This window comes from Bufo gargarizans, chromosome 2 (assembly GCF_014858855.1).
Source record: "Bufo gargarizans isolate SCDJY-AF-19 chromosome 2, ASM1485885v1, whole genome shotgun sequence".
Lineage (NCBI taxonomy): Eukaryota > Metazoa > Chordata > Amphibia > Anura > Bufonidae > Bufo > Bufo gargarizans.
Window position 1 is genome coordinate 344,600,097 of NC_058081.1, and position 144,179 is coordinate 344,744,275.

General features: G+C 42.0%; 2 protein-coding genes across 2 annotated transcripts; both read right to left on the bottom strand.

Moving 5' to 3' along the window:
- Positions 1-13,576: 13,576 nt before the first annotated feature.
- On the bottom strand, positions 13,577-67,588 carry LOC122925999 (sodium-coupled monocarboxylate transporter 1-like). The gene is made up of 15 exons (XM_044277394.1): positions 67,205-67,588; positions 63,331-63,396; positions 61,666-61,717; positions 55,287-55,354; positions 53,893-54,047; positions 47,863-48,003; positions 42,005-42,134; positions 31,838-31,926; positions 29,859-29,968; positions 27,915-27,982; positions 20,290-20,376; positions 18,552-18,760; positions 18,288-18,391; positions 15,268-15,359; positions 13,577-13,864 (listed from the first exon to the last, which is right to left on the bottom strand). Exons 1-15 carry the CDS (start codon positions 67,550-67,552, stop codon positions 13,763-13,765), a joined length of 1,821 nt encoding a protein of 606 aa, XP_044133329.1. The 5' UTR covers positions 67,553-67,588; the 3' UTR covers positions 13,577-13,762.
- A 12,422-nt stretch (positions 67,589-80,010) lies between these two features.
- On the bottom strand, positions 80,011-110,392 carry LOC122925888 (sodium-coupled monocarboxylate transporter 1-like). Its single transcript, XM_044277234.1, has 15 exons — positions 110,042-110,392; positions 106,128-106,193; positions 102,071-102,122; positions 100,994-101,061; positions 100,167-100,321; positions 99,805-99,945; positions 94,705-94,834; positions 93,182-93,270; positions 89,306-89,418; positions 88,635-88,702; positions 86,251-86,337; positions 85,762-85,970; positions 83,074-83,177; positions 80,845-80,939; positions 80,011-80,151 (listed from the first exon to the last, which is right to left on the bottom strand). Exons 1-15 carry the CDS (start codon positions 110,390-110,392, stop codon positions 80,011-80,013), a joined length of 1,869 nt encoding a protein of 622 aa, XP_044133169.1.
- Between the last annotated feature and the right edge of the window lie 33,787 nt (positions 110,393-144,179).

A 144,179-nucleotide genomic window follows, 5' to 3' on the forward strand; every position in this document is an offset into this window, starting at 1 on the left:
CAACCAGTGTCCTAAGAAGATCCTCTCTGTCAAGTCTCCTAAGGCAAGGCAACCTAAAGACCAGGTACACCCTGATTTTTCTAAATGTGAGCTTTTGGTACCCATAAGGCCTTTATTGATTCTGTCTCAACGGCCAGCTTTATTGACTGTGAGTACTCTGTAAGATTGGGTATTCCAATGTTTGCTTTACCAACTTCTATCCATGTCATGGCTAGTGATGCTACTCCTCTTATTGGTGGTACGGTGAGCTCATGTACCTCAGAGATTTCTCTAACCGTGGGTGTGTGCCACTCAAAGAGATGTTCCCTTTTAGTCCTGGAGAACCTACCGGTTGAAGTGGTACTAGGGTTGCCTTCGCTCCGACTACATAACCCCACTATAGATTGGTCCAAGGGGGAGTTGGTGAGATGGGGGCCTAAGTGTGACTTGTGCTTGTCCGTGGTACAGGCTGGGGTCTCAGTAAAGTCTGATACTTTACCCACTGTTGTTAGGGAATATTCTGATGTATTCTCATCACCAACCCCGGAGGTTCTACCCCCCCCCCCCCCCCCCATAGACCTTATGATTGTACTATAGAGCTAGTAGAGGGGGCCAAGTTTCCTAAGGGGCGAATTTATAATCTTTCTAAGCCCGAACGCAAGGCCATGGAAGATTATATTAAGGAGAGCCTTGGTAAAGGGCATATTAGACCTTCTGTCTCTCCTATGGGGCAGGATTTTTCTTTGTTAAGAAAAAAGATGGTGGTCTTAGGCCATGTATCGATTACCGGAGATTAAATAAAATCACTGTCCAGAATATATACTCCCTCCCATTGATTCCGGATTTATTTAGCCAGGTTCTGGGGGCAACCTGGTTTTCAAAGATTGACCTGAAAGGGGCATACAATCTAATCCGAATCAAGGAGGGAGACGAATGGAAGATGGCGTTCAATACTCCGGCAGGACACTTTGAATATCAGGTGATGCATTTTGGACTCAGCAATGCCCTAGCTGTGTTCCAAAACTTTATGAATGACATTCTTAGGGAGTTCTTAGGTAAATTTGTTATTGTCTATCTTGACGACATTTTGATATTCTCTCCTGACTTCGAATCCCATGTGTCTCATGTTAAACAAGTATTAGAGGTGTTGAGGGAGAATCAGCTATCCGCTAAGCAAGAGAAATGTGTCTTTGGTGTACAGGAGATTCTGTTTCTAGGGCATGTTCCGACTCCTCACGCCTTCAAGATGGCTCCTGGTAAGGTACTAGCAATTAAGGAATGGGTAAGACCTTCATCCTTAAAGACCTTATAACGGTTCTTAGGTTTCGCCAATTACTATCGTAAATGTATTATGAATTTTTCTGTAATTGCTAAACAGTTGACCTACCTTACTAAGAAAGGGGCGGATTTGGAGAATTGGTCTACTGAGGCCATTTCTTCATTTGAAAAATAAAAAAAAGCATTCAGTAGCGCTCCCATTCTGATCCAGTCTGATTAGGAGAGACCTTTTATTGTGGAGGTGGATGCATCCGAGGACGGCGCAGGAGCTGTCCTTTCACAAGGTCCTGCTAGCCTCACTAACCTGAGACTGTGTGCCTTCTTCAGGTAATTCTCTCTCACGGAGAGAAACTACAAAATAGGGAATAGGGAGCTGCTGGCCATTACATGGGCATTTGAGGAGTGGAGGCATTTTCTGGAGGGGGCAAGGCATTGTGTAACTGTTGTCACTGACCATAAAAACCTTATGTTTCTCGAGTCTGCTAAGAGGTTGAATCCCCGTCAAATTTTCCATTACGTTCAGGCCGGGAAGTAAAAATGTGAAGGTGGACGCATTATCTTGGAGCTTCCATGCTTTTCAACCTACTGAGGTACCACCTGAATCCATCCTACCAGCAAAAATCTTCATAGCAGCTCTAACCCAGGATATCTCGGCTCGCATTAGGTCTGAACAACATCTGGCACCGGTATCCACCCCAACAGATAAGTTGTTAGTTCCCGTACAATTTCGTCTCCAGCTGTTGGGTGAGTGTCACGATTCTGCCTTTTGTGGACATCTGGGTGTTGAGGGCACTAAGGATCTGATTTCTAGATCTTATTGGTGGCCCACTCTAACTAGGGATGTCAAGTCCTGTGAGGTTTGTGCCAGGTCCAAGACACCTAGGACTCGCCCTGCTGGTAACCTACGACCCCTACCCATTCCCGACCCCTACCCCTTCCCATTTTTCCTCTGCCTACCACCCTGAGAGAAATGGGTAGACTGAATGCCTTAATCAGATTGTGGAACAATTCTTGAGGTTGTATGTTGCTGATGACCAGCAATTATGGGTTCAATTTCTTCCATTGGCTGAATTTGCTTTGAATAACCGTGTCAATTCTTATGCTGGGGTTTCACCTTTCTTTTGTAACCATGGTTTCCATCTCCGTTTTCATTCTGGGTCATCCGTCTCCTCCTCTAACCCTGAGGCGGGTGGGCTCTCCTCTGAACTGTGCACAGTTTGGGCCCGGGTTCAATCGAACTTAGAAAAGGCTCAAAGTTCTCAGAAACTCAAGGCCGATAGGAGACGTTCAAGGGGGGTGAATTTTCAGGTTGGGGATAAGGTATGGTTGTCCTCCAAGAATCTCTCTCTTAAGGTAGATTCTAAAAAGTTTGCTTCTCGTTTTATTGGACCATATAAGATCACGGAGGTGATTAACCCGGTATCATTTAGGTTGGAGCTGCCTGAGTCATTCCACATTCATAATGTGTTCCATAAATCTGTACTTAAAAAATATTTTGAACCGGTAGTACCATCGAAAGCCTCGCCTCTGCCGGTTCTTGTTAATGATGCTGTCGAGTATGTGGTGTCTAAAATAGTGGATGTCAGGAAGGTGCGCAATTCCTTGCAGTACCTAATTCACTGGAAGAGAGATCTTGGGTACCTGCCAGGGAGGTTCATGCTCCTAGACCTAAAGGCCATTGCCTGAAGTCTTGGGTCCGGTGACCCCTCGTAAAAGGGGGGGTACTGTAACGGGGTTCCGAAGGCGCACTCCTGCTGCTTAGCTTCAGGAGCGAGGATCTGTGTTTGACCTCATTTCCAGGGCGGCTTTGCTAGCTGGGAGGCTCCCGGCTCCTAGGTCTGCCTTGAGCGCCGAGCTGATCACTCGATGTTCGACTGGTTGGTCTGTCGGTCATGTGACGCTGGCAACATCACATGACCTTCACTCCCCACTATAAATACAGGCAGCCTTCTGCCCACAGGTTGCCTGTTAATTTAGGTTCCTGGCGTTTGTTGGATACCTGTATACTTACCTGATTCTGTTCCCTGACGATCCTTTGCCTGCTCCTCCTGTACTGAACATCCCTCCTGGTATTTTGACCTCGGCTTCCACCTGACTATTCTTTGTGGACTCCTTTGGTACTTCTCGACTCTCCTGGTATTTATGACCCCGGCTTCTCCTGACCATTCTTTGCTTATCCCTCTGTACTGTGTTGTCCTCTTGGTTTTGACCCGGTCCGTTCACTATCCGTTATTTGTCTTGTCTGTCCTTCACGCACGTATCCTAAGTTAGGGACTGCCATCCAGTTGTCCCCTGTCATCAGGACTCGTGAGGCAAGTAGGCAGGGCCAGGGGTGAAGGTGGAGCGCAGTGGTCACTATCCTTCCCCCTGTGTGTGTGTGCACATGACCGTTACAACTTGTCAGGGATTATGATTCTGAATACAGATGATAAGAACTTTGGCTGAATCTCTGTGGAATTTAGTTCATGAGGAGACAGAAAGGACGGACAGGACAGACTGTGGTAATGTGTTGCTGTGGTAATGGTAATGGAGGCTGCATACAAGAACTGCTACTCACCGTCCTCTCATGTCTCCTCATCTTCTCCATTCCCACAGAGATTCACCAGTATTCAGGATCATGATTCCTGACAAGCAGAGCAGAGAGGAGGATGAGGCAGCTCTTTTCCTCAGTGTTCTGAAGTAACTTGTCCGGCTATGTGATTAGGACAGGTTTTGTGTGTACTAATAGGACGGCGGCAATTTTATTTCTCCTAATGATTGCTCCCCAGACAAAACAAGCCATTCTAAGTAATGAAAGGTATTTGTGAATATATTTATTATAAAATAATATTTAGGTATTTTCATTTTTTTTTTTATTCCTGGAGAACCCCTTTAAATATAGCAGATACAAGTCATACAATGGTCAGATATAGTGCTATATCTGACCATTCTGTAAAGTTAGCTAAAAGTATAGGTATGCTTTAAGCACAATACTGCAATATTTATCAGATGCAGTCTTTGGATTGTTTTTCTTAGGGAATATTGCCCAGGTCCCAAAATGCTCCACTCAATAGCTGCATAGAAGGAACACTGATGCAGACTACAAACTAGTGTTATGTACAGGACCATGTTTAATGACTTATATGCAAGTTCTGCCTGTGACTATATTATATTTTTAATAGAGAATTAGAGCATTCTGAGTTAATACAGGGTAGTAGCTCATTTGCTATCAAAGTAAATTCATATTTGCACAAGGAGATCCACATCTTAAAACTGTGATCTTCAGATAATTCTTTAGCCTAATTCCTACTAGATGTTTTGAGTCAATAGCCACCAGTCTGCAATATAGGTTCATAGGTTCAAATGGTGTTACCAGTTGCAAATTCTGAAACAATCAAATAAGCATTGCTATTGTCAGGCTGTGCAGGGACATACTCCCTACTGGGAACACCCAGCAGGACCTTCATTGCAGACTGCTGGCAAATCAGTAATATATGTACATATATATATATATATTTATATATATATATATATATATATATACATACACATACAGCATGATGTATTTACATACATAAGATATGGCGGATCTTTACTCCACTCTTTACACACCCCATGGTTATCATGATTTTTAAGAGGCCAAATGGAGAACCCACAATGAATGTAATACACATTTACACTGAAAATCATGCAGATATTTAAAGGGGTGTTCCCATCACATACAATGGGGGCATATTTCTAGGATATGCCCTCATTGTCTGATAGGTGCGGGTCCCACCACTGGGACCCACACCTACAATTAGAACCGAGCAGGGAGACCTGTGGCTGGAAGACCTCAGACTTCCTGGGGTCCGTCTACCACCAAGCGCTGCTCCCCACTGCTCCCATAGAAGTGAATGGGAGTGCACCTCGCACGCGCGGTCCCCACTCCCATTTATTTCTATGGGGCAGACGGAATGGATTGGATTGGTTGCCTTGGATTTTTGCTGCAGATTCTGTAGCAAATACATGTTAGATGTTTCTGATGTCTAAAAATACCCTAAAGGTGGATTTATCAAGTCACCTTTAGTTAGTAGTAACATGATGTACAATCCTAATCCCAAAAGAGTTGAAATCTTGTGTAAAATGTCAATAAGTGTAAATAAAAACTTCCCAGACATTTACAGACTACTCAAATAAGAGGAGATGCTACACAATGGTAGACATGGCCTGTTCCTTAAATTTCAGAGATGTGTTGCTTTCATCAAGTTCCAAAAGAGTTAATGTTTTCATGAAATGATAAAATGTCTTACTTTCAACATCTGATACGTGGTCTATGGTCTATTGTGAATATAATATGGGTTTATGAGATTTGTAAATCATTGCATTCTGTTGTTTTTTATGTGTATGTACATTTTACACAGCCTCCCAACTTTTTGGGAATTTGGGTTGTAAAAATCTAACAAACTGATATAAATTAGCACCTAAAGAAATGTATATGTAAGAACTCCTGTTTATTATTTATATCATTACATTATTCACACAATAGAATATGTGCAGTAATTGTAATAACCAGAAATGCATCTAATATACTGTTGACAAATGTGTACATCAATAGGTTGAAAATCTACTATTACATCAGAAGGTGGTCACTCTGGTAATGCTTAAAGGGCTGAGCAGGAGGCTTACTTTGATTTATTTATGCCTGGTTGCCCATTCAAAGGGATATATTTTTTTAAACTCAATAGTCATAGTCAATTTTTAAACAATATTTAGCTTTTGTTCTCTATTTCATTTTGGCAGTACTATACCACTAAATATTAAATATAAAATATGATAAAATACCAATACAGATAGATATTATATTGTTTAGTTTACTACTGCTGTGAAAGGAAAATGTTCTGTTAGCGAAATAGTACATAGGTAGAATTAGGATGGCAGTATCTATAAGGATGACAGCTCTATTCTCTAGATAGGTCTAGATCAGTGATGGCTAACCTCCGACACTCCAGCTGTGGCGAAACTACGACTCCCAGCATGCTCCATTTATTTCTACGGCGTTCTGAGAACAGCCAAGCAAGGGGGTGTCTTGGGAGTTGTAGTTTTACCACAGCTGGAGGGCCGGAGGTTAGCCAGCACGGGCCTAGATAAAGATATCCACAGAAGAGCACTTATCAGTGTAATGTGTTATGTTCTGATTAAGTCACTCATCCCGCTTCCCCCCTCCTGACTGAGAAAGTTAAGTGAGGCTTTTTGCTGAGCTAAAAGTTGAAACAAAGGAGATGAGGCTGTTTGCTGTGCTAAAAGTAAAAAAAAAAATTTTTTTTATTTAATGCACTTATATAGTGCCGACATATTCCACAGTGCTTTACTTACATTAGCATCAGGCTGTCCCCAATGGGGCTCACAATCTAAGTTTTCTATCAGTATGTCTTTGGAGTGTGGGAGGAAATTGGAGTACCCAGAGGAAACGCACGCAAACACAGAGAGGACATACAAACTCCATGCAGATGTTGTCCTTGGTCGGATTCAAAATCAGGACCCCAGCTATGCGTTGTAGGGCACCAGTGCTAACCACTGAGACACCATGCTGCCCAAAAATGAGTAATTTAAAGAGCCAGGACAGGAACTAAAATACGTTGAGTGGCAAAAAAAAAAAATAATATCTAGAAAACCATCCACCTATTTTTTTCTGTAATTTTCACAAATGGGTTTCTAATTTGTGATTTAAAAAAATGTTGATGATAGTGTCCCTTTAAAATGTCACCTCTGAGCAGTCTGAGGGCAGCATAGAATAGAGTGTTATATTTTGGATATGTAATTTTCATGTAAATACTTTTAAATGCTACCAGGATGCATAGGGAAAGCATTTGAGTCCGGAAATAAAAAATGCCAATATTATATATGCCCTTATATGGTGTTTAAACATTTTTATATGGCGTTTTAAGACCTGATGTTTTTTTGTCAGGCATTTACTTCAAATTGCAGTATGCTTTGATTATGGTGTTTTTTCCAGGTGTTTTTTCATAGACTTTTCCATGGGAAAAAAACATCTGGAGAAAAAAGCAACAAAAACCTTGGTGTACCAAAAAAAGACAGCAAAAAGCTTAAAAAAATGCATTACTTCCATGGTGTTTTTAGACGCCAAAAAATGATGGGAAGAAACGTGTGGCAGCAGCCTAAAGTAAATCTATTTTTACATCCCCTTAATAATAACTATGTATCCCTGTTTGAAAGCCTTTAAATAGATTTTCCAGCCATATGAAATCCTTTACAGATGACTATGCTATAAAATAACAAAAGGGAATAATACCTTACCAGTCCCCTGCCACTCCCATGCCAATTCTCCCCCACTGGTCTTTATTTACCCTGCCCCAGCTATGAAATGGCATATCTACACATGACCATTTCAACCAATGACTAGCGGTGGTGATGATGTGTTGTATGCCACTGACGTCACCACCAGTTATTGGCGGCAGCGACCACATGTCAAAATGACACAACCTGACTGGAGCTGGGCTAAATCAAGGGAGACCAAAGAAGTGTTGATTGGTAAGGTAAGAATGACTTCCCTTGTTATTTTCTACCATTAAAGATACAGTGGCTCAACCACACTGAACAATATAGTCAAGGTGCTCTCGCTATGGCTCACCCACTGCCGATTGTAAGTATTGAAGAATGTTATAGTTTGGAGGGCACTCAATAAACTGGTTTCACATGGAAAAAACGTGGCTTAAGTGATTCTAATATTTCATTTATTGAATAAAAATAGATTAATAAAAACAATAAAAATTAGATCCAAACATATACAGACGTGGACAAAATTGTTGGTACCCTTTGGTCAATGAAAGAAAAAGTCACAATGGTCACAGAAATAACTTTAATCTGACAAAAGTAATAATAAATTAAAATTCTATAAATGTTAACCAATGAAAGTCAGACATTGTTTTTCAACCATGCTTCAACAGAATTATGTAAAAAAATAAACTCATGAAACAGGCATGGACAAAAATGATGGTACCCCTAGAAAACACAGAACATAATGTGACCAAAGGGACATGTTAATTCAAGGTGTGTCCACTAATTAGCATCACAGGTGTCTACAACCTTGTAATCAGCCATTGGGCCTATATATATGGCTCCAGGTAATCACTGTGTTGTTTGGTGATATGGTGTGTACCACACTCGACATGGACCAGAGGAAGCAAAGGAAAGAGCTGTCTCAAGAGATCAGAAAGAAAATTATAGACAAGCATGTTAAAGGTAAAGGCTATAAGACCATCTCCAAGCAACTAGATGTTCCTGTGAGTACAGTTGCACATATTATTCATAAGTTTAAGATCCATGGGACTGTAGCCAACCTCCCTGGACGTGGCCGCAGGAGGAAAATTGATGACAAATCTAAGAGACGGATAATCCGAATGGTAACAAAAGAGCCTAGAAAGACTTCTAAAGAGATTCAAGGTGAACTTCATGCTCAAGGAACATCAGTGTCAGATCGCACCATCCGTCGTTGTTTGAGCCAAAGTGGACTACATGGGAGACGACCAAGGAGGACACCATTGTTGAAAACGAATCATAAAAAAGCAAGACTGGAATATGCCAAACTACATGTTGACAAGCCACAAAGCTTCTGGGAGAATGTCCTGTGGACAGATGAGACAAAAATCGAAGTTTTTGCCAAGGCACATCAGCTGTATGTTCACAGACGAAAAAATGAAGCATATCAAGAAAAGAACACTGTCCCTACTGTGAAACATGGAGGAGGCTCTGTTATGTTCTGGGGCTGCTTTGCTGCGTCTGGCACAGGGTGTCTTGAATCTGTGCAGGGTACAATGAAATCTCAAGACTATCAAGGAATTCTAGAGAGAAATGTACTAGCCAGTGTCAGAAAGCTTGGTCTCAGTCGCAGGTCATGGGTCTTGCAACAGGACAATGACCCAAAACACACCGCTAAAAACACCCAAGAATGGCTAAGAGGAAAAAATTGGACTATTCTAAAGTGGCCTTCTATGAGCCCTGACCTCAATCCTATTGAGCATCTTTGGAAGGAGCTGAAACATGCAGTCTGGAAAAGGCACCCTTCAAACCGGACACAACTGGAGCAGTTTGCTCATGAGGAGTGGGCCAAAATACCTGCTGAGAGGTGCAGATGTCTCATTGACAGTTACAGGAAGCGTTTGATTGCAGTGATTGCCTCAAAAGGTTGCGCAACAAAATATTAAGTTAGGGGTACCATCATTTTTGTCCATGCCTGTTTCATGAGTTTATTTTTTTACATAATTCTGTTGAAGCATGGTTGAAAAACAATGTCTGACTTTCATTGGTTAACATTTATAGAATTTTAATTTATTATTACTTTTGTCAGATTAAAGTTATTTCTGTGACCATTGTGACTTTTTCTTTCATTGACAAAAGGGTACCAACAATTTTGTCCACGTCTGTATATACAGTATTACAATCGATTACAAAAACATGATTATTTGTAATTGATATATTGTATATGTAAAAGAAACAAAAATGTATATAATAAAAAGAATAAAAATCAATATACCAAGATTGTTGGATGGATTGGTAGATCATAGTAAAATGATTTGTGATATTTATTACATAATTGATAATTATTTTATTTTTATTGATAATTAATGATTGAATAGTAAATTATGGTTATCAATAAATATTATAAATCACTTAATAAGCCACTGAATTATACCAAAGGAATGTATTATAAATCTAAGGTATGAGAGTGTAAAGATATATATTCAAAGCTGTAGAAAAACAATCACCCTTACATACACTATAATCATATAAACTTATAGCAGTAGTCTTTCGTTGGTGTGACAGATGATAATTATATACCCAATCTGAGTCTAAATAGTTCACTCTTCTTCTTGTATTAAAGTTCCTATTGGGTCAATACATATTAAATACAAAATTAATAAAAACATGAGAAATAAAATAAAATATTTTCCGTTTATTTAATTAAATACTGGTAAAAAATAAGAATGGGGGAACCACACTAGCCAACTTTTAACAACGTGACATAATCCATCTATTATATACATTCAACTCAGAAGTGGCCACTTCCCGATTTTTTACAGGACTTTCGATCAGTTGTGATTAATTTTTCAATCAAGCGGCGCACATTAATAGGTGGAGGCGAACCACGTGGGACGCTGAGAACATGAGGGATGCTGAAATTTGCCGAGAACCACAATTCAGTCGCACTCTGCAGGACAAGGCAGTACGGGACAGCTCCATGGACAACTGGGAGCGGTAACGAACATCAAATACTGTTACTGTGGATTACTGTAATACAGGAGAGCGTTTTATCGAGAGTCTGTCAGGATTGAACCTTTGTACCAGTAACTTACCCCCATAAGGAACATAGACTCCATAAGGGTGATTTAAGTGCATTATCCGGACAACCCATGTTTTGATACCACACTGAGTCTACACATGCTGCTGTATACAAGTTCTTTACTAACTTATGAGTGACCAACTCTATATTAATTTATAAGTGACCAGCTCATTGCAGCCCCATTATAGGCAGTTTTGAACAGATATACGGCTTATGTCCAATCGTTAGAGCCATACAGTTATCCTTATAGATCACTATATGTTTATATGTTTATATATTATCAACCTAAGGCAGGGCCGTAGATAATTTTTTTTCCGGGGGGGGGGGGGGGGGGTCAGCTTTCTCAAATTATAAGACTTTAGCTAGCAGACACACCAGGGCTTGAAAAAAATATACCAGCCATATCATTCCTAAACCAATCCTTTACCTTGAGCAATACCGACTTAGTTGTTTGACACCATATGGAAAAAAACATGTTTTAAAAAGACTCGTAATTGGTACCTACCCACTCCAGTCTGGAGTGACAGTCTATGGCACGCATGACACATCACATGCTAGCTTACTCTTGTAATTTCCATAAGAAATTGCGTTTCTTTATTGTTGAGGAGACTAGAGTGTGAGAGACTAGAGAAAAATACATCAAACCATGCAGCCTGCACAATAAGTGATGTGGACCAGCATGGTGGTGGCCAGTTCCCTCAATTCATAAGAGTCTGGGGGCTGGACTAAATATATGAATTGACACTGTCTGTAGCCTGGTGTGGGGGTGGGCTTTGAATCTTCTTGATTTTCTTTTTTAACTATTACTTTTACTTACACTAGTGCTCCAGAGTCTCTGTCTGTCTCTCTCTCTCTCTCTCTCAAACTACTTATTTTTCTTTCTTCTCTCTCTCTTCTAATCTTCTGAGATCTCCAGGCTCTGTGCTCTGTCAGATGCCGCCCAGGAGTAGCAGGCACGCGCAGGCAGAAAGCTGGCCGGGGTCCAGACGTACGACAGGCGGAGGCGGAGCCTGAAGGCAGCGTGCATGCCATGTGATCATCAGCGTCATCCCTGCCTGGCTGCCCTGTATATTTCTGTGAGTCACTTGTGCCGCCGTACCTGCCCCCTGCGCTGCCTGGCCCCGCCCTGCAGCCTCCATCACCTCTCTGTGTGCCGCACTGCCCGCGCCGCTATTGCAGGCAGCGGCACGCCCAGGCCGTTCTCTGTCAGGTTAAGAGGACAGACACTCTGGGGGGTTTTGAACCCCCCTATCCCCCCCCCCCTAATCTACGCACCTGACCTAAGGTGATCACCTATTTTTTATTCCCTCTTTTCTATTTTCCCAAGTGATTTGGGCTTTTACCGGAAAGCAGTTGGACTTACACTATTTTAGAAGTTTTTTTCTTATTTTTTACCAGTATTTAATCGAATTAAATGGAAAATATTTTATTTTATTTCTCGTGTTTATTCATTTTAGATTTTATAACTATTGCATTCTAATCCATATCATACCAAATTTGAGTGCCCTCCACCCTTTTATTATTTCATATATTGCATGCGCTTGGGCGACGGGTACGCCCTGGAGTGATCACCTACTCCAAGGTCTGAAATAGGTGAGCCACAGATAACTCTAGTACATATTAAATACATGGGATACCGAGATTTCCCAGCCAGGGCAACCCAGCAAGTACATTGTGGCAACTGAACCTTATAGCCGGATCAGTTTGGAGACATAGAGGAAGTGGTAAAGTAACCAAGTTACAACATACGAAGCTACATTGTATTTAATATGTATTGAACCAATAGGAACTTTGATGCAACAAGAAGAGTGAACTATTTAGACTCAGATTGGGTATATAATTATCATCTGTCACACCAACGAAAGACTACTGCTATAAGTTTATATGATTATAATGTATGTAAGGGTGATTGTTTTTCTACAGCTTTGAATATATATCTTTACAGTCTCATACCTTATATTTATAATACATTCCTTTGGTATAATCAATTGGCTTAAAAAGTGATTTTTTATATTTATTGATAACCATAATTCTATTCAATCATTAATTATCAATTAAAATAAAAAATAAAAATCATAATTATCAACTATGTAATAAATATCACAAATCATTTTTACTATGATCTTCTGATATGAAATGTGAATTATGGTAGATATCAATCCTACAATCTTGGTATATTGATTTTTATTATTATATTTTTTATTATATTTTTTATTATATACATTTTTGTCTCTTTTACATATACAATATATCAATTACAAATATTCACGTTGTCATAATCGATTAGGGATACTGTATATATGTTGGATCTAATTTTTATTGTTTTTATTAATCTATTTTTATTCAATAAATGGAATATTAGAATCGCTTAAGGCTACTTTCACACTAGCGTTGTTTGAATCTGGCGGGCAATTCTGTCGCCAGAACTGCCCGCCGGATCCGGAAAAATGCGTGAAAACGGATTACATTTGAATCCTGATCAGGATTCTGATCACAATGAAAAAATGCATTGGAAAAAACGGATCCGCCATTTATGGACTTTAACTTTTTTTGCAAATTTTTCGGGTTTAACATGCAAAAGCCAGATACAGTTTGACGGAACACACGGCGCCGGATCCGGTATTAATGCAAGTCAATGGGAAAAAAGTCGGATCCGGCGTTAGGTCAAAGTGTTCCGGAAGGTAAAAATACAACATGCTATGGTTTTCTGAAAAGCCTGATCAGTAAAAAAGACTGAACTGAAGACATCCTGATGCATCCTGAACAGATTGCTCTCATTTCAGAATGCATGGGGATAAAACTGATCAGTTCTTTTCCGGATTTGAGCGTCTAGGACAGAATTCAGCGCAGGGGAAAAGAAAAACACTAGTGTGAAAGTACCTTTAGCCGCATTTTTTCCATGTGACACTAGTTGATTGAGTGCCCTCCAAACTATAAAGTTCTTCTATATTTTCTACCATTCTCAGCTGTTTGTAGAAGATTTCATGGGGACAACCCAAAAGTTGTTATTTGTGTTTTTATTAGACAGTATATACAAGACTTATCTAGTCCCTAGGCACCAAATGAGCAAAAAAAAAATTAAAAAAATCTTCAATGTTACAGAGGATGTCAAGAGGATTAACCCTTTTTAGTGTCAGTTCAAATAACTAATATACACAAATATGACAGTCCTCCAGGCATTGCTCCTCATTTAACTTGAGATAAACTAATATCATCCTGTGAAAAAGTGGGATTGTCGTGTCCTTCACTGGGATGTGACTTCCATTCTAAAACTTCAATATTTTCTTTCTATACAATAAAGAAATAAATATTTTTATGTATGACAACTACATGAAATTACATTTAAAAAAAATTAACTGGATTAGAGATAGTGATGAGCGGCAGGGGTAATATTCAAATTTGCGATATTTCGCAAATATTTGGGTGAATATTCGCCATATAGTCGCAAATTCGCAAATTCATGATCTCCAGGCATTATTTTCTTGATTGCGAAAATTCGCATACAAATTTTTTTGCATAAAAATTTGTATGAACTGGTATTTTCACAAAAATGGAATATTCGCAATTACGAATATATTTTGCGATATTTGAAATATTCGCGAATTCTCAGTGCCGATATTCGTGATTAAAATTCGCAATTCGAATATTCGTGATCAACACTAATTATAGAGAGATGAGTGAATCTGAAAATTTGCTACACTAGGGTTTCAGCAACAGCAAATTTACTTTTATGGAGATATATAAGACAATTTGGTTTAAATAGGGGTCTGTATTAAAGTAGGAACTCCAAATTGTATAGATTTGCTCATCGCTTCTTAGATATGTTAAGGATTTATGAATAAACACTTTCACTTAAAGGCGCTGTCCCCTGGCGACTAAGACATTTCTTCATTTGCACATGTAACTTAATGAAACTTACTATAATATACAATAAGTATTGTAGTTGTCATTTTTGATACTTTGTTACCATATTAAAGGTAATGTTGTGTCATCATAAAATGACCTAAAATCATGCAGTATTTACACTGGCCTCTAGGCCTAATAATACATTGAGACTTCCTGTTCTGTACAGATAACTTTTTAGCCATTGCATTGACATCCCAGGCAGAATTACAATGACAGATAACACTTCTATGTAGATAACACAGGATCCACCACTCACAATAGGTGATATCACAGCTTATCTACTCCCTCCTGATCTCAGCACAGGTCACAGAGCATGCCTAGAAACTCTCCGATAGAAGTCAATAGGGTCTACTATCAGTTATGTCCTATGGCCCATGTGGCAGTTCTCAAAAAACAGGAAATCTTAACATATTTTAGTGGCCAGTGTGAAAAGTCCAGGGTTTTAGGATTAAAAATATATATATATATAGATAGGGACATGAAAAATGTTAAAAGGCATCAAAAAGTCTAGAAAAAATATGTTTAGCATAAAAACATGTTTTGAATTAATATGTCATTTTCTGATGACCTACTAGGAATTGAGTACATACATTGGCTTAGGGCATCAGTATGCTCAACCTATCCCAATGTCATAAAATTTGGATTGATAGCATTGAATTTTAAGCATTGAAGATCTATTTTTGAGTATTTTTGGCTATGTATTCTCCTTTATTAGGAAAGGTATTACGGGTGTATAACTGTAGATAGCTCTTAAATAAAAACATATTTTATTTTATTCTTCTTACCTTGTTGGTCTTAAAGCAGCGGAGCATGTCTACAAGTACACAATCTTGTCTTCCAAAGAGATAGTCACGATTTATGTTTTGTTTCCATCCGCCTGTAACATATACACACAGATTTCAGGGCACTTGCCCAAAATAATAAATTCAATATTGTATGGGCATCATTAGACACTTAGATCCTGTGCTGACCAGCACCAAATGATTGAACCAACTTTATTTATTAATGTGTGCTTATGCATACAAGTCCTGTTGCCTGACTCGGCCATGTTTAGAGCAGAATCATGTTCTCCTGCTTGACTTGCTAACCCTGAGTCCTTTCCGGTGCCAAGTGTCTCAGCGACACTGACTTATTGGAGTAGTCAGTGTGAAATCGTGAGCAGACCTCTGCTGACAGGCAGGAACTCACTTTTTATGTTTTTTTTTTATCTATATTCACCAGCAATCACTGAATAAAGCAGTTGTGGCAGGGCAATGGGGGAGCAAGTGGCTCTCATTGAATTGAGATACAGGCAGTTACATTGTGTACATAGATTTATTAGGCTACTTTCACACTCGCGTTTTGGCCAGATCCGTCATGGATCTGCAAAAACGGATCAGTTACAATAATACAACCGCATGCATCCGTCATGAACGGATCAGTTTGTATTATCTGTAACATAGCCAAGAGGGATCCGTCATGAACTCCATTGAGATTCAATGGGAGACGGATCCGTTTCTTATTGTGCCAGAGAAAACGTTGTCTAAGTTTCGTCAAGCGGACAGCAAAACGCTGCAGGCAGCGTTTTGGTGTTCGCCTCCAGAGCGGAATGGAGAATGATCGGAGGCAAACTGATGCCTTCTGAACGGATCATTTTTCATTGAGAATGCATTATTGCAAAACTGATCCATTTTAGACCGCTTGTGAGAGCCCTGAACGGATCTCACAAACGGAAAGCCAAAACGCGAGTTCAAAAGTAGCCTTACTTGCACCAGAAGAATGGCCCACACAGCAATTTATAAGTAGCTATCCTATAACTTAATGTTCGATCTTTTAAACATGCCTAGTGACATGACTTGGATAATAATTAAGCCTGCATCTCATCTGCAGACAGGTGTTTTGGGATGATTGCCCCTAATTAGTTTTCCTAAGTTATGTCACAAGGCCTATTTAAAAGGTCTAACATTGACTTATAGGATAGCTACCTTACATTTGGTAGCATTCGAGGCAGTAGATTGTTAAGAGATCATTTTCATACCCTTTTCCCAGAGTTCTAGAGCAGCATTGCCTGGTGTATAAGACTCCTCAAGCCACTTAGGTGCTCTCCATAAGGAGATATATTATTCCTAGAACTCCAATAGTGTTGAATGGAGAAGCAGCATGTGCGATGTCCTCTCCATTCACTGTTACTGGATTTCCAAAAATAACTGATCGCTGGCTTGGCTATTTTCAGAAGTCTCATAGTGTTGAATGGACAGGTAGTTGCTTAATGTCCTCTCCATTCACTGCTATAGGACTTCCAAAGATAGCCAAGTGCACTTACCATACATACACTGCGTGCTATTCATTCATGGCAGGTCCTCATTTTTAAGATAGAGGCAGGTCCCAGAAGTATGACTGACAGGTATTGGACATTTATAGCATATCCTATCGATATTCCATAAATGTCCAGATGGGACAACCCCTTTAAGTAATAAAACCGGATGGGATAGAGCTAATATACATGTTCTGATCACACTTGTGTTTGTTTTTTCCATCAGAAAAACCTATGGAACCCATTATACATTAGTAGCGGAGAACAATGGATCATAATATCACTCTTATGGATCCTGTAAAGATACGGAACTCATGATATGAACAGAGCTTAAATTATCTATATAATACAGCATATGCCAGATATGGACATGTAAAAAAGTAACCATTAAAGAGGTTTACCAGATCAGAAAAATTGGACCACGAGTATGAATGCCATAAAATAATAAAATAATATTTACTTACCTGATTAATCCCTCACCATGCCAGCTCTCCTGTACTGGCCACCAGTGTCTGTTTACTATGGTGCACTGTTGACACTCAACTACCCCATGACCAATTTTATACTGGAGACCTATTAGGCCAGGTTTATTTGTTTTCCAGTTGCTGCATGTGGCCAAAACCCTGCCCACCATGGCTTTACCTTAAAAATCATATGGGCATTGTCCTGCATGGGTAGGTGAGGTTTCAGATACATGCATCAGTTGTAACATGTAAACCTGGCCTTAATTTATGTATGAAATTATCACTTGTGGCAATCTTTTTTTCTCTTAACCTCACTGTGGGTAAAAATTGCGAAGGGCAGATACCAAACATATACCATACTTGAGTCCTGGGAAAACAAATGAGGTTAGACCTTTGGCCTGCCCTTTAATTATAATAAATTGATTAACAGACACTAATTAATTTATTGGCAACAGAATCTCTACTCTGCTGAATGAAATTGCCTGCTACTCTCCCACTTTATTATATGAATTACTCACACCCACTTAAGGAGCATTTTCAATAATAGATACAGTAGTTTCTTATTAGGAAACTACTAAGATGATGCAACTGTGCCAACTAGCTTCAGAAACCTCTACGCTATTTTTTCTAATATCTCTAAATAACAAAGAAGGAAGGAAATGCAAGTCTGAGCTCCTGCTCCTACAGAGAGAACAATCAACATTTTCACTCAAGTGAATCCTTGAGAAGACAAACAGTAAAGTTAACAGCTACATTCAGCTTTTCAAGACACTGCTGTAAGGTTAGGGACTACAGTTAAGACATCCATTACCAGATTACCAGTAGTAAAAATTCTGACCTCATTCTTCAATACTACATTACTACTGCATTGATCCCCAGGGAGCCTGAGGGAGTACACCATGACACAACACTTCATCAGGCCCAGCACAACTCCCATCCTCTGCACCAGCTAGGGGGGGGGTCGCTGCACTTTTATAACTAATATTGCATGTGTTTTGCTTTGTATTTAGTATTTGAGTTTTATAAAAATGTACCAATTCATACATACCTGACAGAAGACTAACAACTGCACCAACAATGAAAACCACAAGGGTCCCCAAGATGCTGAAGTATAAGTACGATAAAGAATACCAATAATCAGCAAGCACTGGCCTAATAAGATACAAGAATATGAACACGTGACTTACATGGATAAGACAATTGTATTACTGATAAATAATTTTCCAGCAAACTGTTACATAGAAACAAGGTCATTAATAAATAGAATTACAAAAATCAAACCACAACCATCAAACCAATGTTACTGACTCACCTCTCACTGGTTTCAGCTTGTACCGCTGTGACAAATGTTGTTACTGTCATTTCCGTAACAGATGTGATGTTAACTGTGTCACTGAAATCACAACCAACAGTCGAAAGTGGTAGAGGTCTGCTACTCTCAGGTAGTGGGGGGTAGATCTGAGCTCCTATTCCAGCCCATAAAGACATAGAAAACCCAACAAGCAGTCCCACAATAGCTCCCTGTAGATTGTGGGGGGAAAATTGTATGTTAAATTTGATTATTGTTCCTTGGCAAAAAAGCTTTTGTATTTAATAGAAGTCTGTCAGCAGTTTTGACCATGCTAAACTGCTGACAGCACTAGGTGAGGGATGAGGAGAGCAGCAGAAAACATATCTTTTGTGTAGCTTTTACCATTAGGAATAGTGTGAATATGAACTTTTATTCAGCCAGATTTTGGTCCAATACTCTCTGCATTGAGCTGCTTCATAGCCCCTCCCCTTTGTTCTGCGTGACAGATGTAGCATTCAACCAGACCAGTATAACTGTCACTCAGAACAGAGGGGAGGTACTGTGATGCAGTTCAATGCAGAGAACAGACAGCATTTCACCGCAAAGCCTAGCCTCCAAAGCACTTGCAAAAGGAAAATCTAGCAGAATAAAAGTTCATATTCACACTACTCCTGATGATAAAAACTCCACAAAAATATTTTTGTACTTTTCTCCGCAGCCCCTACTTACTGCTGTCAGCAGTTTAGCATGGTTAAAACTGCTGACAGATTTCCTTTAAGATGACATCTACTATAGACCCTTTTCTACCTAAATTAAGTACATAAAGTATGTATTAAACAGCAGATATAACTATGGAGCCACTTTAATATATCAATTTGTATGATGGGCAATTACATACATCTACTCTGTATATGATTCCTTTTATTAGTGGAAGTCAAAAGCATATGTTCACTAGAATAAGACCACGTGGCTACTGGGGGACTTAATCCCTCTTACGGTTATTGAGTGACAAGTACCTTTGCAGGACTCCCCTGTCCTGAGAAACTGCATTGTTATTATTGCCTCATACGCACGACTGTATCCATTGTATCTAACCTGTGTGCATGCCGTATTTTTTCAAACTCCTGTAGGAATGTGCTATGCAAGAATAAGACACATCCAATCTTTTTTTGTGGGGCTGTGGAACAGACATATGGGTGTGAATACTACGTGTTGTGCTGTCCATCTTCTTTTGCAGGATTGAAATGAATGGGTCTGCATCTGACATGCAAAAAATGTGAATCGGATGAGGACCAAAAAAACAGGAATGTGAATAAGGCCTAAACAAGGAAGGGGAATATGTCCATAGAATGGATGCGGAAGGGGAAACAAACCACCAGAAACTTTCATTCTGGGTGCCACAACTCAGCTCCAATATGGGTGGCCCCTAACTTCTATGAGCCTGTATTTTGTCAATTGAGAGAGAAAATTGTTTATTAGGATACCTGATATTCCATAGTCACAGCTCATGTACTATAATTCTTCATCCACAGAATACAACACCATAAACAATTCCTGTATTTTTCTAATAGATTTTGAAAATCAGCTTTTGGGAATTTGATTTCCCAGAAGCTGCTGTTTTACCATATAGAATAATCCACCTCCACCCTTTAAAATCTCATTCGCTTTGCAGCTACTATAAATGCTGTGAATTGTCCACCTGAAATTCCACAGCATATCCATCCCATCTTCATATACCCTTAGAAAACAGAATACTCACCAAAGAATTGCAGAACGGTAAAAACATTCCTAAAGCAAACAATCCAAGAAGGGGCCCTCCAACCATAGAAAATATAGACAATGCAGCCTGGGGTTACAAAGAAAACACAATGATTTTCACTCCACATGTTACTGAAACACGGTATTGATATTACCATACAGCGGTTTGTGCATAAACTGACTATACTATATATACTATATATGTGTGTATATATATATATATATATATATATATATATATAGATATATATATAAACCCATGTTCTTAGCCCTGTTATTTAACTGCATGAATTTCAACATTATGCATTTTGTGCAGAATATTTTAAGGGGTTGTCTCACTTCATCAAATGGCATTTGTCACGTAGAGAAAGTTAATACACGTCACTTACTAATATATTGTTGTTGTCCATATTGCCTGCATCAAATTATACACTGCTTATTTCCATGGTTACTACCACCTTGTAATCCATCAGCGGTGGCCATGATTTCACACTATAGGAAAAAATGCTACGTCCTCTCTGGTGGCCAGGAACGTGGGAGTTCATATAGGCTGGTGCTATTTTTTTATAGTATTCAAGCATGGCCACGCTGATGGATTGCAGGGTGGCCGTAACCATGGAAACGAGCAGTGTATAATGTGACGGAAAAATGAATCCAGCCAGCAAAGAAAGCAACTTGAACACTCTGAGTGATTGGGCATCAACTTGGCAAATGAGGTTCAATGTGGACAAATGTAAAGTTGCGCATCTTGGTTGTAATAATCTCTGTACTTCATATGTCCTAGGGCAGTGGTGGCGAACCTATGGCACGGGTGCCAGAGGCGGCACTCGGAGCCCTCTCTGTGGGCACCCCCACCCTGGAAAAAGTCTGAGTGTACCAATATGCCTTAGACCTTTCCTGCCATTCATCAGCGCAGGACGCACCATGAACAGCATAGGCAGCGCACTGAATGTAGACAGGCTATTATAGCTACTACATGATAAAGTACATGAAAGATATACTATATTGGACTGTAGGATTCATGTTAACTTGCCGCGTTGGCACTTTGCGATAAATAAGGGGGTTTTGGGGTTGCGGTTTGGGCGCTCTGTCTCTAAAAGGTTCACCATCACTGTCCTAGGGGATGTAACACTGGCAGAGTCACTTATAGAGAAGGATTTGGGTGTCCTTGTGGATGGTAGATTAAATTATAGTATACAATGTCAATCAGCTGCTTCTAAGGCCACCAGGATATTGTCCTGCATTAAACGAGGCATGGACTCGCGGGGCAGGGATGTAATACTACCACTTTACAAAGCGTTGGTGCGCCCTCATCTGGAATATGCAGTTCAGTTCTGGGCACCAGTCCATAGAAAGGATGCTCTGGAGCTGGACAAAGTACAGAGGAGAGCGACTAAACTGATAAGGGGCATGGAGGGTTTTACTTTTGAAGAAAGATTAAAAGAATTAAATTGATTTACTCTTGAAAAGAGGCGACTAAGGGGGGGACATGATTAACCTATACAAATATATAAATGGCCATACAAAATATTACGCGAAAAAGCTGTTCCATGTAAAATGTGCTCAAAAGACAAGGGGTCTCTGTCTCCGACTGGAGAGGAAAAAGTTCAGTCTCCAAAGCTTCTTTACTGTGAGAACGGTAAATCTGTGGTCACAGCAGGAACGGTGGACAGTTTCAAAAAGGGTTTAGACGAATTCTTAAAAGTAAATGACATTAATGCTTATGAAAACATGTAGAAATCCTGAGTCTCACTTCCTTCTGGGATTCACGTCCCCACCTATTCCTTGGTTGAACTTGATGGACGGATGTCTTTTTTCAACCGTATAATGTATGTGAACTATGTAACATGGATAATCACAATACATTAGTAAGTGCCTTGTATTAACTTTCTCTACGTGATAAATGCCACTTGCTGAAGTGACACAACCCCTTTAAACAACAATCTAAACAAACACGCATAGTAGTGGTGTGCTTCTTAAGATTCTCTCCACTTTATGATAAATAAAATGCAATTGAAGATATTTCACAAAAAACAAGCCCTCAAGCTGATCTGTGAATGAAAACATAAAAAGTCATTTTCTCAAAGGTCTTTATTCTAAAAGGAGCCTGGACAGCACCTTTAAAAAAGCTGTGGCTCTTGGAAGGTGGGGGGAGGGGAAATAGGAAATAAAAATGCAAAAACAAAAATTGGCACGATCCTTAGATCCAACAGGGAACAAATATATTAAGCCTTATTTTATGCTTTTCTTCCTTGTTGGATGTCATGCTGCATTAAGCGCTTTGTGCTGCAACTGCAATCTGTGACCGTCGCCTTATATACAGTAACTTAAAAAGCTGCCAAGTATTTCGCTATTTGAATACAGCTGGATACATTTGGTACATACGAAATATATTTGCAAAAGAATCCTGCGTTTCATGGCATACAATGCACAGTGTTTTTCCCCGTCTCTGATACTGTGTACTACACATACATACATCTATACATACTCATTAAAGGGAACCTGTCACCCGATTTTATACCATCTACCGTAATACATGAGTAGTACTGCACATACAAAGTCCAGATTGCTATGTTTTATTTCCCCACTGCCAGCGCTCAGAGCTGCATTAAAATACATTGTCAGGACTGCTGTGCATGCGCACATGAGTCCTCTCCATTAGGTTAGAACAGAATAGCAGTCTGGTCTTTTAGTGCGGCCTTGAGAGCTGAGAGTGGGGAAATTGGGCAGTTTTTATCTATCAACTTCAAGGAAAATTAATGGTATTATGCTATTCTGCCTTAGGACGGCAAATTATGGGAACAGGTCCATGACGCTATTATTCAAACTAGCTCAAAGAATAATAAGGACTGATACTGAGTCCGTGGTATTCACGGAAAAAGCACTGCCACTTCCTCTGCGCTGTCAGCCGTGATTGATGTCTGCAGTGTATACATGCAGATACATAGTTAGCTTCCAATCACCAGTGAGAGGGGTGGAGGAGGCGGTGGGAGCCCTATTCTCATGAATACAGCTGACTTATGACTGCAATGTCATTGGGCACTAATTACGGTATTATTATTACTATTGTTACTAGAAACAGAATATACCTTAGTGCTCATTTAGCCTGCATTTATGGGCTAGGGGCCTACATTATATTCAGCATCGCATACATTCTTAGCTTCTTAGCTTCAAATGCAATGCTAACCACTTCTATATGGCACACAATGAGGACATATAGGTTTTTGTTTAATACATGGCAAACTGTTATTGGATAACCTGTAACCATAGATTGTAAGGAGCAAATCCCAGAGCTTTTACAATAAAATAAAAGACGTTACTGGGAGTTGGTAAGAAGAGGCTTTATATGCCACACTACATAGAGTGTCTCCCGTCTTAGGCTGGATTCACACATTGGTTGATATGACGCCGTGCGCTTCCTGCTGCCGCCGCAGTACAGTATTACACTGGTATAGATCATACGAGTGTATTACTGTACTACGACGGCAGCAGGAAGCACACGGCATCATAGCAACCAATGACGCCGTGCGCTCCTGCACTCAGAAGAAATCCAGGCCGGTATCACACAGAGGCAATTTCAAGATTTGGAGAATCACAATGGTAAGGTACCTTTGATTAGGGACCATACTTAAATTCTACCATGTCACTCATGCAAACCAGTTGTTTCGTCACTATAAGGGCTCATGCACACAACGGATCCGCAAAAAATACGGATGATGTCCATGAGCATTCTGTATTTTGCGAAACGGAATAGCGGACCACTAATAGAACAGTCCTATCCTTGTCCGTAATGCTGGCAATAATAGGACATGTTCTATTTTTTTGCAGAAAGGAAATACGGAATGCACACGGAGTAACTTCCGTTTTTTCTGCGAACCCGGGGATCAGGGGTGCAACTGGGACCATACAGAGCACAGCTGTCCATGGCAGTCAGTCTTCTCTCTCCTCAGTCTCCACCTGTCAGGCATGCACAATCGGAGTGCTAGAGTCCTGTGCGGCGCCATGCTTGCCAGTGAAGTGGTAAAGCTGCAGACACTCTAACAGATAAGTAGATTTATCAAAGGCCAGTGTTTCAAGCCTTTTGGCGTCAGTGCACCACAATAAAATCTATGGCAGCTGCAAGCTACCGTAGACCTCTATCTTAATTTGCACCAGAAAACTGGCATAAATGAAGATACATTTTGAGGGGCCTGCTAGCCCTGCACCCTCCCTTGCCATGCCCCTTTTTTAGGAAAGTGGAGAGGGCGGAATAAAAATTCCATTTCTGACAAAATTTGTTGCTAGTGATGTTTAAAAATTTGCAAACACAGTGTTTGTGACCTTAATATGCAACAAAACTGGAATGGAGGAAACGATTAATTCACTCGACTGTGTTACACTGGCACAAATAACTTATATCACATTATGGTGAATAATTCCTAATTGGGGCACATTATGTTAGGGGTTAGCTATTGCCCTGCCTAGCTAATATTTATTTACATGGATTTACAAAGCATGTCTTTATTCTCAATCTATGCAAAAGCATTGTATATTTTAATTAGGCCACTATAGATTCTTAAAGGGCAATACATTTTAAGTACGCATGATAAAAGTGGACTGATGACCACTGGCAGCACTTACTCTAGCCTATGGACAAACCAGCAGGAGTGCTTACAATAGACTGTTGAATGACTCGTAGCAGTATTTAAGCTAGACTATAGACTTACTGGCTGCAGCATTTACGCTACACTGTGAACTGACTGGCAGCAGCGTTAACACTAGACTGTAGACTGATCAGCATTTACACTAGACTGGGAACTGACTGGTGACAGTGTTTACACCAGACTATGAACTGACTGGCAGTAGTGTTTACACTAGATTGTGGACTGATTCTCAGCAACATTTACACTAGACTATGGACTAACCGGCAGCAGCGTTTACACTCAACTGTGGACTAACCGGTGGAGGTGTTTACACTAGACTGTGGGCTGACTGGTAGAAGTGTCTATACTAGACTATGGACTAACCGGCAGCAGCGTTTACACTCAACTGTGGACTAACCGGTGGCAACACTAAGGATATGGCCACATGGTCTAGTGATAAGCGATAGTGTTTACACTAGACTATGGACTAATTGGCAGCAGAATTTACACTACAATGTGGACTGACCAAAAGCAGTGTTTTTACTAGACAGTGGACTGACTGACCACAATATTTACACTACCCTCTGGACTGACTGGTGGAGGTGTTTATACTAGACTGTGGACTGACTGGTGGAGGTGTTTACACTAGAAGACTGTGGACTGACTGGTGGAGGTGTTTACACTAGTCCGTGGACTAACTGGTAAGGGTGTTTACACAAGACCGTGGACTGACTGGTGGCAACATTTACACTAGACTAGGACCTAACTAAACAGAATGTTTACAGTAGATATTAATATATTTCGTGAATTAAATAATGAATATAATTAGGACCTGACCTGGGTAAGGTAATTGTACTAGTTTATTTACAAATGCCTATCCAGGCAATAGAACCTGTCTTGACCCAGGTATAAATTAATACTTCACTTTTATTTGAATACAAGTAAAACCTAAATGCTAAGTGTGTGTGAGGTGCACTCTTTAATTAAACTTAAACAGAACCAAAAAATTAAGGGGTGTTAAAAACACAGTACACCACTTCACTGGTAGGTGTATTGCTTTGACTTACCACTGTAAGGGCAGAACACTACCGTACCACCGTCCGCGGTGACTCTGCCAGCTGAGAATGGTTGTAATAACAGCCATATAGAGTGGTGGGAGAAATGGAAATATCAACCCACTATGTGAATGGCGCATAAAACGTCTCAGTTGATCTCAGACTGGGATTAGTGGCAACTAACACCGCAACACGGACTCGGTGCACAGTAGCCAAAACCACAACTAACTTGATTGCTAAACCAAACCAAGCAACGTCGGCCAGCCTGACCGCTAGTTGCTGGTTAACAGTGGAGAGGTGCACAGCGATTAAAAACTAACACTGCCCCCGACATGTTTCGCCAGTATTCTGGCTTCTTCAGGGGTTAATGGGCAGCCCATGCACATCTCTTCACCCTGCCTAATTGTCAAAGCAATACACCTACCAGTGAAGTGGTCTACTGTGTTTTTAACACCCCTTAATTTTTTGGTTCTGTTTAAGTTCAATTAAAGAGCGCACCTCGCACACACTTAGCATTTAGGTTTTACTTGTAATCAAATAAAAGTGAAGTATTAATTTATACCTGGGTCAAGACAGGTTCTATTGCCTGGATAGGCATTTGTAAATAAACTAGTGAATTAAATAATGTATCCTTTTAGTCAGTCCTCAAAATACTCTAAAAAATGATGTTTACATCATTAACACCTGTTTTGGGGAGGAAGCATATATATTTTTTAATAATGCACAGGAGAGGCCCAGTTCAAAGCTTGCTCTGAGGCCCAGAACACTCTAGTAATGTCGCTGGCAGCATCTCAGACTACCTCACAGTCCTGCAGGAACTACCTCACAGTTCTGCCCTTATGGAGCCAAGCTAAAAAGCAGCCATCATGTTGAGCTTCTGGCTGAAGGGTCTCTTTAAAGACCATTTTTTCTAATCTGTTTTTATTTTCTGATTGTAGATTTTTTATTCTATTTTCTGAACATGATTATGGGGGCTGTCATCTTGCCTGAGCTGTCCTTAACAACATTTAGAAAGCATTAAGAAAACTGCTTTATGGCAGTCCCATGGTCCATAGACGCAATGGACAGGAGGAGACATCATTGACTTCTATGGGAGAGGTTTCTAGGCATGCTCTGTGACCTGTACAAGGAAAGATTAGATAAGCTCTGACAATCACCTATGGTGAATGGAGGATCCTGATTTATCTGTACACAGAGGTGATGTCATTATAGGCAGGAGTAGAATGATAGATAACTGCAGTAAAGAGATCTGTACAGACCAAGAATCAACACCTATTATTAGGCTTAGTGACCAGTGCAAGAACTGCAGGATTTTGTCGTTTTTGTTTAAATATAGACATTGACACGGAAAATTAAAAATAACATAATCAAATATGTTTAAAAATATGTTAAACTTATATGTTAAATATGTTAAACTGAGTGACCTATACAGCCTAATAGGGAATATAGTCACTGAGAGGAATAATGGATACTAATAGGGTCCTCCAACCCTAAAGCACAAGACAGAAATGCATGTAGCCGATATCACAATAATATTAACATTAGTAAACATAACCTAGGGGGTTTATATTCAATTTTTTTGCACCATATGAGTTTATGCAATGACAATAAATTATCCTGTTCAGAATGCGTAAGTGTTTTATGTACTTTTAATTCATAGTATTTTTTTTTTATTTTGTCTATAATAAAACCTATACTTTATTTGAATTGAGCTGTACCATACATTTTTCTGTATATTTGTTACTGGAGACATTGTGAAGCCCAACACCCCAACAGATGGCATATGGTCTTGGATAGATAATAGACAGGGGGTGAATACTTCTATATATTTTATAGTCTTTAGTGGCAGAATACACTTTTAGGTAAGTTTAGTTTCAGAAAATTACTGTTTCCAGATGTAAACTGTTTAACAGTGTGAACATATTCCTTTAGGATGACAGAATATTTACCTGGATCACACCTCCCATTTTAGATGCAAGGGCTGACATCGCGATACACAGTATTCCATAAAAGGCATCTAGAGAAAATGTAAGAACAAACCGAAATAACTTTGGAGAAACAAGACATGTTTCACTATTACGCCCAAATAGTTTATATCAGTGATGGGGGTTAATGAAAAAGCAATCCTCAGTATAGACAGAATTCTCACTAGAGGGATCTTAGGGGCTTACTGTATAAAGTTTTCACATGTATTGAACAAAAAAAGAAAAATCAACAAAGAATTTCAGACAAGACTAGAAACATTTATAATCACAGTCTTATCATTTTATTCTATGTACAAACCATATGCAAATAACTCCTATGCTCCCTCTAGTGGTGACTGCAGTTATTCCGAATTTTATAATTTAACTGTCTATACAGGGGATTTATTGCCCTCTATCAAACAAACTGCAACTACTGGGAATGTCTTCTTCAAAGGTTTTTTCTAGTAAGCAACTAGAAACAGATCAAGCAATGTTAAAAGTAACAACCCCTTGAAATCTTTACATAAAAGATTGTATTGTTCCTGCAAACTTTTAGAATCAGATAAAGCTAGAGTTGTACATGAAATGACCATGGGATTATTCATATAGTGTGGTCAAGTCGTGGTTTTTTTTTTTTTTTACAACATTAACCCTTTCCCGGCCGCCTAATGTAAATATATGTCGGCAGTCAAGTATTTAAAGATGGTGCCCGCTCATGAGCCCAGCAGGCACCACATAGCAGCCAAGTGCCTGGGGCTAATAACGTTGATCACACAAATTTAACCCCTGATTTGACCACAGCATCTGAGAGCTCAAAATTGAATAAAAAGGTGAACAAAAAGTAATACACACCCCAAAATGGTATCAATGAAAAGTACACATTGACCTGCAAAAAATTAACCCCCACACAATTCCATACACAAAGCTCCAAAAAAGTTGTAGGAGTCAGAATATGGTGAAGAAAATATATTTAAAAAAATAGTTTCAAGTTGTTTTTTTTTCTGTTCTAAAAAGCATGAAAAACTATACAAATGTTGTATTGCCATAAATGTACTGAGCCATCCACATAGTGAACATCATAAAAACAAAACCCAGAAAACTTGACAGAAGTGCATTTTGTTTCCCCAATGCCACCTTATTTGGAATTTTTCCTTGTTTCTCAGTACATTGTATGCAATATTAAATGATGACATTAGAAAGTAAAACTTGTCCCAAAAAAAAACTGGTGTTCATACGGCTGTGTGAATGGAAAAATAAAAATGTTATGGTTCTGGGAAGGCTGGGAGTGAAAAATAGCCTGACCCTGAAGGGGCTAAACATGAAACTGTGTCAAAATACTGCAATTTTTGAAGCAACCCAGCTTTCCTTGATTATTTTATCTCATCAGTCTAAGAATGCTGGACAAGATATACACAGTTCCAGTACTTTTCCAGACACCGTGGTGCCCCACATACAAATAAGTTAACAAAAATGGACACGCCCTTCCACTATCACATCAGCTAATGACTTTTAAATGTCCAGAACACTTTATAAAGAGCATAAGAAAAGTGATTCCTACTATAAATATACATAAATCCACTATATTGTACAATAAAACAGCCTAAGGGCTTGTTCACACGTCCGTTGCCCCTCCGTGCCCGTGCTGTGGACTGCCGTGGGCCAGCCGCATGCGGATCGCGGATCCCATCAGTTCCACAAAAAGATAGAGCAAGTTCTATCTTTTTGTGGTGCAGAGGAACGGAACGGAACCCCAGGAAGCACTCCGTAGTGCTTCCGTGGGGTTCCGTTCCGTGCTTTCGTTCCGCAGGGCATCTCCAGATTTGCTGACCCATGGTCGGTGCCTGTGCACTGCGGACCGCAATTTGCAGTCCACAGCACGGGCATGGAGGGGCAACGGTCGTGTGAACAAGCCCTAATGTAGATACTCACTCATTCCTTTTGACAGCCATGACAGCTTTCTTTCAGAGAGGTTGGTGTATGGTTTTATCAGGTCTTCTACAGTTACTGTAGCCAGTGCATTGATACTTGATGACACTGTGCTAAAAAAGCGAAATGTCATAGGTTAGATTAGAGGAAAAAAAGCATAGACATGAAAAGTACTGTGTGATAATTTGTTATGATATTGTTCTGAAAGGGGTTTTCTGTGAGTTAGATATTGAGGAGCTATCTCAGGACCAATCAAGATATGCATCAATATAAGACTGATGGGAAATTGTTTTCTTTTTAAACTAAATATATATATATACTTAAACTAAAATAATATGCTGCCGTGCTGTTGGTATCCCTGTTCATCTTTCAGTGCTAACCTCAGGATTGTAAAACTGCTAGGTAGTGAATGTAGTGGAGGAAGTATAAAAATGTCACCTAGTATGCTTGCTTGAGATAGTACTATGGATTAGAGAAGATGTGTTATCAAAAGTATTTTATTTCCATGCCTGATCTCCTGCATGAAGCGAGGGGTACTGTCAATGTACTGTTATTATGATGCTCTTTATAAATAAAGAATTGTTAAAAAAAATATAAGACTGATGGGGATCAGACTCCGAGCACTCCTACATTCATCTGTTAGAAGTGGCGTATCACTCATCACAGGTGTCTTTGACTTCACTTCTGACATCATATGGCTTTTGTGCAGCTCATTCCCATTCAAATGACTGCACCTGAATGCAATACTACACATAGACACTATGTAGGGCGCAGTGCTTGGTATGCCCTGCAGCAGCTGTGGCACTCAGATCCCAACCAATAGGAAATCGATGACCTTTCCTAAAGGAAATACCTTTAAAATATTTTTTTTTTTAATAAAAACCTATACTTTTTATAAAAACCTAGACTGTATTTGAAGCTTTGTACTTTGTTTTTCAATTTTAAAGGGAATCTGTCATCCAATCCATCCTTTTAAAACCAGCTTACATGTCCGATGAGCCCTTGCCAGCTGATTCTAATGTTCTTGCTCCCATGTCTCTCTCTGGCCTTATTGCAGAGAAAAAAGCTTTTTAATAATATGTAAATTAGTCCTTGGGTGCAACGAGAGTGGCACTCTTGCACCTTGTTGCACCGCTCACTTTCTACAGGCCGTGTCCCCACCTCTTTGACTGACAGGACCAGGCGTGTAGACTTATTCACCCCTGGTCCTGAAGTCTCTCGGCAGCAGGGTTGCCAACCGTCCAGAAATTTCTGGACAGTCAGTAAAAATAGCCGACTTTTTTCCTGTGTCCATGAAAAAAATAGATGCATCCGTGATTTTTTTAGGCTGGGGGTACTTGACTAGATTATTTTGGCGGTAATTATCATAATTTTTTTCAGCTCACAGTAAATGCTGGTAATGAGTCCTTATCAGTATACTGAGCTGTAGACATGTATTCCTTGTCAACTTTATCCTCCATTATGGTTTTCCAATTTGTCCATAAAAAATGTTGGCTCTCTGTGATTTTGGGAGAAGTTGTCCAGGAAAATTCGGGTTGGCAGCACAATGGCAACTGTGTTTGGTGCATGCGCAGTACATGGGATGAAGCGCAGTGGGCATTAAACTGACAGTATTACAATAGAGTGGATATTTTTAAGATGAGAAAAAGCTGTCAAACTGATTTATTATTGTTATGGGACAAATGCAGAAAATTCTGCAATATTATTTGCAATCCTTATGCTGCCAGTTTGACAGGCATGTCTACATGTTGTAGTGTAGGAAAACAAATTTGAGAAGTGAAATCCCAGTGCAATCCCACAGCATCCCATGTTGTATGTATGATGATTCGCATAATGAATGCACCATTTCTGAACTTTTATTTTCCCTTAGTTCCTTTCAACTTTTGCATTTTCCATATACAATGTAATAATATATTGAATTTATGAAAAGGTACCATAATAGAAAGAACATAATACCTGAAAGTACTGTATGACTTGCTCACCTCAAAGTGCCACTATATGCACAGGCCACAAAGAGTCCAGGTACTCCAGGATAGTTCTCAAGAATGTCAAGCACTAAATATGGCATGAGCTGCAATAATAAAACCCATAGAAAGATATTATAACAGAAGCCTGACAAGGCCTTCACACGGTTGCCTTCAATTTGATCATAAAGTGAACCAACAGGTTTTACTGTGAAAGAATACAACCACCTGTAAGGATTAACTATGAGTCACACAAGCGTCCTCCCCTCTAAGCCAGAACATAAAATAAGTTTCTGTTGGACAGAAAATGCTGAATGGGTGCCAAGTTAAACTTAAAACTGGCTGTTGAGTAATCTTTAACAAAGCAACAATCACTTTAGTCATAAAACTAAGTGACTAAAAATGAATAAAATTAATAAATGACAGTTCATTTTTTTTTCACTGCTCTTCCTGAGACAGAGTTTCCACATACAGTGGGGAAAATAAGTATTTCATACACTGGCGATTTAACAAGTTTTCCCAGCTACAAAGAATGGAGAGATCTATAAATGTTATCGTAGGTACACTTCAACTGTGAGAGACAGAATCAAAAAAAAAAATACAGAAAATCACATTGTATGATTTTTAAATAATGAATTTGCATTTCATTGCATGAAATAAGTATTTGATCATCTACCGACTGGCAAGAATTCTGACTCTCACAGACCTGTTATTTTGTCTTTAAGAAGCCCTCTTACCCTGCACTCATTGCCTGTATTATTTGCACCTGTTTGAAATCCTTACCTATATAAAAGACACCTGTCCTCACACTTAATGAATCACACTCCAACCTCTCCACCATGGCCATGACTAAAGAGCTGTCTAAGGACATCAAGGAGAAAACTGTAGACTCCCACAAGGCTGGGACAATAGGCCAGCAGCTTAGTGAGAAGGCAATTTATTAGAAAATGGAAGAAACACAAGATGACCGTCAATCTTCCTCAGTCTGGAGCTCCATGCAAGATCTCACCTCGTAGGGTAAGGATGATTCTGAGAATGGTCACTGACCTGAAGAGAGCTGGGACCACAGTCTCAAAGATTACCATTAGTAACACACTACATTGTCATGGATTAAAATCCTGCAGGGCATGCAAGGTCCCCTTGCTCACACCAGCACATGTCCAGGCCCTTTGAAGTTCGGCAATGACCATCTGGATGATCCAGAGGAGGTATGGGAGAAGGTCATGTGGTCAGATGAGACCATAATAGCACTTTTCAGTATCAACTTCACTCCCCGTGTTTGGAGGAAGAAGAAGGATAAAGAGTACAACCCCAAGAACACTGTCCCAACCGTAAAGCATGGGGGTGTAAACATCATACTTTGAGGGTGCTTTTCTGCAAAGGGGACAGAATGACTGCACCGTATTTAATGGAGGATGGATGGGGCCATGTCTCGCAAAATTGTGGCCAACAACCTCCTTCCCTCAGTAACGGCATTGAAGATGGGTCGTGGATGGGTCTTCCAGCATGACAATGACAAATAGACCTGCTGTGTGGATTTCAAAATCCATTTAATGTATTTTGTTTTGCAATGAGAAGGGTGTAATTCAAATTCATCTCTGCTATCTGTGCACACTGACTCACTGACTCTATGTTTCTGAACACACCAACTTCAGCAGCTAAACAGTCCTTGATGGTCCCTTTATGTGGGACTATTATCGAGCTGATTTTCGGGAACAAAGATTCATACAAACACTCATGTAAAGGTCATCAAGGTCTGATTTCAGGATATGAAGTCAGAGTAGGGACTAGCGCAGATCTGGATGCCTATATGGGTTGGGGGTGATTTTGGTTTGTATGTCAGAGAAGCGTCGCTGACCTGTTTCTGATGGTAATCTATGTAGCAAGTATTAGTGAGGCTGTAAGTGATTACCTGTATCAAGTGGCGATCTGTGGATACGGTTCCAAGTGGTTGATTCTGCTTTAGATGGCGATCCTTACAGAGATGTTCTTCCTGTTGTTGGATCCGGATAGATTCAGGCTCAACCTCGAGTGTGGGTGGCGCTCCGGCCGGTAGCTAATCCACTCACACGAGGGAACCCCAGTTGAAGTCCGGGAACTTCGGCGTGTGACGTCACCGCACTGTGTATGGAAGCCTGCAGGGGACACAATTAATCCGACGCGTTTCTGAGCCAAAACGGGCTCCTTCGTCAGGGATAGTAAGGTGTGTCTCTCCTGCAGATAAATAGGCTACCGTTCCCATGACAACCACTGGTTTGTTTGGATCAGGAATATTTAACCCTATCTGTACTGTTTTGTGTTTAGATTTAATTTAATCAAATGCAAACAGTTCAATCTCTTGGTTAAGGCCATATGGGGCCAGGCTGTTTAATTTAAAGATCCATTTGCTTTCTTTTCTGGACATCTCCTTTATGTAATTGCCACCTCTCTTGTTAATGGGTACTTTTTCAATCCCTCCAAAGGTGGATCCATTAAATTTGCTTGCATGATACTGTGTATAATGGCGGGATAGCGGATGACCCTCAAATTTTTTGTGTATGTTTCTCACATGTTCTCCAATTCTTGTTTTGAGTAGTCTCTTTGTCCTACCCACATATAATTTCTGGCACGGGCATTTTATATAATATATTAAACCTGCCGTATTGCAAGTCATGTAATGGTTGAGTTTGAAGGTAGACTCTTTTGTCTTAATTTCTGTAATTGGGCCTTTTATGGATTTATTGCTCAGTCTGCAGTTTGCGCATAATTTACACGGAAAAAATCCCTTTTTCAGGCTGCATTTATTTGTAGGTAGTTTTTTTGTTGTAGTGGCAGAGGGTGCCACCATATTCAGGAGGTTGGGTGTCTTCCTGAATATAAATTTTGGAAGCCCTGTCATCATTTCTCCAATTTGTTTGTCTTGTCTTAATATTTCCCAATGCCTTTTTATGATTTTTTTGAAGGTAGATGCACCTTCACTGTAGTTGCTGATAATAGGGATGTCGATTATATGTGGGTTATTTTCATTTGTTGTTTTCTCAACCGGTTTGTTCTGCAGAAGTGCGTGTTGATCCAAATTGTTAATTTGCTCTGTGATAGGTGTCAATTTTCTTATATCATACCCCTTGTCTATAAATTTTTTATTAAGTTTCATTATTTCGACTTTGTAATCCTCCACGTCAGTGCAATTTCTCCTAGCACGTATGTATTGACTGCGTGGGATATTGTTGAGCCAGGTGGGTAGGTGGCAACTATTCAAGGGTATGAAGCTGTTTGTATCAGTTGGTTTATGGTAAGTTTTTGTTAAAATTGAGCCATTTGAGATGGAAATCGTCAGGTCCAGAAAGTTAATCTCGGTCTTGCTCCAGGTAGGACTAAAATTAAGATAAAAGTCATTTTTATTTAAATTCGTTAAAAATTGTTCTAATAAAAGTTCATCTCCCTTCCATATAAAAATCACGTCGTCTATAAAACGTTTCCATAGGACCAGATTCGCACCGATCCCGCCCGAGGTCTGGTAGGTTAGCTCCTCCCACTGACCCATATACAGGTTTGCGAAACTCGGTGCGAATCTGGTCCCCATCGCGGTCCCCCACGTCTGCAGATAAAAGTCGGATCCATACTTAAAATAGTTATGCTTCAAAATAAAAGTGATGCAGTCACCGATAAAACTGATTTGGTTCTCTGGCATAAACCCACCTTTCCTCAGAAAGTGTTCTGTTGCTTTTCTTCCTTTTTCGTATTCGATGACTGTATAAAGTGAGGTAACATCCAGGGTTCCTAAAATATAATCATCTTTCCATTCAATGTCCTTCAGGATCTGTAAGATGTGTTTAGTGTCTTTTAAGTAAGCCGGTAATTTTTGTACATAAGGTTGTAGTAAAACATCTACATATTTCGATAAATTAGATGTTAGTCCATCGATTCCTGAGATTATGGGCCTTCCAGGTGGGTTGATGTTACTCTTATGGATCTTTGGCAGGTAATAAAATATTGGGATCCTAGGGCTCTGGTTATTGATGTACGTGGCTTCCTCTGCTGTTAGAATGCCATTTAATCTGCCATTTTTCACTAGAATGTTCAGTTTTGTCTTATAGGAGTCTGTCGGGTTCATTTGGAGTTTCCTATATGTTTTTATATCAGATAATAGGCGTACACATTCTCGATGATAGTCTTCTTGTTCCAGTATTACTATACTACCCCCCTTGTCAGCAGGTTTAATGATTATTCCATTGTTGGATTGTAGTGTTTCTATGGCCTTTAGTTCGCCCTTAGATAGGTTCCCTGGGCCTCTCCTTCTGTGTGGATTGATTTTGCGCAAATCCCGGGTCACTAGGGTTTGGAAGGTACGTATGGCATCAGAATATTCACTGATAGGGTTAAAGTTGGACTTTTGTTTTAGTGTCGTGTGAATGAAACGGTTGGTGTATATTGGTTCCTGGTTAGTGTGGTCTGCATATTCATTGCTATCGTCTTTGTCATTATTAGTAGCTGTTTGTTTTTTATGTTTGTTCTGTTTGGTATCCCCATTGTCCACTCTAGTTTTAGGTGGTGATTTTTCCTTGTTATGTTTATTTGGATTTTTATTTTTATTTTTAATATTGTTTTTCAGCTGAGTATTCTCTTTTGGGGTTACATCTTTTTTCAAGAATGTGTTTTTTAAGAAGTATTTTTTGAGAGCTAGTTTACGGGTAAATTTTCTTATGCCAATGAAGGCATTGAACGGGCAGAATTTTGATGATGGGGCAAATTTCAGACCTTTGTCCAAAGGTCTGAAATTTGCCCCATCATCAAAATTCTGCCCGTTCAATGCCTTCATTGGCATAAGAAAATTCAAATAAACATAACAAGGAAAAATCACCACCTAAAACTAGAGTGGACAATGGGGATACCAAACAGAACAAACATAAAAAACAAACAGCTACTAATAATGACAAAGACGATAGCAATGAATATGCAGACCACACTAACCAGGAACCAATATACACCAACCGTTTCATTCACACGACACTAAAACAAAAGTCCAACTTTAACCCTATCAGTGAATATTCTGATGCCATACGTACCTTCCAAACCCTAGTGACCCGGGATTTGCGCAAAATCAATCCACACAGAAGGAGAGGCCCAGGGAACCTATCTAAGGGCGAACTAAAGGCCATAGAAACACTACAATCCAACAATGGAATAATCATTAAACCTGCTGACAAGGGGGGTAGTATAGTAATACTGGAACAAGAAGACTATCATCGAGAATGTGTACGCCTATTATCTGATATAAAAACATATAGGAAACTCCAAATGAACCCGACAGACTCCTATAAGACAAAACTGAACATTCTAGTGAAAAATGGCAGATTAAATGGCATTCTAACAGCAGAGGAAGCCACGTACATCAATAACCAGAGCCCTAGGATCCCAATATTTTATTACCTGCCAAAGATCCATAAGAGTAACATCAACCCACCTGGAAGGCCCATAATCTCAGGAATCGATGGACTAACATCTAATTTATCGAAATATGTAGATGTTTTACTACAACCTTATGTACAAAAATTACCGGCTTACTTAAAAGACACTAAACACATCTTACAGATCCTGAAGGACATTGAATGGAAAGATGATTATATTTTAGGAACCCTGGATGTTACCTCACTTTATACAGTCATCGAATACGAAAAAGGAAGAAAAGCAACAGAACACTTTCTGAGGAAAGGTGGGTTTATGCCAGAGAACCAAATCAGTTTTATCGGTGACTGCATCACTTTTATTTTGAAGCATAACTATTTTAAGTATGGATCCGACTTTTATCTGCAGACGTGGGGGACCGCGATGGGGACCAGATTCGCACCGAGTTTCGCAAACCTGTATATGGGTCAGTGGGAGGAGCTAACCTACCAGACCTCGGGCGGGATCGGTGCGAATCTGGTCCTATGGAAACGTTTTATAGACGACGTGATTTTTATATGGAAGGGAGATGAACTTTTATTAGAACAATTTTTAACGAATTTAAATAAAAATGACTTTTATCTTAATTTTAGTCCTACCTGGAGCAAGACCGAGATTAACTTTCTGGACCTGACGATTTCCATCTCAAATGGCTCAATTTTAACAAAAACTTACCATAAACCAACTGATACAAACAGCTTCATACCCTTGAATAGTTGCCACCTACCCACCTGGCTCAACAATATCCCACGCAGTCAATACATACGTGCTAGGAGAAATTGCACTGACGTGGAGGATTACAAAGTCGAAATAATGAAACTTAATAAAAAATTTATAGACAAGGGGTATGATATAAGAAAATTGACACCTATCACAGAGCAAATTAACAATTTGGATCAACACGCACTTCTGCAGAACAAACCGGTTGAGAAAACAACAAATGAAAATAACCCACATATAATCGACATCCCTATTATCAGCAACTACAGTGAAGGTGCATCTACCTTCAAAAAAATCATAAAAAGGCATTGGGAAATATTAAGACAAGACAAACAAATTGGAGAAATGATGACAGGGCTTCCAAAATTTATATTCAGGAAGACACCCAACCTCCTGAATATGGTGGCACCCTCTGCCACTACAACAAAAAAACTACCTACAAATAAATGCAGCCTGAAAAAGGGATTTTTTCCGTGTAAATTATGCGCAAACTGCAGACTGAGCAATAAATCCATAAAAGGCCCAATTACAGAAATTAAGACAAAAGAGTCTACCTTCAAACTCAACCATTACATGACTTGCAATACGGCAGGTTTAATATATTATATAAAATGCCCGTGCCAGAAATTATATGTGGGTAGGACAAAGAGACTACTCAAAACAAGAATTGGAGAACATGTGAGAAACATACACAAAAAATTTGAGGGTCATCCGCTATCCCGCCATTATACACAGTATCATGCAAGCAAATTTAATGGATCCACCTTTGGAGGGATTGAAAAAGTACCCATTAACAAGAGAGGTGGCAATTACATAAAGGAGATGTCCAGAAAAGAAAGCAAATGGATCTTTAAATTAAACAGCCTGGCCCCATATGGCCTTAACCAAGAGATTGAACTGTTTGCATTTGATTAAATTAAATCTAAACACAAAACAGTACAGATAGGGTTAAATATTCCTGATCCAAACAAACCAGTGGTTGTCATGGGAACGGTAGCCTATTTATCTGCAGGAGAGACACACCTTACTATCCCTGACGAAGGAGCCCGTTTTGGCTCAGAAACGCGTCGGATTAATTGTGTCCCCTGCAGGCTTCCATACACAGTGCGGTGACGTCACACGCCGAAGTTCCCGGACTTCAACTGGGGTTCCCTCGTGTGAGTGGATTAGCTACCGGCCGGAGCGCCACCCACACTCGAGGTTGAGCCTGAATCTATCCGGATCCAACAACAGGAAGAACATCTCTGTAAGGATCGCCATCTAAAGCAGAATCAACCACTTGGAACCGTATCCACAGATCGCCACTTGATACAGGTAATCACTTACAGCCTCACTAATACTTGCTACATAGATTACCATCAGAAACAGGTCAGCGACGCTTCTCTGACATACAAACCAAAATCACCCCCAACCCATATAGGCATCCAGATCTGCGCTAGTCCCTACTCTGACTTCATATCCTGAAATCAGACCTTGATGATATTTTGAACCTAACAGTCACAGCAGCAGACTGTGGCAGGGACTCTAGCTGCGATCATCTGAAGGATACCGAGTCCTGGTAGTGTTTGGGAGCGCGGGTGGGCTATTATATTATATATACTCATGTAAAGGTGTTGCCTATTACTCGTTCATCAGGTGAATTCATTGTTTATGCTGACACATACAGTAAATCATTGTTTCTGGGCAGCAGATTGTGCCATGTAAACAATGATCTGCTGCTCAGAAACAATGAATCTGTATGAGGTGAGCGATTTCAGTAGCAATTGCTCATCCCAATAAAGTGGAGGTGATTGCTGCATGTGAATGCAGCTCTGACCTCCTCTGATGAGAGGCAAGTATTGGAAAGGCAACAGTCCCTTTCTGATAATTGCCTGCTCAGTCAATGTGTGTAAATACACGATACTGAATTATATGGCAAATTAAGAAACCCTTCCTAATTGCTACTTGCCTGAGCAAACAGGGTTGTCACTTTATGTAGTGTTTGGATTGCTCTTTTTTTAATTCTGCTGACTGCCTATGAACTTATCTCCTTTGATTATTGAATGAACTCTGACAGCCCTGACCTTCTGCTTGATCAATTTCTGATTTTGCTTCAACAAATTGGTTTCTATTCCTGTTAGCTGTTGTCCGTGGATTCCACACCATAGGACCAGATCTCTATCTGTGGCAAGCCAGAAGATGTAGTATCCGGGCAAACCTTGTGCCTGACCCTTTCTTTAAATTAATGCCAAGAGCCACATCCCGCACAATTCTTGGTTATACACAAGTTAGTACACGTATTCTGTACAGTTTCCTAGTATGAAGCCACACCATCTCTGTGTACTACTGTACACACTCCATTAGCTGGAATGACTGACATATTGAACAGTAGAAAAAATGTGGAAACATACGTCTGTATACATATATGGATAATCCACTGAATCATGCTACTAAAATCTCTATATGAAATTGCAGGCTAGAGGAATTACAACAGAGGATCATCTATGGGAGTCAAGTTCGTTAAAATATCTGTGTCCATGATGCCAAACTCCTTTGAGACCTCCAATGTGAATCACAGAATTGTTCTAAGCTGAGACCAACACATTAGTGGGGGGAAAAAAGGAGAATGTACATAACAGGAGCCATTACAGTGGTCAACTGAACATAAGTCCTATTGTCTCCCCTTTGTTCGAAGCTATTTTCCTTTTAATGAATCCATAAGAGTTTTTATATGATTGGTGCATAAAGGTATAAACATGAAAACAATTTGCTTCCTTATACTTACTCCTTAGCTAACTGGAATAAACATCCCCTAAAATCTTAGATTAAGCTTCTTTTCTGTACTACAGGATTATATCTGGAATTGTTTTACTAAACCCTACTTTTTAATGGACTGTTTGAGTGTTGGACAAGAGCGGACTGGGAACTTAAAGTGGCCTTGGAACAAAAACTAAAAGTAGCCCCATGTTGTAGGCAGGTTCAAATAGACAGAAGGCAAGCCAACATAAGCAGGCAGGGATAACAGAAGTAGAAGGGGCAGCAATACAATAGTGCAGCACAAGATACTACCCCCGCGGAACCAAATACCACAGAGCAGCACGATATACTGCCTCAGTAGAATCAAATGTCACTGTCATGCTCTGCTCAGTTTATGTGCGGAGGTCTGCCAGGTTAGCAGTACGTGTGTAGTTTTTTGTTTGTTTTGGGTTTGGGTTGAGCTGTATCGGCCTTCCTTCAGGTGCACTGGGTGGGGTCGTTTGTGTGAGTTTAAATTACGCCCCTTCCCAGTGTCCTGTGCGGGTTATAGCTTCTATCTTGCTCTGAGCAAAGGTGGACTTGCTTTTTCTGCTCCTCTAAAATATAAGTTGGTTTTGGTTTTTCTTTTGTGTTCTGTCTAGGCTGTTAGAGAGACACCTGCTCCTCCAGGAACTGAGGAAGCAGGCTTCCTCTTTCCCCCTTTCCACAATCTCAGGGACTTTAGGGAATCTTCAGCCTTAGGCACGGGGGCACGTTGATTCCCACCTTTTGAGTCTGAACGTGGGCACAGAAGTCCAGGGAGAGCTGGTATGGAATTGTCAGGAGGTGGCCTTTATCCCCAGCTTCTGGCCTAGACGCTTGTTTTGAGGTTTTCTGTGTGTTTATTGTATCTTGTATCCTACCCACCATGAGAGTCACATAGCAACACATAATACTGCTGCCCTTGCTGCAGTATTCAACTGTATCACCATCCTGAGGATGGCGATAAAGTTGAATTCAGGAGGGCACCTGCGGACGCTGGCCAGGGGCATAAGTACCTGATGCTCCTAGCATCAATTTGTTATGTACCCAGCTGGCAGCCATGAGGAAGAATTGGGCAGCCCCATGGGAATCATCCCACTGGGAAATTTCCCTGTAGGCTCTATGGTCAGTCTACCCCTGGTGTTGAAACCATTTTCATTACACAACTTTTCTGTGTATCTGGCATCCCTCCACACCTCTTCACATACATATTATCAAGCAGGATTATCCATAGTCTGTTAAGAAGCCAGTTGAAAACCCCATTACCACAGGATTAGGAAATACCTGGTCAGGAGCAGATACACGATCTGAGGTCCATGGGTCACAGTCCTTATATATTGAGAAAAGAATAAGGCCTGACAGCACAGCACAAGCAAGAATTGCCCATAATCCTATCAGATTCATGTAAAGAGCCCTAGAAGATTCAAATAAGAAAGAGATTAGGATAATTTACAAAATAGCAATGGGGACCATGGGGTATGCTTAAAATTTGATTAAAAACATCATACTACTCTTTTAACATGATGCCAACAATGTTAGATTTATATGTGACTAAAATGTCAAGAATATCAACATGAGGAATGTCTAAAATTGTCCCGGACATCTAGAATGAAACATGCCAGTGTATCGTAGTAATAAAGTAATTTGCCCTTCCCTTTGGCAACAGCAAAACATTCCCCCATTTTGCTCTGATAGAGAGGGTCTAAAAGCATAGCTATTAAGTAATCATCAGAATACTTGATGGTAAGGATGCGCCTGTCATTGCATAAGCAAGCAATCAGACAGCTTGCCATTCTCACCAGCATATGAGTGGACCCAGTTCTATCATCATTATCATCAGCCTTATCCTCCTGCACAAGCGACTCCTCCTGCACCTCCATCTTCAGTGGCAGCTCCTCATCCTATTCCTCCAGTTCCTTTTCCATGGGACTTTTTTCTGTGTGGGTCCCCAACAGCTACAGGGTAGTTAGTAAGATGCATAATCTGTTATTCTGCCCTCACTTGTTCGCATCTGCATTCATATAAATATCATGGGGATGACATAAATGATGCTGTAGTTGTCTATACTGACAAATCTGCTGGCTATTTCAAAGGGTCTGAGTACGCAACAGGCATCTCTGATGAGCTCCCACTGCCTGATCTTGAAACAACACTTGGTCCCTGCTGAGGTGGTCTGGTGCATGATAAAATCATTCACCACTTTATGCTTCTCATACAGACGAGGTAGCATAAGCACGGCGCAATTCCAGCAAGTTGGAACATCACGGATCAAGTGGGGCAATGGCAGACTGCTCTATTGCTGCAACTCCAGCATGGCCACAATGTTTCAGCCATTGTTGCTGACCACCTTGCACAGTCGGAGTTGGTGGGGAGGCAGGCAGCAGGATGTTTACTGCATTTTAGCAATTGATGGGTTGTGGCTACTCTCCCCCAGGCAGATCAGCTCTAGCACCACATTGGAAACGCTTTATTTTGCACATATGATAGGAGGGAGGGGGAATGGGAGCAACATCCTGCCCTGCTTCTGTTGAGGACTTGAGGATGTCCATGGAGGAGGAAGTGGAGGAAGCGGATAAGTGGCTGGAGAGGGAACCAGACTGACACAAACATGGAGGTGTCAATAGGACCTGGTCTTTTGCTGAAGTGCTGCCTTGCTGCAAAAAAACTATTGACTTAGTAGGCCTTAAAAGTCCGTAACAGCTGCTCCAAGTGTTCACGGTGGCAGGCACCTTTTTGCACAGAGAGAATTGCAAGGAGCAGCCCACGTTTACCGTCATGTGACAATGCAAGTCAGGGTGTTTTTTTGGAGAAAAAAATGGCAGCTAGGTATCTTTCAATGAGCCAGAGTGCACTCCATCAGATCCTCAAATGGAGCAGAATCCACTAAGTGGTACTGAACAGAAGAAGTAACTGATGATGATGATGAGGACACTGCGCTGCATATGGACGCTGCAAAGTAGACTGGGAGAAGGAGGAAACTCTTATTGTGCTAGCTGGTAGTCAGTTCTATTTTCCCAATGGATTAGGTGATGCCACTTTATGTACTACAATAGAGCTGAGGTGCCAATGTATGTGTTAGGAAAGCTGTGACCTTTGGCTGCAAGGCATGGTCAAAGCTTCTGAAGTGACATCCACATCATCCTGCTGTGACTGAGAAGAGGAGTAAGCCATCCAGTCCACAATTTCATCCTCTTTGTCTTCAATAGTGTTGAGAGCGAATATTTTAATTGCGAATTTTAATCGCAAATATCGCCACTTTGAGAATTCCCGAATATTTAGAATATAGTGCTATATATTCGTATTCGCGAATAGTGTTGATCATGAATATTCTAATTGTGAATTTATCGTGAATTTATAGCAAATATCAGCACTTAGCAACATCCCTAGCAACCAGTAGGAAAGTTGCCAACCCCTTAGTGTTGATCGCGAATATTCTAATCATGAATTTTAATGCGAATGTATTACATTGCCGATTTTCGCAATCAAGTAAATAATGACTGGAGATCACGAATTCTCGAATTTGCTAAATTATGGTGAATATTGAGCCCAAAATTTGCTAAATATCTCGAATTATAATATTGCCTATGCCGCTCATCACTAGTCTTTAATAATAATGTGGTGCCTACGGAAAGCTAGAGAGAAATGTAGGCTACTACTACCACCAGTACTACTGGCCGAATGGCTGGTGCTGCTACTGCTGCTACTACCCATATTCTGACTTTTAGATGACGAGGCCTGGATCTTTTGTTTTGCAGTCATCTGTTTTCCAGACATGAGGCTTATAAATGGAAAGTCTACAGATTATTAAATGGTATTATTTTTTTCTGTATTTTAAAGAAAGTTAAATGTCCATCCCCTTCTACAAATACACTGCACACTGGTATAGAGAATTTACTTTTGTAATAATGCAAATTTTGCTGTAAAGGTGTGAACTACGGAGTCTGTTGCAGTAATGTGTTCAATAACAGGGGTATAACAATGAAAGGTTTGCCGTAAAATGTCTTTGAGCTATGCGTTCATTAACACAGGTATAACAATGCAATATTTGCGCTGAAATACGGTAACTTTAAACTACATGTTCTGATGCAGTAATCCGTTCACTAACATGACTATATTGCTCCAATATCAATCTGACCCTCTCGACACAGAACACGCCAACCCTGGCACACACCTGAAAAACGTTTTCTACAACACTGCTCCAGGTGTGCAGAACGCTTATGGAGAAAATCGTGAATATCAGCAGACTTCCTCCATTATAAATTTATGCTCAAAACATATAATTTGGCTATCAACATTGCCAAACAAAAGTACTTCACCTCTCTCATCTCCCGACTTTCAAATAACCCAAAACGACTCTGACGCTTTTCATTCCCTTCTAAGCCTTAAAGTTCCAGAACCTGTCACTGACCTCTGCGCTGATGGCATGGCCACTTACTTCAGAGACAAGATTGGCAGTATCTGGCAGGAAATAATCTCCCAGTCCCCAAAAAAATTCAATTCTCCTCCCTCCCATTCCTCCACATGCTCTCTCTCTTCTTTTGACCCTATATCAAAGGAAAAAGTCTCCAGGCTTCTCCCTTCTTCTCGACTTACAACCTATAGCAGTAATCCTATTCCATCACACCTCCTCCAGTCCCTCTCCCTGGCTGTCATCACTCACCTGTCACCTGACCCGACCTGTGCTGCTAACTCCAGACCTGTTTCTAACCTCTCCTTCATCTCTAAACTTCTTGCACGTCTTGTCTACTCTCGCTTAATAAGCTATCTCTTTGCAAACTCTCTTCTTGACCCCTTACAATCTGCCTTTCGCTCTCTTCACTCTACAGAAACTGCCCTTACTAAAGTGTCTAACAGCAAAAAGAAATGATGACTATTCGCTACTGATTCTGCTGGATCTCTCTGCAGCATTTGATACTGTAGACCATAAACTCCTCCTCGCCATGCTCCACTCAATTGGCCTTAAGGACACTGCTCTCTCTTGGTTCTCTTCCTATCTCTCTGGCCGCTCTTTTAGTGTATCATTCGCTGGCTCTTCTTTTCCTCTTCCTCTTGATGTCGGCGTTCCTCAGGGCTCAGTACTAGGTTCTCTACTCTTCTCCCTATATACAACCCCCATCGGACAGACTATCAGTAGATTTGGCTTTCAATACCATCTCTATGCTGATGACACCCAACTATACACTTCACCCCCTGACATCACGCTTGCTTTACTCCCAAACACCAGTAATTGTCTGGCAGCTGTCTCTAACAACATGTCCTCTCTGTATCTAAAATTGAAAGTCTCAAAAACTGAACTTTTTGTCTTTCCCCATCTACTAACTCACCTTAACTTGATATTTCAATTTCGGTCTGCAGCACTATCATAACTCCTGTGCAACATCCCCGCTGTCTTGGGGTCATATTTGACTCTGATCTTTCCTTTGTTCCCCATATTCAATCACTCACACGCTCTTGTCGTCTGCACCTCAAGAATATAACCAGAATCCGCCCTTTTCTTAAGGTGGAAACGGCAAAAACTCTTGTTGTTGCCTTGATTAATACTCGTCTTGACTACCGCAATGCATTACTAATAAGTAGGGGTGCAGTTAAAGGGGGTGCAGAGGTAGCAGTCGCTACCGGGCCCAGGAGCCTGAGGGGGCCCCAAAGACCCAGTATTATAGAAAGTGCATGCTGGTCAAGTTACACCTCTGGCTGGAGGGAAGGGGTTAGGTCAAGAATTTGACATGGGGGGGGGTGCCGTTTCAATTTTTGCTTTAGGCAGCATGAAGGCTATGTGCTTCCCTGTCCCTGGCCACAAAGCACTGAGAGAAGGAGGCCCCAGCTGAACTCTTGCATCAGGGCCCATGAGCCTTTAGCTACGCTAATAATAGGTCAATTCACAACTTCTCCACCTTCAAACGTGCTTTAAAAACACATATTTTCAGGCAGGCTTATCAAGCTACTTAAAATTACTTTTCCCAGACTAAACCTTTTCCCAACCAACTCCTATGGCCTAAACTCGATCCTCTAGTAGTCCCAAACCTGAAGCAGATCAGCCGGCACCACTCGTGTCAGTTCAATAATGGCTCAAATCCTACTTATCACAATCAACTACGTTATGTGTCACCCCCCAATTCCTCATAGATTTTAAGCTCTTGCGAGCAGGGCCCTGACTGACTCCTAGTGTTTCAGTTGTATATTAGCCAGTTACTTTTGTTTCGTACATGAATCCTATGAATTTGTAAAGTGCTGCGGAATATGGTGGCGCTATATAATTTTTTAAATTATTATTATAATAAAAATGTAATGTTTGCCGTAAAATATGTTTGAACTATATGTTCAATAACATATAGAAATGTTTTGATTGCAGTAATGCTTTTGCTGCAACTACCCATTATCTTGCAGTAATATGCAATGCATTTAATAACACAGGAAAAATAATGGCGTTATTGCCGTAAAATGTTTTTGCTATAACTGAACGTTTCTTGTAATAATATGCAATGCATTTAATAACACGGCTATAATAATGGCTTAATTGCTGTGCAATGTTTTTTTCTATAAGTAAAAGTTATCTTGCAATACCGTGCAACAACTGTATTAAATACACAACTGGGTGACTAGTCCCTCACTCCTTCAAGTAAAGCTTTCCCTGATCAAATTCCCTAATATCTACCCAATTATATGTCCCTATTCTTTCCCTATAGTGTCCTTAGTACAGCTAGATTACTGGCTTGTGTCTGCAATTGCTTTTTGTCAGACACTGCCACAAGACACCCTTCCGGGTCAGAAGCTGAACACAGAATTTGTTCTGTGATGTTCTCAGCAAATGACCTTCATGAATTCTGGCCCAGAGTGGCTGATTAGGCTGTCTGTCAGCCTCTGAGCCAATCAGGGCAAGCCCTCCCTCCCCCCCACTTCATCCCAGTGTCACATGATCCTCCAACTTCTTTCTCCCTCATGGTATCCCCCTCCAATATTGACAGTAAAATGGCACTGAAAATAAGAAAAACTTCAGATTTGTTTGGCGGACAGTTTTTGTGACATTCGTAGCTAATCCAATTTGTTTAGAATCTATTTGTTCATCTCTAAATAGTCCCCTTATGTGCATGTGCATAATCTGGGAACTAAAGTCCACCTGGAAACTAAAGATAAAAATAACTCACAATTTTGCTTGAAATTTGCTCTTACAAGCAATGTATCTTTGCACTTGAGTCTGATTAACCCCATAAACTCCAGTCCACAAAAAAGTTCCACCAATTACAATTGTCCAAAATGTGTGCCTCCGAAGTGGATGTGGATCAAAGCTGTGAAAAACAGAAAAGAACACATAAAGGATTGAGTAATATTAAAGTGAGTTGCAAAATCTTATACATTCTCTTCCTTAGCAGCCTCAGAAGTAAGTTTAAAGTCTGCTTCAGTTCTACTGCTTTCTGCTGGTATCTGAGATGTCCATTGATGCTGATATTAAAGGGAACCTGTCACGTTGAAAATGATGTCTGAGCTGCAAGCTGCGTGTTATGGAGCAGATTGATATATCGTTTTTGAGAAAAGATTCAGTTAAACTTGTAATTTATACATCTAAATTCCAGCTTATTCTGGGCTTTGAAGTCAAGGAGACGATCGTCTCAGTAACTGACATCTATCTCTGTATACACAGTCATTGAGGGAAGACTAGCAATCAATGATAGGACCGGCGCCTTCACTTCAGAGCCCAGAATAAGCAGGAATTGACATGTATAAATGACAAGTTTTCGTGAACCATTTCCTCCAAAACTATAGCTCCTCCTGCTCATGCTTATGGCCAAAGCTTTGCATTTTCATGGTGACAAGTTTCTTTTAATAAGTATGTTCTGGCCACAGGAGCTGAAGTATGCTTATTGTCTTCTGAACATGTGATCTGCTCTACCAGATGCACAATTCTAGAAATTACTATAGTGAAAGATACAGGGGAATGCATTCAATTTCTATACCAGAAAAAGTATAAAAGTTTTGGTGAAACTGCCATTTTGCACCAAAATTTTTGACTTTTTGACATTTTCCACAACCCTAGCCACTTGATACAAAAAGTGGGTGGTGCATGGGCAGAAGGGAGTGCCGCACACATTTGCATGACACACATTTACATTACTTTTATATGACAAATAAAACACACCAAAATACCATGATGGGAATATATTAAACCCTGTACTAAAGATTGCTGGCTTCAAAAAGTCACAAAAAATATAGGGGGTTATTTATCAAACTGGTGTAAAGTAGAACTGGCTTAGTTCCCCATAGCAACCAATCAGATTCTACCTTTCATTTTGGACAGCTCCTTTGGAAAATTAAAAAAGAGGAATCTGATTAGTTGCTATTGACAACTAAGCCATCTCTACTTTACACTAGTTTGATAAATGACCCCCATACAGTTTTGTGACATCTTGGGCTTAATTGCAGCAAAGTTTTAGACATTTCCCATTTTTACACTCAGTTTTGGAAAGTTGTTAGGAAAGTGGGCATGGCTACCTGCGGTACTTAGATTTACTCTAGTCTAGATTTATCACTGTGACTTTTTAGCTTTTTCCAACTCTCTTAAAACTCTCCCCAAAAACATGGGCAGAGCATGGGTTGGAGGAGATGGTTTGCAGGTTGGACCTCTGCAGTGAAATTCTAACAACCTAACAACATGTGTGCACATTACACCAGAAATCTACTCCAGCTTCTAAGGCCACCTGCACACGTTGCAGAATACTTGCAGTTTTTCCAAGTGGATTCCCGTATGGAAAAACCGCAGCATAGTACATTTCCAGCAAAGTGTATGAGATTACACAAATATCATGTGCATTTTTTTTATTATTTTTAATGGAAATTGACCTGCTGTACGGATTTTCAAATTTCCTGATTTTCCAATAAAGGGTGAGATCTGCTGCAAAACCAAATATCCGGACCAAAATCCACAATTAGAAATTATGGATTTTGGGGCAGATATATTGCAGAAACGCACATAAATCCATACGGAAATTTGTGCTGATCTCATGTGCATTCGCCAGCACTTGTGTGCAGGCTTCCTAAAGATGCAACACATTTATTAACAGGTGTGCGCTGCTTAATAAATTGATCAGATCGTGCTCCAGCATGTTTTTTTTTCTTCTAAAACTGGAATGGGAAATGTCAGTTTTTAATAAATGACCCCTACTTACTCTAGTAGGGGGACAATGTAAAAAACTGTAATGGCATTTCTAGATAAAACTGTTAAAGATGCAGTAAATTTAACAAACAGAATGCCCTGTTCAACAAAACTGAGATAAATTCCCCTCTATGTGTGGCAGCACTTTACCTATGTGAAAAATTCAATGGATGGGCACGCGCATGTGTTATGGGGGGTCAGTGTCCATGAATGGTCCTTTTTTGGTTTGTTTTTTGTCCTCCGTGTCTCATACATATTCCACTGCTAAGCTGAAAAGGGGATTTCCAGAGCATCTCTTACCAATAGCCAGTGAAAACCACTGACATAACATGGATTCCATCCGTGTTCTGTCAGTGGTTTTCATGGACACATAGGGGCACATTCATCAAGCTCGTCTGTTTTTAGGCTTTTAGTTAGACAGGCACATTTGTTTTGTCTGTCAGTCTTTTGCCGACTATTTATCAAGCACTTCATGAATTAGACTAGATGTATTGTTATTAGTCTGACCTTCAGTGGTTCTTTATCTTTACGACAGGTTCATATTCACTAAAGCCTGTATTAGACAGACAGATCAGCAAGCCATTGTCGGGAGGGAAGCGTTCCCTCCCGGCAAGCTCCTGCTAGCTAGCGGAGGAGACTTGCTATTACATGGGGAGGAACGATCGCTATGCCAAAGCTCGTCCCCATACTGTCTAGTGGTTTGCTGGAGGCAGATCGCTATTAGATAGCATGATCTGCCACCAGCAGGCACTGATTTTTAAGCATGCTTAAAATTCAGAATTGCAATCGGTGGCAGTATTACACTGCAAGATGATCATTACGAGCTTTCATGCGAACGCTCGTTAGCTTATTATTGGCCAAAATATTGGCCAGTGTAATACAGCCTAAGGCCCCATGCACACGGCCGTGTTTCACATAGCAACCAGTGACGCCGTGCACTCCTGCTCTCAGGAGGGATCCAGGCCGCGGTTCCACGGCCCGCACACGGCTGTGAAACACGGCCGTGTGCATGGGGCCTTAGGCTGAGTTCAGACCTGAACGTTTTACAGCACGTTCCTACGCGCTGTAAAACGCTCAACAGGCAAGAACCAATGATTCCCTATGGGAATGGTTCTCACCTGAGCGTTTTACAGCGCGTACGATCGCGCTGTAAAGCGCCCGACGCCCCAAGAAGTACAGGAGCTTCTTTGGGGCGTCTTGTCGCGCGTTCCCGTACATAGACTTCAGCGGGAACGCGCGACAATGGGCGTTCGCTTGTCTCTGTATGCGCGATTGCAAACGCCCGTACAATCGCGCATACAGAGCGTACGTTCAGTACGCTCAGGTCTGAACCCAGCCTTAAAGGGAACCTGTCACCAGTTTTAAGGTGTCCTAACTAAGGGCAACATAAATAAGTGACTGATTCGCTTATTAAAATGCTGGGTCACTTTCTTTAATTGACCCAGTCAATCTGCCAAGATCTTTTATTGAAAACCTCCAGCTGATAATGATGAGTCATGAATATTCATGAGCTCCTGACTCTCCCCGCCCACCTGCTGCTGAATGACAGTTTGTTTCCATAGGAATCAGCAGCAGGTGGGCAGGGGAGTGGCTATAGCTCTGAATTAAATATACACTCAATGACATCACGCTGGACTCGATGACATCACGCTGGACTCCAATCAGCTCATAAGCATGCGGCATCTTTGTGTGTATATTATGAGGTAACCATCTGTCACACCAGTAAGTGAGTACATCTAAGGCACTTTTTAGTAGTTCATGATTGTATATAATTAGTTAGATTATAATCAAATATCCACATGACAGGTTCCCTTTAAGGCTGGTAAATTAGTATGTGCATGAAAATGTGGCACAAGTGAGCTGAAATTAGGCACACTATGGTGCAACACACCACTCAAAACAGATGCAGTATGTGGTAGTAGAAAAATAAAGAAACCCTGGAGTGAAGTAGAAATTAGACTGTTTTTACGATGAAATCAGGCGCAAAATAAGGCGCACCTACATAAATAGGTCAGAAAAAAGACACAAAAGTGAATTACTCTAAAAAATCTAATGCATCCAAAACAGGCGCATTTTCAATAGTAAATGAAACAAACAAAAAAACAGCCTAAAACAGCATTGTTACGCATAAAAACAGGCACAAACACTATAGTAAATGTGCCCCATATAATTTAATGGGTGTATTTTGTCCAGGGACCAATGTAGAGCTTGCTTCTGTAGGATATGTGGATAAATGTGTTTTTTTGCTAGCATTTTTTGCTGTTTTTTTGGTAAAAAAAACATGAGCTTGAAATGTTGCAAGGAAGTTTATGAAAAATATTAAATACAGTGCCATTTTTTCACATTTGAGGTGCTTTATTAGGTCAGTAGTGTTCATTTGAAATTGCAGCATGCTGTAGGTCTCTTAGACGTTTTTCCTTTATTGTCTGGTGTTAAAAAAAAATGCATGTGCAATATGTGGTGGTGCTTTTTAATGGCATTTTGCATGGTGGTTTTTGCATGCCAGAAACTAGTAGAAAGTCATGATAAATCAGGCCCAAAGTGTATTAGAAAATGTGTCGCATGGCATGTGTGCCGTAATTTTGGCTTAATTTGAGCCAGAATTCTGGTATATTTTCATTAGCAACTACAAAAACAACTACAACAAGAAAATCTGTAAACCCACCAAAGTAGAAAATATCTCAGTTTTTTTGAATAAAGACTTAGGGTGGGTTCACACTAACATTAGGGATTCCGTTATGGCTTTCCTTTATAACATGGTTATAACGGAAAATAACGGAATGCTCAGACAGAATGCAAAACGGAAGCCTTTAAAAAGGCATTACATTTGCTTTCCGTCCTTATAAAAGTCTATGGGAAAGCATAACGGATCCGTCTGGGTCCCGTTATGCAAGCCAGAAAACAAAGTCCTGTCGACTCAGAGCGTTATTATAACAGAGCACCCGTCCTGAACTTCTAGCACTGCAGGGTCACATAGCGTTATATTGATTTATGATGCTATGTAACCCTTAGGGCTCTTTCACACGAGCGGAAGCCGTGCGGGCAATCCGCTGCGTGTAAGAGAACCAAGCCCCGTTCCAGCAGAGACACAGAGCAGTAACATGACTGATAATGCTCTGTGCCTCTCTGATCTTTTTACTACAAAATCACAGTGAGATAAAGTTATCACCGTGATTTTGTAGTAAAACGATCACAGAGAGGCACGGAGTCCGGAACGGAGCTTGGTTCTCTTTCACGCAGCGGATTACCCCCACGGCATCCGCTCGTGTGAAAGAGCCCTTACAGTTCTGGAATGTGTTTGATAACAGTGACAGCATTATGTCAGTGTTATCTAATACAGGGAATGCTCAACGTGCGGCCCTCCAGTTGTTGCAAAACTACAACTCCCAGCATGCTGTAGTAGCTGTAGGCTGACCAGGCATGCTGGGAGTTGTAGTTTTGCAACAGCTGGAGGACCGCAGGTTGGGCATCCCTGATCTAATGCATTCCAGACGTATAAGGGCTCTTTCACACAAGCGGATGCCGTGCGTGGAATCCAGTGCATGAATGACAGCCAAGCCCCGTTCCGGACAGCAGAGACACGGAGCAGTAACATGATTGATAATGCTCTTTGCCTCTCTGTGATCTTTGTACTACAAAATCACGGTGACAACTTTATCTCACTGTAATTTTGTAGTAAAAAGATCAGAGAGAGGCACAGAGCATTATCAGTCATGTTACTGCTTCATGTCTCTGCTGTCCGGTGCGGGGTTTGGCACTCTTTTATGCAGCGGATTACTCGTACGGCATCCGCTCATGTGAAAGAGCCCTAAGGGTTACATAGCATCATAAATCAATATAATGCTATGTGACCCTGCAGTGCTAGGAGATCAGGACGGGTGCTCTATTACACTCCGGACATGGAGCGTGAGTATACAACTCGTTCGTGTGAAAGCAGCCTTAAGGTATGTTATAACTGGTATTACCCAACCTGTAGTATCTTTAGTCTATACTGGACTTACATCTATTATAAAGAAGCATTACTTACTCCCAGAAGTTCAGCCTCCCACCGTAGTAGGAATCATTGATGATTGTCTGGATTCCACCTTGCACTACTACACCTCTGATGATGACAGCTATAAAACCGGCCAACATAATGATGATCTGGAAGGCATCTGTCCAGATTACAGCCTTTAGACCACCCTAGACAGAATAAAATTATATAGTTAGGCTTTTACTATTACTTCACTCCAACAGCTCTCTTTTCTTACTAATAAAGGGATCCTAAGGCTGGGTTCACACGGGCGAGATTTCCGCGCGGGTGCAATGCGTGAGGTGAACGCATTGCACCCGCACTGAATCCGGACCCATTTACTTCTATGGGGCTGTGCACATGAGCGGTGATTTTCACGCATCACTTGTGCGTTGTGTGAAAATCGCAGCATGCTCTACTTTGTGTGTTTTTCACGTAACGCAGGCACCATAGAAATGAATGGGGCTGCGTGAAAATCGCAAGCATCCGCAAGCAAGTGCGGATGCGGTGCAATTTTCACACACGGTTGCTAGGAGACGATCGCACCACATCCGCACTTGCTTGCGATATTCACGCAGCTGGGGCCTCCGTTGCCTATAAAACGCAAAATCTGCCCTCTATTACACGGGCGTCACATTTTGGCTCTGGATGCGTCCCGGGTGCATTGCGGCAAACCCGCCTGAGTAGGTACGCAATTGCAGACCTTACCTCACGCATTCCACCCGCGCAGAAATCTCGCCCGTCTGAAAGAGACCTAAGACTGATATTCTGGCTTATATTCAAAAGCCCTAATAAATAATTTCAGCATAAAAAGTGCTTAGGGATGTCTAAAAATGTGGTCATTTTCTCCCCAGAAACAGTGCCACTCTTGTCCATGCTCATGTTTAGTATGTTCACACGGCAAAATCAGCAGCTCATTTTGTCTCGTAAAATGCCGGTTTTATGTGGCCTATGCTGCTAATATGCTGTCTATGAGAAATGTGCCGCAGCGTTCACATGGTTGCATATTTTTTATTTGAAATAAACTTCTAGAGGTGACAAGCACTATTTTGAAGGTCATTTAGTCTAAATATACTTCTAATACACTTGTTTGCTCTTTGGTATGTATTTTGAGATCTTTATGCTGCTGACAATGCTGCTATAAACAGGAATACAGCAACAAATCCCTTGGATCTCAGAAGCTGCTTCACCTCAAAATCAGCTCCGTATCAGCTTCAAAATACTGCCATGTGAATATAGCCTAAGCACAATCTCAGAAAATATAAAATGCTAAGCATTGTATATATGTCAGTATTTTATGAGCATTATAAATAAACATAGTAGACTATATAATCTAATAATCTAATTTTTCACTGTTGTGCTTAATACATAAATTTTGATAAAAAAAATAATCAATAATAATGTCATACCAGTGTGCAGTAGAAAGTACACACTAATCCAGTTGCAATCATTGCTCCCCAAAGATTAAATCCTGATACTGAAAAAAAATAAAAATACAAGTTGGTAACCCTGTATGTACCATTATATTTGAATAGAGAGTATAAATATTTAGCTGGCAGTCACCTGGTATTCACAATTTTACCCTTATACTGGGATCTGGACTTCGCTATAAGGGAGCCACCAGGCTGCTACCTCCTAGAGTAGTCCTAGTGTGGTTGACAGCTGACCCACAGGGGTCAAAGAAAACGATGCGGGGCACTAAGGGATTAGGCAAAACTCATAGGCAGTCAGATGAAACATCCGAAGTTGATTCGCATAAAACTTTGTTAGAATACTGTACGGAGCTAGCACTCCGATGAGCTGAAGTTATTACTTTGCGAAGTCTCACGAGACTTCGAGTAATAATTTCAGAAATTAATTTCTACTGTAAAAAACTTTTTACCGAACTTGTGTTTGGTTCTAAGGTACCACAAGGTTTTTAACAGTAGAAATTAATTAATAAGTAATAACTTCGGCTCATCGGAGCCAATACATTCTAATACAGTACGGAGCGCTCGCTCCGTACAGCATTCTAACGAAATTTGATGCAAATCGTCTTCGAAAGTTTCATCCGAAGTTGATTCACTCTTCCATAGCAGTAACAGAATGAGGTGCAGGCAGGCAGAGTTTATGCCACTCCACGAAACAAGTCAGAGGTCAGGACAAGCAGCAAATGGTCTATACAGTAATCAAGCATGTCAGGTCAGGCAGCAGATGGTCAGAGTCAGGAATTGGGAAGAGTTTAGTACGTTGGCACGCTAGAACACCTATTGCTTAGTCACCCTTCTCTAGGGGAAGGTGCCTTTAAAAGGGACCTGTCACCAGTTTTATGGTGTCCTAACTAAGGGTAACATAAATAAGTGACTGATTCTGGGTCACTTTCTTTAATTGACCCAGTCAATCTGCCAACATCTTGTATTGAAAAGCTCCAGCTCATAATGATGAGTCCTGAATATTTATGAGCTTCTGACTCTCCCCGCCTACCTGCTGCTGATTGACAGTTATTTTCCATATGAATCAGCAGAAGGTAGGCAGGGGAGTGGCTATAGCTCTGAATTAAAAAAACGCTGGACTCACTGACATCACGCTGGACTCAAATCAGCTGATTAGCATGCGTCATGTGACATATTTGTGTGTATATTATGAGGTAACCATCTGTCACACTAGTAAGTGAATACATCTAAGGCACTTTTTAGTAGTTAATGATTGTATATAATTAGTTAGATTATAAACAAATATCCACATGACAGGTTCTCTTTAAGTATCCCAGGGTTTCCTGCATACAGGCCAGCAGGGGGAAGCACCAGACAAGCAGAGGCCATAGCCTGCAGCAGAAGACAGGGGCACACAACTTTGGTGCCACAGAAGAACAACAGCAGTAGCAGCGGCAAGATAATTAAAGTGGTGCCTGCCCAGAGGAGTGAGACAGCAAGGGCCACCAACGTAATATAGACATAGCGTTGAACAAGTGCAGATAAGCTTTACTCTAAAGATGTCATATGAGTTAGGCCTCTTTCACACGGGCGTTGCGGGAAAATGTGCAGGTGAGTTGCAGGAATGCGCGATCTTCCCGAGCGAGTGCAAAACATTATAATGCATTTTGGTACCCAAACCTTGGGATCGGTGTTCTGTAGATTGTATTATTTTCCCTTATAACACGGTTATAAGGGAATATAATAGCATTGTGAATACAGAATGCATACTACGATAGCGCTGGAGGGGTTAAAAAAAAACAAAAACATTTTTACTCACCTTAGTTCACTTGATCGCGAAGCCGGCATCTCCTTCTGTCTTGATCTTAGCTGTGTGGAGGAACAGGTCCTGTGGGAACATCACTCCGGTCATCACATGATCCATCACATGATCTTTTACCATGGCGATGGATCATGTGATGACTGGAGTGACGTCACCACAGGTCCTGTTCCTCCACACAGCACAGACAACAGACAGAAGAGATGCCAGGCTTCGCGATCAAGTGGATTAAGGTGAGTTAAATTTTTATTTTATTTTTTAGCCCCTCCAGCCCTATTGTACTAGGCATTCTGTATTCAGAATGCTATTATTTTCCCTTATAACCATGTTATAAGGGAAAATAATAATGATCGGGTCTCCATCCCGATCGTCTCCTAGCAACCGTGTGTGAAAATCGCACCGCATCCGCACTTGCTTGCGGATGCTTGCGATTTTCACACAACCTCATTCATTTCTATGGGGCCTGTCTTACGTGAAAAACGTACAAAATAGAGCATGCTGCGATTTTCACACAACGCATAAGTGATGCGTGAAAATCACCACTCATGTGACCAGCCCCATAGAAATGAATGGGTCGGGATTCAGTGCGGGTGCAATGCGATCAACTCACGCATCGCATCCGCGCGGAATACTCGCCCGTGTGAAAGGGGCCTAATAGTTACATAAAATGCTACAATAATGCTCAATGCTTGGTGGTTAACAACTGGTACTTCAGGGTGGCTCAATATTTGATGGTTAACAGTTTGAGGGCACAATACCTGAATTAAATGTTACCAACACAGATGGCAGCCGGTGCGTGCTGAAGGAGACTAGAAGTGGGCTGATTGCTCAGCTGATCTATTCTGTGTTCTGACTAATGGAGTGCTAAGTCATGACCTATCAAGTTCTGATCCTGGAACCCAGTGCCCTATTTAAACCCCTTCCTGGTCTTATACCAGTACCAGTGATATTCTGTGACTCCCTAGCTGTGCTCCCGTTCTGCCTGTGCATTTGGATTGCTCATAGTATTGACCTTGGCTTGCTTTTGAACACTCTCTGCCTCGTGTTTTTGCCACTGTGTCTCCAGTCTGGTTCTGATCTCGGCTTGTCTATTTTAACTCTGTCTCTTAATTTGGTACTGTATCGTCCTCCTGGTTTGGACTCATTCCTGTACAACTCGGCTTTTGTGTGGTTTCATCTCTGTGTCTCATTGTCCATGTTTTACCTACTGACTGCTGTAATAGATCTGTTGTACTGCCAATCCATGGAGCTACCACTAACCACTCACAGAGCACTGCACAGTTCCTTCTATTGGAACAGCATGGAAAGAGTTATCCACCTAAATTAGAACAGCATGAAATAAAACATATGCCTCCTCTAGCAGTCATCGTAAAAGGCAAAGAAATGCAGTAAAGGTAGCATATTCTAAATATGGTAAATGTAACACAGACAGCACATCAATCTATGCAGTGAGTTCTGCCATACCTTTACACTAAAGCATTAGCAAAAGTCTCATTGGCCCTCATCAAAAAGTGTAACAGAGATTCTCCGCAAGGCTTCAATTTTAGAGCCCACTTATAACGTTCAGCTGTTTTATCTAAGCCATTATAGCTAGTCAGTGGAGCAGTTTGGGACTTGAGCACTTTTCCCTTTAGTGTACAGGACCTTAGTATTTAGCTATAAAGAAGGCAGATACAGGGCCATCTAACATCTATTCAAATTAAACAACATCCAGGTCTAGTGCAGTAAAGATTACTGTTTACATCCCTAGTGATCTAGGGCAGTGAGGAAACTAATGTCTATGCCCGCTAAAGTGTTAGTGTCAGCATCTCTGGTAATCTAGGACAGTCAAAAGGTTAATGCCAATGATGGAGGTCTAGGGAAGTAAAAGGCTTAATATTGGCATATTTCATCACCTTGGACAGTGAGGGGTTGATGTATGGATTGTTGGTAGTCTAACCCATACACTGCCTTAATGTCAGGTTTCTGGTGGTCTAGGGCAAGGAATGGGGGTTTGTCAGTATGCCTGTTGGTATAGAATAGTGAGGGACATTATCCCAGTATCTCTGTGGTCTAATACAGCTCTGGGATTAATTTCAGTGTATCCAGTCGTCTAGGGCAGTGGATGGGTTAATGTTGCATACCTGGGGGTTCTTAGTTACTCACTTCTCCAGGATATTTCTCCTCCCTTTACTGATCATAGAGATGACTGGGAGGGCAGTGGCAAAGCTATATGGGTCACAGCGGTCGCAATTGCGACTGGGCACCAAAGCCAGGGGGGTCCACATGGTCCTATCTTCCATTATTGAAGTGCTCACTAGTATGCAGGAGTCGGGGGATGTGAAGGTCTGCAAGTGCTGTACTCGCCCTCCTCCGTCTTCTTCAGGTCAACACTGCATTGTCCTGACTGCATACAGCGTCAGGCCGTAGGCACGCACTATGACCATGCCTGGAGAAGAACAGCAAGCAAGGACTAAAGGAGAGAACACCTGACCTGCGGAGGGGTGGCAGAGCACGAAAGGTAAGTTTATTTATTTATTTTGGGTCTGATCTGAGGTCTGATATGGGGGTCTGAGAATCTGATATGGGGGTCTGAGGATCTGATCTGAGGTCTTAAGATATGATATGGGGGTCTGAGGATCTAATAATGGGTCTGAGGAACTAATAATGGGTCTGAGTATCTGATATGGGGATGTGAGGATCTCATAGGGGGGTCTGAGAATCGGATATAGGGGTCTGATCTGAGGTCTGATATGGGGGCCAGATCTGAGGTCTGATATGGGGGCCAGATCTGAGGTCTGATATGGGGGCCAGATCTGAGGTCTGATATGGGGGCCAGATCTGAGGTCTGATATGGGGGCCAGATCTGAGGTCTGATATGGGGGCCAGATCTGAGGTCTGATATGGGGGCCAGATCTGAGGTCTGATATGGGGGCCAGATCTGAGGTCTGATATGGGGGCCAGATCTGAGGTCTGATATGGGGGCCAGATCTGAGGTCTGATATGGGGGCCAGATCTGAGATCGGATATGGGGGCCTGATCTGAGATCTGATATGGGGGTCTGATCTGAGGTCTGATATTGGGCTCTGATCTGAGGTCTGATATGGGGGTCTGATTTGTGGTATAATATGTAGGTCTGATGTAAAAGGTAAAGGGGTTCATAAGGGGGTATTTTTGTACTGGCACACATTATAAGATGGTATTTTTTGTACTGGCACACATTATAAATAGAATTATTACTACTGCGGGTCTACAGGGAATATAATTACTAGTAATTAATAGCAATAGGGGAATTATTTTTATTGGGGACCTTGTGTACTCTGGCAGATATTTATTTCAATTGGTGGGACTTTGGGAAGCACTATTACTGTGGGGGGCATTAGCTTAGCACAATTATTTTTGGGGGACATTTTGTTTACACTATTAGTGTCAGGTACACTATTTGCTAGGCACAGATATTTTTAGGGCACTGTGTGCCAATAATTATTGAAGGGGGCACTTTTCCTGTGGTTCTAGTAGTTTCAGATAGATTATCTATTTCTGCCATACAGTGTTGTAGAGCACAGTGTGCACAGTATTGGGGTATACAGAAGGTGGGAGGAGGATGGAAAAGTATTAAAATAAAATGTCTGCTTGTCAAACTGCAGAGACGAGACATGGCTAAAATAAATCATTGCAGTCTGTTAATAATGGAAAAGATGAGGAAAGTGAACGTCTACATCAGAGGAGACATCACTGGATGTAAGAGGTACATATGTGGCGCTGTATTACCCTGTATGTTCTGTAGCTCTGTATGTAATGTTTTCCAAGTATGTCTTTAATAGTAAGGCCTCAGGCATGCACAAATTGCAGTCTCCAATGCAGGGGCAACATCCGTGTGGCGGCCGGGACGGATCGAGACCCATTCAACTTGAATAGGTCCATGATCCATCCGCACCGTAAAAAATAGAACATGTTCAATTTTTTTTTGTGGTGTGGAGGCACGGACAGAAACACCATGGAAGCACTCTGTAGTGCTTCCGTGGAGTACCGATCCGTGCTGCCATTCCGCACTGCACCCCATCTCCCGGATTGAGGACCCATTCAAGTGAATAGGTCCTCATCCGTGATGCGGGATGCACATGGCCGGTACCCGTGTATTGCGGACCCGCCATAGGCGGGCCGCAATACGGCCATGGCTGGGTAATGGCCGTGTGCATGAGGCCTAAGGCTGGAGGAAAGGTTTTAGGTTGAGTATTTGGCATGGGAGGGTGCCGTTTCAATTTTTGCCTCAGGCAGCAGAAAGACTATGTGCACCCCTGCCCCTTGCCACAAAACACTGAGGGAGGGGGTGCTGAAGCTGAACACTTGCATCAGGGCCCATGAGCCTTTAGCTTTGGTGTGTGTGGCGGGGGGGGGGGGGGGGGGCTTGCAAAGACTGTACAACTGAAACTCTAGGGCTGCAGGAACCTCAAAACCTGATATCACGTCAAGGCATCATCTGTTTTGTCACATAATAGAAGACCATCAGGCAGCACCAGTGGAGTTCTTGCAGTAGTGCCAGGATTGTCAATAAGATTTAAGGCATGTTACACTAACCTTGATTCAATGCCAGAGCAGGTGCATATATAACAATGCCTGTATATAATATCTGAAATGAAAAACAATTCTGTTACATCGCTTGTTTACCTTTTCTTGTGATTATTACTGGTAGCTAAACTAAAAATGGTTGGAATGTTAACCCAGTTGCTAAAGTTGAAAATTTCTGTTTAAATTATTTTATTCATAGAAATAAAATTTGAGGGTGTTAGGGGAATTTGTAGCTCTGTATCAGGAAAAAATAGACTTTGACCACTATAAAGATACTGTATAAAAGAACCTTTACATGGGCAGATGATGGGAAAATGAACATTGTGTAAAGATCCTGCTAATGAGCAAAGAGAAGAGAAAATTGATGAACTAAATGTAGGTTTGCTGAATATTTGCCCTCACAACCATATAGCCATTTGCTTGGCCACTTCTGCATTATAGAATATTGCGTGGCGATTGGACTGCATTTTCATGTTGACAGGTTTGCTTTAAGAGTACGACCACACGTTCAGGTTTCATTCACTCCTGATTTTGGGTCCCAAAACTGACTAGAAGTGCACTAGAGAAGAAGGGCAGGCAGAAAATAAAATACAAACCTATAATACTAACAACCTTTATTCTATAGTACTAGCAACCATTACTAATTCAGCTATAGTATAGACTTGTGACATGGCCATATAGGGAACAAACAGCCATGATGTATATCTCTCTGACCATATTATTAGATCAAGTAATACATTCAGGACTCAATGGGAGTCATTTATGTAGCACATAGCACGTGTTGTAGGCATAAGGCTATTTAAAGACTCTTTCACACGAGCGTGATGGATTAGTTCAGGATGTGTTCAAAACACGCACCAACACGCACCATTTTGCAAGCAAATTCAGTCAGTTTTGTCTGCGATTGCGTTCAGTTTTTTCCTGCGTGGGTACAATGCGTTTTGATGTGTTTTTCACGCGCGTGATAAAAAAACTGAAGGTTAGCAACCATCAGTAAAAAAGCATTGCATCCGGACTTGCCTAATAGAGCTAAAAAGGAGCTGTCAGATCTCCTGACATGTCTGTTTTACAAAAAAAAAAATTGTATCCCCATCATATAACAAAAACTTCTGCATCAACTTTTTTCAGAACTCGGGGTAATGTTGTTTCTCAGTTAGGCCCTTTTCACACGAGCGTGACGGATTAGGTCCGGATGCATCGTACCCACACTTGCTTGCGGATGCGATGCGTTTTTTCACTGAAGGCCCATTCACTTCGATGGGGCCAGGGCTGTGTGAAAAACGCAGAATATAGAACATGCTGCGATTTTCACGCAACGCAGAAGTGATGCATGAAAATCAACGCTCATGTACACAGGCAAATTGAAAGAAATGGGTCAGGATTCAGTGCGGGTGCTATGTGTTCACGACACGCATTGCACCTGCACGGAAAAATCGCTCGTGTGAAAGGGGCCTTAGGGTTGGTTCACATATAGGATTTTAATTGCTTTTTTGTACACTTTTGCAGATTTAATGGCATTTTTCTGCATTATTGTGCTTTTAGTGGCTTTTTTGAGGCCTCATACAGACATGTCAGGAGAGATACAGTAACGGCTCCTCTTTGAGAGGAACATGATGACAGATTCTGTTACAGTAAATATGTACTATACATATAAAAATCCAATTTAGCACTAACCATTTCTATGATGAAAATGACTGTTCCAAGTATCCGAACAATTCTGTTAAATCGAAGTTCTAAGTACTATAAGAAAAAGTATGTATCAGTCACTTAGAATGCATATGTTAAAGAGAACATTTCAAGATGGTTATGAAAAGACAAATTCTATAGTGCTAGATTTAAATGAAAGCACTTGTCCAACTTATAAGCAAACCTCCTTCCCCCAGTGGCTGGAACGGCTTAGTTATAATTACAGCTGCTCACCGCTGTGGTTGCAACGGTGAGCAGGTAAACACTGAAGAGAAGGCAGCGCTCGTACAAGAGCTGGAGTCTATTCAACAGCTGATCGTTCATCTGATATTGACAACCTATCCTGAAAATAGGTCATCAATATTTAAACAGACAGCCCCTTTAAATAGCATGGCTGTTGTAGGACGTCTGGAATAGACTGAATAAATATACAAGATGTCCTCTACCTCCCACTGAGGCTACAGCAGTGTTGCTGTCGGGATTATATGTGACTTATGTGACTTATGTATATATTGTACAATTCAACAGTCCATAGCAATCCACATGTGAGTAAAGTGACTATAATGCTGAAGATCAATTCTTTTACTGAATTAGGGAATTTTGTCACAAAATTAAAAGACTTTTTATGACTCTAGCTTTAAAGGGAGTTTGTAAGCAGTTTTGACCACATTCCAGCTCTGCAAGTGGTGGCAACCAGTCCTCCTAACATTCCTGGACAAGTGGCTGACCGCCATTTTAAATCATTACCAGAGAACCCCTTTAACTATAAACACAAAAACGTGTAAGAGATTTTTTATGTGATGATTTAGATGCACATCCTGCAAGTATTCAGGTTAATTACAGAACTCTTTATGAATTTGGCAAAACGGATACTATGAAAATTGGATATGGCCACATGTTCAGGTTTAGTTATGCAGTTTTTTAAGCCAAAATCAGTAGTGGATCATACAAGGAGAGAAAGTATACCACTTCTGTTTTTCTATCCATTCTTGGTTATTGCTTCAAAAACTGCATAAAATAATGTGCACGTGTGGCCGTGCCCTACCCAGGTTCTATTTACTTGAAGCCAAAGCCAGGAGTGGATTCAAAAAGAGAAGACTCATGCCCTCAGTTTGTTTTCTATTCCTGGTGTTAGCTTCATAAGCTGCGTAAAAAAAAACAGAAAGTGGTAACCCAGCCTTATAGAGCCAACATTTTCCACAATTTGCTGCATGCAGATTATGAAAATTTATATCAGTTCCCGATAGGCCCATTGGACTATTAGTGTTTAGAAGGGCAGCAAAGTGCATGCAGAAAAAAACTAATATGGGTCACCTGTTGGGACTACTGGAAAAGTTTGCTTCCATCTCAGGATTCAAAGTCAATACTGATAAATCAGAACTGATGTTTATCGGACACCAGGCTACAAAGTCCTAAAAAAGGTCTTTAGGATTTCCCCTACAGGTAGCTAATCGCTAATACTTGGGAATTAACATAGGAAGTACTCCTGACTCCTTATATTCATTAAACTACCCACCATTAATCAAAAAAAATCCTCGCATATTAAGAGGTGGTTGACCCTACCACTGTCTTTGGGAGGGAGAAGTCAACTCTTAAAAATGATGTGTGTGGCCCAACTCTTGTACCCCCTACAGACGATACCAATCCTACTCAAACACAAGGACATAGATGTATTGGAGAAGGCATTTAGATAATTTATCTGGGGGGGGGGGGGAATCTAGAATTTCCCTGGCTAAACTACAATTACCCAATAATTTTGGGGGGTTAAACTTTCCAGACACAAGAGCATACAGCCTGGCAAGCCTCCTAAGACACAGTCTAGACTGGATATTTAGAACACAATACTACACCAATGCCAAATTGGAGGAGCAATTGGTGGCTCCCTGGTCACTGTCAGCTCTGTTACACACTAAATATGGTGCCCTGCCCCCTGAGACAAAAGGAAGTCTTCTGATAAAAGATACAGTGGCGAGCTGGAAAGCAATCCGCAAGTTGTTCTCACTGCCTTTCACTCTATCTAAACACATGAGCATATGGGGCCACCCAGAATTTCCAGCAGGGAGTGAGGCTAAACACTTCCAGAAGTGGAAAGAGTTAGGGATTGGCAATGTCAGAGATATGTGGGATACACAGAAGGGAAGATATCTCAAATATGGAGAGCTCATAGAGAGATTCCCAATTTTACGTAATAAACACCCTATGGCATTCTCACAAGTCAAAGACTTCCTAACTAAGCGGGTCATAAACCTAACAAGGGAAATGGGGATGACAGACTTTGACCTACTCATGGGTCAGGGACTTAGGAAAAAATCTCTCTCAGAACTGTATGGGGGTTTGAGAGATATGAAGCAGAGACGAGTAGCGGATAACCTCTTATCACAATGGAGAAAAGAATTCCCATCAGTGGACATAAAACAAATCATTCTAAAGGGGTGGGAGACAATTAGGAAAGTGATACCAAACGAGGAATGGAGGGAGACGTATTTTAAGATGATGCAGAAAGCTATTTATGGCTTTCGTTTTGCCTCTCGGGGGCCTTATACAGATAGTCACAAATTGTCCAAAATGGCACAGATCTCTATCATGGTGTGTGGTCCTGTCCAGAGTCAATAAAGTTTTGGAAAGCGGTCACTTTCCAAATTAAACGCCACTTAAAAGTGGAAATCCCATTCAGTCCAGAGCTTCTGATAATCCAGGTGGTCCCCGAGGGACAAAAGGTAACCCCACTTGTGCATCTACTGCTACTAGCAGCCAAAAGATGCCTCTTTAGGGAATGGCTTAACCCTACAACACCCTCAATGAGTGATGTTTTTCTACATACTAAGTCATGTTTCTTACTTGAGATGGCGGAGGCAGAGCAGAACAAGGGGAATGGATCAATGTTTTTTTTGGTAGATGGGGAAACATTCATAAAAGTAGCTCTAAGCAGTGTTGAGGTGGGAGAGACAATGAAACCCTTCATATACTCAGAATGGTACTTAAAAATTAGATTGCTGAACACCTTGGGAGTTTTGCAGATTGACTGAACTAGGAAGTAAACTATGTGGTTAAGACATTAGGGAGGAGGTTTAAATATGTAAAAGACCTAACAGTGAAAAAAAACAAAAAAAACAAATATGAGTAGAAAATACGACGTCTACTCAGATATCATATAAACAGGGCTAAATTATAAGAGAATTATTAGAGAGGGGGTATGTATGAAAATTGATGCAGATGAAAAGTGGAGAAGTTGACTACAACCAGTCAAATTCTGCCTCTTTCCCTTTTATCGGTCTAAGGGCTTATTCACACGACCGTGTGAAGCCCGTGCCCATGCTGTGGACCGCAAATTGCAGTCCGTTAAGCACGGGCACCTGCCGTGTGGCAGCCGCATATGGATCGCGGCCCTATTTACTTGAATGGGTCCGTGATCCCTCTGTTCCACAAAAAGATAGAGCAAGCTCTATCTTTTTGCGGTGCAGAAGCACGGAACGTAACCCCAGAAAGCACTCCGTAGTGCTTCCGAAGTGTTCTGTTTCGTGGTTCCGTTCCGCATCTCCGGATTTGCGGATCCATTCAGATTAATGGATCTGCATCCGTTATCTGGAATGGCCACAGAACGGGACCAGTGTATTGCGGATTGGCAAATGCGGTCCGCAATATGGGCACGGGCTTCACACGGTCGTGTGAATAAGCCCTAATGCTGTGATTAGCAACCTGCAGCTCTCCAGCTATAATAAAACTACACCTCCCAGCATGCAGGTTGTGGGTAACTGGTCTAATGTATCTTGTAGACCACCTTTAGTTGTTCTTGCTTACTAATTTTTCACTAATGTTTGTTTGACATTTACCGTACTATAAAAATGATCCAGGCTAGACATACCTCATATGTGCTGGCTATATTAAGTCTATAAAACACAGGAAGGAAGATTTCTGCAGAAATAATCACTACCAGTGCATACGATATCGCAAAGATGCTGTACATTGCTCCATAGCGATAGACATCAGCTGGAGTTCCAAGGATGGTCACTGCAGACATGAAGCTGGCTGTGAGGGAAAGAGCCACAGGTAATGCTGTCATACTTCTTCCTCCTGTCAGGAATTCTTTTGATGTAGTCTTCCCTCTTCCTGTAAAGGCGTAATAGATCCCAATAGCTCCTGAAATCAACAAAACTGCAGCAAACACAACATAATCCCAAGGTGAGAAACGACCAATGTCCGAGGAAGGCATGGTGTCTTCAGAGACTGCTTACTTCTATGTCTTAAATCTCTGTGACTAAAGTACACTGAAAAAAACAGGTTTATACATTACACTAGAGAGGGTAGGCTACGCAACATCTCTGCAGGTGCCAACATTGACAAATGGCCAGAGGGTAACTAATAAGTTTTACGACATAAAATGGGGTGGAACAAATCAGATGTGATGAGTATGCCTTCAATTAAAATGCATTTGCATTAGTTTAAATCACTAACCTCTTACACAATTCATGTGCAATACAATTACATATATTAATGGTGAGCAACATACTTTCAAGATAACACTAGCTGACCTTTGGAAGTAAAAAGTTTACAAAATGAACTTCAGGGTCCTGGCACACAGGGGTCACTGATTTAAGCTGCTGTCATGCTATGGTGTTGGTGGTGGTGGTCTTCAAAAAGTCACAATAGTGCTTTTTTGGGGTTACTTACACAACATTTTTGTGATATTTTGCATTTTTACACCTCACTTCAGTTTTTAAAACGATGGTAGAAAAGTGTGCGGGGTTAGCTATATTAATTAGTTTTACTCCAGCTTTATGACTGGGATTATTTTTTTTTGCTGCAAAAAAGTCCCAAAGCCACTCCAGTAGAGAGTGGTGAAGAAAACTGGAATAGCATTTCTAGACAAAAGTGTTTGAGTGAATGTTCACTCTTGTTTTGATAATAACAATTGTCTCTTATTTCCTTGTTTGTTGCTGAACATGTTCAGAAGTGGTCAATACTGTCATTGATTCAATGTAGGATTCTTTGTCCAGAGCATCTTTGGAAGGTGGCCTGGGGAGAGTAGCAGCATTAATATGGCAGTCATTGAGTTACGGTACCTGGTCGGCATACTCTAAGGTTTGGTACAGCATGTGAGCCATTATGTATCCATGGAAGATTGTGATGGTTGTCGGTAGAGCTGTTTTCCATAGGATAGATGCATGAACAAGGTTTGTCTCTGTCTGTGGTGAATATGAACATGGCTGCCTTGGCCTTTTGGCTCCGATTGCTCAGTTTGACTGATGTCACTAAGGGTTTTCAGTTTGTGGCGGTTTTTTGAAAATGTTTAGTGGCAAAGGGCCTGTCAGCTAGGGATTACATCACACATTATTTTCAGGCAGCTACTGAGGCAGTACTTTAGGGTCTTTGGACAAATCAGATTAAACAAATTGTATCGGTTCCACTTGTATGTTAGGCTACAATTGGTATGATAATAGGAATATTGTAACAAAGAGGAATCATGAGGTTATGGCATTTTGTGTTGTTTGTCTCAATGTTAATTTGAAAAATATTAGTGTTTTGTGCTGTGGCATGTCAGGGCCCATGTTTGGGTTCAATCATTGGCCATTGATATGTTTACTGGTGGGCAATTAGAGCTAATGTGAGATGGGAGTGTTGCCAGTTCTATTTTGCTAGGGAGTTGGCATTGGTAAGATGGATTGGGGCTTGCAGAATGTTATGGAGCCATTTGTTGCCATAAGTTCAATTTCAGGCTTCTTTAGATTGGCCCCCTAGTATCTTGGTTATTCATGCAAGATGATTTGGGAGTGCAGGCAACCAGAGACCTTTTCAGAGATATAATGCTTGGATTTGTTGCGCTTGTAGGATCCATTTCCTGGCATATTAGTGGTGTACTCGGATATTGTGGCTCGCTGAAGGTGTAAAAATGCAGGTTTGGTGGGAAAGTTAGTAAAGCATGGATAACGATTAACAAGATGGTGGGTCATTTGTTCAGAGGAATAGAGGTGTTGTGGTGCAACATAGAGTTAGAGAATGGGTTAAGAGAATTTTTTTAGGTATGATGGTGTTCATTGGAATACTGTGGGGATAGATATGTAGTGTTTTTCTTTGCAGGACAGCATTGAAACTGCCATTAAGGTGTGGAAGGATGAACACGAGTTCACTCACGTTTATCTGTTGGAGGCAACGGACGTGGAGATAACATATAACATTCATCGGAATAAGGACTATTAAATGCTAGTTATTGGATTAAGGCAGTGCATTGGGTTCATTTGGTGTCCTTGGGTCTGGTGCAAGCAGCAAAGAGAAAAGGTGGTAGGTGCAATTCATATTGTGGTGATCCACTTCATGTGGATCATTGGTGCCCTAGGGTCAGGTGCACATGGAAAAGGGTAAAATATGTTTTTGGTATGAAAAATCAAAATGGAATATGATGTTGTGTGCCTCCAGAGACACTCCCCTTTGATTTGAATGGTTATAATGTTGTTGGAAGATAAAATTGTGTTATAATGTTATAAATAACAGTCAATTCTTTTTTGTCATGCTTGTAATCTTTTTGTAAAATATCGAAATGCTAGTTATTGGATTAAGGCAGTGCATTGGGTTCATTTGGTGTTCTTGGGTCTGGCGCAAGCAGCCAAGAGTAAATGTTGCACACCTAATGAGTTGACACTGGTGTGGTTGGAGGGGTTTATATTCTTTATTTAACATTCATCTGCAATAGTAAGGGACATGCATCAGACATGGAGATTAGAACCTCGCTTCTTGTTTTCTGAGGTGCACTACAATAAATGTCTTTTCATACTACATAATAGTTGTACATTTTAATCAAATCCTCAGTCATTACTCAAATCAGTGATTGCATCAACATATACTGAGCAATAAAATATGAGAAGACAACAACAACATGACTGCAACAATAATCACTGTACCTGCAATAGTAAGGGACATGCATCAGATATGGAGAGTAGGACCTCCCTTCTTCTTGTTATCTGAGGTGCACTACAATAAGTGTCCCATAAGTGTACTCCCCTGATGGTCTCACTCTAGTGTCATATTACAGGAACTGTATATTGCTATGTTGGCACTTCAAAACATTTAAATGTTATGGGGGTGGATCATTCTAATTCTACATATCTCACATAAAGGTGATAGGTGCACTTCATATTGTGGTGGATCATGTGGATCATTGGTGCCCTAGGGTCAGGTGCACATGGAAAAGGGTAAAAGATGTTTGTGGTATGGAAAATCAAAATGGAATATGATGTTGTGTGCCGCCCTCCAGAGACACCCACTTTGATTTGAACAGTTATAATGTTGTTGGAAGATAAAATTGTGTTATAAAATTATGAATAACATTAAATTCTTTTTTGTCATGTTTGTACTCTTTTTGTAAAATAATTATCTAAATGTTTGAAAAGGTTTTGAAATAAACGTTTGCTACTGTGGCCATTTTAAGCACAAGGTAGGCGATTTGGCGGTTTCTTTATTATGTCATGGCTCCTCATTGCTGGCAGGGGAATGACTGTGAGAAGTAGGGCATATAGATTTTATTTCAAAGGATGACCACGTCAAGAAATCCCTTCAGTCAAAAGGCTCCTCATGAAATACCGCCCCCAATAATGTGAAATCACCCTAAAGGGATTTTTACAATTTTATGTAAAAAAAATTAATAATACATGTATGAGTGGAAATTTAACATCTTTCACTAAAACTTTGGGGCAGATTTACTAATCCTGATGAAGGGTAAATTTCAGGGTTTTGTATCAAATGTGCTGCGTCAGAAAACTGGAGCGATTTTGCCTGTTTTATTGGTGGAGTGCGCATTTGCACCAAATTTATGCCACTTATAGGATGGTTAAACTAGATGCACCAAAATGTGTTTGCTGAATTTTATGACAAGATCTAGTACATGTGGGCCTTTGTACTTCAAGAGGACCTTTCACTGTTTCTGACATAACAATATTAGTACCTGACAGTGTAAGGCATGATTAGCATAGATGCCCATGCACACATTTTTTTAAGATCGGCTGCTCTGTTGGGGCGCTGTGCCCCTCGTTCTCTTTTGCCACCCTGTGAAGAGAGAGAGCGTAGGCAGTGAGGAGCAGCGGCATCCAGGAGCAGGAGATGTAAGTGCTTTTTTTTGCGCTGATGGCTGCTGGCTGACATATGGCTGGGGGCTGACATGAGGCTGATGGCTGGGGGCTGATATATGGCTGAATGTTGGGGCTGATAGATGGCTGGGGGCTGATATATGACTAGAGGCTGATAGATGACTGATGGCTGGGGGCTGATCTGAGGCATTGGGGGTCTGATCTGAGGTCTGATTGAAGGTCCTATTAACATTGGGGTCTGATTGGGGCTGTAAGCTGAGGTCTGACTAACATTGGGCGTCTGATTGCTGGCTTGATCTAAAGTCTGATAAAAAATATTTTTTTCTTATTGTCCCCCTCTAAAACCTAGGTGCGTCTTATGGGCCGGTGTATGCCATATATTCCCTTAAATTGCATTGTACAATAATGAGCCAAGAGGGATTACCTGATTGGGGCTTATTAACTGTGTAACGAGCAGTGGGTGTGGATCCACAGTTTGACTTTGGGCTTTATCCTGGTGATCCCCTGGTTTTCACCCATTAACCCCTGTTCAGGCATCTGGCCATAACTGCAGGGGAACCACCAGGCCTCTACCTCTTGGAATAGTCTAGGTGTAGTCAGCTAACCTACAGGAGACAGAGGCACTGGGGTGAGGCAGCGAGGGAACAGGCAATGCTTGTAGTCAGTAAACAGGTCAAGGTCCGGGCAGGCAGAGTTTGTGCATATCCATTCAACTGGTAAGAGGTCAGGGCAGGCAGCAATGGTTCAATATGGTAGTCAGGCTATAGTCAGTTCAGGCAGCGGATGATCAGAGTTGATAAACAGGCAGTATGATACACAGGCAGATGCATAGATAAGCACACTTTCACTGGAACACCTGCAAGCTAGAAACCTAAAGCTAAGGCAAAGGGATGGACCAAACAGCCCAGAATAAATAGGAGGATTGATCAGTACCGTAGTCAGCAACTGAACAGAAAGCAAGAGGGAAGGTCAACTTTTGCAGTACTAAAGAGAAGGTTCACTGAATGCTGGCCTCAATAAACACAAGGTGAATGGACAGATGCCTCCCTGAAATGACGTGATGACGTAGACAGAGTACGTCACGCTCTCCGCCTCCCCGTGGCTCGGCTGTCCTGCTGCCCTGAATCTCCTGGCGTCCTCGTGGTGATCTTCGGCCGTGTCCTCTTTATGGTCGTGGGGCATGTGTCGCTGCCCCGATTTCTGAACGTGAACGTGGAGTTTGTCCTCAGCTTCTGCCGATCCTCTCTCCTCCTCTCCGTGCCGCTGTGGTTAGTCCTGTGTTGCTCGGATCGCTGAATGTGTGTGGAGTTCGTCTTCAGTCTCTGCCGATCCTCCCTTCTCCTCCCTGTGTCATTGTGAGTAGCCCTGCTGTGTTTCTCCCGGCTGATGGACCGCAGGACGGGTTGTTGAAACTCATTTGGGACTTCTGCTGATTGTCCGACATACATCTGACCTCTTCCTCGTGTCTTCAGTTCTTACCGATTTGTTTCCCCTCCTCCTTGTTACCGCTGTGACTAACCTCCCTGTGATTGTGACTAATCTTGTGTGGAGTTTGACGGGCTGCTGGAGGATTCTTCAGGGGGCTTGTATGATCTAATCTAACCTCCCTGTGATTGTGACTAATCCTGTGTGGAGATTGACGGGCTGCTGGAGGATTCTTCAGGGGGCTTGTATGATCTCCTTGATATATCCGAACCCCTCCTCGTGCCTCTAGATTTCATTGATCATTCTCCCCTCTTCCTTTGCACTGCTGGGATCAACCGTACAAATTTTACTTTGACAGGCTGTTGGAGATTGTGGTTTCTTCGTTTTTGCTGCTGGTGCCCCTCAGGACTTCCAATCCTCGGATGGTCGGGGAAGGTTGAAAACCGGTGAGATTGTTCCCTTTTTTTTTTTTTTTTTTTTTGTCCTCCCTCTTTTGTCTCCCATATGTCTTCTCCCTTGGATGATACCTATTAACTAAAACTACTTTACCATCTTAAAACACATTTAAGGCTTACTGTTACCCATCTTCATTTCTGAGGAAAAAAGTGAGGTGGCTACAAATATAAAAGGAGTAAACTATAAAGTATAAGGTGGAAAGTGGAAAAAAAAAAGAGAAAAAAGGGGAGAAAGAGCATAAAGAAGAGAAAAAAGAAAAAAAAAGAAAAAAAGGGGGAGAGGAACACAAAATAAAAAAAAATAAAAAAAAGGAAGGGGGAAGGAGGGAGAAGGAGAAAAAAAGGGAAAGGAAAAGAGAAGGAGAACAAAGAAGAAAGGAGAGGAAAAAAAAAAAAAGAAAAAGAAGAGATACAAATATAAAAGGAGAGAAAGAGGCGAAAAAAAAAAAAAAAAGGGAGGAAAAGGAGGAGAAGAAAAAGAAGGGAAAAGGAAAGGAAAAAAATAAAATAAAGAAAAAGAATACAGGAACAGGGTATGGCTCCAAAAGCTAGTAGGCGCTCGGTTGACCTCTCAAGTCAGAAATTGGGGTCCAAAACTGTTGAAACAACAAAAATAGACCAGTTCCTGAGGTCTCCGAGGGTTAATACGAGGGGCGGACAAAAGGAACTTGTCACAAAAAAAAACGACGACTCAGAGGTGACTGAGATAGAACCACAAAAAGCCTCCAGATACCCCGAAGAGGAAGACGGTATAATGGGGGAAGTTATCCCTAATGACAACTCCCAAGTTGTATTAGAAGAAATACTGCTAGCGGTCAAACAAAATGGGGATTTAATACAGGCTGTTACAACCCAACTTGGGTTTATCCAAGTTGATGTGGGACTAATAAAAGACGATTTGTCAAAAATGCGAGACAGAGTTAACAACCTCGAGAGCTCCGTTGCCCTGATACAGAATGAATCCAAAAAAATAAACACCGAAGTCTCCACACTTAAATTAGAGTGTAACCTTCTGAAGAAAAAGGTGGTGGACCTCGAGGATAGGTCACGAAGATATAACGTGAGAATAATAGGGATTCCAGAGGGTGCGGAAGAGAAGAACTCAACCCAATTCATACAGAAGTTAATTTTTGTGAATTTTGGGAAAGATTCGTTTTCCCCTTTTTTTATGATAGAAAGAGCTCATCGGGTCCCAGGGGGTAAACCAATTCCAGGGAGACAACCTCAGACATTTCTTGTTAAGTTACTGGCCACAGGGGATAAAGATATCCTTTTGAGAAGGGCGAGGGAATGTTCACCGGTTGTATATAATGGGAACAGATTGGCCTTTTTTCCAGATTTCTCAAAAGACATACAAGAAAAGAGACGCACATTTATGACTGTCAAAAAGAGGCTAAGAGAAAGGGATATTAAATATTCTCTTATGTTCCCAGCAAAATTGCGGATTATTTTCAATGACAAAACTCTATTTTTTGACACCTCGGAAGAAGCCGTGGATTGGCTTGATCGAAATAATCTATGATTTAATTGTTTTAGGATGTGGCGGGAACAATAATTGTTATAAGGGGCCTATACCCCTAAATTTCTTTCTCTTCACTTCCTAATAGGGGTGGCCGAGTGGGGGGAGTGCGGGAGGGATGGTCATAGGAGAGAAATCTACTACAATATGTGGTGGATTACCTGTACGGGGGGTTGGGGGTTGGGGGGTGGGGGTTGGGGTTTGGGGTTGGGGGGTGGGGGTTGGGGGGTGGGGGTTGGGGTTGGGGTTGGGCTGTGGTGCGTCAAATTATATACTTTTTTTTTTTTCCTTTTTTCCCATTTAACCGCTGTTGATAATGTCGACTAGAATTATTGCCTGGAATATACGTGGTTTGGGGGATAGAGGAAAAAGACAAGCGGTTTTTGACTTGACTCAGGTCCACTTACCAGCAATAGTATGCTTGTTAGAGACCCATCTCACTGAAGAGACCTCTAGGGTGGTCGACAGGGGATGGGCTGCGCACACGTATCATTCTACTTTCTCCAATTACTCGAGAGGTGTTACTGTCTTGATACATAGACTTATTGATTTCGTTTGTGAGGCATTCTCTGTCGACCATCAGGGGAGATTTATCTTTTTATATTGTAGGTTAAGGGGAAAGATATGTATTTTGGCCTTTGTTTATATTCCACCGCCATTTTCCTTTTCGGTTCTTAATTCTTTGGTATTATTTATGGATAAATGGCCAGAGTGTCCAACACTGATTATTGGTGATTTCAACTGTGTCATTGATCCTCTACGTGATAGGGTCTCTACGAGTGTCAGGAGTGATAGTCCGGTTCAGGGGTCTCCCCTGGCACGGTTTTGCCTGGAGGCTGGTTTTGAAGATGTTTGGGAATATCTAGGACAGGGGAAAAGGGCTTTTTCATGTTTTAGTAAAGCAGGTAAATCGATGTCTAGAATAGATCTTGCACTGATAAGTAGTAAACATGTGAAACTGGTAAAGCGAATGAAATATGAAACGAGGTCAATATCGGATCATTGTCCGTTACTACTTGAACTCTGCTTATCTCAGGAAAGATACACACAAAAACCTCCTTTTAGACTAAATCCTTATTGGCTATCAGTTATAAAGACACATGAAATAATTCAAAATGAAATTGGCCGATTTTGGGATAATAACTATGGCTCAGCAAAAATTCAAGTGGTATGGGATACTTTTAAGGCGTATATGAGGGGATTGATGGTTAGTAACATCGCGAACCTCAGAAAGGAGTACGGGAAAAAACAGAAAAATCTAGAAGAACGTGTATCACTGGCGACAGAATCCTTTTATATGAATAAGACGGAGGAGAATAGGGAAAATATGCAAAGAGCCACACAAATATACTCTAATTTTTTTATTGGACAAGGCCCAACAGAGCCTTTTTTTTAAAGGGCAAAAATACTTTACGGAGTCAGGGCGACCTGGTAAATTTTTGTCCAGAGTAATCTCAAGCCAACAATCCAAAAAATATATAGATAAGGTTCGACTGATTGATGGTAGGATGGTCACTAGACAGGGTCCGGTAGAGAAGGCCTTCGTTGACTATTTCCTTGATTTGTATAAAGCTGAATCCAAGATCACAGATGATAAGATAGATTTCTATCTTGACGGGATCGTCTTTCCAACTATTACTGAGGCGCAAAAGAAAGCACTTGAACTACAGGTCTCAATTCAGGAACTTGAGGGAGCTATTAAATTATGCTCAGCCAATTCCACTCCTGGTTCAGATGGACTCCCATATGAATTCTATAGTAAATATGGGGACTGTATTCTCCCTAGACTGTTGGAAGTCTTTTCTGAATCAATGGAGGATGGGAAGTTGCCAGATTCAATGATGGAAGCTGTAATAATATTAATTCCAAAAAAAGGCAAGGACCCTTTAGATCTAGAATCTTATAGACCAATCTCACTGCTTAATGCAGATGTAAAGCTTCTTGCGAGGGTCCTGGCTACAAGGCTTTCTAGGGTCATTTCCTCTATTGTCCATCCGGATCAGAGTGGCTTTATTCAAAACAAGGGCACACATCATAATTTACATTGGCTCTTTTCTAATATTCAGGCCCCTGGGGGGACCGCTCGCTCCATCCTGTCATTGGATGCCTCTAAGGCCTTTGACAGGGTGGAGTGGCGCTTCCTCTGGAAGGTTCTGGCAAGGATGGGCTTTGGGGAAAAGTTTATAGGTACTCTCAAGTTATTGTATAGATCTCCAAGGGCAAAATTGAGTCTTAATGGAATCCTGAGTAGTAGTATTGATTTAAACAGAGGCACGCGGCAGGGCTGTCCATTATCCCCCTTGTTATTCGATATTTATATCGAACCCCTTGCGATGGCCATCAGGCAGGACGATCAGGTTAAAGGATTTGGTACGCTAGGATCACAAGACCGTATCCCCTTATATGCGGATGATGTTCTTTTTTTTATAGACCATACGGAAATTACTCTTCCTAGGATTATTCAAATGGTTAAAGCATTTGGTGAGGTGTCCGGTCTTCTTATAAACTGGGCCAAGACCAGTTTGATGCCAATAGACCCCCTGCCACAGAAAGAGGTTCTTGTGACACAGTTGGACATTATTGACACTTTTCAATACTTGGGTTTGACTATATCACCCCGGGTTGAAAATTTTGTACAACTTAATTTGATCCCCATAATGGTAAGGAGTAGAGCTAAAATAGGGATCTGGCTGAGACTTCCCCTATCCAGAGCTGACCGAGTTTCACTGGTTAAAATGGTGATATTACCACAATTTCTTTATGTGCTTAGGAATACACCTATTTGGATACAAGATAAGTATTTTAAACTCATGGAAAGAATAATTAATGATTTAATATGGGGAAGAAAGCGAGTTCGAATAAAGTTGGAATATTTGTATAAATCAGTGGAGTGCGGGGGTTTAAATCTCCCTTACTTTAAAGGGTATTTTATTGCAGCCCAGTTATTGATGTGCTATGAATCAGAGAACAGCGCACTGCTGGGGAAGTTGGTAAACAGTCACGCTCACAATAATATTTTTACCCTGTTGGAATCTGGGCTATTGAAGAGCTATGAGCGAGGTTACAGAGAGACTATAAAACTACTCCTGAAAGTGTGGGCTACAACTAGGACATGGTTGAAGGTTAAGGGTTCACTTACATTTACGCCTCTCTGGCATAATGTGTATTTACAAAGGCTAGATGATATTGCAGCCGACACATTTTGGCAGAAGAATAAAATTCTGTATATTTCACAGGTAGTTAAGGATAGAGATATTAAACCATTTATAGAGATGACACATAATATAGAAAACCTTTCATGGTTTAGGTATTTTCAATTGCGCTCAGTACTATCCAGTCTGGACGATAAACTGGTGTTGGATATAGATAATTCATCTTTTTTGAATGATTGGGTAGGGGGTACATTGTCTAGAATAAAAATTTCAAATATATATAAGTTACTACTTAAGGCACGGTTTAGTGATACACAGTCACCAGGACAAAGAGCGTGGGAGGTGGATTGTCCGAATTTACAAATAGAAGGGTGGGAGAATATTTTTGGGAACTTAGGCTCACTATCCCAGAACTTCAACCATGTTTTAGTACAATTTTATATTTGCCATAGATTATATATCACTCCTTTATGGATGAATAAATGTGGGTTAAGAGACACGTTTAACTGCCCTAAATGCGACACTGCAGGAGCGGATTTTCTTCATATGATATGGACTTGTCCAGAACTCATAAACTATTGGAATACTATAAATAATTGTATTATGTATAAACTAAAAATACGAATCCCTTTTGAACTACAAGTATTCGTGCTTAATGATCTTTCCAAACTAAATAATCATAAGTATCAAAAGATCCTCCTGAGTAGGATACTGATGTTGGCCAGAGTGTTGGTCAGTCGGACCTGGTTTGCTCGATATACTCCAGATATAAATACATGGATAAATCTAATTGTTAAGGTAAAAAATTATGAGAAAATCATGTATAAACAGAGGGAAGCTGAGGAGAAGTGGATTAAGATATGGGGTGTTTTTTTTTTTTTTTCTTTTTTTCTTTTTTTTGACGCACCACAGGTAGGGGGGAGGGGAGGGGTTAGGGAATTGGGGTTGGGGGGAATTGTATCCTTTTTTCTATTTGTAATGTTTTGATATATTAATTAATAAAGATAATCAATTTAAAAAAAAAAAAAAAAAAAAAAGAGTTGATAAACAGGCAGTATGATACACAGGCAGATGCATAGATAAGCACACTTTCACTGGAACACCTGCAAGCTAGAAACCTAAAGCTAAGGCAAAGGGATGGACCAAACAGCCCAGAATAAATAGGAGGATTGATCAGTACCATAGTCAGCAACTGAACAGAAAGCAAGAGGGAAGGTCAACCTTTGCAGTACTAAAGAGAAGGTTCACTGAATGCTGGCCTCAATAAACACAAGGTGAATGGACAGATGCCTCCCTGAGATAGCTGGGAAGTGGTGGACACAGGTCACCAGCATATATTATTGAGCTGAATAGATGTGTAAGGAATGGGAGACGTCTGCGTCCAGTTTGTCTGCTTCACTGGATGACCAGCTGTAAAAAGGGTATTACTGACATTATTATTAAACTTTATTTTATTTATTTTTTAAAAGATAGAGCAGTAGTTGGTGGTCAGGCACTGGGTCAGTGGTCAACATGGGGCTGGGAAGGCTGTCTGGCCACAGGCACCATGTTGAAAGTGTCCATGGGGTGCGGGAGAAAAGAGGCTCAATTGGCCATGTTATCTAAGGGGTGGACCTTGGATTAAGGCAGCAAAGCCAGGCCACCATATTTGGAAGGGGAAGAGAGGGGCACCATCCAGGCTTGCCAGTGTCGGTACATGAGCATAGCCATGCGTCCCACCTGGAAGGAGTCTGAGCCTGATTCCCACCAAGGCAGAGCAGCTTTGCCTTGTGATTGTGGGCCACGTATGGGGTGAGAGGACTGAGAAAAGATATCTGGGAGAAGTGAGATGTTAGCTACAGAGTGTCCTTTTGTTGAGACTTAATTCTCTCTGAATGACAATAATACAATGAGTGTTTGTTTTTTTTCTTTATAAACTTATATATAGATATCATTTGGAAAATAAAGAACTTATTTTAGAATAGATGACTTCCCAACTGTGGCTTCCACAGAATTACAAAAACAGTATGGCACAGATTCGATGGATCTTTTTTCATAAAATCTCATGGGTTAATTCCATTAAGTTTTTCATTCTGTACTGTGCTGTACATTTCCATGTCACTAAAAGCAGGATTATCTGTCCCTTTATCTGGACATGGATCACTGTCCCGATTCTTCCAGTTCAGCACTTCTACTTTTTCATTCTGCAGAACAAATTTAAAAGAAGCAGAATTAATATAATTCTATTTAAAAATAACAAGTTTGGCAGGTATTATATATTACATAGCACCACCGTAAGTAAAGCCATGTGTATTCCATATACGTAATTCTACTTCATAATACTGCGATAAATAGTACTGTATATACATTATATCAGCAGAGGGATAATTGGTTGCAATGTCAATCTGCTCATACACAGTTAAAAATTTCTCTTACGCTGCTGCATTTTTGTCAGTTATCACACCATGTACAGGTGAAACTCGAAAAATTGGAATATCGTGCAAAATTTATTTATTTCAGTAATGAAACTTAAAAGGTAGAACTAATATATGAGATAGATTCATTACATGCACAGCGAGATATTTCAAGCCTTTATTTGGTATAATTTGGATGATTATGGCTTACGGCTTATGAAACCCCAAAGTGACAATCTCAGGTACCCTTTGCTCCGGGGGTATGGATTATTAGCTGACTAGAGGGTGACACTTTGAGCCTAGAATATTAAACCTTTTCACAAAATTCTAATTTTAAGTTGCATTAATGCAATTCCTTTTCAAGTTGCATTACTGAAACAAATGGACTTTTGCACGATAGTATAAATTTTCGTGTTTCACCTGTATATGGTTGGCATTGATTAGCAAAAATCCTTTCTTGAAAAATTTACAAAGTATACTCACGTCTTTGCCCCAGCTGGAAGGAAGCAGTACTTTAAGATATGCAAAGTCTTGAGATGTTAAAAGGAAATCCCGATTTACATTTTGTTTTAAACCTCCTGTAAAACAATACGGTATCATAAGTGAAGAAACATTTACCCATGGATGAGATACTGATCACATTGATAATTGTAGTCTTCAGAATTTCCCAGTGGTGCTCTGATCTACAAGTTAAAGGTGTCTACAATGGCTTTATTTACAATTATTATATTTAGCTACAATATCCATGACAGAACCTATGTAGGTAAGAGACACAGTACACCTAATGTAATTTTCAAATATTCATTTTTATTCCCATTCACAGCAGTTGCTGTTTCAGATTAAACATTTAAACGTCCAAAGGCCCTTAACACGAGTAGATAACTAACTGAGTGACAAACGAGTCGTTATTCAATTCATTAATGTTCAAATGACAGCTCTTTGGATGCACACAGTATTGTGTATATATTTGAGTGGTATTGTGTAATAGATCATTTGTCAGGCACACAGTTGTACTAAATATAAATAATATAGCTGGCAGTCACACTATCTAATAACACAATGTAATATTGTGATGTGGTTGCATAGCCGGTAGGTTGTGAGGATCATGTGTAATAAGTTGACTCCACGTGGCCTTGATATACCTCCCTGCTATATAGAGGAGGAATTTGATATTGCTTATTTAGTTAACTATAAAAGATGTATTACAACCTATAATAAAACATCAAAAACGTCATAAATGATAAGTTACTTCTCCTCGGGGGGCCCTGAGTAATGGGTCTAATATGAATCTGTACGTAATAAATACAAAGGCCTTTTATGGAGAAAGTTGAAAAATATATATTAAAAATAAAAATAAAAAAAATACTAAATTGTTTGATTATGAGGAAGAGCAGTATAATGAACAGCTGGGTCATCACAATTGATCCTTAAGGCATATGTCTGATTGTGGGATCAGTATAGGGCAGTGATGTCGAACCGTTTAGAGACCGAGTGTCCAAACTGCAACCCAAAACCCACTTATTTATTGCAAAGTGCCAACATTGCAATTTTACTAGAATACTACAGTCCTATAGTATATATTCCATGTACTTTATCACTTATCTATAATAGCCTGCCTACATTCAGTGCGCCCTGTGCTGTTCATAGTGCGTCCTGTGCTGATGAATGCCAGGAGAGGTCTAAGGCATATTGGTACACTGTAGACTTTTTCCAGGGGCGGGTGCCCACAGAGAGAGCTCGGAGTGCCGCCTCTGGCACCCGTGCCAAAGGTTCGCCACCACTGGTATAGGGCATCCATAAAATATTAATTATATATTGCAGTTAGGGAGCAAAGTGGTATAGTTTATCTGTGGTTACCACATTGCTTACTCACGGTTTTATTTTCTTTCTGGGCCGCATGCTCCATTGTTGTAATTAAACCAAAAGATAAGTGACAGCGTGGGTGGTGTTTGGGGAAAAAAAGAGACTGTTATCCCTGAAGCGTGAAAAGGGTGTGTTAAAAAGGTGTGTATATCTCCCACTTCAATTTGACCAACAGGAGAACACTTAAAGGAGTGAACAAATTTTAAATAAACACCCTTTTGTGGTTTGCCCACGTATTTCTGGCTGAAGTAATTAACATGACATGAGTGACATAACGATTCCACACCCACTGTGAAATCATCTGTGCTGTAAAGTGTTTAGAATTCTGGATGATTAAGGTGTCTACATTAGCGACCTCAAGAACAACATACTAACGATTATCACCTGTCATTCGATCATTTACCGTTTTTACACTACTCGATAACTGATCACTTTCGCTCGATTTTACCATTTTTTAAACAGATTATCTACTCGTGCAATAGGGCCTTTAGAATAGCCTAGTCAAAGCCTAGAACTTAATCCAATTCAAAACCTGTGATAGCAACACAACCCATCTAATGGTGCATTCACACAACTTAATCCATTTTGCACTCCACAAATCACAGATCTGCAAAATAAAGATGTAGTCTGTGTGAATCCCACACTTTTTGTGGGCCCCATAAAAAAAATGTTTATTGTTATCCATAAAATGGACAAAAATAAGATGTGTTCTATAATTTTAACAGAAATGAATGGGTCTATGTGTAAAAAAAAATGCAGATTGTTATAGCAATTTTGCCTTGAGGAATAGGCAAAAATCCCAGTGTCTTGATGTGCTAAGATGAGACATCAGTTTGTCTTTTGTCTTACCAGATAACAGGCTTACTATTATTCCAACAACAACAGCAATGATTGTACCGATGGTACTGAAGTATAGATAGGACAATGAGTACCAGTCATCAGCCAGTGCAGGTCTGGGAAATAAAGGAATGAAAAATAGGTCATTCATAATTACACAGATATAATAGTTAAAGTAAAAGTAACAGTGGCTACACCTAGTGAGTGGATATAGATATGGTGCTCACTCCGCAACTCACCCCAAGTTGCCAGGAAAATTTTATTAAAAAGTATCAAAAGTATATATGGAGGACACACAAAATATCTGGTGCAATAAAATATATATCAATAAAAAGATAAATCATAAATAAAATAAAATCTATTGCACATTTTATACATCTATTTTATGAAATGTGCAATAGATTTTATTTTATTTATGATTTATCTTTTTATTTATATACTGTAGGGCTGTATAATCAATAAACATTCTATTTGATCAAGTCCACATTGCACCAGATATTTTGTGTGCCCTCCATATATATATTTATACTTTTAATCAGATATAATAGTTGTCTATAAGTAAAAGAAATCTGTTTTGCACATGAAAAAAGAAAAGAACAAGAATAAACAGTAGTAGATGGTTATGATCTATAGTTCCAGACCAAAGACTAGGTACATTACTATATAAAGAGTGCTCTAGTTACTCCTGAATAAACAACCTACCATTCCACACACAACCAACCTCCATGCATTCACTACCACAGACACACCCCCTTCAACACCCAACAAACTAAGAGGAACCTGTTTTAAAGAAATCTCCTCTGATACACAAAGGGCTCGATTGTCTCAGAGTAAAGTCCCACTGTTAAATCCTTCTACTGACTTACTAAAGAGAGCAGTTTATATGGTGGGAACTCAAAATATCTATAAATACTTGCCTCATATTTCTCTCTTGTGCATAGATGAAGTACTATAAACAAATAATATGGTGAACAAAGGTATACGTCCAGATTGATTATGGCCGCCATCACAGTGCCGTGGCTCACATCAAGCCACATTAGAACCCTGACTCTCACGCTAGAGAAGTGCGGCATAGGCAGGGCTCTTTTGTTACTACTGGTGCTCTTTGCTCCTGAAGAAGTGTGCGTACCAGGCACACAAAAACGTTTTGAGCCGTCCAGTACTAGTACTCCTCGCTAGCTGTGGCTGATAGTTGGCTGGTACATCTGCTAGCGGGGGTACAGCACCATTGTTTCGTCCCCGGTGGATGGCATAGTGCACGGCCATGTCCTGTGTGACGCTCATATCCCGATGGCGAGAACAGTGCGGTTACCGTGCCCAGCACTGGGTTTCTTGCTTATATGGAGAGGCTGGAGGTCTTTATCCCTAGGGTTTAATAATTATTGCACGTTATACGGCCTAAATGATCCCTATATCATGTGGATAATACCCTCGTGACATTGGGATAAAATATATCTATCCACAAGTTGGGCAGGCAAGTTTATTGTGACAATAAATATATATGTGACAACTAAAACACCATACAATACATTTAAACTTGGTGAATTACAGGGGAGAGGTGTGTCATTTTGGCATTACACACAAGATTCCACAGATCACCCTAGGGGCTCTAAGTGACACCTGGCCCGTATTTTTAATATTCTATCAGAGGCTATACACCCCTTTGAATTTTTAATACTGGATATCAATAAACTTTTTTTGTTTTTTGAGTTTCAGCATCCATGAACATTATATTTGCTTGTGCATGGATGTCAGAAAAAGTAATGATGGCAAAGAATATCACAAATAAAAATCTAGAACTTTTTAAAGGAGCTTTCCAAAAAGAAATAAAAAAGAGCCCCAGAAGTTTAAAAATAATATAACCCATAAAAAAACAATGGTTGTTGTGGTGATCCGCTTCAGCAAGTGAGTGGACCTTTGAACATGTGGAGCCAGGACAAGGAAATGAAGAGCAGCAGGAAACCATGCTAGTGTCGCATCAGTAGTGGTGGGGTATCAGGGAGGGTGAGTGCTGAGTAGTGCTTATTTTTTCCACCCAACCCTTTTGGTCCCCTTCTTTTTTTATTTATTTTAGTTTACCCCCAAAAAATCCTTTAAAGAGGTTGTGAAATATATTCTAAATTTTTCAAACCAGCACTTGGACCTGTAACTGCATTTAATTAAAAATTTGTATAGCTAGTGACATATTCAATAAATATTTATATAATCTGTATAGTGCCACCTAATGTTTGTTATTTTCCTTATTTTCTGTCTGTCTCACTGAGCTGATCAAATGTGCTCAGTTTAAAGAGAGAGAGAGAGATGCTGCAGGAAGTTATAGAGAGAGAGAGCTGCTGCAGAAAGGACACGACCCCCTGAGCCGCCAGATTGAAGATAATCTAACGGAGAAATTGGAATGGTGAATGGGGAGATCTCTGGATCCATGTGAGGTACAGGGCTGGTTCTAGCTTCGTTAGAAAGAGATTGTCATGTACTATACGATGTCTTATTTTCATTTTTTACATTAATTATGGGATAACCCCTTTAAAGATTTTCCTATTTTACAGAGTGGTTATAATTTTAGATGATGCCACAGTCAGTATAAATCTGTGATTTGCCTTGATTCTGTCCATTTTTATAAGTAACATTAAATTTCATTTTTACAAATGTCCATCAGTTTTATTAACATTCATGTCATACAATATGAGAAGCATCACATACCTGTCAGCCACTTGTGCTTCTATCATTAAGTCTGTTACTGTAGGAGGTGCCGTTGTTAAGGTCCAGTTGGTATCTATGGTACTAAAATTACAGCCCTCTACAGACAGGTATTTAGGTAAACTTCTTATAGGAAGAGGGGGATAAATCAGAGATCCAATCCCAACCCACAATGAAACTGAAAACCCTGCTAGGAGGCCAACCACGGCACCCTGCAATACAAAACAGGATTGGATTTAATGGGTGTTTTGTCACAGCCCATCAAGATGTGCATACATTACAAAATGTACTGTATATTGGAGGGAATATAACAATAAAATCGTAGCAGTACACACAGCACAATACATGAGGACGATACAAAATATGAACAGGTTTCATACTCAAATTGGCCTTGCCCAGGAAAAAGATGAGTTTGAGTGTGTGACAACTTTGACATCATGTAAGTTTAAGACCTCCATTTAGATTAACATTAAATTAAATTCAGGCACTTACCAATGAGTTTGCAAATGGAAAGAGGATTCCTAAAGTAAAAAGACCCAGCAGTGGACCACCAACCATTCCAAAAATGGAGAGTGCTGCCTATAGAAGAAAAAAAAATCATCAATCATTGATGTAACCATTATATGTAAAAAAGGATTCTGTAAGGTTTATGTAATGATCATTTTCTAATTACAACCAGGTACAGTTGAATAGTTAAAAGGGGAGCTGTAAGTTTCTGGCTCCACCACTCTGTCTGTGGCCAGTGGTTCGGCGCAGATAGTGTTGGCCTGGGGTGACCTGGGGCCAGATACATGCAAATGTTATCTGACCCCCCTTCACAAATTCATAAAACTACGCCAAAACACTTATTTTCAGTAGTAGTGTGCTGCCTTGTCTGCTCCTTAGACTCTTCTGTCCTGGAGAACCTGTCAGTATGCTGCTGACTAGCTTCTACCTTGGACTACAGGAATCTAAACTATGTGACCCAGGATGACATGCTCACACAGCAACAGGCAGCAGCCTGAAGGCTAGGTCCCTTGGTAAAGAGGATACTGGCTGGCCTAGAAATCATGTAAACCCCCTGATGCATCAAACTATTTGTTAACCCCTTCCCAACCTACGGCAGTAGTCGGGTCATTAAACATGGCGCCCAGTCATGAGCAGGGTGGGCGACGTAGCCATCAGGTTTCTGCTGTTTCACTCAGCAGACACCCAGAGCTAATGATTGCGATAACGTAGCAATCATTAGCTGCGGTCAATTGTGACCAAAGCATCTGAGATGGCTTTCCCCAGGAGTGCTGCTCTCCCCCGGGGCCCGAATGGCTCCTATATGTGGAGATTGGATTAGCTGTTTGCACCTTGTGGTACCCTCCATCCCTCTGGAGGATCTGAGGCTACCACAGCATAAGGGCTCATTCAGATGGCCGTAAGGGCTCTATGCCCATATTGATGACCGCAAATGGCAGGTCCGCAATATATAGGCACTGAATGGGTCTGCGATCTGCAAGATATGGTGAAAGATATCTTGGAGATCGCGGAGTAGAAGCATGGATCAGAACTTCTTCTGTAGGCTTCCGGGTCCATGTTTTCACAAAGAAAAAATAGGACATGTCCTATCTTTTGCCATACCTTGCAGATTGCAGACTCATTCAAGTCAATGGGTTCGCACAACAATACGGGATTCACATAGCGGGTGCCCGTTCATTGCTGATTGCGGTCTGCAGTACAGGCACAGAGCCCTGACAGTCATCTCAGTGAGCCCTAAAGATTGTTTGCACTGCTGCATCCCAAAACACCAGAAATATTAAATATTAACATATTTATCCCATATGGAGAATGCCACAACAAAAAAAAAAAATGGCCCATTCGCCCTTTGTTTGTCTCTTCACCCCCCCCCCAAAAAAAATTTTTATGAAACGTTATCAAAAAGTCATATACACACTCCAAAATGGTATCACTGAAAACTACAGATTGCCTCACAGAAATCAGCCCTCACACAGGTCCGAAGAACATAAATATAAGAAAGTTATGGGTGTCAAAATATGGCGATAATAAATTATATTTTTTTCTAAGTGTTTTTTCTTTTACATGTATTAAACACAATATAAACAATGCAAATGTGGTATCGCTGTAATCATACTGTCAGTTTTCTTGCATTTTCTTTAATTTCATCCATTTGGGCTTACCGCTACATTGTATGCTATATAAAATGGTGACATTGTCCTGAAAAAAAAACGGCCTTCATATGGCTATGTGAATAGAAAAATAAAAAAAATTACAGCTCCGGGAAGGCAGGGAGTGACAAACAAAAAACAGAAAGGGTTAAATAATCTTTTTTATATGGATGCATCTAGATGTGTCTGTCATCCACTTATGATGCCTATCTGTATGCAGTGCAGTCAGTGCACTCTGCCATGTGCCACTTGGACCAGCATGATGGAGTGATATTACCATGCCTGCTAAGCTTATCTGCCAGACAGACTAGAGCTGATCTACACTGGGAAATCTGCTTTGTTCGTCATGGGAATGTGGGCTAGGTAAGTATGCACTGTGTGGGGGCACAGGAGATGGCACACCAGGGGCAATATAGAATGTGCAGGGTGCATTATTCTGTCTGGGGGCATCCTGTGTTGGAGACACATAAGGAGGCATTATACTGTGTGGGGGGGGGGGCACATATAGGGTCACTATATTGAGTGGAGATTAGCTGCAGGGTGGAGCTGTGCCATTCAACAGAGGCCCCTTTACTTGGGACCCCAAAAATATCAAATCTAACCCTGATTACAAGCCAATTCTTATGTAACAAAACAGATATAAATTTCTGCTAGCAGGAGATTAAACACGTTTTAAATGTCTACATAACATTTACATATAATAAATGTTAAATCATTAATTACCTGTAATAAGCCGCCTAACACGGATGCCAAACCAGCCATTGCAATACATACAGCACCATACAAGAAACCTGGGAAGTACAGATATCATTCAGAAGTGGGAACTTGTGAAAAACTAATTTTACATACATAGAAGAGAAAAACCTGGGTGAAATGACATATACCAGTAAGGGCGAAGGGGGTGGTTATTCATAATTCAGTTCACTAATAATTCAGTTCTCCCTTATTGATGGTTGCCAACACTCCACATCTATGACCACTTGATTATTTTATTGCCTGCAGATTGTACTTTATTGGTCAAGCTTTGGATACCTACAGAAGGGTGCTAAATCTGGCCACACATAGGTTGAAGGGCCTCACCTGAATGTGCACGTTGGATCAAGATAAGTGGATGACAGACACATCTAGATTTGCTTATATCCAAGGAGGAGAAACCAATTGGAAAGGTAATTTCCACCCTGTGAGACTATTTTCATATAGCTCTTGGGATGAGGGTCTCTCTATATAGTTAGAATTCTGATCCTGTTTAAGGTGTCTACTAATAAAACCCATGTCTTGAGCAGAATCTTTTTTGAATTGCAGAATTTGCTGTGGACTTTTTGATGATGCCCTAATGGGCAAGTTCTAATTTTACTTATTATATATGGTAAATGATATGTCAGGTCTTATCTTACTTGTTCCTTTGGAAATCCATGAGAGTTTGGTCTCACTGAGAGATGGGAAATAAGGTTTCACAAGGTCTTCTACTGTAACAGCTGCCAAAGCATTAATACTAGATGACACAGTGCTGGAAAACATAATTATAGTGTCCTTAGTGATAGCACTTTCCTTTTATAGTATGCTTTATAAAACTTTTTTTTTTTTTCAAGGTCGTGAACTGACCACTTTCTGATGACCTGGGACCAATATGTATGTAATATGACTATATGGTACTTACTTATATAACCCTACTAATATAGCCTTTCTTGGTATTATGTGCCATTTTCTATATTTCAGAATTCATGCCCTCTCGTTAGGCAAATCTTCTGTGCTGTCCGCGTAGAGGTCCTGCACATAAGATGGCCGCTGAAGGAGGGTCATTTGACCAGGCACATCACTCAGTCTGAAGGCGAATAGTTCCCGGCGAACATAGCTTGTTCGCCGCTGCGGGCGAACATATGCGATGTTCGGTCCGCCTCCTATACGTTATCATTGAGCAAACTTTGACCCTGTACCTCACAGTCAGCAGACACATTCCAGCCAATCAGCATAACCTCCCTCCCAGACCCTCCCACCGCCTATCAAAAAGCAAGGACAGCATCCATCTTAGATTATTCTGAAGCTGCAGTGTCACAAAGTTGTAATCGCAATGCGATTAATACAGGTTATATTAATCGCATTGCGATTACAACTTAGAGCTGCGTTCCTAATGGTTATATTGATAGAATATAACGAAGATTGAGAATATAGTGCTATATTCGTTGTCAATTCTAGCAATACAACCATTAGGAACTCAGATCTAAGTTGTAATCGCAATGCGAATAATGCAGGTTATATTAATCGCATTGCGAGTTCAAGCTAGCGAATGCAAGCTAAGTTCCTAATGGTTGTATTGCTAGAATTGACGAATATAACGAATATAGCACTATATTCTCAATCTTTGTTATATTCTAGCAATAAAACCATTAGGAACCCAGCAGATCTAAGTTGAAATCGCAATGCAATTAATATAACCTGCATTAATCGCATTGCGATGACAACGTTCTCAAATCCTGCAGTACATTATAACATGGAGCCGTTCCCATGGTGATGGGACGCTCCATGAGCATGGAAGTCGGCAGAAGCTCTAAGTTGAAATCATAATGCGATTAATTCAAGTTCTATAAATCGCATTACGATTTCAACTTACCACACTCTGCGTCAACTACGTCATTTTCCATGGGAGTTTTGCCATGGATCCCCCTCCGGCATGCCACAGTCCAGGTGTTAGTCCCCTTGAAACAACTTTTCCATCACTATTGTGGCCACAAAGAGTACCTGTGGGTTTTCAAATTCTCCTTCCTAATGATGTCTATTGCGGTTCACCCGGTTCGCACATTCGCGAACAATTGCGGAAATTTGCATTCGCCATTCGCGAACGGAAAATTTTATGTTCGCGACATCACTACATACTACACCTGTACTAAACGCCCAGCAGTGCAAGAGCAGAAGGTATAGTGTATGTGAATGCTGAAGACGTGATTTGAAGTGATTTGCCTGGTCACAGGACCCTCCATCAGCAGTCCTTTCATGGACAGGACCTCCATGTGGACTGTAGCGTTGAGCGAATCAAAATGTCCGAAGCGGACTTCAATCCAAATTTCAGGAAAAATTTTATTTGCTGAGTCCGGCACATGTATGTTAAAAGCCATGACAGATATAAAAAATGAAAATCAGACATCATATAGTACATGATAATCTCTTTCTAACAAGGCTAGAACCAGCACTGTACCTCACATGGATCCAGAGATCTCCCCATTCATTGCCCCAATTGTTCTGCTAGATTTATTTGCAGGCTGGCAGCTCAGGGTGTGTGTCCTTTTTCAGGGAGCATGTCCTTTCCACTGCATTTCTGTCCCTGTAACTGTCACATCTTCTAATAGAAGATATGGCTGGTGACCAGGGGCGTAACGATCACAGTCGCAGAGGGTGCTAACACGACAGGGACTAGAGAGGGCAAGGGGCCCGCTTTGCTCACATGTAACTCACATGTAACAGGGCCCAGCATTTTTACTGTACTTAAAGCTGGGCCCTTTCAGAGTGCTCAGCTCACCTGCATGATAAGCATTTCAGTCTCCAGGCCTCCAGCATCAGGCCCTGGCGCTGCCCTACTAAAACTAGACACAAATTAAGCACGTGGGCAGAGCTGAACTGGCCATTAGGCTCCACCCACCTGCTTAATTTGTGACTAATTCTAGTTGGGCAGCTGTGGGGCCTGATGCTGGAGGGCTGGAGACTGGAGTGCTTATCATGCAGGTGAGCTGAGCGCTCTGACAGGACTCAGCTTCAAGTACAGTGACAATGCCGGGCCCCGTTACATGAAGACTCTGGGCAGTGGGGGACACTTCTGGGGACAGTGGGGAACACTACTAGGGGATGTGGGGGGGCACTACTAGAGACACTACTGGTGGGCTGTGGGGGACACTACTAGGGGCTGTGGTGTACACTACTTGTGGCTGTGGGGGGCACTACTGGGGGCAGTGGGGGCACTACTGGAGACATTACTGGGGCAGTGGGGGACACTACTAGGGGCTGTGGGGGGCACTACTGGGGGCAGTGGGGGGCACTACTGGGGACATTAATAGGGGCAGTGGGAGGCCCTACTGTGGGCAGTGGGGACGCTACTGGGGACATTACTTAGGGGCAGTGGGGAACACTACTAAGGGCTGTGGGGGGCACTACTAGAGACACTACTGGTAGGCAGTGGGGGACACTACTACGGACTCTGGGGGGCACTACTGGGGGGAGTTGGGGGGGACTACTAGGGGCATTACTGGGGACAGTGGAGGAAACTACTAGGGGCTGTGGGGGCACTACTGGGGGCAGTGGGGGACACTAGTGGGGACATTAATAGGGGCAGTGGGGGCACTGCTGGGGGCAGTGGGGGCGCTACTGGGGAAATTACTGGGGGTAGTGGTGGACACTACTAGGTGCTGTGGGTGGTAATACTGGGGGGCAGTGGGGGATGCTACTGGGGACATTGGGGCAGTGGGGGACACTACTGGTGGGCAATGGGGGACCCTACTAGGGGACAGTGAACAACAAGTATGGAAAAGAACAAACAGCTGGTGGCGCTACACAGTGTAGGGCAGGTATGGCCAACCTGCGGCTCTCCAGCTGTTGTAAAACTACAACTCCCACCATGCCCTGCTGTAGGCTGATAGTTGTAGGTAGTCTAAGCATGCTGGGAGTTGTAGTTTTGCAACAGCTGGAGAGCCTCAGGTTGGCCATCCCTGGTGTAGGGGATCGCTCTCTCTCAGGGGTCGGCAATGACAGACTTTGCATCAAACAGGGGTTAAAGTCCATACTGTGCTTTATTCTGGGCACTTCAACACCAGCACAAACATAAGCAAAGCAAAATAAATACCTGCCTGGATAGGCATTACCTAATACATAGGTCGTCTCTACCTCTCACCAGAGCGCAGTTCGACCATGAGATCCAGCAGCCTCCTGGCTTTCACACAGCCCTCCTCACTCGAACCACACAGAGCCGCTGGTGGCGTCCTACTCTAAAAGTTCCCCCCCTGGACTTCTACACTGAGGACTGGTTTATCCTCCAGTGATTACACCCAGCAGGCCTCACCTGTGGTGGAATAGGGATGTGGACTGAAATATCCACCCGCTCTACACCTCTCTCATGTATGAGGCCTGTCACTGCCTCACAACAGATATAGATTTATTGAATAGCTCAGTGGCTATACTAAATATTTAATTACATGAAATTTCAAAAGTATTCAGATCCAGGTCCTGGTTTTAAAAATGTAGCACAACCCCTTTAAAAAATGTGATAATAAAAAAAGAACACAGTTTACCTTAAGGTCCCACTGTATGCACATGCCACAAACAATCCGGGAAGTCCAGGATAATCTCGCAAAATGTCAAGAGCTAGGTAAGGCATCAGCTAAAGGGGCGAACAAATAATATATATATATATATATATATATATATATAGTAAGAAGAAAATTAGATTACATAGTGCTTTGTGTATTTTTTCATATGAAAGTGCTTTTAAGAAGGTCTCCTACATTTGAGGTCGTGTTTTTAAATTATAGTATATATTAAACAAAGATATCAAATCCTGTTCAGAGCCCACAGGTTGTGAGCAAATGAGTTCCAGTATACACTTTAATTTAGATTGGCCACATGTGCAGTACTTCAGAAGGACTACTGCAAAGGGTTAATTACTATTAACAAAGTTAGTGTCATGTTTCTTAAGTTAAATGTTGTGATTTTGTTATGTACTTAATGGCACAGCATGGACAACAAATGGTTAACATCTTGGTAAATTGTGTTAAGAGGATGGACTAGGTCTGCCCCCTGGCTAGTTAGTATGTAGAGAGTCTAGTGTGAGAAGTGCAAAACATGTGTGTTACAGTCCTGCCCAACTAGGCCCAAGTTGAGCGAATCCTAATCTCTGAGCCTACTACTCAAGTACCTCTAAAAGGAGAGACCAGACATCTAAGAAGGTCTAGAACTCACAAAGTTGTGCAAACTTCAGACCACAAGGTATTGTGCTCGTTAAAGGCGGAAAGGCTGTGGTGCTGTGGAAGGATTATTGCTGAGGCAAGCTCCATACTGAGACGGATTGGCCCTAGTTTCTAAATTTCTGCACCCCTCTGGGAATCTCAGAAGCAGAAGAACCTTGTTGCAGGCCTCTGATTCTGATGAGAGACTGCAGAGTGTTCTTTAGAAAGAAAAAGGAGTGCTATAGCCACCATCACTGTTTCTGTCTATACGCTGCTATTGGGTCTCATTGTAGTCTCCACTATTTATTAGTTCTGCCTTGCACCCAGCAAATTATCACACAGGAAGGGAACCCTACCATCAAGCAGGAGCCCGAATACCAGATATGCCCGAAAGGGTGTGCCCTCCTGTCATTGTACAGTCCTGCAGAGCCAAAACCACTGCTCCCATCCTCCACTCACTCCTCTTGGGCCGCCGCATAAGTGCACAAGCTTTTTTCTATTGAAATGAATATTCGTTATGGAGACCTACAAGTGTCTCTTTATGACATGATATATAACACACATAGAAAAGCCTTTAAAAACGTGATGAAGCTGTAAGCTGACTCTACCATCATATACAGTAGAGGTGTATTATATCTTACATTGCATATGTCTCCCTAATGACGACCAACACAACTGATATACATACATAGCTGCTGATACAGGAGGCACCCGTATCTACAAGGCCTGCTGGATGATAGCTTTTTAATATGTGCTGTTTTGAAGGCACATTTGCACTAAAGAAAGCTTTAAGGCTCCATTGCTAAAACATTTAAGTATAATTACCTTAAAAGGAGGGTATCTGGCCATTTTGGGGTATTTTTTCTTACCTGGTCAGGGGCTGATACTAATTTGGCAGTCCAGGGGTCACAGTCCTTATATATAGAATACATAGCTAGTCCACAAAGTACTGCACAGGAAAGAATAGCCCAGAGTCCTAATAGATTCACATACAAGGACCTAATAAAACATGTAATGCATAAAAATGTCATTGGCAAATGTATATATATTTATAATCATTACTGTGTAGTACATGTGGTTGCGAGATTAGATTTTCTGTTAGTGACAGTATACACCTACCAGCCATAACATTTACCCCTTGACGACCAGTGGCATACATGTACTGCGGAAGTTGCCACTTTAAAAATGGACAGCAGATACCCGGTGCGTGGAACAAACAAATGCCAGCTATCCGGATACTGTGATTGCACGGACTCCGCTCCAGTGAGTGTCAGTGATCCATAAAAAGTGATCATTCAGCGCCAGGATTGTAAATGAATGTAGACTTTTTCAATTATTAAAAATGATATTCCATAGGCAAAAGTGCAGTAATGTAACTCATGCATTTCAATCACCTAAGCGATCTTAATCATGGTAAGAACGTTGACACTTCAGATGCCATTGTCAAATTAGACCATGGCATCTGAACGATGATAGGGGTAACTGTTGATCGTCTGTGAAAGCCCTGGTCCCTCTGAAGAAACAAGGACTTTTAGAGCTGTAGTTCCTATGAAGCCCTGCAGGTGGCAGGACTCTATAAGAACATAGCAAATCTGCAATGAAGTGCAATAGCAATGCAATGCAATGCAATGTACTGTGGAAGCAATCTAATGGTTGCTTATTATAGTTAAATATGTAAAAAAAAAAAGTATATAAAATAAAACAAATTCTAATCTCCTCTATCCTAAAATACCCATACTATTAAAATATAAAAATATTTTTCCTATACGGCAAACTGTGTAATGGCAAAAAATTTAAATGGTCTCCCCCCAAAAATGTAATAAAAAGTGATTAGAAAGTTATACACACTCCAAAATAGTATCAGTTAAAACTATAGATCGCCCCATAAAAACTGAACCCCCACAAAGTTAAGACATAACTATAAAAAATGTATGGGGGTAAAAAAAAGATTTTTTTTTCCAAGGTTTTTTTGAGTACTAATACACAAGAAAAAGTATGGCATATAGATAAGACATCATTATAATAATACTGACCTAGAGAATGAAGGGCTCGGGTCAGGTTTCCGTATAGGGAATGCCATAAAAACAAAACCCATAAAACTGTGGATTTTTTTTCTAGCTTGTTACTACATCCACAATATTAAATTGTGCCATTAGAAAGTGCAGCTTGTCTTTCAAAAAAACAAGCCATTATACAGCTATTTGACTGGGAAAAAAAAATTATAATAATTTGGATATGCTGTGACCCTATCACAATTTGGCCTTTGGATACAGTACTTACATTTGCTGCTTCTAACAAAGCAGCTTCAAGAATTGACAGTTCATTTGCTGTCTAATATATCCTACCCTTTGACAGTAGGGTTGTCACATCTTTCAACAAAAAATAATGGCCATTAAAGTAAAAATGAGGTATGGTTTAGAGCAGGCATGTCCAAACTGCGGCCCTCCAGCTGTTGCAAAACTACAACTCCCAGCCTGCCTGGATAGCTTACACCTATTAGAGCATGCTGGGAGTTGTAGTTTTGCAACAGCTGGAGGGCCGCAGTTTGGACATGCCTGGTTTAGAGGGTGTGGCTTAGCCCCTTACAGACATCCACCTTAAATGTATGGCAGATGTTGGTTATATAAAGAAAGCGGCTTGGTTTCTGCTGTTTTACATACAGTAGGAGACACCCAGAGATAGTCTGTGATCGACGATAACACAGATTATGGACTTTTAACCCCTTATATGCTGTGGTTCTTTGCGACGACTGCATATGAGAGGTCTTTTATTTCTTTTAAGTTCTGTGCTCCTGGGGCACACAAGGCTCACCTGTACCAAGATCGAGGGAGCCACTTGGTTGCTGTGGCAGCTTCTGGCCCTATAAAGGATCCGAGGCCTGTCACAGCAGTGTTTTTTTGGAGCCCTGCCTGTGACATAGGAACTTAGTGATTCTCCCATAGACTGCAATTGCAATTTACTGTCTATAGCAGAAGCAATCAGAAGATCATATGTTCACCTCCCCCCAAAAATGTACTAAAAAGTGATCTAAAAGTCATAACATAAAATGGCATCAATAAAAACTGCAGATCGCCCTGCAATAAATGAGCCCTCACACAACTCCTTAGACATAAATATGAAAAAGTTATGGGCATCAGAATACGGGGAATACAATATCTCCTTATGTAGAGCGCCTCAATGGTGTGGAGTCTTATAGGCTAGACACCGCACCCCCTGGAATTCTAGAAAGAGGGAATCCAAATGAACACTCAGTGAGCTCTGCCTCTAATGCCACCAGATGTAAGTTAATGTTCAACCTTTTAAACAGGCCTTGAGACATGACTTGGATAACAACTAAGCCAGCATCTCATCTGCAGACAGCTGTTTCAGGGTAATTGCCCCTCATCAGTGCTGAACAGAGTACTGGCTTAACTGGGTGAGAGGCTACCTTACATCTAGTGGAATTACAGGCAGAGCTTGCTAAGAGGGCAATAATGTGGTGACACAAGGAAAAAATATGTTTTCCAAAGTATTAAAGCACAATTTTTTATTTTATTTTTTTATGTGGTAAAACACTGGGTAACACTGACATGGAAAAGGATCTAGGAATTTTAATAAACTAGAAAACTAAGCAGTAAAAAACAGTGTCAGGCAGCTGCTGCCAAAGCCAATAGGATAATGGGTTGCAACAAAAGATGCATAGATGCCCATGATGAGAACATAGTCCTACCACTTTACAAATCACTAGTCAGACCACACATGGAGTACTGTGTACAGTTCTGGGCTCCAGTGCACAAGGCAGACATAGCAGAGCTGGAGAGGGTTCAGAGGAGGGCAACTAAAGTAATAACTAGAATGGGGCAACTACAGTACCCTGACAGATTATCAAAATTAGGGTTATTCACTTTAGAAAAATGACGACTGAGGGGAGATCTAATAACTATGTATAAATATATCAGGGGTCAGTACAGAGATCTCTCCCATCATCTATTCATTCCCAGGACTGTGACTGTGACGAGGGGACATCCTCTGTGTCTGGAGGAAAGAAGGTTTGTACACAAACATAGAAGAGGATTCTTTACGGTAAGAGCAGTGAGACTATGGAACTCTCTGCCTGAGGAGGTGGTGATGATGAGTACATTCAAAGAGTTCAAGAGGGGCCTGGATGTATTTCTGGAGTGTAATAATATTACAGGCTATAGCTACTAGAGAGGGGTCGCTGATCCAGAGAGTTATCTGATTGCCTGAATGGAGTCGGGAAGGAATTTTTAAGTGGGGAAAATTGGCTTGTACCTCACAAGCTGGATGGACAAATGTCTTTTCTCGGCCTTATATACTATGTTACTATGTTACTACGGTATCTCTGTAGTCATACTGACCCCAGATAATGAAGATAGCCGGTCAGTTTTACCTCATAGGGAACACTGTAAAACCATAAAACTGTTTAGGAATTGTTTTCTTTTTTTAAGTTTTTTTCAATTCCACCCCATTTGGAATTTCTTTCTAGCTTCCTATTACATTACATTTAATATTAAAGGAGTGCCGTTAGAAAGTACAACAGAAAGAAAAATTATGGCTCCAGGAAGACAGGGACAAGAATGAAAAAACTGAAAATGACTGTTTGTTCATAGCTAATTGGAAAAGAGTGATTTTGACAGCAAAAATGTATCATAAATATATTAGATCATGAATGGGTATCCCTAGAGAAGCATGCTGCATATTGTTCACTAATGATCAGGTATGGGCAGGATAAGAAAAGTAAAAAATGTAAACTTTATTGATGTTTGTGTGTGGTGTATGCAATTAGTAGGGATGAGTGAGTCGACTTCGGAGGAAACATCCGAAGTTGATTTGCATAAAACTTTGTTCTAATACTGTATGGAGCAGAAGCTCCGTACAGTATTAGAATGTATTGGCTCCGATAAGTCGAAGTTATTGCTTCGCGAAGTCTTGCGAGACTTTGTGTAATACCTTCATAAATGTATTTATTTTTACTGTAAAAAACCAAGTGGCACCTTTGACAACCTGAGTTCGGGAAACGTTTTTTTACAGTACAAATTCATTTATGAATTTATTATGCGAAGTCTCGCGAGACTTCGCAAAGCAATAACTTCGGCTCTTCGGAGCCAATACATTCTAATACTGTAGATTTATGCAAATCGACTTTGGATGTTTCATCCGAATGTCAATTAGCTCATCCCTAGTAATTAGCATGGGGTCTGGTCTAACAAATCTTCTAGTATTATACCATACATGTCAGCCATGTTAAATAGTAACCATTTATCAAACAGTCTGATTTATCATTTTTGTTCTGCATAAATGTAAGATCCCTGCATTCATTATTTATGTCATATCAGTTATTTCCTGATGGCATGGCAATGGCCGCTGTCTTATTAGTACACACAAAACCTGTCCTAATCACACAGGAGGACAAGTTACTTCACAACACTGAGGTAAAGAGCTGCCTCATCCTCCTCTCCTACTTGTCAGGGATTATGATCCTGAATACAGATGAGAGGATCTTCAGCTAAATCTCTTAGGAATAGCGTTCATGAGGATTCATGTAGTACAAAGAGGATGGACAGGACAGTCTGTGGTAATGGAGACTGCATACAAGAGCTGCTGCTCATTAGCCACATCTGCTCATGAACTCCATTCCTACAGAGATTCAGCTGATAACCATATTAAACTGTATTCAGGATCATAATCCCTCACAAGCAGAGCAGGGAGGAGGATGAGGCAGCACTTTAGCTCAGCGTTGTGAAGTAACTTGTCCTCCTGTGTGATTAGGACAGGTTCTGTGTGTACTAATAGGCCATTTTGTTTCTCCTGATTGCTCACTGGACAAAACAAGCTATTATAACTAATGTAAGGTATTTGGGAATATGTTTATAATGAAGTCATATTTAAGTATTTAAATTTTCTTAATTCCCAGAGAACCCCTTTAATTAAGTTTATTTTGAATGAAAAAAGTACAATTCAATACTTACATTTTAGCATGGAATCTGGTTTTACAAGCAATGTATCTCTGTACTTGTGACTGATTGACACCATAGATTCCAACCCACAAAAATGTTCCACCAACTACAAGTGTCCAAAAGGAATGCCGCTGCAGTGGATTGGGGTTGAAACTAGAGGCAATAATCAAAAACATAGATTAAAATAGCTTACTAGCATCAGAAGCATACTGGTAAGTACTGTGCCTAAGATTGAAATGTGTAAAAGAGTAAGCACATTTGCTGTATACATTAATATTTTAAAAACAGTATGTACTGAAATATTTCTTGATTCCTTAGTACAACATAACCAAATCAAAAACACTCAAAAAGAAACAGTAAATAAATCTACTTACTCCCAGAAATTTAGCCTGTCTCCATAATATGAGTCATTCAAAATGGGGCCAATCCCACCTTGGACTACAACAGCTTGAATAATTATAGATGAAAATCCTGCAACCATGATCCCAACCTGGAATACATCTGTCCATACAACTGCCTTAAGACCACCCTGTAAGAAATCACAATGTAGTTGAAGTAGTGAGTCAAAAGAGTGAATCCAGTCAAAAGTTACCACTTGGGATTTTTTTGAATTGGCAGAAAATTTGTGTAATGATCAGTGCATGTGGAACCACTCTGTCAACCAACCAATTTAACTCTGGACTAAAACTAAGGCCGTTATCCTGGCAGTCCCCTGGTATTGACCATTTAACTCCTATACAGGGATCTAGACATCGTTACAGGGGAGCTACTAGATCACTACTTCCTGGAGTAGTCTGGGTGTGGTAAACAGCTGACAGGGGTCAGAGGCATTGATTCAGGGCACCGAGGGGTCAAGGGTAACTCGTAGTCAGTAATAAGCTGAGGTCAAGGCAGACAAAGTTCTTGCAATTATATAGCAGAGCTGCTTGAGACATTAAAAGAAGCTACACACAGAACCAAAGGAGGGTTTAACCTTTGCAATGCTGCAGAATGAGGTGAGGTTCAATGAAGAATACCTCCAATAGACACACTAGACAAAGGTGCCAGGAGTGCTGGAACTGCAAAAGACAGAATGAGTAGAACAGCACCTGTGCCAGGGCATGGACTGCCAATATAACAATATAACTTCATAGCAGAGATGTCACAAACAACAAAGTTGAAAAACAACACATAAAAGCTAAAATATGAAAGCGTTACTAACCAGCGTACAGTAGAAGGTACAGACCACTCCTGTGGCCACGACAGCGCCCCACAAATCAAACCCAGTCACTGAAATAGATATGGATATTGAATACCATTTACTTAGAGGACCCAAAAAGTACTGATGCAGACATATTCCTAAATATAACTAAGACACAAGACTTGTTTATAGTTTCTCCAATTCACAGTTATAGCAATAGTTTTGCTAGTCATATTTAACAGCTATTATGTTGAACATTTTGCGAATAGTTCTCAGTATTGGCCTCATGCACGTGACCATATCCATTTTGTGGTCCACAAATCGCACATCTGCCAAATACAGAAGTGATCTGTGTACTGTACATGGTCTGCATTTTGCTGGCACATTATGCATGACGGAACTCCCCTGCATAATGGAAACGGGACGGATCCATAACGCAATTCACCTTTCACCACCAAATGAAGTGTGAACGAATTTCAAAATATGAAATTTGCTCATCTCTAGAAACTATTAAGCTGTACTGTACACACTAGACAAAAAGAAGCTCCAAAGCTCTTCCAAGCTCCATGTCTCTTGACTGTTTTAAGGCAGACTTCTCCAAGCTAATGTTGATGGGCTATTAGTATAGAGATGCAGATATCCCCAAGCTAAGGCTTCGTTCACATCACCGTTCAGCCTTTCCGTTCTCCCGCTTCGTTATAGGAGCAGGAGAACGGAAATGACGGATTCGGCACATAACTGATCTGAACGTAGCCTAAGGACCTCATAGACTATAATAGGGTCCATTAGGTTTCCGTTCGGAGGAAAATGTTTGAAGCGGAGACAAAAGTCCTGCATGTACTACTTTTGTCTCCGCTCCAAAATCTTCCTCTGAGAGGAATCATAACGGAACCCATTATAGTCTATGAGGTCCTTAGGCTCCGTTCGGCTCAGTTATGTGCCAAATCCATACTATCCATTCTCCTGCTCCTATAGCGGAGCAGGAAAATGGAAAAGCTGAACGGTGATGTGAACGAAGCCTAAAACTGAAAATAACACAATGCCCAAAAGACAACAGAGTTCCCTTAATTCTATCTCTCATCTATCTTTCTTTCCTACCTTGATTCAGCGCCAGAGCTGGAGCATAAATTACAATTCCAGTGTAAAGAACCTAAAGAGAAATCAATTATTTGTAATTGTCAAAAATGCGTAATAAGTTACTTAAATTTGAAAGCAGATTTCCAGTGTTATAAAATTATATATATTTAATTAAAGCATACCTAAACTTTTAATAAACCTTGCAATTATCAACATTACTGTGTGTGAACATAAGGAATAGCACTATTTTTGGCTATTCTATGACTTTTACCATATCTGAAATTTTTATAGTTTTCTCCTCTACATGCTAGATTTTCTAGTTTGTAGTTCTCCTAGACCTGGTGGGTGGAGGCTAGCTCCTATAAACAGCACACATAAAGTAGAGGAGAATATGCTTCCTAACTTTCTCACACTCACTTAGAAGCAGCCCCAGGATCATGGGCAACACAATAATTGATACTCTTCCCCCCCTGCTTCTTCCCGCAATGCTCTCTGGTCCTCCATGCTGCTGTTTGTTTTACTGGCTGCAATGGTGATGTCCTGTATGCAGCTGAGGCCAGTGATTGGCTCCACAGTACTCTTTGTGTATGCAACATCTGCAGCTGGGAAGATGTCAGAGGCGAGGAGGGCATGTCATTGGAAGCAGCAGGGCAGAAAAGGAGTAAGTAATGCTTCTTATGTTATTTTACTACATTTACAAGAGTTTTTTTTTTTTTTAACTCAGACAACCCCTTTAAGCACTGACTCCTGATTAATATATTTATTAATGAGGGCGTACTAAGTAGAATTTCAATATTTGCAGATGATATTAAGCGTAACGTAGTCAACACAGATGACAGATGATTATAACATAATGTTACTTAGGGATTTGGCAAACATGGATTCTTAGGCAGAGAAATGACAAATGAAGTTCAATGTAAATACTATATGAAATAAGGTTTCATCAATAGAGATGGGTATTCTTTACTGTAAGAGCAGTAAGATTATGGGATTGACTGCCACGGGATGTTGTTATGGCTGAATCGTTATACAAGTTCAAGAGGAGCCATGATGTCTTTCTTGAATGTAAAATGTTGCAGGTTACAGGCACTAGATTTCTGGATTTATTCTGATAGCCATATCTGGAGTCAGTAAGGAAATTCTTTCCCTTTACATGGGAGAGTTGGCATCTGACTCATAGGGGTTTTTATTTACTCTGGATGAACCTGATAGGAATAAAGGTTGGATGTGAAGAAGCTGTGTCTTTTTTTCAAGCTTACCAACTATGTAACTATGACGTAACTTTCTGCTATTGCCATTTGTTACATAGTTCAGAGGGTGAGCAGACACTGGTGAAAAATATCACCAGCCCCTGCATTTTGACTCTGCAAATTAAACTGTTGATACATGTAAAATTACTGTAGTATTAGGAGCCCCAAAAATTTCTGCAGGTTTCAGATTGCAGTTTATCTATATACCGTATGGCTCAACTTTCATTGCCTACAATTATAACTGTGCTTACTTTAAAGGCGTTTTCGGGGTGTTACATATTGATGACCTCAATGCAGCTTAATGAGCACAATGCTGCGTGTTGCATAGTGGCTGTACTTGGTATTGCAGCTCAGAGCCATTAACTTGAATGGGACTGAGATGCGCCTAATCCTAGGCCATGTGACTGATGAATATGATGTCACTGGCCTAGGCAGAGTCTCCAGCTCTCGCTGGAGAGTTACGGCATGTTCAAACAGCTCATCAGTGGGGATGCTAGGAATCAGACCCCCGCCAATCACATATTGATGACCTATCCCGAGAATAGTTCAATATTAAACACCCAGAAAACTCCTTTTAGACCTGGCTAATTTATACATACCCATCAGACTGTATAGTTTACTTCCTTTTATATAATGTATTTGTGATTTTTGATATTTTTTCAGTATATACCATAAATATTCAAAACAATGATAAAAACTATGGGGGAGATTTATTAAACTGGTGTAATGTAGACTTGGCTTAGTTGCCCATAGCAACCAATCAGATTTCACCTTTCATTTTCCAAAGGAGCTGTGAAAAATGAAAAGTGGAATCTGATTGGTTGCTATGGGCAACTAAGCAAGTTCTACTTTACACCAGTTTGATAAATGACCCCATATTTATTTTTTATTCCGGTGTAAAACATTCTTAAATTAAAAAAAACATTTCACAGTTTATATCTACATATGAAGTTAAGCAACTTTTGCTAATACTTTTCACTATTTGTCTTTTAGTGATCAATAGTATTGCACACAATTATGATTTGTTGAAAATTTGGAAAATTGTATCACGTTTATCAAAATTGCACACATGGTATATATTTGGTGAAACCCAACAGGCATGGTAAATAAATGTTTCATCCTTACACCACATCTTGTTATGCACAGTATACTAAACATGCTAATACCTTACAAAAAAAAAAATGGTGTATTTTATAAATTTGGAACAACCTCTTTTCCACACACTTTTCTGAACTTTCCAGGAAGGCCTAATAAGTGTGCAAAGCCTATACTGTAATATATTTGGTGCAAAATATGTAAAGTTGGCAGCTATCTCATGTTTCTGGTTGGCTTGGCTTCAATGGGTTGTCCAAGATAATTAAAAATCTCATACTACCGCTACAATGTCTTAAAATAAAAGCATATCATATACTGATGCCTTACACCAGCACTGTTCTCTGGTACTCCCTGGATATGGCACGTGACTGCTGTAGCCAATTACTGTACTCAGCTGTAGACCGATATCCAAGACTTTGTAGGGGTTGCCTGAGATTTTTAATTATCTTGGACAACCCCTGTAATCAGGTCACTGACAGCAGCAAAGTGAGATCTGTTTCCAAGGGCAACAAGGAGAATTTTGAAGAAGCTACACATGTAAATAATGTAATGTAAGATCAGAGCAAAGCAAGTAAAGCTAAGGATCTGCAAACTTTAAAAGTAGATTTAGGGTATGGCACATGGTCGGGCTTCCTGATGCAGATTTGGAAGCCAAAACCAGGCGTTAATTAAAAAAAGAGAAGTCGTATTTGTCCTTTACACTTTCAATCCATTAATGATACACTCTTGATTTTGGCTTCAAAAATGTAATGCAGAGTCCTTACCATGTGGCCGCACCCTTAAAGTTTATCAACCTGGTGAATATTCACAGCAAATATTAAGCAAAATCTGTATGTGTCTACAGTACATGCTGATTGGGTTGTGGATTCACCACATATTGTTTTGCTGCACATTAAGGGTCCATTCACACGTCCGTTGTTTCTTTCCTGATCTGTTCCGTTTTTTGCTGAACAGATCTGGACCAGATCTGGACCCATTCATTTTCAATGGGTCCTGGAAAAAAATCTGACATTGTGCTGTCCGTTTTTTTTTCAGGACCCATTGAAAATGAATGGGTCCAGATCTGGTCCAGATCTGTTCAGCAAAAAACGGAACAGATCAGGAAACAAACAACGGACGTGTGAATGGACCCTTACCATGGATTTCATCCCAGAACATTAAAAAGGGTCAAATCTGAGGAGAAAATACACAACAGAAATGTACATTTTACAAATTTAAAAAAGCACTGATATACTGTATGCGGATAAGATGTGTTGAAATATCTCATCTCATGCCTACTAGTGTAATCTGAGGAAGATTTTCCTTGCATCAAAGTTGCTGATACAATCAACAGCATTTCCACCCTGGAGGGCCTAGCCTTAGGCCTCATGCACACAACCGTATGTATTTTGCGGTCTGCAGAAAATATGGATGACTTCCGTGTGCGTTCCATATTTGCGGAACGGAACAGCTGGCCCCTAATAGAACAGCACTATCCTTGTCCGTAGTGCGGACAGTAATAGGACATGTTCTATTTTTTTGCTGAACGGAAATACGGACAATACGGAAACGGAATGCACACGGAGTAACTTCCACTTTTTTGGTGGACCCATTGAAATGAATGATTCTGCATACAGTCCGCAAAAAAAACAGAATAGACACGGAAAAAAAAAGTTCATGTGCATGAGCCCTTAAACTGTGAAATGTTCTGCAAACTAGAATTATAATTTAATTACCAGTTAGACATTACATACCGTTTGGATGATGAACAACAATGTGCCAATCAGTCGTACACATCTGTTAAATCTGAGCTCAAGGTACTGTGAAAATAATAAATGGATGAGGTTAATTATCATATGGACATTTTTCCATAAGTAGGGAATTAGATATTAGATATTTACATATGATATTATGATTATATAATATTTTGAGGACACCAAACACAGCACACCAGCTGTGATTATATAGAGCAGGCATGCTCAACCTGCGGCCCTCCAGCTGTTGTAAAACTACAACTCCCACAATGCCCTGCTGTAGGCTGATATCTGTAGGCTGTTCTGGCATGCTGCGAGTTGTAGTTTTGCAACAGCTGGAGGGCCGCAGGTTGAGCATGCCTGATCTAGAGCATACTGCTTAGCTCTAGTCACACAAATGTTACAGAAAGCAGTGTTCAGTTTTTATAGCTACTTGAAACAAAGAGGTTTTTGAGTTCAAAATGGGTTTGACTTTCAGCACGCCTGATAATCAGATGCTTGGAAATACAAACACTGCAATATCTTCCACTAGCGATATTAAGTAGACTTTGTACGATTAGATTGACCCATGAAAATAATGCGAGGCCGTAACACTTGCTACAAGCTCCTCAAACAGTTGATCAGTGTTTGGGTGTTGAGAGTTGGACTCTCACCAATAGATATTAATGGCCTATTCAGAGCATAGGGCCTCAATATGCCAACCCCCCCCCCAAAAAAAAAAAACTTTAACCATCCTGTTGAGAAGATTCTTTAACTTTATCCACATCTGGCTATACATCACCATCTACTGATAATTAATCTCAATATTCATCTTAATAGTCTGCGTCTGAGTACTTTATGTCACATTTATCAAATGCTGTATGTTCTTTGATAAATTTGTCTCATCCTTAAATCTTTTGTCTAGAAAAGCCACTCCAGTTTTCCTATTCCACACTTGCAAATTAAACCACACCCAATTTTCCACCCACGTTTCAAAACTGAGTGAGCAGTGTATAACTGCAAAAATTCACAAAAATTTTGCATAAATGAGCGCAAAAAGTCGTAAGATACCTATTTTGCAACTCTTTGAGGCCAGACTTCTAGAGTGAAGGCATGATACTGGATGGAAACTTATGTGCACACAGGGAGTATACAGAAACTTTATGCAGATGTTGCACCCAGGGAACCAGCGCTGCAAGGCACCAGTGCTACACACTGAGCTACCATGCTGCCCCTAGTATTAAAGGGACACTACGATTACCATTAACATTTTTATCACATATTAGCAGCCTATATGTGAATATTCTATGTAATGTTTTTTATTAAAAAAACGGGTAGATTGTACTGCCCTTTGTTTGGACTTTTAGCACAGCAAACAGCCTTGCTTGACTTTTTTACTCAGACCATCCATGGTGACTAGAGGGACCCCTCAGACTCAATTAGAGCATCACATATCACACTGATAAGTGCAATGCTCTTCTGTGGACATCTCTATCTAGGCAATCTTAAATTCAACATCTACTATCATAATTGCAGATAAAAATTTCCCTTGTAGCAGCTTTAAAATAACTATGGATTACCTATCTATAAAGGAGTTTTATCTCTCTGCACTAACTGGTATTGAAGTACGATATTTTGTATTTAAGTTTCAATGGTATAAATCTACCGGAATTAAAAAGAAAAACATTCAATGATGTTTAAAAAAATTTTTTTTTTTTTTAAATACCCCCTTCTGATGGAAGTGTCCCTTTAAACATGGTAGGCCATATAAAGTCTATAAGTAGAAACAGCCTTTTAGAGCCTGCATCTCTAGGAGAGGAGCAGGTTCATCAGGTAGATTTATCAAAACTAAAGCAAGAAAAAAATCAAAAAAGTTGCTTACTGCTATTAGATTCCAGCTCTCATTTTTCAGAGGTTCTTTGGACTTTTGTGGGGTTTATTTTAACCAATCTCATCTACAATATAAAATGTACTGACGTTTTGCCTCTGATAACTGAGCTACAGAATTGCTGCCTTTCTAGATTATTTGATTCATTCTACAGATGTTTTTTCTCTATGGATACACAGTAATAAGTATATTGCATACATACAGAGAAGCTGTTTTGATATGAATGCCAGAAAAGTGCAAAAATAGCGACCCGGGCTTACTAATCCTGTAGATGGCGTAACCATAGACAGGCTATATATAGCTGCACCAGATATATCACAGGGGCTCAGGCTGGATGATAAATCTGTAGCAGGGATAGACACTTTTCTCTAAATCTATCCAACTATGGGTTGGCTTACCTTGAGAGAGATTTTTACACCAGAATTGTGGTGCAGACACCTCAGTAAACCTGGGCTAGAGTGTCTCAAGCTAAGCATGGGTACCAGCAACACATTAACAAAATGACAACAGTCAATGTTCTGTTAAATCGGTTTTGGGGCAGTATCTTTTAATAATAATATATGCAAAAGTTATGCAACTTTCTAATATACTTTGAACATCAGTTTCTCATCATTTTCAAGATGTCTGCTTACTGTTATTTAATGACTACAGTGACATAGAGCAGAAAGGGAACCATACACACCTAACACTTATCAGAGATAAACATTTTCTAGAATTGTATCCACTGTAGGCAATCTTATGTGAGCTAAGTACATTGCCAACATAGGGGGTCATTTACTATAATGAAATATGATTAAATTTGATATATTACAGGTGCAGATGGCGGCGCAACGGTTAGTTGTGCCGCCAACTGCAACTTCTGCTTGCTCATAAAAGGTCTAAAATTGTCGGCGTGGCATAGGCAGGGAAGGGGATGGCTGGCAGGCTCGTCTCATTCATCATTTGCTACACCTGTTTTAGATGTAGAACAAGGTCCAGATGTAAGACAGACAGTTGAGTATTGTCTAGCCTGGATACATTTGTCGCAAACTCTCATCCGTGAGAAATTTTTAGATCTGCATGTTCATAGATCTTGGAAATGGGATAGAACTGAAACAAATAGCAGGGAACTTATCATGCCCTGCACTCTAGAATTTTGGTTTCAAAAAGTCACAAAACAGGGTTTTGCGACTTTTTTGCATTACTTGCACTGATATACATCAGTTTTGAAAAGTAAGTGAGAACATGGGCATTGCTAGCTATGTTAATTAGTTTCACTGCAATTTTGTTTACAAAGTCGCAGAAAAGTCACAAACTCACTCCACTAGGGGAGTGGTGCAAAAAAAAAAAAAAACTGGAGTAACATATTTTAGACAAAAGTGTTAAGTTTAAAAGATATTTGATAAATTTGGCACACAGTACACCAATGCAGACTCAAGCAACCCTGACTTCAAATAGACTGCATAATATGCCATTATACAATGATTAATCTTTGTCTTAGGCTTCTTTCACATCTACAGCCGGGTGTTCAATCCAGCAGGTCTGGCAGACAATGCTTGGAATTGGACGGAAAAAAACCCGATGCATGCAGTGTTTTGTGTTCGGCTGATTCTCCACATATGTAACAGGTAGTGGCCGGGTCTCTGCCAGACTGCCTTATAGTCAATGGGATCCAGCAAGAAGGTGGAAGTATACAGCAATGCCGGATCCAAAGAACTCAAGCAGGCTGTTCTCTACTGAACAGCCTGCTGGAGTTCCTGCCGAAAATACTAAACTAGCCTTAATCTGTACAACTCACAGACTTCCATAACACATATAAACAGTTGTATACTGGTATCAAACTCTGCTTATTATTTTTGTTCTAGTCCACTATAGGTGTAGAACAATAAAAATATCAGAAGCAGTGTTTGTCTTAAATTACGGAATTAAACAGCACCCAATGGATTCCTTTGACTATAATAGGATACAATGGCTTTCCTTTAGAAAACCAGCCATTTTACCAGACACAACACCACAGCATGCTACACAATTTCTGTCTGGTCTTTTGTAAATACATAACTGCACTTACCTCATAGGTGCTGGTGATGCCCAGTCTGTAGAACACTGGCAGATATACTTCAGATGTGATCACCACAACAAGGGTGTAAACTATAGCGAATATGCTGAACATGGCACCAAACCGGTATATCTCTGCTGGGGTACCCAACACTGTAACTGCTGACATGAAGCTGGCAGTAAGAGAAAGAGCCACTGGGACTCCAGTCATACTCCTGCCACCCATTAGGAAATCTTTTGAGGTTTTCTGTCCACCACCAGCAAACGCATAGTAAATCCCAATAATAGCAGAGATGAGGAGCATGAGGGCAAAAACGACATAGTCCCATGCCGTAAAAGAACCAATGTCACCTGCAGTGGCCATAGTTATTCCAATATGCAGTTAAAAGTGAATGGCTGCAAGTGGCTAACCCAGGCAGGATGAACAAGTAGTGATCATACACTTGGGCTGGAGCTTAGCTACCTCAGAACTGTTCTATACAAGTCAGAACTAAGTAACTGCGCAAAAGAAAACACCAAAATACACAAAAACATCAGCAAGGTTCAGGTGCCTAAAGGAGGATATGTGCTGTTATAATTCAGTTAGGCTATGCTGCCAGAAGAAAGCTAACTAAAGAGAGATGGGAAGAGAGAGGTAGTAGACCACACCAGGTAAAACTTAAGATGGAATGCCTAGCAGAAAAGGATAGGGAAAAGAAATCCCAATGATATGCTAGCTAGTTAAAGAATCCCCGAGAGAGAAGTAGGTGGGCACAAGAGATAAAAAAATCTACAAGTGGGAAGCAGCCTGACCCGCAGGTGGGCTACTACATTGTCCTGTCACAGATTCCAGACTTCAAGCCTGTAAAATGCAGGTTTCGGGACCATGTTGATTAATTTAACATAAAACAACAGGGGGAGTAAAGAGTAGACATCTATGACCTGGAACACTGTACTCTCAATATGAGCAGACCTGTGTCAGCATTAGTAGACATGACAATGAGTTTCATACTTTGTTCATAATTAAATATTTAGTTGCATATGTTGTTTTTTGTTTTTTTAATCAAAGTATACAAAGTGGGGAAAATTTACTAATATTGTCTACTTTTTAAACAGTATGGGGAGAATGAAAACAGCATCATCGAAATTTCTGGCTTCAAAGTTGAAGCAAAAATGTGGTTTTGTGAGATTCTGGGATTGCAATTTTTTTTTACAACACTTCAGTTTTGAATAGTATATGGGAAATTGATTGTGGTTAGCTATGCTAATTCTTTTTTTTTTTTTTAAACGTCACAAAAAAGTTGCAAACTTATTCCAGAAGGAGGGTGTTCTAAAACATTGGAGTAGCATTTCTAGACAAAAGCATTCGGTTTAACGATGAGCCAAAATTATCAAACAACATGCAACATTTCATAAATTTGGCACAAAAAATGACAAGTCATTCGAAAACTGATTTAAAAAATTGCCTTCATAATAAAGTTCTCCCTCTAAACTCTGTCTAGACCAGGGGCATAAAAGACATGGCTCACTGAGGCAATCATCTTTGGCCTGTTACTAGCACCTCTGGTGACAATTCATGGACCTATGGCTCCAGTCCTTGCCCTTCAGCCTCCTAAACCGCAGGCCACTAGGCCTGAAGCCTATGGGGCAGTAGAATGACACCAGAGGTCACAATGGATTAATCACAACCTCCTGCGCTGGATTTTAGGTGCCGCAATGGCATGGGCACGAATGTCTACTTCTTGGCATTCATGACATGCAATCGAGTTGCACAGGAGGGAACTGAGGCTGCAGGCCAGGTGGGAAACAGTACAGTATGTACTATGAGACTAGCATTAATACAGGCTGGAGCACTACAGGGGACACTGCAGAAGTTCATTAATACAAGGCACTAAAAGGGGGCATTATAATACAGGGGCCCTACAGGGGGCGGATTAATACAGGCCAGACACTACAGGGGGCATTATAATACAGAGTTCATTATTACAAGCTGGAGCACTACAGGGATGGCCATTAATATAGACTGAGGCATTACAGGGGGAATTATAATACAGGGGGCATTATTACACCCTGGAGCGCAACAGGGGTGGCCATTAATACAGGCCGAGGCATTACAGGGGGCTTTATAATAAAAGGATACAAGGGTCACTGCAAGGGGGCATTATAATACACAGGGCACTAGAGGGGGGTTATATCTGCAGGAGGTCATTAGAACTGCAGGGGGGCATTATACAGTAACTAAAGGGGGCACTGAAGGGGGGGTTATAAATGCTGGGGCTCCTACAGGGGACATTATAACAACCGGGGACAGTATAAGGGGCTTTATTACTACTGTGAGCTCTATAGGAATGCCTTATAGATTGGCCATATAATTACTGAGAGCTCTGAAGGGGTGTCTTATAGAAGGGGCTTGTTACTGCTGGTAGCACAATATGGTGGTCTTATTTCTACTGGGGCACTATGGTGGCATTATGGGGAATACTTTGGGGTCCTTATTACTGGGCACAGTATAGAGGGTATTGCAACTAGAGATGGCCGAACATCGGCCGGGACGATTCGCGAACGCAATCAAATGTTCGCGAACCGCAAGTTTGCGGCGGGCCCCATTCACTTTGATGACAGGCGACCTGAAAAACCTTCAGGTCATATTTGCAGCCACCAAATACTTACAAGAAGTGCACAAATCGTCCCACAACATGGAAAGTGAAATACCAGAGGGGGATCAATGGCAAAAGTTCCCCCAAAAAAATGTATTTCAACCAGGGGCCATTTTTATGCATCTTAAAGGGAAATTCTCAGAAATTTGCCCTACTAGAGCCTAGAGAAATTTTATTTTAGGCCACGGTAGTACGGTCCTTAAAAATTAGGCATTCACCTGATAAAAGAAATTGTGATTATGTGGCTCGAGGTACATTATGCGGTCAATGGATAAAAATGTAATGTAGGCCACTGGAGTACAGGCCCCAAACATTAGGCAAAAGAACAAGTAATTATGTGGCTGGAGGTATATTAGAAAGCCATTGGATATAAATTTTACTGCAGGCCAGTGGACTACAGGACCCAAACATTAGGCATTCACTGGACAGAAAAGAACAAGTAATTATGTTGTGGCTGGAGGTATATTAGACGGTCATTGGATATCAATTTTACTGCAGGCCAGTGGACTACAGGCCCCAAAAATGATTCATTTACCGTAGAGAAAAGAACAAATGATAATGTGGCTGGAGGTAAATTAGGCGGTCACTGTATAACAATTTTACTGTTTGCCAGTTAGATTACAGACCCCAAAAATTATGCATTATTAAGCATAGTACGGTCCTTAAAAATTAGGCATTCACCTGATAAAAGAAATTGTGATTATGTGGCTCGAGGTACATTATGCAGTCAATGGATAAAAATGTAATGTAGGCCACTGGAGTACAGGCCCCAAACATTAGGCAAATATTCAAGTGATTATGTGGCTGGAGGTATATTAGACGGTCAATGGATATCAATTTTACTGCAGGCCAAAACAAATAGATGTCAAATACATATGTTTGAAAGAACAAAAAATATTACATTGGATTAAAAACAAGGCTAACGAAATCCGTCCTATTGATAAAACCCCAAATGATAATAGCTGAAATTCAATAGCACGTGGTCGTCACCGGTGTTGAAATTCTCCCAAAGGTCCCAAATATTAGGCATTCACCAGACAAAAAAGAACAAGTAATTATGTGGCTGGAGGTATATTAGAAGGTCATTTAATATCAATTTTACTGGAGGCCAGTGTAGTACAGGCCCCAAACATTAGGCACTCACCAGACAGAAAAGAACAATTAATAATGTGGATGGAGGTACATTAGGCGGTCACATATAACAATTTTACTGTTGGCCAGTTAGATTACAGGCCCCAAAAATTATGCATTCACCGTACATAAAAGAACAATTGACAATGTGGCTGGAGGTATATTAGACGGTCAATGGATATCAATTTTACTGCAGGCCAGTGGACTACAGGCCCAAAAAATTATTAATACACCATACAGAAAAAAACTATTGATAATGTGGCTGGAGGTACATTAGGCGGTCACCGTATAACTATTTTACTGTTAGATTACAGGCCCCAAAAATTATGCATTCAACGTACATACAGTACAGACCAAAAGTTTGGACACACCTTCTCATTCAAAGAGTTTTCTTTATTTTCATGACTATGAAAATTGTAGATTCACACTGAAGGCATCAAAACTATGAATTAACACACATGGAATTATATACATAACAAAAAAAGTGTGAAACAACTGAAAATATGTCATATTCTAGGTTCTTCAAAGTAGCCACCATTTGCTTTGATTACTGCTTTGCACACTCTTGGCATTCTCTTGATGAGCTTCAAGAGGTAGTCACCTGAAATGGTCTTCCAACAGTCTTGAAGGAGTTCCCAGAGATGCTTAGCACTTGTTGGCCCTTTTGCCTTCACTCTGCGGTCCAGCTCACCCCAAACCATCTCGATTGGGTTCAGGTCCGGTGACTGTGGAGGCCAGGTCATCTGGCGCAGCACCCCATCACTCTCTTTCATGGTCAAATAGCCCTTACACAGCCTGGAGGTGTGTTTGGGGTCATTGTCCTGTTGAAAAAAAAATGATGGTCCAACTAAACGCAAACTGAATGGAATAGCATGCCGATGCAAGATGCTGTGGTAGCAATGCTGGTTCAGTATGCCTTCAATTTTGAATAAATCCCCAACAGTGTCACCAGCAAAGCACCCCCACACCATCACAGCTCCTCCTCCATGCTTCACGGTGGGAACCAGGCATGTAGAGTCCATCCGTTCACCTTTTCTGCGTCGCACAAAAACACGGTGGTTGGAACCAAAGATCTCAAATTTGGACTCATCAGACCAAAGCACAGATTTCCACTGGTCTAATGTCCATTCCTTGTGTTCTTTAGCCCAAACAAGTCTCTTCTGCTTGTTGCCTGTCCTTAGCAGTGGTTTCCTAGCAGATATTCTACCATGAAGGCCTGATTCACACAGTCTCCTCTTAACAGTTGTTCTAGAGATGTGTCTGGTGCTAGAACTCTGTGTGGCATTGACCTGGTCTCTAATCTGAGCCGCTGTTAACCTGCGATTTCTGAGGCTGGTGACTCGGATGAACTTATCCTCCGCAGCAGAGGTGACTCTTGGTCTTCCTTTCCTGGGGTGGTCCGCAAGTGAGCCAGTTTCTTTGTAGCGCTTGATGGTTTTTGTGACTGCACTTGGGGACACTTTCAAAGTTTTCCCAATTTTTCTTTACTTGCCTGCTTTTTTCTTGCCATAATACAAGTTCTAACAGTCTATTCAGTCGGACTGTCAGCTGTGTAATCCCACTTATTAAACCTGACTGGGCAAATGTGTGAAGTGAAAACCATTTCAGGTGACTACCTCTTGAAGCTCATCAAGAGAATGCCAAGAGTGTGCAAAGCAGTAATCAAAGCAAAAGGTGGCTACTTTGAAGAACCTAGAATATGACATATTTTTAGTTGTTTCACACTTTTTTGTTATGTATATAATTCCACATGTGTTAATTCATAGTTTTGATGCCTTCAGTGTGAATCTACAATTTTCATAGTCATGAAAATAAAGAAAACTCTTTGAATGAGAAGGTGTGTCCAAACTTTTGGTCTGTACTGTAAATGATCAAGTGATTATATGGCCGGAGGTGTATTAGACGGTCAGTGGATATCAATTTTACTACAGGCCCCAAAAATTATTCATTCACCGTACAGAAAAAACTATTGATAATGTGGCTGGAGGTACATCAGGCGGTCACCGCATAACAATTTTACTGTTGGCCAGTTAGATTATAGGCCCCAATAATGATGCATTCACCGTACATAAATGATCAAGTGATTATGTGGCTGGAGGTATATTAGACGGTCATTAGATATCAATTTTACTGCAGGCCAGTACAAATAGATGTCAAATACATATGTTTAAAAGAACAAAAAATATAAAATTGGATTAAAAACATGGCTAACAAAATCCCACCTCTTGAAAAAAAAATCATAATAGTCGAAATTCTATAACACATGGTCGTCACAGGTGTTGAATTCATCCGAGGTCCCAAACATTAGGCATTCGCCGGACAGAAAAGGCTTTTTATGCCGCTGTATTTACCTAAGACAAGGACCATTATTTGATCTGGATGGTAGCGGATATTTGTGGGCTATCATGAGGAAATTCAATTAAACGTGTTGAATTCCTCCGAGATCCATGCCTCATTCATTTTTAGAAATGTGAGGTAGTCCACACTGTCATGAGCTAGGCGAGTGCGCTTATCGGTCACAATCCCCCCTGCTGCGCTGAACGTCCTTTCAGACAGGACACTCGACGAGGTGCAAGCCAAGAGTTCCATGGCAAATTGTGCCAGCTCTGGCCACAGGTCAAGTCTGCACACCCAGTAGTCAAGGGGTTCTTTGCTTCTCAGAGCGTCCACATCGGCCGTTAACACAATGTAGTCAGACACCTATCGATCTAGGCGTTCCGTGAGGCTGGATCCGGAGGGCGGCTGTCGATGGGTTGGCTGCAAGAATGATCTCATATCCGAAGTGATCAACACATCTTCACACCGCCCTCTTCTTGCATGCGCTGTAGGATTGGTACTCGCAACAGTTTCTCTGTGGGTTGGAATTCCTTTGCCAGCGCCAGCAACAGCAGAATGCAGCATCGCTCGCAGCAAGGCCTGGAAATGCTGCATTCTGACAGCCCGCTGTGATGCTGGTAACATGTCCGCCATTTTGTGTTTGTACGTTTAAGTGCGTTGCCACTCAGGACTGGTCCTTGCTCTTTATGCTTTTCATACGGTGGTCTCTCTTCAAATACTGGAGCATGAAGGCCCCCATTTGCACTATTAGAAGCGGTGGAGCGGCCTGGCTCCTGCTCATCGCCCAGGAGAATGTCGGTCTCCTCCACCCATCCACGGACAACACCAGAAAAGTTTAAAGCCTGCTCTTCTTGCTCCACCTCCTCCCCTCCAGGCACCATCCTCCTCTGACTCCTCTTCAGACTCCTGCTTACTTGTCTCAGATGGAGTAGCCCCCCCTGGGAATTCATTCAGCATTGTGACTTCCTCTTCTTCCTACTCCTGCCCCTCGACGGCTTGATCAATGACACGACACAATGCACGCTGCAGAAAGAAGGCGTAAGGTACCATGTCACTGATGGCACCCTGGCTGCAACTGACCAGTTTGGTGATCTCATCAAATGGCCACAGAAGTCTTTATGCGTCGCGTATGAGCAGTCACTGGCACGGTGAAAAAAAAACAAGCTCCCCAGAACCTGTCCTGCCGCAGAGTTCGTACAGGTAGTCGTTAACAGCACGTTTCTGCTGCAGCAGTCTATCAAGCATATACAAGGTTGCAGGTAGTGTCGTCGATGAACGTCAGCAAGGCGAGCCATGGCCGTGTAAGATCTTCTAAAATTACCAGAGATTTTCCTGGCCTGCCGCAAGACGTCCTGGACCCCGGCGTATTTGGCAACGAATCGCTGCACGGCTAAGTTCAGAACGTGTGCCATGCACGGCAAGTGTGTCATTTTGCCCCGTTACAGCGTGCTCAGCAGATTGGCACCGTTGTCGCACACCACTTTACCAACTGTCAAATTGAGCAGGGTTAGCCACTGATTAGCCTGTGACCGCAGATCTGAAAGCAGTGCAGGACCGATGTGGCTCTTGGCTTCCAGGCACAACAGCCACAGCACAGCATGACAACGCCTCACCTGGCTCATCGAATAGGTTCTGGGGAGCTTGGGGGTCACAGCAGAAGAGGTGGTAGCAGTGGAAAAGGAGGAGTCAGCCGAGGAGGAGACGGAGGATGGAGTAGGAGCCGGAGAAGAAGAGGCAGGCCTGCATGCAATCCGTGGAGGTAACACCAAATCCACACGGCTGCCACGGGTTACATGCTTGTCGGAAGGTTCACCCAGTGGGCAGTAAAAGTTATGTACCTTACCTGCCCGTGTTTGGTAGATGTATCTTGGCACCGACACTGTGTGCCAGAGATATATTAACTTGCCGCTGAATGTGGCCATATAGTTCAGGGGTGCCCTTCTGGGAGAAATATTTCCTTCCGGGGACCTTCCAGTGCCAATGGCCACACATTTTCTAAAGGCCTCCGAGGCCACCAATTTATATGGCAGTAGTTGGCAGGCTAGCAGTTCCGACAAGCCAGCGGTCAGCCGTTGGGCAAGAGGATTGTTCTGCGTCATAATTTTTTTATGCTCGAACGTTTGGGCCACGGAACCCTGCCTTGTGCCAGATGAACGTGACGACGGCGCAGTGCAAGGTGAAGTGGAGGACAAATGGGAGGAGAGAGGAGAAGAAGAATAAGAAAAGGCAGGACGTGGAGCACAAGGAGTGTGGCTTTGTGGCTTCTGACAGCGTTGATTCTCGGTGATGGGAGGCCAGGTGTCTTCTTAAGGCGGTCATCACTAGGTGAGTGTTGGGCTTAACGCGACTTATGCATTGACAGTAGTGATGAGCAAGCATGCTCGGCCGAATACCTGTTCAGCTTCAGCATCTCTATGCTCAGCACATGGCGGTACTTGGCCGAGTACCACATGTGCTCGAGCGCTATGCTCGAGTCTCCTCCCCGCAAGTTTCGCGGCTACTAAGCATTCAATGAACGTGCAGGTAAGTACTGCCATCACCGTAATGCCAGTAGCCATGTTGGCTACTGGCATTACAGTGATTAACTGGCTGGAATGCGTCATCAGGTGCTATATAGCACCCGATGACACGGGTTCGGCTCATTGCAAGTCAGGGAGAGCTGCGCATAGGAAGATACAGATGCAGGGAGATTGTGATTCCAGTGAATAACGTTTTAAAGACCCAAAAGTACTTTTAAGGACTATTGTGTGTGGTGGCAGCAATTTAATTGTGCAAAGTAGTACTCAATATTTTTTTTATACTTTGCGAAATAGCGATTCTTTTGCTATATAGAAAGTGTCTGCAGTGACTTGTGACATCTGTGCAGCAATACCTTCTGTGTGTCAGAGGCCGAGATAGGAAGAATATTAGTAAAAACAATAATTTTTTTGCCATAATCTATCCCCATTTTTGCTGTCAACAGTGTAATCTGTGTGTTGCGTGATCTGTGCTTCAACACCTTATGTGGTTGTCAGGCCCATATATAGGGGAAATTTTAAATACAGAAAACTATTTTTCTCCCATAATCTATTCACATTTTTGCTGTCAACGGTGTAATCCGTGAATTGTGTGATCTGCGATTCAATACCTTGTGTGGTTGTCAGAACCATATATAGGGAAAATTTTAAAAAACAGAAAACCATTTTTGTCATCTGTCCACATTTTTGCTGTCAACGGTGTAATCCGTGAATTGTGTGATCTGTGCTTCAACACCTTGTGTGGTTGTCAGGCCCAGATATAGGGAAAAAAATTAAAATACAGAAAACACTATTTTTTTCCCCATAATTAGGGATGAGCGAACTCGAACTGTATAGTTCGGGTTCGTACCGAATTTTGGGGTGTCCGTGACACGGACCCGAACCCGGACATTTTCGTAAAAGTCCGGGTTCGGGTTCGGTGTTCGTCGCTTTCTTCGCGCTTTTGTGACGCTTTCTTGGCGCTTTTTGAAAGGCTGCAAAGCAGCCAATCAACAAGCGTCATACTACTTGCCCCAAGAGGCCATCACAGCCATGCCTACTATTGGCAAGGCTGTGATTGGCCAGAGCACCATGTGACCCAGCCTCTATTTAAGCTGGAGTCACATAGCGCCGCCCGTCACTCTGCTCTGATTAGCGTAGGGAGAGGTTGCGGCTGCGACAGTAGGGCGAGATTAGGCAGATTAACTCCTCCAAAGGACTTGATTAACTGATCGATCTGCAGCTGTGGATCATTGAGCTGCTGATCCTCAATTGCTCACTGTTTTTAGGCTGCACAGACCGTTTGTCAGTCACATTTTTCTGGGGTGATCGGCGGCCATTTTGTGTCTTGTGGTGCGCCAGCACAAGCTGCGACCAAGTGCATTTAACCCTCAATGGTGTGGTTGTTTTTTGGCTAAAGCCTACATCAGGGTGAAGCTGTCACACCAAGTGCATTTAACCAGCAATAGTCTGTTCATTTTTTGGCCATATACAAAATCAGGGGCAAGCTGCGCCTGTCACCAAGTGCATTTAACCCTCAATGGTGTGGTTGTTTTTTGGCTAAAGCCTACATCAGGGTGAAGCTGTCACACCAAGTGCATTTAACCAGCAATAGTCTGTTCATTTTTTGGCCATATACTAAATCAGGGGCAAGCTGCGCCTGTCACCAAGTGCATTTAACCCTCAATGGTGTGGTTGTTTTTTGGCTAAAGCCTACATCAGGGTGAAGCTGTCACACCAAGTGCATTTAACCAGCAATAGTCTGTTTATTTTTTGGCCATATCCCAGTCTAATTCTGTCACTAAATCCATACCGGTCACCCAGCGCCTAAATACTAGGCCTCAAATTTATATCCAGCTAAATCTGTCCCTAGTGCTGTAGCTGGGCGAGTTATTTAGTGTCCGTTCAAGCACATTTCTTGTTCTGGGTTGAAATACAATTCCCAATTTAGCAATTTCATAATTTAGTGGTTTCTGCTATATCAGAGCTATTTGAAATCTATCCCTAAAAGGGTATATAATATTCAAGGTGCACATTGGGTCATTCAGAATAACTTCACACACACCCGCTACTGTGTATTTCCAAGTCTAATTCTGTCACTAAACCCATACCTGTCACGCAGCGCCTAAATACTAGGCCTCAAATTTATATCCAGCTAAATCTGTCCCTAGTGCTGTAGCTGGGCGAGTTATTTAGTGTCCGTTCAAGCACATTTCTTGTTCTGGGTTGAAATACAATTCCCAATTTAGCAATTTCATAATTTAGTGGTTTCTGCTATATCAGAGCTATTTGAAATCTATCCCTAAAAGGGTATATAATATTCAAGGTGCACATTGGGTCATTCAGAATAACTTCACACACACCCGCTACTGTGTATTTCCAAGTCTAATTCTGGCACTAAACCCATACCTGTCACCCAGCGCCTAAATACTAGGCCTCAAATTTATATCCCGCTAAATCTGTCCTTAGTGCTGTAGCTGGGCGAGTTATTTAGTGTCCGTTCAAGCACATTTCTTGTTCTGGGTTGAAATACAATTCCCAATTTAGCAATTTCATAATTTAGTGGTTTCTGCTATATCAGAGCTATTTGAAATCTATCCCTAAAAGGGTATATAATATTCAAGGTGCACATTGGGTCATTCAGAATAACTTCACACACACCCGCTACTGTGTATTTCCAAGTCTAATTCTGGCACTAAACCCATACCTGTCACCCAGCGCCTAAATACTAGGCCTCAAATTTATATCCCGCTAAATCTGTCCTTAGTGCTGTAGCTGGGCGAGTTATTTAGTGTCCGTTCAAGCACATTTCTTGTTCTGGGTTGAAATACAATTCCCAATTTAGCAATTTCATAATTTAGTGGTTTCTGCTATATCAGAGCTATTTGAAATCTATCCCTAAAAGGGTATATAATATTCAAGGTGCACATTGGGTCATTCAGAATAACTTCACACACACCCGCTACTGTGTATTTCCAAGTCTAATTCTGGCACTAAACCCATACCTGTCACCCAGCGCCTAAATACTAGGCCTCAAATTTATATCCCGCTAAATCTGTCCTTAGTGCTGTAGCTGGGCGAGTTATTTAGTGTCCGTTCAAGCACATTTCTTGTTCTGGGTTGAAATACAATTCCCAATTTAGCAATTTCATAATTTAGTGGTTTCTGCTATATCAGAGCTATTTGAAATCTATCCCTAAAAGGGTATATAATATTCAAGGTGCACATTGGGTCATTCAGAATAACTTCACACACACCCGCTACTGTGTATTTCCAAGTCTAATTCTGGCACTAAACCCATACCTGTCACCCAGCGCCTAAATACTAGGCCTCAAATTTATATCCCGCTAAATCTGTCCTTAGTGCTGTAGCTGGCCGAGTTATTTAGTGTCCGTTCAAGCACATTTCTTGTTCTGGGTTGAAATACAATTCCCAATTTAGCAATTTCATAATTTAGTGGTTTCTGCTATATCAGAGCTATTTGAAATCTATCCCTAAAAGGGTATATAATATTCAAGGTGCACATTGGGTCATTCAGAATAACTTCACACACACCCGCTACTGTGTATTTCCAAGTCTAATTCTGGCACTAAACCCATACCTGTCACCCAGCGCCTAAATACTAGGTCTCAAATTTATATCCCGCTAAATCTGTCCTTAGTGCTGTAGCTGGGCGAGTTATTTAGTGTCCGTTCAAGCACATTTCTTGTTCTGGGTTGAAATACAATTCCCAATTTAGCAATTTCATAATTTAGTGGTTTCTGCTATATCAGAGCTATTTGAAATCTATCCCTAAAAGGGTATATAATATTCAAGGTGCACATTGGGTCATTCAGAATAACTTCACACACACCCGCTACTGTGTATTTCCAAGTCTAATTCTGGCACTAAACCCATACCTGTCACCCAGCGCCTAAATACTAGGCCTCAAATTTATATCCCGCTAAATCTGTCCTTAGTGCTGTAGCTGGGCGAGTTATTTAGTGTCCGTTCAAGCACATTTCTTGTTCTGGGTTGAAATACAATTCCCAATTTAGCAATTTCATAATTTAGTGGTTTCTGCTATATCAGAGCTATTTGAAATCTATCCCTAAAAGGGTATATAATATTCAAGGTGCACATTGGGTCATTCAGAATAACTTCACACACACCCGCTACTGTGTATTTCCAAGTCTAATTCTGGCACTAAACCCATACCTGTCACCCAGCGCCTAAATACTAGGCCTCAAATTTATATCCCGCTAAATCTGTCCTTAGTGCTGTAGCTGGGCGAGTTATTTAGTGTCCGTTCAAGCACATTTCTTGTTCTGGGTTGAAATACAATTCCCAATTTAGCAATTTCATAATTTAGTGGTTTCTGCTATATCAGAGCTATTTGAAATCTATCCCTAAAAGGGTATATAATATTCAAGGTGCACATTGGGTCATTCAGAATAACTTCACACACACCCGCTACTGTGTATTTCCAAGTCTAATTCTGGCACTAAACCCATACCTGTCACCCAGCGCCTAAATACTAGGTCTCAAATTTATATCCCGCTAAATCTGTCCTTAGTGCTGTAGCTGGGCGAGTTATTTAGTGTCCGTTCAAGCACATTTCTTGTTCTGGGTTGAAATACAATTCCCAATTTAGCAATTTCATAATTTAGTGGTTTCTGCTATATCAGAGCTATTTGAAATCTATCCCTAAAAGGGTATATAATATTCAAGGTGCACATTGGGTCATTCAGAATAACTTCACACACACCCGCTACTGTGTATTTCCAAGTCTAATTCTGGCACTAAACCCATACCTGTCACCCAGCGCCTAAATACTAGGCCTCAAATTTATATCCCGCTAAATCTGTCCTTAGTGCTGTAGCTGGGCGAGTTATTTAGTGTCCGTTCAAGCACATTTCTTGTTCTGGGTTGAAATACAATTCCCAATTTAGCAATTTCATAATTTAGTGGTTTCTGCTATATCAGAGCTATTTGAAATCTATCCCTAAAAGGGTATATAATATTCAAGGTGCACATTGGGTCATTCAGAATAACTTCACACACACCCGCTACTGTGTATTTCCAAGTCTAATTCTGGCACTAAACCCATACCTGTCACCCAGCGCCTAAATACTAGGCCTCAAATTTATATCCCGCTAAATCTGTCCTTAGTGCTGTAGCTGGGCGAGTTATTTAGTGTCCGTTCAAGCACATTTCTTGTTCTGGGTTGAAATACAATTCCCAATTTAGCAATTTCATAATTTAGTGGTTTCTGCTATATCAGAGCTATTTGAAATCTATCCCTAAAAGGGTATATAATATTCAAGGTGCACATTGGGTCATTCAGAATAACTTCACACACACCCGCTACTGTGTATTTCCAAGTCTAATTCTGGCACTAAACCCATACCTGTCACCCAGCGCCTAAATACTAGGCCTCAAATTTATATCCCGCTAAATCTGTCCTTAGTGCTGTAGCTGGGCGAGTTATTTAGTGTCCGTTCAAGCACATTTCTTGTTCTGGGTTGAAATACAATTCCCAATTTAGCAATTTCATAATTTAGTGGTTTCTGCTATATCAGAGCTATTTGAAATCTATCCCTAAAAGGGTATATAATATTCAAGGTGCACATAGGGTCATTCAGAATAACTTCACACACACGCTTCTGTGCATTTCCAAGTCTAATTCTGTCACTAAATCCATACCGGTCACCCAGCGCCTAAATACTAGGCCTCAAATTTATATCCAGCTAAATCTGTCCCTAGTGCTGTAGCTGGGCGAGTTATTTAGTGTCCGTTCAAGCACATTTCTTGTTCTGGGTTGAAATACAATTCCCAATTTAGCAATTTCATAATTTAGTGGTTTCTGCTATATCAGAGCTATTTGAAATCTATCCCTAAAAGGGTATATAATATTCAAGGTGCACATAGGGTCATTCAGAATAACTTCACACACCCGCTACTGTGCATTTCCAAATCTAATTCTGTCACTAAACCCATACCTGTCACCCAGCGCCTAAATACTAGGCCTCAAATTTATATCCCGCTAAATCTCTCGTTACCGCTGTCCTGTTGTGGCTGGGAAAGTTATTTAGTGTCCGTCAAAGCACATTTTTTGTTCTGGGTTGAAATACAATTCCCAATTTAGCAATTTCATAATTTAGTCGTTTCTGCTATATCAGAGCTATTTGAAATCTATCCCTAAAAGGGTAGATCATATTGAAGGTGCACATAGGGTCATTCAGAATAACTTCACACACACGCTTCTGTGCATTTCCAAGTCTAATTCTGTCACTAAATCCATACCGGTCACCCAGCGCCTAAATACTAGGCCTCAAATTTATATCCCGCTGAATTTGAATACAATACATTGGGCCAAATAATATATTTGTTGTTGTGGTGAACCATAACAATGAGAAAAACATCTAGTAAGGGACGCGGACGTGGACATGGTCGTGGTGGTGTTAGTGGACCCTCTGGTGCTGGGAGAGGACGTGGCCGTTCTGCCACATCCACACGTCCTAGTGTACCAACTACCTCAGGTCCCAGTAGCCGCCAGAATTTACAGCGATATATGGTGGGGCCCAATGCCGTTCTAAGGATGGTAAGGCCTGAGCAGGTACAGGCATTAGTCAATTGGGTGGCCGACAGTGGATCCAGCACGTTCACATTATCTCCCACCCAGTCTTCTGCAGAAAGCGCACAGATGGCGCCTGAAAACCAACCCCATCAGTCTGTCACATCACCCCCATGCATACCAGGGAAACTGTCTCAGCCTCAAGTTATGCAGCAGTCTCTTATGCTGTTTGAAGACTCCGCTGGCAGGGTTTCCCAAGGGCATCCACCTAGCCCTTCCCCAGCGGTGAAAGACATAGAATGCACTGACGCACAACCACTTATGTTTCCTGATGATGAGGACATGGGAATACCACCTCAGCATGTCTCTGATGATGACGAAACACAGGTGCCAACTGCTGCGTCTTTCTGCAGTGTGCAGACTGAACAGGAGGTCAGGGATCAAGACTGGGTGGAAGACGATGCAGGGGACGATGAGGTCCTAGACCCCACATGGAATGAAGGTCGTGCCACTGACTTTCACAGTTCGGAGGAAGAGGCAGTGGTGAGACCGAGCCAACAGCGTAGCAAAAGAGGGAGCAGTGGGCAAAAGCAGAACACCCGCCGCCAAGAGACTCCGCCTGCTACTGACCGCCGCCATCTGGGACCGAGCACCCCAAAGGCAGCTTCAAGGAGTTCCCTGGCATGGCACTTCTTCAAACAATGTGCTGACGACAAGACCCGAGTGGTTTGCACGCTGTGCCATCAGAGCCTGAAGCGAGGCATTAACGTTCTGAACCTGAGCACAACCTGCATGACCAGGCACCTGCATGCAAAGCATGAACTGCAGTGGAGTAAACACCTTAAAACCAAGGAAGTCACTCAGGCTCCCCCTGCTACCTCTTCTGCTGCTGCCGCCTCGGCCTATTCTGCTGCTGCCGCCTCGGCCTCTTCCTCCGCCTCTGGAGGAACGTTGGCACCTGCCGCCCAGCAAACAGGGGATGTACCACCAACACCACCACCACCACCTCCGTCACCAAGCGTCTCAACCATGTCACACGCCAGCGTTCAGCTCTCCATCTCACAAACATTTGATAGAAAGCGTAAATTCCCACCTAGCCACCCTCGATCCCTGGCCCTGAATGCCAGCATTTCTAAACTACTGGCCTATGAAATGCTGTCATTTAGGCTGGTGGACACAGACAGCTTCAAACAGCTCATGTCGCTTGCTGTCCCACAGTATGTTGTTCCCAGCCGGCACTACTTCTCCAAGAGAGCCGTGCCTTCCCTGCACAACCAAGTATCCGATAAAATCAAGTGTGCACTGCGCAACGCCATCTGTGGCAAGGTCCACCTAACCACAGATACGTGGACCAGTAAGCACGGCCAGGGACGCTATATCTCCCTAACTGCACACTGGGTAAATGTAGTGGCAGCTGGGCCCCAGGCGGAGAGCTGTTTGGCGCACGTCCTGCCGCCGCCAAGGATCGCAGGGCAACATTCTTTGCCTCCTGTTGCCACCTCCTCCTTCTCGGCTTCCTCCTCCTCTTCTTCCACCTGCTCATCCAGTCAGCCACACACCTTCACCACCAACTTCAGCACAGCCCGGGGTAAACGTCAGCAGGCCATTCTGAAACTCATATGTTTGGGGGACAGGCCCCACACCGCACAGGAGTTGTGGCGGGGTATAGAACAACAGACCGACGAGTGGTTGCTGCCGGTGAGCCTCAAGCCCGGCCTGGTGGTGTGTGATAATGGGCGAAATCTCGTTGCAGCTCTGGGACTAGCCAATTTGACGCACATCCCTTGCTTGGCGCATGTGCTGAATTTGGTGGTGCAGAAGTTCATTCACAACTACCCCGACATGTCAGAGCTGCTGCATAAAGTGCGGGCCGTCTGTTCGCGCTTCCGGCGTTCACATCCTGCTGCTGCTCGCCTGTCTGCGCTACAGCGTAACTTCGGCCTTCCCGCTCACCGCCTCATATGCGACGTGCCCACCAGGTGGAACTCCACCTTGCACATGCTGGACAGACTGTGCGAGCAGCAGCAGGCCATAGTGGAGTTTCAGCTGCAGCACGCACGGGTCAGTCGCACTACAGAACAGCACCACTTCACCACCAATGACTGGGCCTCCATGCGAGACCTGTGTGCCCTGTTGCGCTGTTTCGAGTACTCCACCAACATGGCCAGTGGCGATGACACCGTTATCAGCGTTACAATACCACTTCTATGTCTCCTTGAGAAAACACTTAGGGCGATGATGGAAGAGGAGGTGGCCCAGGAGGAGGAGGAGGAGGAGGAGGAAGAGGGGTCATTTTTAGCACTTTCAGGCCAGTCTCTTCGAAGTGACTCAGAGGGAGGTTTTTGGCAACAGCAGAGGCCAGGTACAAATGTGGCCAGCCAGGGCCCACTACTGGAGGACGAGGAGGACGAGGATGAGGAGGAGGTGGAGGAGGATGAGGATGAAGCATGGTCACAGCGGGGTGGCACCCAACGCAGCTCGGGTCCATCACTGGTGCGTGGCTGGGGGGAAAGGCAGGACGATGACGATACGCCTCCCACAGAGGACAGCTTGTCCTTACCCCTGGGCAGCCTGGCACACATGAGCGACTACATGCTGCAGTGCCTGCGCAATGACAGCAGAGTTGCCCACATTTTAACCTGTGCGGACTACTGGGTTGCCACCCTGCTGGATCCACGTTACAAAGACAATGTGCCCACCTTACTTCCTGCACTGGAGCGTGATAGGAAGATGCGCGAGTACAAGCGCACGTTGGTAGACGCGCTACTGAGAGCATTCCCAAATGTCACAGGGGAACAAGTGGAAGCCCAAGGCCAAGGCAGAGGAGGAGCAAGAGGTCGCCAAGGCAGCTGTGTCACGGCCAGCTCCTCTGAGGGCAGGGTTAGCATGGCAGAGATGTGGAAAACTTTTGTCAACACGCCACAGCTAACTGCACCACCACCTGATACGCAACGTGTTAGCAGGAGGCAACATTTCACTAACATGGTGGAACAGTACGTGTGCACACCCCTCCACGTACTGACTGATGGTTCGGCCCCATTCAACTTCTGGGTCTCTAAATTGTCCACGTGGCCAGAGCTAGCCTTTTATGCCTTGGAGGTGCTGGCCTGCCCGGCAGCCAGCGTTTTGTCTGAACGTGTATTCAGCACGGCAGGGGGCGTCATTACAGACAAACGCAGCCGCCTGTCTACAGCCAATGTGGACAAGCTGACGTTCATAAAAATGAACCAGGCATGGATCCCACAGGACCTGTCCGTCCCTTGTCCAGATTAGACATTAACTACCTCCCCATAACCATATATTATTGGACTCCAGGGCACTTCCTCATTCAATCCTATTTTTATTTTCATTTTACCATTATATTGCGATGCTACCCAAAGTTGAATGAACCTCTCCTCTGCCTGTGTGCTAGGCCTAAATATATGCCAATGGACTGTTGCAGTGGTGGCTGACATGAAGCCTGATTCTCTGCTATGACATGCAGACTAATTCTCTGCTGACATGAAGCCAGATTGTCTGTTACGGGACCTCTCTCCTCTGCCTGGGTGCTGGGCCTAAATTTATGACAATGGACTGTTGCAGTGGTGGCTGACGTGAAGCCTCATTCTCTGCTATGACATGCAGACTGATTCTCTGCTGACATGAAGCCAGATTGTCTGTTACGGGACCTCTCTCCTCTGCCTGTGTGCTAGGCCTAAATATATGCCAATGGACTGTTGCAGTGGTGGCTGACGTGAAGCCTGATTCTCTGCTATGACATGCAGACTGATTCTCTGCTGACATGAAGCCAGATTGTCTGTTACGGGACCTTTCTCCTCTGCCTGGGTTCTGGGCCTAAATTTATGAAAATTGACTCTTACAGTGGTGGGTGACGTGAAGCCTGATTCTCTGCTATGATATGAAGACTGATTCTCTGCTGACATGAAGCCAGATTCTCTGTTACGGGACCTCTCTCCTCTGCCTGGGTGCTGGGCCTAAATTTATGACAATGGACTGTTGCAGTGGTGGCTGACGTGAAGCCTGATTCTCTGCTATGACATGCAGACTGATTCTCTGCTGACATGAAGCCAGATCCTCTGTTACGGGACCTCTCTCCTCTGCCTGTGTGTGTGCTGGGCCTAAATATATGCCAATGGACTGTTGCAGTGGTGGCTGACGTGAAGCCTCATTCTCTGCTATGACATGCAGACTAATTCTCTGCTGACATGAAGACAGATTCTCTGTTACGGGACCTCCCTCCTCTGCCTGGGTGCTGGGCCTAAATATATGCCAATGGACTGTTGCAGTGGTGGGTGACGTGAAGCCTCATTCTCTGCTATGACATGCAGACTAATTCTCTGCTGACATGAAGCCAGATTGTCTGTTACGGGACCTCTCTCCTCTGCCTGTGTGTGTGCTGGGCCTAAATATATGCCAATGGACTGTTGCAGTGGTGGCTGACGTGAAGCCTCATTCTCTGCTATGACATGCAGACTAATTCTCTGCTGACATGAAGACAGATTCTCTGTTACGGGACCTCTCTCCTCTGCCTGTGTGTGTGCTGGGCCTAAATATATGCCAATGGACTGTTGCAGTGGTGGCTGACGTGAAGCCTCATTCTCTGCTATGACATGCAGACTAATTCTCTGCTGACATGAAGACAGATTCTCTGTTACGGGACCTCCCTCCTCTGCCTGGGTGCTGGGCCTAAATATATGCCAATGGACTGTTGCAGTGGTGGGTGACGTGAAGCCTGATTCTCTGCTATGACATGCAGACTAATTCTCTGCTGACATGAAGACAGATTCTCTGTTACGGGACCTCTCTCCTCTGCCTGTGTGTGTGCTGGGCCTAAATATATGCCAATGGACTGTTGCAGTGGTGGCTGACGTGAAGCCTCATTCTCTGCTATGACATGCAGACTAATTCTCTGCTGACATGAAGACAGATTCTCTGTTACGGGACCTCCCTCCTCTGCCTGGGTGCTGGGCCTAAATATATGCCAATGGACTGTTGCAGTGGTGGCTGACGTGAAGCCTCATTCTCTGCTATGACATGCAGACTGATTCTCTGCTGACATGAAGCCAGATCGTCTGTTACGGGACCTCTCTGCTCTGCCTGTGTGCTAGGCCTAAATATATGCCAATGGACTGTTGCAGTGGTGGGTGACGTGAAGCCTCATTCTCTGCTATGACATGCAGACTGATTCTCTGCTGTCATGAAGCCAGATTGTCTGTTACGGGACCTCTCTGCTCTGCCTGTGTGCTAGGCCTAAATATATGCCAATGGACTGTTGCAGTGGTGGGTGACGTGAAGCCTCATTCTCTGCTATGACATGCAGACTGATTCTCTGCTGTCATGAAGCCAGATTGTCTGTTACGGGACCTCTCTGCTCTGCCTGTGTGCTAGGCCTAAATATATGCCAATGGACTGTTGCAGTGGTGGGTGACGTGAAGCCTCATTCTCTGCTATGACATGCAGACTGATTCTCTGCTGACATGAAGCCAGATTGTCTGTTACGGGACCTCTCTCCTCTGCCTGTGTGCTAGGCCTAAATATATGCCAATGGACTGTTGCAGTGGTGGCTGACGTGAAGCCTCATTCTCTGCTATGACATGCAGACTAATTCTCTGCTGACATGAAGCCAGATTGTCTGTTACGGGACCTCTCTCCTCTGCCTGGGTGCTGGGCCTAAATTTATGACAATGGACTGTTGCAGTGGTGGCTGACGTGAAGCCTGATTCTCTGCTATGACATGCAGACTGATTCTCTGCTGACATGAAGCCAGATCCTCTGTTACGGGACCTCTCTCCTCTGCCTGTGTGTGTGCTGGGCCTAAATATATGCCAATGGACTGTTGCAGTGGTGGCTGACGTGAAGCCTCATTCTCTGCTATGACATGCAGACTAATTCTCTGCTGACATGAAGACAGATTCTCTGTTACGGGACCTCCCTCCTCTGCCTGGGTGCTGGGCCTAAATATATGCCAATGGACTGTTGCAGTGGTGGCTGACGTGAAGCCTCATTCTCTGCTATGACATGCAGACTAATTCTCTGCTGACATGAAGCCAGATTGTCTGTTACGGGACCTCTCTCCTCTGCCTGTGTGCTAGGCCTAAATATATGCCAATGGACTGTTGCAGTGGTGGCTGACGTGAAGCCTCATTCTCTGCTATGACATGCAGACTGATTCTCTGCTGACATGAAGCCAGATTCTCTGTTACGGGACCTCTCTCCTCTGCCTGTGTGTGTGCTGGGCCTAAATATATGCCAATGGACTGTTGCAGTGGTGGCTGACGTGAAGCCTCATTCTCTGCTATGACATGCAGACTGATTCTCTGCTGACATGAAGCCAGATTCTCTGTTACGGGACCTCTCTCCTCTGCCTGTGTGTGTGCTGGGCCTAAATATATGCCAATGGACTGTTGCAGTGGTGGCTGACGTGAAGCCTCATTCTCTGCTATGACATGCAGACTAATTCTCTGCTGACATGAAGACAGATTCTCTGTTACGGGACCTCCCTCCTCTGCCTGGGTGCTGGGCCTAAATATATGCCAATGGACTGTTGCAGTGGTGGCTGACGTGAAGCCTCATTCTCTGCTATGACATGCAGACTAATTCTCTGCTGACATGAAGACAGATTCTCTGTTACGGGACCTCTCTCCTCTGCCTGGGTGCCGGGGCCTAAATATCTGAGAATGGACTGTTCCAGTGGTGGGTGACGGGAAGCCAGATTCTCTGCTATGGAACCTCTCTCCAATTGATTTTGGTTAATTTTTATTTATTTAATTTTTATTTTAATTCATTTCCCTATCCACATTTGTTTGCAGGGGATTTACCTACATGTTGCTGCCTTTTGCAGCCCTCTAGCTCTTTCCTGGGCTGTTTTACAGCCTTTTTAGTGCCGAAAAGTTCGGGTCCCCATTGACTTCAATGGGGTTCGGGTTCGGGACGAAGTTCGGATCGGGTTCGGATCCCGAACCCGAACATTTCCGGGATGTTCGGCCGAACTTCTCGAACCCGAACATCCAGGTGTTCGCTCAACTCTACCCATAATCTATCCACATTTTTGCTGTCAACTTTGTAATCCGTGAATTGTGTGATATGCACTTCAATACCCTGTCTGGTTCTCAGGCCCAGATATAGGGAAAAAATCATAATACAGAAAACACTATTTTTATTCCCATAATCTATCCACATTTTTGCTGTCAATGGTGTAATCTGTGAATTGCGTGATCTGTGCTCCAACACCTTGTGTGGTTGTCAGGCACAGATATAGTGAAAAATATAAATATAAACTACATCAGAAAACAGTGTCTGTACTGCAGATTCCAATAATCTGGACCTAAGATAGTGTCCATATTCTGTGGTGTTCTGTGACATATACTGTCCTGCAGCCGAAAACGGTGTCCTTAGCGTACAGTAAAAAATTCTGCGCCACATCTAGTGACAAAACCATTAATATGAAGTAGGCGAGCACTAAGGGATGGGGAAGTGGGTGTGATGCTGATGGTGCACGCAGAGGCCGTGGCCCTGGGCACAATGAAACTGTGCCTGCTGCCAGTGCACCAGAAAAGAAAATCCACCGTACCCAGCTTCATGTCCAAGATAGCTGAGAGGCGCAGAACAACACTGTCCAAGTCGGACCAGTGCGAACAGTTGGTCGGTTGGATTGCTGAAGATAATGCTTCCAGTCGGTTAAGCGCCACCCTCTCTGCAACCAAGTCCAGTCTCTTTTTAGCCAAGAGTCTGGTCAACTGAATCCTCATTCTGATCATCCTTCCTCCCACCATGCAGAGTGTCTTGCCAAATGAGTGATCCCACACTCAGATATTCCGAGGAGCTCTTTCCAGCTCCACTATTACATTTGGCCCTCACACCCAGCACGCTTGAAGAGGGACCTGAGATATTGTGCCCTGATTCCCAACCTCTTGAGCCTTCACAGTCTCAAGAAGATGATGGTGGTGAACGGAAATCATTTGTTCACGAGGTGGATGACGATTAGACACAGTTGTCAATCACTAAGGTTCTGGTTAGGTCAAGTCAGAAGGATGAGCAGAGTGAGGAAGTGGAAGAGGAGGTGGTTGACGATGAGGTCACTGACCCAACATGGGAAGGTGAAAAGCCGAGGACAGCAGTACAGAGGAGGAGGGATCCGCAGCACCACAACAGGCTGGAAGAGGCAGTGGGGTTGCAAAAGGATGAAGTCAAACAAAAAACAGGCCCTCAACCGTTACACCGAGCGCCCCCATGCGAAAATCCACCTTGCCAAGGTGTAGGTGTTCCACAGTATGGATAGAGGGGTACAATACTATCTGCACATTGTAAAAAAATAAAGTAGGCACCACATTATTTTCTGTCCGCCGCCACAAAACAATCTGGAAGTGCCCTTCCCGAGGGGTAAATTATACAGAGGTAATATAACTAGGGGTATCAGGGGTTATATAACCTTTATTTTTGTTTATATTGATAATTATATGAGTGCGGGTCTGTATGTATGCAGAGTGTATTTGTGTATATATATGTGTGTGTATACAATATATTTATACATACATACATACACATGCACGCGCGCGGCGTGTGTGTTTGTGCTTTAAGGTGCACACCCTAATGCATTAGGCTGCGCACGCTTATGGGCAGAGTATAAGGGACCAGACCGAGATGTGGCTTTCGCCACTCAACCTACAACCAGTCATGGTTGTGTATGACAATAGCCGTAACTTGGTGGCGGCTTTGGGGCTCGGCAACCTGACACACATCCCATGCCTAGTCCACGTCTTAAACTTAGTGGTTCAGCGGTTTATCAAAACCTACCCCAATTTGCCAGAGCTACTAGTGAAGGTGCGCCGTGGGTGTGCCCATTTCCGCAAGTCGTCCACAGCTTCAGCCGGTCTGTCAAAGCTGCAGGAGTTCTTGCGGCTTCCAGCTCCCCAACTGTTGTGCGACGTGAGCACATGCTGGAACTCTACATTCCACATGTTCGCCAGGCTTTGTGAGCAGCAGAGGGCAGTTGTGGAATACCAGCTGCAACATGGTCGTCACCTTTCGAGTCAACTGCCACTATTCACAAGCAAGGAGTGGGCATTGATGTCAGACCTCTGTGAGGTTTTAAAAAACTTTGATGAATCCACACAGATGGTTAGTGGCGATAACTCTATTATCAGCGGGTAACCATCCCACTGCTGTGTCTACTCAAACGATCGCTGCTCACAATTAAGGATGACACTCTGAATGTGACAGATGAGAAAATGGGGGAGGACATTACACAGGGTGATAGCCAGCCCACCCTCAGTTCGTCTTCTCAGTGCGAAGTGGACCATGAAGAGGAGGAGCTGGAGACAGTTGCATCTGCTACAGAGGGTAGTACCCATGAAACTTTAATTCCATCTGTTCAGGGTGGACAGGCAGAAGAGAAGGATGAGGATGAGGAGATGGAGAGTCATCCTGATGTCGACATTGACATCTTGCCTATTGGTACTCTGTCACACATGGCTGACTTCATGTTAGGCTGCCTTTCCTGCGACCCTCGCGTTATACAGTATGCATTTTAGATAATGCGGATTACTGGGTGTTCACCCTTCTCGACCCCCGCTACAAACAGAACTTCTCATCTCTCATTCCTGTGGTGGAGAGGACGAGTAAAACTGTGCAATACCAGAAGGTACTTGTTGAGAGTGCTCCAAAATTTTCCATCTGACAACGCAGCCGGCAGAGTCCGTACTTCCTTAGGCAACCGAGGAAGGGAGACAAGGGGAACACACAGCAGTTTCAACAAAGGCAGGGCAACACTCTCCAAGGCATGGGACACTTTCATGACACCCTGCAAAAACCTCACCCTGAAGCGCGGCCTAGTGGTACAAGGAGGGAAAAGTTTTGGAAGATGGTGAAGGAATACATAGCAGACCGTGTCAGCGTCCTAAATGATCCCTCAGTGCCTTACAACTACTGGGTGTCCAAGCTGGACACGTGGCACAAACTTGTGCTCTACGCCTTGGAGGTGTTGGCCTGCCCTGCCACCAGCGTTTTGTCTGAGCGTGTATTTAGTGCTGCTGGTGGCATTATAACAGATAAGCATATCCGCTTGTCCACTGGCAATGCTGACAGGTTGACTCAGATAAAAATGAACAAGGCCTGCATTGCCCCTGACTTCTCAACTCCACCAGAGGAGAGCTGAGCTGATGATGAACATAAAGGCAATTTCAAGCTATCATTTATAATGTACTCAATCTACTGTAGTGTGTTCCCATACACCTTTTCCATCACAAAAAAGAGTATATGGTTGAATCTTGTTTTCTCCTTCACCTCCTCCTCATCCAGTTTGTATATATTCCCTCCACTCCAATTTTTTTTATAGGGTCAGCTCAACTGCAGGCCCTCAACTAAATTTTTTTATAGGGTCAGCTGAACAGCATGCCCTCGCATACAATATTTTAGAGCTTAAGCTCACCTGCAGGCACTCACATATAATGTTTTACAGCGTCTGCTCACCTGCAGGCACTAGAATATAATGTTTTAGAGTATCAGATAACCAGCAGGCACTCACATATAATGTTTTAGAGCATCAGCTCACCAGCAGGCACTTGCATATAATGTTTTAGAGGGTCAGCTCAGCAGTAGGCCCTCGCATATAATGTTTTACAGGGTCAGCTCAACTGCAGGCCCTCGCATATAATGTTTTACAGGCCCCAGCTCAACTGCAGGCCCTCTCATATAATGTTTTACAGTGTCAGCTCACCTACAGGCCCTCACCATGACGACAGTGAAGTCTTGCCTGTTGGTACTCTGGCACACATGGCTGACTTCATGTTAGGCTGACTTTCCCACGACCCGCGCGTTATATACATTTTAGACAACACGTATTACTAGTTGTTCACCCTTCTTGACCCCAGCTACAAATAGAACTTATCATCTCTCATTCCTCTGGTGGAGAGGATAAGCAAAACGGTGCTATACCAGAAGGTCCTTGTTGAAAAATTGCTCCAAAGTTGATAGGGCAGACATCCAAATGGATCGTCGCCGTCACAGGGACGTGCGATCGCCTAGAAGTTATCTAGAGTCAACAAAGCAGCAGCAGGCCCTCACCTACAAGTCCAGTCTCAGTAGCCAAGAGTATGGTCAACACAATCCTCACCATGATTGCACACTGGGTGAACGTTGTGGAGGCCGGGAGCAAGTTGGCTGCTGGCACCGGACTTGCCCTCCAATAGATCCTCGTTAATGGAAAGTGTACTCATTCCAATAACAGGGCCGCTTAGGAGTGCTGTATTGTTGTTTATCGTCACTACCTCCCCAAGTTGGGAATGGGTAATTGCCTCGCGTCTGCTTCCTTTCTCGGAATTTTGTGCTTTAATAACTTGACCCACCAGACATCTAAATGGATCGTTGCCATCACGGAGACGTGCAATCACCCAGAGGTTATCTAGAGTCACCAGTGTGGCAGCAGGCCCTCGCCCCTAAGGTTTTAGATGGTCAGATCAGCAGGCCCTTGCTCCAAATGTTTTTGAGAGTCACCAGCAGGCCATCAATCATAATTTTTCAAGGGTGTGTATGATGCCCTCCTTTATATGTAACAAAGGGTGTTTTGGAGTGCCGGTTCCTTGTAATTTTTGGCAGCCCTTTCACTTAGTGCATAGTCTTTATGAGTGTAGGAGTCCCACTACCTGAACAGTTGTACCACAATGTGAATAAGGCCCTCCTTTATGTGATGTACAGGCTGTTCCGGAGTGCCTCTTGCTTGTAATTTTTTGCAGCACTTGCACTTTATATACAATTGAATATACAGGAAAGAATTTTCTAACAATTTCCTGTAAAATTGTTTTGTGCGTATTTTGTCAAAAGTGTATTTTGTAAAAGTGGCGTACAACTCGGACAACATGGTTCCCTGCATCCAGACATCCTCCCCATGCTGTTCCCGATCCATTTCAGTGGTGTTTCTGTCACTTTCTGACCTTTTTCAAAGAACCAGACACACTCCCCTCTTCAGAGCAGGGGGTGCCTGGTTGTCTCTAATTGACTTCTATTATACTCGGTGCTCACTGCTCGGCCGAGCACATGAATATAGCAATGTGTTCGGGCCGAAGACCTGAATACTATGGTGCTCGATCATCACTAGTTGACAGCACAGGCTGCAGATGGCAACAATATTATCAGCAGCTTACACGTTAAAAAAAGCCCACACTGCAGAGTCATGTGCCGGCGTCCTGGGAGCATGGTGGATGGCTCGCTCCAGATACATTTGCAGTCTGCTTTTTGCCTCCTGTGCACTGCGAGTTCTGCCTACTTCTCCTCCCTATCTGCTGCTCCATCTCTCCCTCAGAACTCCCCTACTCCTCCTTTCTTGTGGGCACCCAGGTGACGTCCATCGACACGTCATCATCGTCATCTTCACCGCCACTGACATTAGAGAACTCGGAGAAGGCAGCAACAGCGTGGACCACCCTCCTTGGGCTGATCTGGGAACTGTCGTCAGACCGCTGGCTGGCGGCCATTGCTACCTCCTCTTCCTTATCCGGTGCCAAGAATGGCTGCGCATCGGTTAGGTCTGGGAATTAATGGGAAAATAATTCCTCTGACTCGAGTGGAGGGGCTATGGTGGTGGTGGAGGTGTCTTTGGGGGTGCACACAGCAGAGAGTGAGGAGGGTGCAGATACCGAGGATGAGGAGGGTGCAGAAGCGGAAGGCTGAGTGAGCCACTCAACTCAACGAACTCTGGTGCGTCCTTTAAAGCCTTATGTACCTTCTCCAACTTCCCACTTAAGCTCCGTCCTGGTGCACCTGCCTGATCCCTACCACCCCTGCGGAATGGCCTGCCTCTTCCTCTGCCTGTCATTTTCAAAATTACCCTGTGACAAAATCCCTATAGAAGAGCAGTATTTGTAGAAGCAGGTCTATAGAACCCCATAATCAGTTTTTGGGGGAGGCAACTGGAATATCACACCAGTTGCAATTAGTTGTTCCAATGGCGTTTTTCCCTCTGTATAGCTGCAGTATCTCATCAGAACCACATACAAATGTTGCACAATACAAATGCGCTATATAGAAATCATATTATAGGTATATCACACCCCTGCCTCAATCAGATTTTTTGGGAGGCAACTGGTATATCACACCAGTTGCAATTAGCTGTTGTAACAGTATGTACTCCACCAGGGGACTGGAGTAACTTGCAACTTTACTGGCAACCCCTTGGTATATGCAAACTGCCAGGAATGGCAAATCCTCACCCCTAAAAAGGATGTGTCATAAATCTGGTGCAAATGTCTACTCCACTGATAAGACCATTTTTGGCGCAGGACATTTGACATGGGGCAGATTAACTAATCCCGAAGAATACATAAACCTAGCTGGTAATCCAGGTAGGTTTATGTATTCTTCAGGATTAGTTAATCTGCCCCATTGTTTTTTAACTGAAGGCTCCAGTAAGGTGTATTATTGTGGTACATGGTATGTGTATTTTGCCCTGTGGTATATACACTCTGGAGGAGATTTATTAAATGTGGTGCAAAGGATAACTGGCTTACTTGTCCACAGCAACCACTCAAATTGATCCTTTCTTTTAACAAAAGAGCTCTGAGAAATAAAAGGTGGAATCTGATTGTTTGCTATGGGCAGTTTCTCTTTGCACTGCGTTTGATAACTCTTGCCCTCTGCCAATATAAAGAAGAAAGGATTCAAACACCGATAATCTTTGAGTGATGATTTCTTTATTTCAGCAGTGGATAATAAAACATTGGTGGCAAAATCTTCACACATCCAGTTACAGTCAGTTACAGTCAACGCGTTTCGGTTAGTCATGAGTAAGAACATTTATTTGTTCGAAACGCGTTGACTGTAACTGACTGTAACTGGATGTGTGAAGATTTAGCTTTATTGTTTTATTATCCACTGCTGGAATAAAGAAATCATCACTCAAAGATTATCGGTGGTGGAATCCTTTCTTCTTTATATTCGCAGAGGTCTTACCTGCATTACCGTGTACCAGAGTGAATTATCTGGATTTTAAGCTGGATTTTCCTATTTTCTACACAACTCTTGCCCTCTGTCTATATTACTACATACTGTATATCCCTGTGTTGGGATATCAGTTTGTTCATTTTGCGGGGGCAAGTGTATGAATTGCAGAGGTCACCTGGGGACAATTGATGGAGGTGGCGCAATGCGTCCTCCTATGTTTATTCTTCGTAGCTGTTTGTCCAGGAGCTTATCCCATAAAGACCTATTATCTGACTATTTGTTCCACTCCATTGTCTTTGTTAAAAATAAACGAGAATGCCAGTGTATGTAAGTGGCAGTGTACAGTGATTAATTAGTCAGGAGTATCAGTTTATGGTCTACACTACACATTCCTGTCTGTGATGAGTAATGTCAGCCTCATTAAGTAGGCAAAATATATTTTAGGCTACTTTCACACTAGCGTTCGTCGGTCCGCTCGTGAGCTCCGTTTGAAGGGGCTCACGAGCGGACCCGAACGCTTCCGTCCAGCCCTGATGCAGTCTGAATGGATGCGGATCCGCTCAGACTGCATCAGTCTGGCGGCGTTCAGCCTCCGCTCCGCTCGCCTCCGCACGGACAGGCGGACAGCTGAACGCTGCTTGCAGCGTTCGGGTGTCCGCCTGGTCGTGCGGAGGCGTGCGGATCCGTCCAGACTTACAATGTAAGTCAATGGGGACGGATCCGTTTGAAGATGCCACAATATGGCTCAATCTTCAAGCGGATCCGTCCCCCATTGACTTTACATTGAAAGTCTGGACGGATCCGTACGAGGCTATTTTCACACTTAGCTTTTATATGCTAATATAATGCAGACGGATCCGTTCTGAACGGAGCCTCCGTCTACATTATTATGATCGGATCCGTTCAGAACGGATCCGATCGAACGCTAGTGTGAAAGTAGCCTTAGAGAGTAAAAGGGTGACAGCCGTGTTGTGTGCAAAATTAAACAGTCTTTTTTACCACATAATGAGCCAAGAATATCATAAACTAGTTCTGAAGGTAATTATAATTAGCTTCACTTACAGAGAAGCAGTCACCATATTAGCAGTTTCACTAAGCTGTACTTAAGAGGTTCTCCAGTCATTTCCTCTAAGTAGCCCATGGTACTAACCTGCGGAGGGAAGACATTTCAAATAGTACTTACCTTCCCTCGCTCCCCCGATGACACCCTCTCCACTGCACTCGTTACGGGATCTTCCATCCAGGTCTCAAACGGATGTGTCTGCTTCTTTTCCTGTTCAACTCCATTGATTTCACTGCTGACTTGGCTCAATTCACACCAGTGCTGACTTAGGGTACTTTTCACAATAGCGTTTTTCTTTTCCGGCGCTGAGTTCCGTCCTAGGGGCTTAAATCCGGAAAAGAACTGATCAGTTTTATCCCAATGCATTCTGAATGGAGAGTAATCCGTTCAGGATGCATCAGGATGTCTTCAGTTCAGTCTTTTTGACTGATCAGGCTTTTCAGAAAACCGTAGCATGCAGTATTTTTACCTCCGGCCAAAAATCCGGGGCACTTTGACTGAACGGCCTTTTTCCCATGGACTTGCATTAACGCCGGATCCGGCGCCGTGTGTTCCGTCAAACCGGATCCGGCTTTTGCATGTTAAACCCGAAAAATGCGAAAAAAAAGTTAAAGTCCATAAATGGCGGATCCGTTTTTTCCAATGCATTTTTTCATTGTGATCAAAATCCTGATCAGGATTCAAATGTAATCCCTTTTCACACGTTTTTCCGGATCCGGCGGGCAGTTCTGGTGTCGGAATTGAATGCCGGATTCAAACAACGCTAGTGTGAAAGTAGCCTTAAGGTCCCTTTACATGGTACAGTTTAGCAGGCCATTGTCGGGAAGGAACCATTCCTTCCTGGCAAGTGCCTACTCATCAGTGTAGGAGACACAGTATGGGGAGAAGCGATCGTTAATGCCATCGCTCGTCCCCATACAGACTCATTGTTTGCCAGCAGAGGCTGCTTAGACGTAACAATTTGCCACCAGCAAGCTTCGATTTAGGTGCCTGCACAAAATAACATATTAATCAGCGGCACCTTTACACCACCAGATAATTGCCAACGAGCCCTCCTAAGAACGCTCGTTAGCAATTATCTCGTGGATTCTCGGACTGTATAAAGTGGCCTTTAGCCTCAATTCACACCAACCTGTTAGTGTATGCACCCAGAAAAACATTTATTGAAGTATATTAAAAGGGGTTTTCCGTCCTTTCCTGTCCTTAGGATATTCCGTCAACATTAGACCGTTAGAGCTCTGATGCTCAGTACCCCTACTAATCAACTGATCAAATGAATGGGACAAAGCTGCAATACCCAGCACAGCAGCTACTAAATGTAAAGTGTGCAGGTGTACAGAGCAATGTAAACAATGAAGAGGTGCTGACAGTCAGTCCCCCACTACTTTAACACGTAGGATACGTGTACGGCGCTGGAAAGTTGGTCAGAAATCCCAGCACTGTACAGCTACGGTGCTGTGTACACCCAGTCCCTGAGCGAAATCGCTCGGTGACCGGGGTAAGACGGCTGCTCTGCACGGCACAGGGAGGTTTTTCCTCCCCCCCTGCAGCCCCGATTGCTGCCATTGTCTGGTTTCTGCAGACCGGCCAATTGCAGCTCCAGATGTTTTTTTAACCATTCATGGAGCTGCAGGGGGGGTTGTACAGGGGTGACTGGTGCTGAACTAGTCAGCACCTGTCTCCCCCGAGGTCAGGTAGAGGACACCAGTGTTTGAGGTACCTGCCTGCGCTGCGATTGGCTGGAACAACACTCCAGCCAATGGCAGCGCTATAGCAGCACAGGAAAGGGCTGAACCTGTCTGATCAGCACCTGGGGATTATTTTGTGCGCTTTTTTTAGTTCCACATTTGTGTTGACTTTTTTGCCATTTTTTCAATTTTTTTGTTCAAAAAGAAGAAATTGCACATTTGGTGTGCCCTAAAAAAAAACTCAACACACAGCCATTAATGTTTAAACTTCTGGCAACAAAAGTGAGATTACTGGAACCATGTCCTGTGGTCTGATGAGACCAAGATAAACTTATTTGATTCAGATGGTGTCAAGTGTGTGTGATGACAACCAGGTGAGGAGCACAAAGACAAGTGTGGTTTGGGGCTGCATAAGTGCTGGCAATTGTGGGGAGCTGCAGTTCATTGAGGGGACCATGAATGTCAACATGTACTGTGACATACAGAAGCAGAGCATGATCCCATCCCTTCGGAAACGGAGCCACAGGGCAGTATTCCAACATGATAACGACTCTGAACACACCTCCAAGACCACCACTGCCTTGCTAAAGGTGCTAATGCAGCATCAGTAGGGCATCCTCAAATTGCAGGTGGAGGAGTGCAAGGTCTCTAACATCTACCAGCTCCATGTTGTCATTATGGAGGAGTGGAAGAGAATTCCAGTGGCAACCTGTGAAGCTCTAGTGAACTGCATGCCCAAGAGAGTTAAGTGCTGGAAAATAATGGTGACCACACAAAATATTAACACTTTGGACACAATTTGACCATTTTCACTTAGGGGTGTACTCACTTTTGTTGCCAGCGGTTTAGATATTAATGGCTGTGTGTTTTACTGTGTGAATTATTTTGAGGGCACACCAAATTTAAACTGTTAAACAAGCTGTACACTGACTACTTCACATTGTATCAAAGTGTCGTATCTTCAGTGTTGTCCCATGAAAATATATAATAAAATGTTAACAAAAATGTGAGGGGTGTACTAACTTTTGTGAGATATTGTATGTAGATATAAGTTATTTTTTCGCCAGTGTTCACTTTTTTAACACTGTAGTGAATTTTTATACTACAGTTTCAATCTGTGTGCATGGTTGCTTGCTGCAGAGCACTAGGGTTAAGAGAACCCGAACTGTAAAGTTCGGGTTTGTACCGAACTTTGGGATTTTTGGACTCTGGACCCGAACGCAAACATTTAAGTAAAAGTTCGTATTCGGTGTTCAGCAATTTCTTAGCGCTTTTTGAAAGTCTGCAGAGCAGCCAATCAACAAGCATTTAACTGTGTGACCTTAGAAGCCCTCACAGCCATGCCTACTGATGGCATGGCTGTGATTGGCCTGTGCAGCATGTGACCCAGCCTCTATATAAGCTGAAGTCACGTAGCACTGCACGTCACTCTGCTGTGCTTAGTGTAGGGACAGGATGCTGCTGGACTGGTGATTTCAGGGAGAGAATAGGAGAGAATCTAACTCAGCGATCTACCTACAATTAGCTGTGTGGGTGCAGGGTACAATCTTTTTACCCTGCCCTGAGCCCATTGACAAAAAAAAATAACTTTTATCCGTCTGTTAAATAGGTGGGCGCGGCGGCGGCCATTTTATGCAAGCTCAGTGCACCAGCACTGCATCTGAGCTTTTGTGACATTCTAAGGCTACTTTCACACTAGCGTTCGTCGGTCCGCTCGTGAGCTCCGTTTGAAGGGGCTCACGAGCGGACCCGAACGCAGCCGTCCAGCCCTGATGCAGTCTGAATGGAGCGGATCCGCTCAGACTGCATCAGTCTGGCGGCGTTCAGCCTCCGCTCCGCTCGCCTCCGCACGGACAGGCGGACAGCTGAACGCTGCTTGCAGCGTTCGGGTGTCCGCCTGGCCGTGCGGAGGCGTGCGGATCCGTCCAGACTTACAATGTAAGTCAATGGGGACGGATCCGTTTGAAGATGCCACAATATGGCTCAATCTTCAGGCGGATCCGTCCCCCATTGACTTTACATTGAAAGTCTGGACGGATCCGTACGAGGCTATTTTCACACTTAGCTGTTATATGCTAAAATAATGCAGACGGATCCGTTCTGAACGGAGCCTCCGTCTGCATTATTATGATCGGATCCGTTCAGAGCGGATCCGATCGAACGCTAGTGTGAAAGTAGCCTAATCCAAGCTTGAAAAACTGCACTAATAATCTGGTTGTAAAAAATCACCTTTTTTGGCAATATACAACATCTGGTGCATTTGCAGGATTAGTCAGTGTGCAATTTTAGCTAGAAATACAGGCATAATTTTCT

Coding starts and splice junctions, on each gene's coding strand:
- LOC122925999 (XM_044277394.1), bottom strand. CDS start 67,552: ATGCCTTCCTCGGACATTGGTCGTTTCTCACCTTGGGATTATGTTGTG. Junction 63,397..67,204: donor ATATAGCCAGCACATATGAG/GTATGTCTAGCC, acceptor TTTTTCTTATAG/TACTTAGAACTTCGATTTAA. Junction 54,048..55,286: donor GTACTTTCTACTGCACACTG/GTATGACATTAT, acceptor TATTCTGTCTAG/GGTGGTCTAAAGGCTGTAAT.
- LOC122925888 (XM_044277234.1), bottom strand. CDS start 110,392: ATGGCCACTGCAGGTGACATTGGTTCTTTTACGGCATGGGACTATGTC. Junction 102,123..106,127: donor TGTTGTTCATCATCCAAACG/GTATGTAATGTC, acceptor ATTTCTCTTTAG/GTTCTTTACACTGGAATTGT. Junction 89,419..93,181: donor GCATACAGTGGGACCTTAAG/GTAAACTGTGTT, acceptor TATGTTTTCCAG/CACTGTGTCATCTAGTATTA.